Source organism: Peromyscus maniculatus, chromosome 4 (assembly GCF_049852395.1).
Source record: "Peromyscus maniculatus bairdii isolate BWxNUB_F1_BW_parent chromosome 4, HU_Pman_BW_mat_3.1, whole genome shotgun sequence".
NCBI lineage: Eukaryota > Metazoa > Chordata > Mammalia > Rodentia > Cricetidae > Peromyscus > Peromyscus maniculatus.
In genome coordinates, this window is record NC_134855.1 from 7,590,310 (window position 1) to 7,710,128 (window position 119,819).

A 119,819-nucleotide genomic window follows, 5' to 3' on the forward strand; every position below is an offset into this window, starting at 1 on the left:
CCTCTCTGATGCAGCAAGCAATGTATTTTAAACTCGCCTTGATTTATGACTTTGTCCTGTGAAATTATAAAACATCATGAAACTGCTTCCACATTGGAACATGGATTTTGAGGTAACCTAAATCTGTGTCCTGGGCCACAGATACTCAAAATGGCTCCAGAATTAACTATTCCCATTAAGATAAGAACAGTATTTTTTTGTTATTTATTTATTCGTTTGTTTGTTTTAAGACAGGGTTTCTCTGTGTAGCTTTGGCGCCTTTCCTGGAACTCACTCTGTAGCCCAGGTTGGCCTCGAACTCAGAGATCCTCCTGCCTCAGCCTCTTGAGTACTGGGATCAAAGGTGTGCACCATCACTGCCCAGCTAACAACAGTATTTAAGCCCCAGAGGCAGCCCAGCATCTCTGAACTCATGCAATCTTGTGAGGTAGGAATTACTCAATCGCTTTTTTTTTTTTAATGGATGGGGAAACTGAGACCCAAAAAGGTTCTAATGAACCAGAGCCATAGATCAGAGAGTGGACGGGCCTGCTGCCCGGGTCCTCCATCGCGCCCACTACTCACCTCTGCCCTGTCTGTACTCACAGCCCTTTAGCACTGCCAGGCCTGCGGAAGTGTCTTGGCACCCAGCCTGCAGGCCTGGCTCAGAGCTCCCCTCTCTTCCCTCCTCCTACTTATGAGAAGAAGGCTTCCGGGCCACCTGGCACAGGACGCACAGGGGACAAGGGCAGTGCCGTGGGCCAGACGCCAGGTCTCCAGCCACTCCTGAGGAGATGGGTCAGAGGGAGAGAGGGACAGGCCACCAGAGTCCTCGGCAGGACAGGCCCTGTCATTTGTGGGATCCAGCACAATAGCTCAGTGAGAGGTTCCTTGTTAAAAACTAACACCTAACACTACAAAGAACTTTACGTTTGTAGCCGGAGAGACTAAACGAAGCCCAGGGCTGTGGGAACTGCACAGGTCATACCCAGAGTGTCCTGAGCTCTGAAGCCAAGAGCTAAATCCAGGGTTCCATTCCTCAGTCGTCCAAAGGGGAACCGGGGCAGGGGTAAGTGAGCTCCTGGGCCTGACAGCCTCCCAGCTCAGCCACCTCACCAAAGCTAGCCTGGGCTACCTCATCTGTAATAAGCACCAGCTCCCTCCTCAGGGTGGTGTCACAGCGTCATTAACAGCAGGAAGGTGGCTGTATCAGCACTTCAGGGGCGAGAAAAGCAAAGTTCACGTCCTTCCACACACTGAGCTGCATTCTCTCTTGCTGTCCCAGAGTTAACCAGCAGTTTGACTGGGAGATTTTGGAATCGGACTCATGGGACAGGAAAGCAACGTTGGATAGGGTTTCTTTCTCACCCTGAGCCCTCGCAGGTCCTGCTCTGTGCCTGCCTGGGACAAAGGGAGCTTTCCTGGGCCAGCATCATCCTGTGGTCAGACCTGGCCTGAAAGAGCAGGCCTCTGTGGGCCTAGAGAAGGGCTGGAGGTCTGTCTGCCCTCAGTGAACATGTTCCAGGTCTGTGTCTTAACTCCCACCCCACATCTGTTACCACACTAGACACCATGTCCAGAAAATATGCATTTACTGGCACACTCCTGAGAGGGGCTGGGAGGCTGATGCTCAAAGACCCTTGTGCCCATCAAATCCCAGTCTCCAGGATGCACCAACCAGGGCCATCAGCCCAAGAACATGGCACCGTGTGGACAGGGATAGGAAGAGGAAAGACCAGGACTGGCACAAAGTCATGATGCTGGTGAGGGGAGCCATCGGCCCCAGGGCAAAGGCCACTCGAACGCCCTGGAGGCAGGATGGACCCCAAGATGAAGACATGGGTTTGCCAAGGAGCAGTGGTGGCATAGATGGTCACCTCCTGACTCCCCTTCAAGTCACAAGGCCCAAGATTTCTCCAAGTATACCCAGCCTAGGGTAACAGAGGCCCCAGGTTCCACCTGGCATCAGGCAGAAGGCGAGAGTCATAAAAAAAATGTTCATAATGGAGTGTGGTGGCCTCGACTGGCTGCGGCAGGCCTGGCGAGGCCTGGTGGCCACTGGCAACGGGAACTACTCGGCCCTCCAGGACGGGTGGGCGAACACGATAGGCCGTTTCTTGGCCCAGCGGGAGAACACGGCCTTCTCGGTGATGAAGCGATGGGCGCTCCGCGGTGCCCTCTCATGCAAAAGGTACATCTGACACTCGTCCAGCCGGCCCCTCTCAAAGTAGTGGTAAGGCACGGAGGGAGGGCTCTTCTCACTGTCGGGAGGGAATGGGGTCAGGGGGGACAGACATGGGGCCTCAGAGCCGCCTGCCTCCAGGACTGTGCCTCAGCTGCTGCGACATCCACATCTGAACAGCAGGCAGGAGACCAGCAGGTGTGGAGCCCAGGGGCCAAAACTCAGAAACTGCTTCTTGCAAGTTGGGTGACTAGATAGAGAAGCATGCCTGAGCCTCACCAGTCCACCTGGAAAACTGAGTGGGCCATTCAGCTCCAGGGAGAGCAGGTCACTCAAAGGATGAATTCTCGAAGAGTGGTGCCCACCTCCCATGCCCAGAGCCATTGGCTCTGCGCACACCCTGCCTGGAGGCACTTTGTGGGCCAGCCATGGCAGGGGCCACCCCCCTACCCCCTCTCTCGTATGCCCAAGGCATAGGTTCCGAAGGGGAGAGAGTGAAAACCTGTGGCCTTTCCCAAACTCCTTAGTTATAATAATACTGAAATATAATAAAGTCACATGGTCACAATACAATTCCACTTCACATCTGAACTCACAGTATTTAAGTAATAATGCAACTAATCCTATCTGTGGTGTTTTCTTAAAATAGATATACGCAGGGCTGGAGAGTTAAGGGCACTGGCTGCTCTTCCAGAGGTCCTGAGTTCAATTCCCAGCAACCACATGGTGGCTCACAGCCATCTACAGTGGGATCTGATGTCCTCTTCTGGCATCAAGTTGTACATGTAGACAGAGCAGACATATACATGAAGTAAATAAATCTTTGAAAAAATAGATATAGGCTCCAAGGGGGATGGGCAACATTTTTAAAGATTATTCCATCAGGTGGGTCCAACTCAAGGCCCATTTTGCCAAATCTTTTTTGGCAACTTAAAAATTTTATTTTTTATTTATTTATTTATTTATTTATTTATTTATTTATTTATTTATTTATTTATTTTGCATTTTTGTATTTGTGTGTGGTGGTGGGCGGACAAGAACCTGACACAGTGCACATGTGGAGGTCAACAGACACACTGAGAGTCGGTTCTCTCCTTCTGACATGTGTGTGGGTCCTGGGGACTGAACTCGGGCTGTCGAGCTTGGCAGCAGGTGCTGTTACCCCTGAGCCAGTCCACCAGCCCCTTTTTTAAACTTGATGGACTGGTTCTTTTGTTTGCTTGTTGAGACAAGGGTTTCTCTGTAGCCGTGGTGGTGCTGGGGTTAAGGATGTGTGCCACCACCACCATCGGTGATGGCATGGTTCTTAAGTGTGAGCTTTGTAGATGACGATGTCGCAATGTCACAAGCTTAGACTCGCCTGCTCTGACAGCTCAACAACCTTCCGAGAAAAGTACAAGTCTTGCTTTTTGTTTGAGTTTTTTGAGAGGCTCTCAAAAAGAGGGCTAGCCTTGAACTTGATGTGGAGCCAAGGCTGGCCCTGTTCCTAGTTCTACCCCCTCCACCTCCTAAGTAGGATGACTATGCCCAGCTAGAGGCTGCACTTTTCCCCAAAGGTCTGCACTTGGGGGTGTCTGTGCCTAGGTCACCCATCACGAAGCCCTCACAGCTCACAGACCCTCTGGCTCAAGGCTTCACGCCCCCCCCCCTCCCGCAGCCTGGGAGCCGGTCCTGACCTGCAGTAGCTGTCACTGACCATCCCGTAGACCACGATCTCCTCACACAGCTCCAGGGCCAGGATCATGGTGAACCAGCCAGTGCTGAGGAAGGAGCCTGACTGCCTCCTGGGGAGGACGGGACATGGTCAGTGGTCCCTCCCGACACCCCTGCTCCCCACCTGACAGCCTGACTGCCTCCTGGGGAGGACGGGACATGGTCAGCGGTCCCTCCCGACACCCCTGCTCCCCACCTGACAGCCAGAAAGGGGTCCTGGGGAGGACGGGACATGGTCAGTGGTCCCTCCCGACACCCCTGTGCTGTGGGATGGTCTGTATGTCAAATTGCTCTGATTGGTCAATGAAATAAAATAAAACATTGATTGGCCAGTGGCCAGGCAGGAAGTATAGGCAGGATTAACAGAGAGGAGAATTGAGAGAACAGGAAGGCAGAAAGAGACACTGCCAGCCTCTGCCAGGACAAGCAGCATGTGAAGATGCCGGTAAGCCACGAGCCACGTGGCAAGGTATAGAATTATGGAAATGGATTAATTTAAGCTATAAGAACAGTTACCAAGAAGCCTGCCATGGCCATATAGTTTGTAAGCAATGTAAGTCTCTGTGTTTACTTGGTTGGGTCTGAGCAGCTGTGGGACTGGCAGGTGACAAAGATTTGTCCTGACTGTGGGCCAGGCAGGAAAACTCTAGCTACACCCCTGCTCCCCACCTGACAGCCTGACTGCCTCTGGGGAGGACGGGACATGGTCAGTGGTCCCTCCCGACACCCCTGCTCCCCCACCTGACAGCCAGAAAGGGGTCTTGGGGAGGATGGGGAAGAGGCAGCGAGCCAGCCTGAGGTCAGCAGTGGGTCAGAGGTGAAGCTGCACACAAACCCAAGTCTGATCAGTCTTGCTACCCAAGCTGATGATGCGCCTGGGCCTGGGGAGACCCCAGGGCATGAGAGCACAGTGGGTGAACGTGATGGAGTCTGCTGGAGAGCCCCGCCTCTGCTGTAGGAAACCTGACTCACTCCTGAAACTCAGCCTCAGTGACCCAGCTGTGAAATGGGGAGACGTCCAGGTGGCTTTCATGAGGGAACACGCCAGCCTTGCCCATGCCCTCCCCATCCCACCTGGATCAAAGGTGCTGTGGCAGCCCCAAGCAGAGGGTCACCCCCTCTGAGGGTGCAGGCTGGCTCCCTCTCTCAGGCTGAGTACAACCAGCACCTGCTCCATCTCTGCTAACACTCGGACGGAGAAAACATAAACAAGGTGATGTCTAACGGCGAGAGCCTGGGAAGGGCATGGGGGTGGGGCGGAACATGGGCAGGCCACTCCTTCAGAGGACGTGGTAGTTCCTCTGGACCAGACAGAGACAATCATGGGAAATTTTAGAATATTCTAGGCAGAAGGAACTCCAGCTACCAGTGTAAACATCTGGGGGCGGGGGTTGGGGCGAGGCATGTAGGGGAGGTCCCACGGGGAATCCTGAGGGCCCTCTGGAATGAGGTATTAAAGAGGTGTCTGATGCAGAGTGCTTAGCTAAGGGCCCGAGTCCAGTTTCCTGTTTGCTCATTTTTGAGAGTCTCGCATAGCCCAGGATAACCTCAACCAAACTCCCTAAGTACCTGAAGATGCCCTTGAACTCCTGACCACCCCGCCTCTGCCTCATGAGTGCTGGGATTACGGAGGTTATTTTATTCTGTGCTGGGGATGGAACCCAGGACCTCGGGCCTGCTAGGCAAACACTGCCAACAGAGCCACATCCCCAGCCTGACGGCCGCTGTTCTGACTGCAACTCTTACTTCAGTCATCTGGACCAGACCTCAGAGGGCACCTCCAATCTGAAAGCATTTCCTGGCACCAAGAGGCTCTCAGAGAAGACAAGCCCCAGGTGCCAGGGGTCCCCGGCTCACCGGTTCTTGCCCGTCTCCTCCTGGAAGATCTGGTCACAGTAGGCCATCATGCGTTCAGTGAAGGTGTACACCCGCAGGCCCGGGTACATCCTGGTGAGCTGCAGCAAGGTGCGGTAGGTGCGGCCGCCCAGCATCCGGTCCATGTGCCTGCCCTGGCCCCACACCACGTAGAGCGTGTCCTGGGCCTGCTGGAAATAGTGTGAGTAGTTGCGCAGAAGCAAGGGCACACTTGTGTGCGAGATCACGCGCAGGGTGCTGCGCCGGCCCACGTCCTCCTCAAAGCCCACGGTGGGCGCCTGGTTCATGCGCAGCACGCACTCAGCACCATCGATCTGGGCACCCAGGCCTGAACCCAGCATCTGGCCAGAGCTGGACACCACTGCACAGCTGTGGCAAGGCTCTCGGACGAGGGGCTGCAGAGGGAAATAGAGAAGGGTCAGAAAACCTCGACGCCAGCTGCCACCCACTGGTCCCATCTGTCCCCATCACACCCACTGCCCTGCCCGACAGCTGGCTCAGTTCCAAGGACGGAGAGTTACTGGTTTTTTTCGTTTTTTAAATTTTGTGTATGTACATACGTGCGTGCACAGGGGTGGGTGTGCTTGCACACATCTGTGTATGTGTGTGTGTATATTTGGGGGGGTCAGAGGTTGACACTGAGTATCTTCCTTAATCACTATTTATTTTTGAGACAGAGTCTCTCACTGAACCAGGATCTTGCCAATTCTGCTACATTGGCTGACTAGGCAGCTCCAGAGAGCTTCCCGTGTCTGTCTCCCGGCACAGGATTACAGGTGCATGCTAGGCAGCTGCTCTTTATTTATTTATTTTATTTTTATTTTTATTTTGTGTGTGTGTGTGTGTGTGTGTGTGTGTGTCTGTGTGTGTGTGTGTGTGTGTGTGTGTGGGTGTGTGTGTGTGTGTGGTTTTTAGAGACAGGATTTCTCTGTGTAGTTTTGGTGCCTGTCCTGGATCTTGCTCTGTAGACCAGGCTGGCCTCAAACTCACAGAGATCTGCCTGGCTCTGCCTCCCAAGTCCTGGGATTAAAGGCGTGTGCCACCACCGCCCAGCCTGGCACCTGGCTCTTACATGGATGCTGGAGACTGATCTCTGGTCCTCAGGCTTGCCCACCGATCACTTTTACCAAGTTAACCACCTCACCAGACCCTAGGGTTTTTTGTTTTTTTTTGGGGGGGGGGGGTTTGGGGGGGAGCAAGTGCCATAGTATACATGTGACGATCCAGGGACAACTTGCGTGAGTCAGTTCTCTGCTTCCACCGTGTGGGTTCCAGGGTAGAACTCTATAATAAGTGCTTTCATCCACTAGGCCCCTGGCTGGTCCCAGTTTTCATTTGTGATATGAAGTCTCACTTTGTTGTTTAGATGTGCCTTGAACTTGTGGCGTTTCTCCGGTTCAACTTCACAAACGCAGGAACTATATATAGAGGGCAACCACCATGTCTGCCCCCAAAGAGCAAAGTTTGCCCACTTGCAAGCTAGGCTTGGGCAAATAACTTTCCCGAGCTTCCTTATCAGCCACAGACAGCACTATTGCTGCCCCCAGGCCTCAGAAGGCCCGCACTATCGGGACCTTGTTAAGGCTGCAGGAACAAATATTTGTAAGGCACTTAGCATGGCCTCTGGCACAAGCTTGATGTCAAGCAGGTGTTTGTTAAGCAAACACAGAACCACCTAAGCCCTTCCCGGCCCTGTCCAAGCCCAACCCACACGGCACCCAGTTTATGACAGGAGGGTTTTCAGTAGGAGGGGTCTTCCATGAGCAGCCCACGAGAGCTTTGGCAGTCTGGTGGGTGTGAGAACATCTCCTCTTGAGAATGCAATAGAAAAAGCACAAGGAATAAGGAGCTGGGGGACAGGGTGGTCTTGGGGACAGGCTGCCAATGTCAGCAGGCTAGAACGAACACGGTGGAATGGGAAAATGCCTCTCCGGGCTTCAGGCCTGCCCTAGTGTTTCTAAAAGCCAGAGATGGCTGCAAAAGGCCCTGAGAGAACTTTCCGGAGTGACAGGAAAGCTCCGTGTCACCGCAGTGAGGGCTATTCATGTTCTCCTACTTCTGTCAAGACTCACTGTCTGGGTGTGATGGCACAGGCCACTAGTCCCAGCACTGGGGAGGCATAGCCAGGTGATCTCTGTGAGTTCGAGGCCAGCCTGGGCTACAGAGTGAGTTCTAGGCCAGCCAGGGCTATATGGTGAGACCTTGTCTATAACAAAAAAGTTCCCTTGAACTGTACACTTATAATGGTGAATTCTTTTACAAATTGTAGTTTATTAAAGCCAATTTCATGTGTTTCCTCTCATGTGTGTTTGCATGTGTGAATTCACATCCATGTGGAGGCTAAGTTTGATATAGAGTGTCTTCTTTGGCCATTCTCCACCATGTATAATGAGATAGGGTCTCAGCTTTGGATAATCTGGCTAACTATTTTTTTTAAATACATTTTTATTTTATTTTTATGTGCATTTGTATTTTTGCCATGGGTGTCAGGGTCCCTTGAAACTGGAGTTACAGACAGGTGTGAGCTGCCATGTGCCATGTGGGTGCTGGGAATTGAACTCAGGACCTCTGGAAGAGCAGTCAGCACTCTTAACCTCTGAGCCATCTCTCCAGTCCCCTGGCTAACTATCTTACCCTGGGGTCCCACCTCTGCCTCCCCAAAGAAGGGATCACAGCAAGCTACTACGCCGACCTAGTTTTTTGTGGGTTTTGGGGCCCACACTGGTCCTTACAGTTGCATGGCACACACTTTATGACAGCCATTTCCCCCATCCTGCCCCACCTCTTTTGAGATGAGGCCTTGATATATAGAGACTGACATGGGACTCGAGTGCTGGGACAACAGATGTGAGCCGCCACACAGACCTCAGGCCCAGAAGGGCCACTGGCTCCAATATGTTAGGTGCAAACAGTCAATGTCAGGGCTCCCAGGGAAAGGCTGGGCCCTCACCTGGAGGAACTCAAGTTTATAGAGGCATGTGAAAGATACAGGGACATTAATTCCACTCAATAAAAGACATTGTGAAATACCACTCAGGTACGTTTCTTTTTTTATTTGATAAAATGTTGATTTAAGAACTCATATTTTCTGTACCGCAGTGTTTAAAAAAAAAAAAAAAAAAGGCATTCTAGACCAGGCAGGGTAGGGCAAGCCTGTAATCCCAGCACTTGAGTCTGTGGCCTGAGGATCAGCTCAAAGACATCTGCCACACAGCGGCTTCCAGGCCGCCAGGGCTGTATGAGACCCTCTCCTGAAAGAACAGAAAACATAAAAAGAACAAAAGGACTTCCCTGGGTGCCACCAGTCTGAGCCTGTCCTGGCAATGGGGAAACGTTGATTCTGATCCTCGTCACCGTCAGCTCCATCAAGAATCATTGTACTGGCCCTCGCGTGACCTTAAGCTGTTTTCACTATTACAAGTGTGCAAAAAGTACCCCTGTTGACTTTCCTTATCTGGATTTCCCACTTAAGAAAAACAAAAGGAGGCTGGGGAGAGTGCTCAGTGGCGAAATAAGTTCAATCTCCAGTCCTTGTGGAAGGAAGGAAGGAAGGAAGGGTGGGTGGGTAAGTGCATGAGCTGGGCACCATGGCATGAGTTAGTAATCCCAGCACTACGGGGTGGGGGGCAGAGACAGGTCCCTAAGGCTCACTAGCCAGTCTAGCTGACTTAATTCCAGGTAGTGAGAGACCCTGTCTCAAAAAATAAAATAAAATAAATAAAGGTGGACAACGTCTGAGAAACAAAACCCAAGGCTGACCTCTACACACACACACACACACACACACACACACACACACACACACACACACAAAGAAAATGTTCTGTGAGGGCCTAAGTGTCTAAAAGAACTCTGGTCCCATCATGGCAGACTGGACAGTGTCCACCCAACACATCTGGCATTTGTCCCACTTGGCCATCCTGGGGGAGGGGAGAGTTAACACCCCCAGGAGTCTTTTGCTTTGGTTTGGTTTGCTTTGGGGTCCTGGGGATTGAACCTAGCACCCGACCTTGCTCACAAACAACACTCTAGCCTGAGCTACAGCCCCGGCCCACCCCAGCTACTTTCACCCTTCATCAGCTATGCCCACGGCTGCCAGTCACCCTCTGAATCGCGAAGCAGCCCAACACAGGCGGGAATGGCCCTTTATAGATGACGAGGTGGCGGAGACTCCGAGGGATGAGGACCCACACGTCTCCAGCAAGCCAGCGCTCCTAAGCACGCCCCGAGGGCCGACTAAGAGCCGTCCAACTAAGAAAGAATTTCAGCGTCAAGAACTGACAGGATGGAGCTAGGGAGCTGCTGAACGTGGGTGACACACGGGGTCACTGCTGTGAGGGTCAAGGATGGGAATGTCCCTGTGCCACACCAGGCAGAGCAACTATGGGGACAGGAGCCACGGGTGCCTTGTCACTCATGGACTCCAGCGTCCCTGTCTCGTGAGTCCTGGGACCACACATAACCCTGACCTGTGTTGGCTCCTTACCCTCGGCTGCCACACAGTGACAGGTTCAGTGCGGGGGCCAAGCCATGTTTGCTGGGCACCCGGTGCGGAGACAGAAGTCTAAAGATATTCAGGTATACACGGACACACAGCGGCAGTCCCGAGTGGGCAGCAACCCTTTCACCCAGCATGTGGCTGGAAGTAGCCAGGCAGCGTCTGCTCAGTGCAAACCATATTTCCTCCTTGAGTGCTCAGAGGGGTGGGTCAAGTGACTGGCAGAAGTCACACAGTGGCTGGTGAGCAGAGACGTCATTGCTCAGAGTCGAGGCCGCCTTGCCAGCCGCCCAGTTCTGTTTCCCAGAGCTAGGGACACGCGGGCCTCCTTAGCATTTCCCGGCTGACTCACCTTTCCGTCTGGCACGCTGCTGTAGCCGCTGAAGTGCAGGGGCCCTGGCACAGTGGGTCTGGGTGCCACAGGGAGGCGGCGGCGGTCCAGGCAGGTTGCCGGGCAGAGGGGCAGGCAGGCCCAGCAGCACAGGAAGATGTAGACAGCGGAGAATGCCAAGGTGCACAGTATGAGGAGCAGAAGGCGACCCTGAAAGAGACAGTGGTCATGGGCCTGTGGGGTGCTTGTGGAGAGCACCCAGCCTCCCCGTGAAGAACCTCTTATGCTCATAACCAGAGCAGAATTCAATCTCTGTTGATGAGACCTTCTTCAGGGATGCCTCGCTCTTGGCCCTTGAAACTACAGGTAACTCTCTAATGCCCCTCTTCCAGGTCAGGACACCCACTTGGGATGAAGCCTACATACTGCTCAAGGCCACACACAAGGGTGCGGGGTACAGGCTGGAGTCGTAAATCCAAATTGCAGAACCCAGATTCTCACCTAGAACCCTGATACACTCGGCAGTCTGGGGTCTCGATGGCCGTCAGCCCGGGCTAGTGCTGCCCTCGTGGCCCCACCTCCATCACCCCGCCCCCGCCCGCCCCCAGCTGGCCCGGTGTGTCCCCTGGCTAGGGTCTGGGTGGGCAGTATAGGAGGTGGATGGGGACTTGGTGGAAGGCATCTTTTAAGAAATGCCATCGAGGGATGGAAAGGAGGCTGAGTGGTGATGAGAGCGTTCCGCACTTGCACCAGGTCCCCAGGGCTCACGCAGGATGCCTCACGACCACCCATCATCTAGACAGGTTAGATAGATCTCTCCAAGCATGGCAGCTCATCCCTTGCCTCAGGCAGGACTGCTACAAGTTTGAGACCAACCTGGGCTACACAGTAAGTTCCAGGCTAGTCCAGGCTACAGACTGAGACTCTGTCTCAATAACCAAAAACAAGTAAACAAGAATATGCTTTCAATGGTTGGAACGCTTGTTTCTGCTGGGTCATTCTAAATTCTAGAAATGATACACCAAAGGCCCCTGGAGATAACCCTCTGGCTCTCTCACCTTGGGGTGGCTACCTACACACACACTCACTGAAAATACCCAGCAAGCTTTGGAGGAGTCATGCCTCGGGTCACTGTCTGCTGGGCCATCCATCTGGACACCTGTGACTCTCGGAGCTATGATTTTCTAGGCCCAGGGCCATTCCAGAGGAGGCACTAGGAGCTGGCCAGTATGCCCAGAAGTCAGAGGTGCGGAACAGCCCCTGGCACATCCTGCCAGGGGCCCACCCTTCCTTGTCTGTCCACAAGCCACATCAGCTTCTAAAAATAAGTCTTCTCTGTGTGGCCAGCTGTCCAGGAGACAGGGTTCACAGCCCCGGAGGCTTCGGTCCCCTGTCCACAAGGGACCAGAGACCTTGACTCAGGCAGTGATTAAATCTCCCCACCCCAACATTCAAGGGGCTCACCAGCAAAGGCTAGAGCTACTGACCTGAACCTTCACATCATGCAGTCTCATCCCCCGACTGAGTGACATTGTACCCTTACTTCCATTTCAGGTGAGAAGAGCAAAAAGTGAAACCAAAAGGGGAAGCGGAAGTCACTGGCCTGGGGTCACAAAGACTCAGGAGCAGGGGTGGCACAGGGGCACCCGCCGGGGCTGTGGGTGGGGCTCTGTTCGGGTGTGTGCTCAGCATGTGCATGGCTCTGAGTTCCATCCCCAACACCAAACGGGATGGGGAGGATCACCATAACTCCTGGCATGGGAAGGCGGCTGCCAAGCTCTGCCCAGGTTGCCCCCCAGTGAGCGTTCTTTCTTCCACGTCACTTACCCGGGCCTTCATGCTGTCTGCGCCCTCAGCAGTCCGGAGGCTGCTGTCTCCAGAGCTTGGGATGGGAAAGGCTGGAAGCTGGTCCTATGATGTGAGGGAAACTGAGGCAAGGGAAGAGGGTACAGATCCAAGTCAAGGCAAACGGGCCCAGGAACCAATAGCCTTAAAGTCTCCAAGCATGCGACAACGTGCCCCATCCTAAAGGATGTGGGTTCAGAGACCCTGCCAAACCAATGCCCATTGTGCAGATGGGGAAGGACAGACAGAGAGGAGGCGCTCTCGGCTCAAGGTCACCCATTTGGTCAAAGGAAGGCAAAGAAAGCCAGGAGCAGGGATTTCTTCCCCATGCATCCCACCTCTCTACCGCGGTGCGATGGAGAGGCCTGGGGCGGCCAGGATGTGGAGTTATCACCCTGCCAGATTCCACCGTCCCCTCCCCAAGCTGGGCGCTAACCAGATCGGCAGGTTGGGGCGCGCCGGGGGCTCACGAAGCGCTGCTCGGAGCTCCATGTCCAGTGGGCCCGACTAGAGGGCCTGGAACCGGCCCCGGGTGGGAGGCGGTGCTGCGGCCGCAGCTTCTGCTGGATGGAAGATCGAGCAGCGCAGCCCGGGGGCAGGGGCGGGGCCTGGCGGAGGGGCGGAGGCTTTGCGCACAGGGGGCGGGGTCTACGCAGCGGAGGCGGGCGGAGCGTGGAGGTCTCCGAGACCTCCGGGCTGGTGTGGGCGGGGCCTGTCTACTTTAGCATCCCACCCTACTCGGTGTGCGCCAAGGGCATGGAAGAAAGAGGAAAACCTCTCCAGAAGGTCTGAGCCACCATGCAATGGCTTCCTGACCGGAGAGATGAAGTTCTCCATTGCTGAAATTGCCGGGAAGTGACAGGACGACAGGAAATGAAGCAAGGGCTCCGAGTTAAGCAGCCCTGGGTTTCAGGCTGGTAGGGCTGTCAGCTCAAATGAAATGCAAGATGTGAACTTGAATCTAAAATTCAGATTGGCAATGATGAAACATGTTTTCGTTTTTGAGACAGAGTCCCACATATTTGAGACAGACCTCGCCTCGGGCTTACCAAGATCGGCTGCCTCTGCTAGCTGGGGCAGAGGGTTGAGAGCTGGGATTAATGGCTCCGGCTGTTTTCCACACAGCCCAAGTTTTGCACTGATTATGTCAAAGCAGCCTTTGCCTGACTGTTCCCTCACCCCACCCCCGGAAAGTGGGGGAAATAACCCCCTCTCCCAGTGAGAGAAGGGCAGTGGTGACTCAGGGCACTACCAGAAAATTCTGTAGTCCCAGGGGCACTTCGGCTTGTGGAGTTCCTACTGCCCCCTCACTGGCCTCTGGGCCTCTGGGGACAAGAATGGGATCCCTCATGGAAGCCGCTGTCACATCCGCAGGACCTTGCACTTCCTGCGTCCTCTACCCGGGCTGCTCCAGCCACATGCCTAGTGGGACTCCCTGTCACTCAGCTCAAACCTCAGCTCCTCAGGAGGACCCTTTCCAATGGTACACTCCAAGTTGATTTTATTACACCAGACAGGACCTTCCTATGTGGCTGTCCCAGTCTGCTTTCTGTTGCAGTGACAAACGCCAGGACCAAAAGCAACATGACAAAGGGTTTATTTCGGCTTTCAGTTCCTCATCACAGTCTTCACTGAGGGAAGAAGTCAGGGCGGGGACTCAAGGCAGGAGCGTGGAGGGGAGGCAGGAACTGAGGCCATGGAGGATGCTGGTCACTGGCTTGTTCCTCAGACTCACACTCAACCACTTTTCTTATACCACCTGCCCGGGGAGGCACTGCCCACAGTAGCCTAGGCATTCCCACACCACTCATTAATAAAAGAAAGGAAGGAAGGAAGGAAGGAAGGAAGGAAGGAAGGAAGGAAGGAAGACCCGCAAAGATGTACCTATAGGTCAATGATAGAGGCATTTCCTCCACTCAGGTTCCCTCTTTCCAAATGACCCTACTTTGTGTCAAGTTGATGAAAACTCACCAGCACACTCCAGGCTAGTCTTGGACCCTGCTCAGCCCCACGAATGCTGGGATTACAGGCATTAGGCACCCCACCCCCCAGCTGTTCACCGAGAAGTCACCCTGTGAATCAGTTCCCTTGTTCTCATGCCCATGTGCCCATTAGACTCATTTCCATATGCTGATGTTATCACCTTCAGCACCCACATGGTCCCCACACATCCAAAACAAGGCAAGAGAGCCAGCAGTCCTGGGTCTCTGAGGTCTTAGGTCACTCCCCACACACCCTCAGGCCCTGTCAAGGTTCCCAGCCACCTCCAGGCTCTGAGTTCAAGGTCAATCCCCTGGGAGCCAGACCCCAGATGTGAGAGCAAATCCCAGCTCCTGTTCTGGCCCCTTCTACCTTCCTACATCCCCAGCTGGACACCTATGGGCGGCATCAGAAACTGAACACACTTTCTCAACTTCCTGCCAACCAAGAACAAATCCCTACACAGAGTAATCGTCCAAGAACACCCAGAACAGGCCATGTGTCTGTCTGAAAAGTGCCAATTCCTGGAATGTTCCACTGAGGCTAGCCTCTTCTGCCCTCCCTTCCTGTCCCTGTCCCCAGCAGCCACTTTTCAAAGTCTGGCCATATCTGATGGGCCAGCAGAAGAGTTATTGAGAGGCTTTTCCAGGAACCTAGCTGGCCAGTCTGGGGGGAGGGGGATCCCTCAACACTGCTCCCCACACCCCCCACAATGCTACTTCTTGCTAAGATGTTTACTTTCTCCCAAATTCCAGGTTCTTCACTGTGCTCTTGGCCTGGAACCTATCAGGGACATGTCTGACCCTTCTGGTCTCAGCTTAGAAGATAAGGCCCCTTCCCTCCTGACACCATCTGTGAGGTGATTTGGTAATGGTTCCTTTTCCTGGGACTTTGGCCCCAGCCTTCTTCCCAACTGTGTGTATCCCAGGAGAGAGCCTGCTTCGGGCAGCTGCCCAGGCAGTGCCGAATGTTCCTGAGGTCTGTGTGCCACCATTTCCACTTCACACATTAGAGCAGGGAGGCAGGGGTTGGCACCATGCCCGGGAAACACAGCCAGGCTCTACAACACCTTGGAAGAAAAGGCCGTTGAGCAAAATTGGATGAGACTGGGGTCAGAGGCGATGCTGGTTTCCCAGAGGAAGGAAAAGCGGTGGTCAGGGATTCTACAGGCCTGTCTAAAACCCTTGGGCTAGACACTCAAGCTTCCTCATTTGACAGGGGACTGAGAGGTCATTCAAGATCAACAGTGACCTTTGAGGCCACCTCCCAGCCAACTCCAGGAGGCCCGCCCCTGCTTCATCTTCTCCTACTTGTCTCCCAGAGGGGCACTGTGGAGCCTTAATCAGAGCTGGGCATTGGGAGGCCTAGTATCCGGGGCTAGTCTTGCTCCTAACCTGCACCTTAAAACCTCTGGACTTAGCCAGGCGGTGGTGGCGCATGCCTTTAATCCCAGCACGCGGGAGGCAGAGCCAGATGGATTTCTGTGAGTTTGAGGCCAGCCTGGTCTACAGAGCAAGATCCAGGAAAGGCACCAAAACTACACAGAGAAACCCTGTCTTGAAAAACAACAGCAACAAAACAAAAACAAACCCTCTTGACTTGTTCCCCCCTTGGGACAAGGGGGCAAAGCCTCCACTTTCCCCTCTCCAGAGGGCTGCAGGAGCTGGGTGGTCAAGACTCTAAGTTCCCAGGTCCAAGGCATGGTGCAGGCTGCTTCCAGCATTTATTGCTCAATGGTCTCTCTCACCCCCTTCACCCCGTGAGCCTCCATTTCTCGGTCTGTAAAAAGAGAATACCAACATTTTTTAATAGTAAATGAGCTAATGGGGGCAGGGGGAGTCCTTTCTCTAAGCAGAGTACAGCACCATCACCGAATAGGGCTGAGTGGTTACAGCATTAGTTAGGAGATGCTTCCCTCCTGTGGCTAAGGCAGAAACTGCAGGCTAGCTCCTTGGGTACCGCTGGAAAATTGTTGTGGGCTCGCTCATGCCCATTGTCCAGATGAGGAGATCGCAGACAGGTGGGCGTCGAGTCACTCGGTGTGCGTCTCCACCCACTGACAGAGGCGACGGGCGTAGAGAGCCGGGCTGACCGTGGAGAAGGACTGGCCTGGATAGCGCATCATTTTCCACAGATGCTCCAGCCGTTTGCGAAGCCCATAGACAGTGGTCAGATCCACCAAGCCCAGAAAATAGCGTTGGTCTGGCCCGTCCAAGACATGGAGGGCGTTGGGGACGTCGGGCAGCAGCCGGCGGTTCTGGTCCTCCGCCCCACACGAGTTTGGGGCACCATGTACGGACCTGGGTGTGGGAATAGGATAAAGCCTAGGAGGCTGAGGAATAGCATACTTGACCGTCAGGCACTGGCCACAGTGGCCCTTGAAATACAGCCAGCGTCATGGGAAATATCAAGCTCCAGGATAAACTGAAGTTCAAAGTTAGCAGTGAGGGGCTGGAGAGGTGGCTCAGCCATCTTGCTGTTCTTGTAGAGGACCAGAGTTCAGCTCCCAGCATACACCAAGAGCCCCTCAAAACTGTCTGTAACTCCTGCTCCAAGGGATTCAACGCCATCTTCTGGCCTCCGCAGGCCGTGCACTCATATTCACACATGTAATTTAAAAATAAAATCTTTAAAAAGGGCAGTATTGAAAAATAATGCAAACGATCTCATCAACTTTTAGGTTGATGAAATAAAATAAAATAATTTTTTTTTTTTTTTTTTTTTGGATTTTCAAGACAAGGTTTCTTTGTGTAACAGCCCTGGCTGTCCTAGAACTCACTCAAATTCTGGCCTTGAATTCAGAGATCCACCTGCCTCTGCCTCCCAAGTGCTGGGATTAAAGGTGTGCACCACCACATGCGGCATAATCAAATATACTGATTCAATATTATTATTTTTAAAGGTATGGGTTTTTACATTTATTTATTTTTATCTTATGTGCATTAGTATTTTGCCATGGGTGTTGGGTCCCCTGGAACTGGAGTTTCAGACAGTTGTGAGCTGCCATGTGGGTGCTGGGAATTGAACACACGTTCCCAGGAAGAGCAGTCAGAGCTTTTAACCACTGAGCCATCTCTCCAGCCCCCTCAATATTATTTTTAAAATTTTTGGTGTCGTCCCCCCCCCACCCCCCGGCCTTTTAAGACAGGGTTCCTCTGTGTAACAGACCTGGCTGTGCTAAAACTCACTCTATAGACCAGATTGGCCTCGAACTCACAGAGATCTGCCTGCCTCTGCCTCCCGAGTGCTGGGATTAAAGGCATGTGCTACCATGCCCAGCTACCAGGCCCGCCCCCCTTTAAAAAAAATCTTTATAAATGAGGCTACCAGGGAAAAAATTAATTCTATATTTCAAAGACTCAGCAGCCACTCGTGGTCTATGAATGAGACATAGGGCTGTAGACTGAATTACATTTCTGTTGGGGAAGACCAATTTCGAGCATTTTGGTCATGCAACCTGGCCCTCATCTTGTATCTCCTAAACCTCTATTTGTGGGTAGTCCAATCGTAGAAGCCTTAGGCTCATAGAGCTGAAGAACTGAGAATGGTCCGGCCCCAGTGTGTAGGCCTGTGATCTCTCTTAGGCGCACGTTCCCCAGTCGCCAAATCCCAGGAAAAGCAAGTTCAACTTTTCTACCTTGTCCTGGAGGGGACGCTATAGGGCAGTGGTTCTCAACCTTCCTAACGCTGCGACCCTTTAATACAATTCTCACATTGTGGTGGCCCCCAACCATAAGATTATTTTTGTTGCTACTTTGTAACTTTGCTACTGGTGTGAAACGTAACATAAATATCTGATATGCAGGCTATCTGGTATGCAGCTCAAGGGGGTCAAGACCCACAGGTTGAGAACCACTGCTATAGCGCTATGCTGAGGGTGGGCTCTTGGAGAAAAGACAACCAATGAGAGATGAGCCCATCACAGTACAGACCAGTCAAAATGGGTGGCAGAAGAGCCTGGGCGAGATTAACCTGGAAGCTGGGGAGGTGTGGGCATCGATGAAGAGCCTATTGGGAAATATTCAACATGATGACTATCTTATGCACACTGGGACTTGGCAGTGGGCAAGAGCTAGCTTGAATGACACTGCTCCATGGATGCTCCTTCAACATCTGATCCAGGCGTGCTTGGGCTGTGACTATGGGGAGACTGGATCCTGCTCCAATCTCCTTCACCTCCAAGCCTCTGCCATAGATGGAGCAGGAACAGAAACCGCATGAAAGCTGGGGCATCCTCATCTTTTACTTCCCCGGCCCTGCGTGAGACCAACGGGCTTGGGTTCAGGGTTGGTGGTTTTTGAGACAGGGTCTCAGACAGTGGCTGACCTCGAACTCAGAGATCCACCTGCCTCTGTCTCCGAGTGCTGGGATTAAAGGTCCGCTTTAAAGACCCCATTCAGCAGGATTGGCCTCTTAAATGACCTTTCTGTTCAAGCACAGGGGTGAGCCTGGGAGAACTGCTGTCGGATTAGGAGCCTTTTGACATCCCTCGCCTGCTCTGAGCTTGATTGTCACACCCGGAAGGTGAGAAACAGTCATGGTCAACATGGACAGAGTGACAGTCACTTCTACACAGTACACGATGATGCCAGTGGCAATGACTTCAGAGGTCTAGAGACAGAATGACTGGGTAAGAGGGCACAAAACTAAATGGGTCTTGTCCCTGCTCAGAAACCTCTGGTGGCCCCATAGGTCCTGCCAGAAAATAGTAGAGTGCTCAAACCATCATTAAAACCTTGTCTGGCTGGGCGGTGGTGGTGCACGCCTTTAATCCCAGCACTCAGGAGGCAGAGGCAGGTGGACCTCTGTGAGTTCGAGGCCAGCCTGATCTACAGAGTGAGTTCCAGAAAAGGCGCAAAGCTACACGGAGAAACCCTGTTTCGAAAAAACAAAATAAACCTTGTCCAGTTAGGGCCTTCAGTTCTGTCCTCTGCTGTGGTCAATCTGGGTCCCTTGCCTCCAGCAGCCACGCCACACACACACACACACACACACACACACACACGCACGCACGCACGCACGCACGCACGCACACGCACACACATGAGCACCCCTCTTTCCACGCCCGTCTTGTCACCACACCTGGAGGCAGGGCTCACCTGACTGTACGGAAAATGCTGCGGCAGCCCTTTTCATCTCCGTGGAGAAGCTGAGAGGCCACCAGCAGGCTGTAGTCCAGCACATTGAGGTCCCGCAGGAAGGCGGTGTCCAGCTCCATCTGGCGGAGGAACCAGCTCCGCTGGGGTCCTGTTAGAGCACCCGACCCCAGCTGAGTCCCCCTTATGTGTTGGCTGCACCTGCACTCGCCCCAAAAGTGGGAATGTCACTGCCACCCCTGTCCGTCCGATGACTTGCCGCGCACTCCCAGTTGTGGGAGTCTAGAGCAAGGATCGGAGTCCTGGGCTGCTAAGAATTTGGGCAAAGGGCAGTACTAAGGACCCCCTTCCAAACCTCACCCTGAGTGGAGGAAGAGGAGATAGTGACTACCATGTGACTCACCCAGGTTAATGGTCTTTCCCTGAAAGTTGAGGTCCTTCAGCACCAGGAGAAGGGGGCTGCCCTCAGGAACTGGCTCCACCCAGCGGCTCAGCTCGCAGGCCTTGATGTCATACCTGGGAGGAGGTAGGGGACACGCAGAAATCACTGGAAGCAAGAGCTTCCCAGGTGTGATTGTTCCTGTATGGGCTAAATCACTAGGGATGACACTTCCTGACATCTCCAAACCTCAGCACCCCCTTAGACCGTGCCCATGTTAGAGATGGAGAAACAAAGGCTCGGCACCCCCTTAGACGGTGCCCATGTTAGAGATGGAGAAACAGAGGCTCGGCACCCCCTTAGACGGTGCCCATGTTAGAGATGGAGAAACAGAGGCTCGGCACCCCCTTAGATGGTGCCCATGTTAGAGATGGAGAAACAAAGGCTCGGCACCCCCTTAGACGGTGCCCATGTTAGAGACGGAGAAACAGAGGCGTGGCACCCCCTTAGACGGTGCCCATGTTAGAGACAGAGAAACAAAGGCTCGGCACCCCCTTAGACCGTGTGCATGTTAGAGATGGAGAAACAAAGGCTTGGTACCCCCTTAGACGGTGCCCATGTTAGAGATGGAGAAACAGAGGTGCAAGCATCTCTTTAACCTGCCTGTGTCACAGGGTAAGCAAAGAACAGAACAAGGATTTGAACTCAGCAGGCCTTTGCAAGTCCAACCCAGGTGTAAGCCCTGCCTTGCCTGTTTCTCAGTATCTTGTCTGCCAGGAGAGGATCTCACCAGTAGTAGGATAGATCTATTCTCCAATTTCAACTACATTTATTTATTTATTTATTTATTTATTTATTTATTTATTTATTTATTTATTTATTTATAGGACAGGGTTTCTCTCTGTAACAGGCCTGACTATTTTGGAACTCACTTTGTAGACCAGGCTGGCCTTGAATTTACAGAGATCCTCCTGCCTCTGCCTCCTGAGTGCTGGGATTAAAGGTGTGTGCCACCAATGCCTGGCCATTTATTTATTTCTATGTGCACATGTGAGTGCATGGTGCCTGTACATGACTTGAAAGAGTTGGATATGGCTTTCTACCATGAGTACTGGGGATTGAATTCGGGTCCTCAGGCTTGCGTGCAGGTGGTTTTATTGACTGAACCATATTACCTGTCCTGTTCTCTGATCCTATTAGACTGTAAAATGAAGGTGGCTAGTACAGTGGCCTGTGATCCCAGCACTGGGGAGATAAGGCAAGAGAATGGAAGGCTGGAAACTCACCTGGACCACGGAGACTGTTTCAAACTACAAATTAAACAAAAAAGATCTGGAGGGAGATGTAGCTCAGTGGTGAGCCTAACATGTACAAAACACTGGGTTCTGTCCCAATACTGGCCCCTCAAAGAGAAAAGAATGCAAACAACTTAACGCATTTTTAAGAGAAGTGGGTGGTGGAGAGCTCTGTCTCCCGCCTACTGCATCTTGGGAGGGTCAGTTCTTCCTGGGCCTATTTGGGGATCTAGCGGGTAAGAATCGGAGCCTCAGATTTCACCTTCCCTGTGGCATCGGAACCGTGTATCCTCTCCAGATGGTCTCACCTCTCAGAGATGCGGCTGGGAGGGTAGAAGACGCTCTGCATGATGATGAAGTACGTCTGGGGACAGGGATGGCGAGTGAGGGAAGCCCGGATCTCACCCTCCAGCAGCCCCCACTGCTGAGCCGCCTCGCCTGTGCCACACCCACCTTTTTCCCGCGAGCCACGCGCAGACTGTGCACTCCTGAAAAAGGACAAGGCGCCAGGTGAAGGCTCTAACTCCGCAGTCGCGGATCCATGCGACCGGAGTTCCCTGCTCCAGGCCGCGCCTGTCACTCCAGTCACGTCCCAGACTCCCTTCTGAATCTGTGTCCCTTGTGAATCACACGGCCAGAGACGATCCATCCCAAATCGGCCACTTTGGGCTCCGCCCCGTGCACAGACCCCTCCCTCCCCAGGCACTTTGCGGGTTAGGACCCTCCTCCAGCCGCGTACCCAGCAACCGTGCCAGCAACGTGTGTGGGTGCCGCCGCAGGTGCTGCACGTAGCGGGGCAGGTGGGCGAGCAGCACCTGAACCTCGTGGCGCCTCTGGGTCTTCAGGAAGAAGCGCTGGTCGTGGCTGCCGGTGAGAAAGAGCAGTCACTGTCCAGGCTTGGCTGGAGCAGTTCTGACCCAGTCTCTTTCTTGCCCCTCCTTTTGCATGAGCATGGATGTGTCTGGCCACCCTCCCTCGCTTCATCCCACCTTCATCCGCCCCGCTCCTCTCTGCCCATGGCCATTCCGCCAGCCTGGAACCGAGCCCCCACCCCGTCCCGCCCCGCCCTGGCTGCAAGCTCACGACAGAAAGAAGCTGGCTTTGCTCTTGGAGGTGCTGATAAATTGAAGGTAGGGGCCACCGGGGCCCAGGGTAGCCTGATAGTCTTCTTCAGCCAGACCTAGGTATTGCCTCAGACGTGCAAAAGCTGGACCGGCCAGGGTTCCCAGCTCGAAGCCCTGTAGGGGAGAGAGTAGCCCCAAGGGAGTCCACCCACGTGGGTCCAGGTGTATGCAGCTGTCCCTGGTTCCGGAGAGGCAGGATCCGGCAAGGTCCCAAGAACAAGCCATCACTGCCACTCACAGCTAAGGAGGAAGGAGCCAAGGTAGACTCCGATTCCTTCCGGGCTCCTTACCTCTTCGTGAACCTGGGTCATGACTTCTGAGAAATCCTTCTGGGTGGGAGGTCCCTGCAGGGGTGGGTAGAGGGGTTCAGAGAAAGTCAGGGGCTGCCATCGCCTACCCAGAGATTTTGAGTACAACACTTGGCCTTGTCCATTACTTTGTCAAACAGGGACCCTATGAGTCTTGTTAGCTTCTGGTTAACCCAGGGCTGGAGGAAGGATGGCGGAGACCTGAGGCAGGGCCCCATGGGTGAGTCTTCAAGACCAGGCTGTGAGTTCAAGCCTGCTACATGCTTTCAAACACTCATTCTGGCTGTGTACAACCAGATTCCACCCCAGCAGAAGGAAATGCCCCTGAAGTCAAGTGATCTGCCAGGTGTACCCTGGAGAACCAGACTGGGCAAGGTGACCTCTGAGCAGAAACCTGAAGGGGGATGGATTGGAGAAACGGGGTCCTCAGTGCTGGCAGTCAGGGCCAGGGTAAGAGGGTTCAGGTGTTTAGAGCCCAGAAATGAAATAGATGAGACTGGACAGGTAGCCCGGCCACCAACGGTATCTTCAGGCTGTACTCAGTCTCAAGGAACCATAGGAGATTTTCTGCAGGTGATGAAGTCAGGCTGTGGTCTAGGGAATTTCCTCCAGATTACTGTGGTTGAACTGTGCACACGCGTGCACACACAGACAACATACAGGCTCACCCGCCTGCTGGGTTGCTGAGTTGGCAGTTAGGTGACCCTTTCTGCTGAGCCAGCGTGGCCCAGCCTGACAGGCTCCAGAGAGGATGGGCTGGGTTAGGCTGGGTGGGGGTAGGGGCCCTTGTTAACTCTGCAAGCTAGCAGGATCTGGGGGGGGGGGGCTCAGTAACCAGTGGGTAGGAACCCCTCCACCCATTATACAGATGGGAATACTGAAGCCTAGACAGAGAGAGAGAGAGAGGCCCACCTGAAGCACACATCCACCACTTGAAGCAGGGAGTCCCTTCATACCTCCTAGGCTTTCCAGCTTCCCACCCCAGAATTTCTGCTTCCTGACACAAATCCCTGGCTCCCTCTTTTTCGTAGGTCTCTCTGATCCCCAGTGTCACAGTATTAGCAAGACAGATAGCGAGCTGGACCTCCCCCTTGGGGTTTGAGTAGCATGGGATGGACTGGCCATTCACCTTGGGTGGGTTGTCCATGGAGACCTGGGTAGCAGCCCAGAGCCCTTCCTGCAACATCTGCGTCATTCTGTGCAGTTCATGCCCTGGATTGATCTCAAACAGGCCCACTCGATTCTGCTTGTCTCGGAGGCGCAACAAGAAGCCACGGTGACTCCCTGAGGCAATTGGCCTGTTTCCAGCCTCCAGGGAGGGGGCCCGGCTCTGATGGGAAGAGGTACAGGAAACAAAGAGTGTGTGGTGTCTCCAAAGGAAAATGCACGGGTTCAAGTCCTGCTTTCACTCATTCGAATTCTTCTCTTTATCTTTCTCTTCCTCAGCCATAAAACACAGGGTAATGTTATAACCACTCCGCAGGTGTTGAGGGGCCACATAGCACCTGGCACATGGTATCCAAATAGGATGTAGACAGAGCATGCTCCCCCCCCCCATGTTCTTTTTATTTATTCTATGTGCCTTTCACATCATGGGTCTTGATCCCATCCATTTCCCTGTCCTGCATCCGCCCCAGAGCATGCCTTCTATAGTCAAGCCCAGCTGAGTCGGACTGGCTCTCCGAGGCTGCCTGACCTTAGGTCAATCGGGCCTTTCCCCCTGGCAGCAAGTAAGGTCTGTTACACGTTATCTGCTACTGCTGTGCCTGAGCTGCCTTCAGATGAAGCCTTGCCAGCAGGCGCCAGGATGCTGGCAGATCCATCCTATTCCTCCTCTGTGCTGTGTTCTTCTGTGCCAGCAAGAAGGGTCAAATGGATGCTGAAATCACATCGGTTGACCCATTGCTAGTGGAGCCCATCATATGCTCAAAGCTGAGAGCTTGCGCTCTTAACAGCCTTACGAAAGAGCTTATCATCCCCATTTTCCTGAGGAGGAAACTGAGGAAGACCTGGGGAGGAGAGACACCCACCTGATCACCACCCCCTGTATACCTGCGCCCATGTGGGGCGTGTCCTGGTTTTTCCAGAGCAAAGTCCCACCCTGACTGAGATGGGGGCGTGTCCACACCCCTGGCCAAGAGGAAGGCAGGACCTGCTCACTCACCCTTCCCTCCTCTGTCCCGGTTCGGTCCGCACCTACCTCGCGAGGCCCAGGGCTCGGAGCGGCCATCGCCCCGAGCTGCAGCTTCTCTGGCTTTTGCTGTGTCCTCGAGGCCCCGGTGCAGGAGTCAAGGTCCACCTCTGCATTGCGAAGGGCCAATCGCAAGGCTCCTATCACGGTTATGCCCAATCCGTGAAGCGGCCTCTGGCCTTGGACGGCGGACCCCACCTCCCTGGCTGCAGCATCCGCGGGACCCTGGTCCTGGCTGGGCGGGGCCGCCGAGCGCTGACTGGGCTGCCGGAGAATGGGCTTTGCGATCACGGTGGTGCCCAGTCTGGGAATGGAGCTCTGGCTTTTGCCTGCGGGTTCCACCTCCGCTGATGAAACATCTTCCGAACTCTCGTCCTGGCTGGACGGGGCCGCTGGGCATTGGCCGGGATGCTGGACAAAGGGCTCTCCTTTCAATTTCCTTCTGGACCGACGACGTGGTTTTCTGGTGCTGGTTCTGGAGGCAGGTAGCCTAAGTCGTGATCCTCGGATCTTGGTAGACATGAAATTCCCATTGACTGTCTCTCTAGTGAAGAAACTAAACGCATAGAAAGAAATGACTATCGCCAGGTCGTACAGAAGTCAGCACATCCTTCCGCGTGATTTGAAGCACCCAGTGGGGGCCAGAGCGGAGCCAGATTCCGGAGATTTCGTGGTGAACTAGCTGGAGGGACACAGCTCTAGCCTGATCTTTTAAAAGCATAGACAGGATGATGTCACCCTTGTACTTTAAGCCTCGAGTGACTTGTCTTCGCAGTGGAACAGAATTCACCATCTGCCCTACTCTAGACTTGACTCCCAACACCTGCCTGCCCTGAGCCCGCTGCAAGCTTCCTCCTCTAGGCTTCCCCCTTCCTGTCTGGACTTTTACTTGCCTTGATCCTTCTTGCCACCTTGCAGGACTCTATGCACTTCCCCCTCACTCTGGACCACATGACCTTTATCCTCATCACTCTTGACATGAGCAGATTGTCTTGCTCATGTATTGGTTTATTACATCAAACCTCCTAAAATGGGAGTTGCCACCAGGGCAGGAGCCACATGGACCTCATTTCCTGCCTCAGTGCCCAACACAAACTGATGCTTGAGAAGCAAGGATTGGGATGACAGGAGTGGGGGTGCCTAGGCCTTGATGCGTCCCCACAAGTAAAAGACCACCGTGGCTGTAGTAATTATAGCCCCTGTCATGCGTCTTCGGGCAGTGGGAGGGACGACCCAGAGGGGAACTGGAGGTGAAGGTGAGAAGGATGCTTAGCTGTGCTGGCGTAAGAATGTTTATTTATCTTTAAAATTACCTATGTCTGTGTGCATACGTGTGGGGGGCAGTGGCATCTACAAGTGTCAGGAGCTGGAATGGTAGGCAGTTGGAAGTTAATGTGGGTGTTAGCACTGAACTCTGGAGAACTGCTAAGACATGGTTCCAGCCCGACAGGTACTTTTGAGAAGCCATCAGGAGCCAGAGTGGTAGGGGAAGTGCAGAGCTGAGACTCTCACTTTTTTAGGGAAAGGTGGCTCTGTATCCAAAAAGGGGCTGGAGAGAGCATGAGAAAAGGGGAGTGAGAACTGATACAACTTGGGGTTGTGTAGATGAGAGACGGAGGAAGGAGCCATGGTGAGGGACACAAGCTTGCCCAGCACACGTGAACCCTACATTCAAACCCCAGGTGTGGTGTCCCAACCTTGGAGTCCAGCCCCGGGGAAATGGAGACAAAAAAAGATCAGAAGTTCAAGTCCATCCTCACCTACATAGTTTAAAGCCAGCCTGGGCTACACAAGACCTTAAAAGGTGTGCCGGCTTCTGTTGACTCCCCAGCTGTGACTTGTACCCAGTCAGGACCATATCTGTCCAGCTCCTGTTCTACCTCATGTCTAGCAGAAGGCCAGCACAGAGCAGCACCTGAGGCACCCTCACTGCTCAACTAGGCAACCTCGGAAGCTGTCCAGCCAGTCTCCCCAAAGCAAGGACGGCAGAGACAAACACCATGATCAACATTTATTTGTAAGTTTTCCCAAACAGGCCAGCTGGGATCTGGGGAGGCTGCCTGGATGTGTCTGGGTTCTGTGGTCTGTCAGTCTTTCCCTGGGGCTTTCTGGGTCCAGAAGTCCTCATGGGGTCTGGACAGTGTCAGACTCGGAAGAGCTGCCATGTGAAGGGACAGGGTTTGTAGAGAGGCAGGGGGCCTGCGGACAACCTGGATTCTGCTCTGTCTACCAGCACATGACAGGGGGAAACAGAGCGGAACCCAGTGAGAGTGGCAGGGAGCTTTGACTGGTGGGCAGGACCGGCAATGTTCAGGCCCTGAGCCTGAAGGGGGCGAGGGCGAGGTCCCAATCCACCTTCCTCTCGACTTCTGGAAGGACAAGGGAGAGAGGAGGGCTCCAGTTTGTCAGAGGTGAGTTGTAAGCAGCTCCGCCTCCTGAAGAGGGTTTCGGCACAGCCAGGATGACTGTCTTGCAGGCTGTGACCCTTGGTCCCTTCCCTGGAGGAGATATGGAGAAGGCTCTGGTAGTCTCATCCCTGCTGGACCTTCACTGAGCCTTCTTGGTCACCCTCTGGCTCTTCAGCATCACGTAGGTGATGAACAATCCTGGAATACACAGAGTGAAAGGAATGGGAGGACTCAAGTGAGGGCTGGATGACCAGGGCAAGATGACCCCCATGCAAGGCCGGGCTCCCAAACAAACACCCTGTGGGCGAACCTTCCCAGTCATTCCTTAAGCCCCACAGCCCCTCACGGCCAGTCAACCATCACCAGTGAACACAAGGTGCTTTGCTGAAGGCTTCAGGTCTCATGGGGAATGATCTACCCAGCCATCTACTACTAAAAGATCTACTCACACATCTGCCCTCCTACCTAGCAGCACCCCATCCCATCCCCCATCCTCCGAATCACTCTTCCAGCACTAGCCCAGGGCCGCTCCAGTGCTAGAGTTTAGAACGCTGTCATGAGGAAGACAGTCCCCAACCCATAGAAGCAGTAAGAGATGCAAGGGTGACAAGAGGGGACGTGGCTGAGGTGTGAACAGTGAGGACGAAGATAAGGCTGGACAGGAAAGGGGAGGCTGCCCTCCCTGCCCCAGAGCCTGAATCTCGGCAGGACCAGAGGGGTGTCTGCCTGTGGCCTTTAAGGAGGAACAGGAAAACCCCAGGGAGAGCTGGGGACAAGCAGATGTACAGCAAGTGCCGAAGTGTGGAAGCACACTGGGGTGAGCGGCCAGCCTTCCAGACATCCTGCCACGGATCAGGAGACCTCTGGAGAGTGGGAGACTTACCCACAAACAGGAGTAGCAGGAGGCCTGTGGCCAGGGGGATGAGGACTGCATAGGCACGAGGCAGGAAGTACTTGTGGATGACATGCTGGCTGTCAATGAACGGCTGCCACCGAGGGAAGAGCTCCGGTCAGTACTGCTCATCTTACCCAGCCCAAATGGGAAGCCATCCCACCTCCTCTGTCCAAGGGGCTGAACCCATTGACAGCACTGGGTACTGAGGACCTGCCCTGATGTCATACCCAGCCTCGCAAAGAGTCTATGAGGAATCCCCAAGAGGTCCCCAGCCTTGGCTCTTCTAGGTATGGATACGTATTTTGACAAGTCTCACTATATTATCTCAGGTAGCCTTGAACTACTGCCTTAGCCTTCTGAGTGCTGGAAATCATTCTTTTTGTTTTCTGAGGCAGGGTCTCGTGACATAGCTCTGCCTGACCCAGAACTTGCTATGTAGGCCAGGCTGGCCTCACAGAGACTCACCTTCCTCTGCCTTTGGAACGCAGGAACTCTAGGTCTTTTTAAATCATTTTATTTTTTGATTTTATATATATGTGCACATGCATGCAGGTGTACCTCATCCAAGCCCTGGATCTCCAACTCCTAACACTCAAGCAGCACTGCTGTGTCTGGCACTTTGGCTGGATCTCCTAGAACTGGAGTTAGAGACGGTTGTAACTGGCCATGTGAGTGCTGGGACTTGAACCCCTAGTCCTCTGGAGGAGCAGCCATTGCTCTTAACCACTGAGCTATCTCTCCAGCCCCCTAATTTTTCTCTCTAAAGGATACTAAGTACTGCAAGATCCCCTTTTTCAAACACAATGCACTTTTAGGCAATAACTAACAAATTTTCCCACATTAAAAAAAAAAAAGAGAAAGCCTCAAGGTGTTAATAAAATCCACTGGCGATCGCCACACCCAGGAGGCGGGGCTAATCTCACAGTACAGCAGTTGAGAGGCTGCGCCTTACCCTTCTCCCTGGGTCTCAATCTCATCTATAAAATACAGACACCATCAGCAATCATAGTGGAGATTTCGTGAAATTAGGGCAGGCCAAGCATCCAGCAGTGCATGGCATGCAGAGCTGCTTAAGTCGTGTTAGGAGTCGGTTTGTTAGGAGATCCAGGGCAGGATGACGGTGAGCCTGGGGGGGGGGGGGGGAGATGGGAGGGGACATACCAAAAGAATCACCCAAGTAGTGTAGTAGGTGAAGATAATCAGGCTGATGGCGACGAGGCCAAATCCCACCGCTTGGTCTGTCCCGGTGGCCTGGAGAAAAAGGAAGGCTCAGCTGGCGAGATGACTCGACGTGCGAGCGCACGAATGGAGGGTCCGCGCAGACGGCTTACACTCCAGGCTTCTCATTCACTCCACAGCTGTGCACGGGGCCGACAGAAGTGGCTCTCCGGTTTAGGAAGCCCCGGGTCACCTGTCCACCAGCGGCCGGGAGAGCGATCCGGGTTCGGAAAGCCCGAGCCCCCCGACTCCAAAGGAGTCTCCAGACCTGACCCCTGACATCCCCAAATCACAGAGGTACCGCACCCCAGGGCTCACCATCTCCCCAGCGTTTCGCCGGAGCAACGGGACATATCCGGTTCCTGGCTCAGGACTTTCCGCCTTGTAAAGCTAGAGTGGCACTCTGGGAGTTGTAGTGCTTGAACTCGTCCAGGACGGACGTGCGGGTACGTCCCCCACCCCGCCCACTTTGCATGTCGGGAAATGTAGTTTCTGAAGGGAACTATGTAACTGGCACTTCCCGGTCTTTGTGGTTTTACAGCAGTCAGACCCTCCCCAACCAAAAATCTTCCTTTAAACATCACACAGTCCCAAGCCGGGGCAAAAATGCATGCCGAGATTGGAAGTCTTTTTTTTTCCTTCACGTGGGAAAAGTGAGGCTCAGAGAGCCATAATCTGAGTCAGTGAAGCAGACACCAGAATAAAGGCTGTTTCCTGGTCCTGAAATTGTTGGAAGAGATTGTAGAATGACGACACCACGACCTCCCACCCCCGCCTAGGAGAGGTGGGGTCAGACAAGCCCGCACAGATGAGGGTTTCCACTGGCAGAGTGATACTCCCTTATATTGGCTGGTTTCCTTCCTTCACTGCCCTCTTCTAGGCCCTGACTGCCACAGATTGCTGACCGGCCGTGTGTCTGCACCTGAAGCAGCAGCTCCCTCTTTGTGTCCCCACAGTGCCAGGTATTCTAACCAGTTTTTTCCGTGATTAGCACCCCAAATCCAGAGTGCCTGAGCTGAATGTCATGGATAAATACTCAAGACAGGGTTTCTCTGCTTAACAGCTCTGGCTATCTTGGAACTTGCTTTGTAGACCAGGCTGGCCTTGAACTTACAGACATCCACCTGCCTCTGCCTTCCACGTGCTGGGATTAAAGGTGTGCACCACCACCGCCCGGCTATGTTCTCTGACTCATGCTCACTCCCCACAAAAAAGCAAAGCTTGGCAATGGTGGCGCACACCTTTAATTCCAGCACTCAGGAAGCAGAGGCAGGCGGATCTCCGAATTCAAGGACAGCCAGGGCTACACAGAGAAACCCAGTTGGAGGTGGGGTGGTGAGTTTTTTGTTTGTTTTGTTTTAAGGGTGTGAGGATATGACTGGAGGCAGGATTGGAAAACCCTGGTCTAGGCTTTCCCCTGCAGCATGTCACCCTGCATATGTAACATATATGGCTAGCTTCTGTTGTTTCGGCCCCCAAGTGAACATGGTAATGAGATAATTAAAAAAACAAAGAGTCGGGCTGTGATGCACGCCTTTAATCCCAGTACTCGGGAGGCAGAGGCAGGTAGATCTCTGAGTTCGAGGCCAGCCTGGTCTGCAGAGTGAGATCCAGGAAAGGCACCAAAACTACACAAGAGAAACCCTGTCTCCAAAAACCAAAAAAACAAACAAACAACAAAACAGTAACAAAAACATCGAGTTTAATCCCCCCCACCGAACATTGACACTAAGCTGATTTCCCATGACATTATTTTCTACTATAAGCCGAGACAGGGATACAAACAGCTCATGGAATGAGAGCAGCGCTACACGGTTAGAAAGAAGGGAATTAACCAAAAGCAAACCCTCTTCCCCAGTCGCCTCCCCACAGAGGAAGACCCGCCTTCTCCATCCTGCCAGACCATGCAGTGTGGTCAGTTGTGGGAGTAACCAGAAAAGAATCCTAAAATATTGTAGACTTTTATATCTCCCTAGTAGAAACGTTAAACTGTCTTTCAAGGTTCCAAACTGGCATTGCATAGACCAATTCCTTTCCAAAAATATCTCTTAATAGATCCTATCTCTGTATATATAGAATTTGAAGTCTAGGTGCTCAGGGCACCCTGCGGCAATCACTGAGCTCACGAGGACCCTTAGGCTGGAGAAAGGCTTAGTCTCTGGCTCGCGTCAGTGTTCATTTGGTTGTGGCCATGTTTTCAGCCCACTGCCTAGAACGGGAGGATGTGGCATAGTGACCATCTGGTTCAGGCCCTAGCTTGGGTTGGTTTGGAGGAGTCCCTCCTGGCATGGCCAACTGCTTTGTGTTTGGAGCCCAGGAATTTTGAACCGGACCAAAATAATGCTCCGACTAGGCAGTCACAGACCAGCAAGAGTACTGCTCTCTCCATCTTCTAGGGGTCACCTTACTAAGAAACAGCTGCCAGGGTCCCTTAAAGTGCCAGATACCTGCTGGGCAGGAAAGGACCCTCTGAGCTGAGCAGAACCTCTTCCAGCCATGTTCTGCCCTGCCTCGGCAGCACCTTCTAACATTCATCTCCAAGAGTCATCAGGTGTTTAAAATAATGGCAACAAAATCTCAAGAAATGCTCTGGTCCCAGCACCAGCAAGTTCTAAAACCAGAGCCCCAACTTTTGTTAGCTAAGGAAGACAGAAACCGGGCAAGGACCTCCCGACCTGGGGAGTCCAGCTATCCCGCACCCACAGAACAAGTATCCCACCCCGTCCCCAGCCCTGCTGAGAAGGTGGAGTGGGGAACCGAGGCACCTACCCCCCCTCTTGCTGGAGGAGGAGGAAACAGGGCTGTGAACTCAGGAGGAAAAGGAAAACACCAGCCTGCTGGGTTGATACAAAATGGGTGAAACTTAAAAGAGGTGGGAGTTATCCAGGGCTGGACTGGCAGCCAGTACCATCCTTTAAGCACATTACGGGACAGACAGAAAGTGCTAGAGTTGGGGAGGTATCAAGAGGGCGGGTAGTAAGGGGAAGGCCTGAGCAGGGCACAGGACCAGACTACCCAGGAAAAGCATGCCCCTTGCCCAGAGGAGGGCTGAGGCTTGTCTGGCAATAAGCCAGCTCCAGTCCATCCAGTCACAGCCCGGCACCTGGCTGACTGCCTCTCCAGCCTGGAACCCAGCCAGGCCTGCTGACCGAGAGCAGAGGAAGAGGCCTTTGCTTACCCAGCACAGCTGGGCCCCACCCTTCCTTTCCTGCAGGAAGGCCAGCTGCTCAGGACCCAGCCCTGGGCGGATGGCACCTTGATGCTCAGACCTTTCTAGGCTCTGCTCTCGGTCTGAGCTGGGGATAGGGAGAGGGCAGGGACAGTGCCACGCTCCAGCCGGGCTACTGTACCCTGTCTGGCTGCACAGCAGACAGCACCCAGGAGTCCTGGGGAAGACCAAGGCCGGTGGCTGTGCTGGGGCCAAGCATGTGCAAAGTGCAGGCTGCAGGGCAGCAGGAGAGCATCTGACGAGGGAGGTGGGGTCTGAGGTCTTGGCTCCCGGGAGAAGGCTGCCAGCAGGTCTCCTCAGGACATAGAGGACAGCTGAAGCACGAAGCAGAGGGTCAAAGGTGGCAGGATTCTGGGGCTGCTCCAGCTCCTGAAGGGCAAGGGCGCAGGAGCAAGAGCCCTGTTAGACGGGCTGAAGCTGCTGCTCCTGAAGTAAATGGGCCGTGGGGGGGGGGGGCAGCCACAAGCACCCCAACATGAAGGAGTGGCTGTGTCCTTTGCTGGGCCCAGGTCCTCTCTCGTCTGGACAGCTCTGGATACTCCATCTTGCCCCGTTTTCTAGTGGTTCAGAGGACAATATTCACAGTGGCACCCAGGACCAGTGTTCCAGGGTGGATGGGAGGACAATGGAATGATGCTTTGGGGGCTGGCGTGGTGAGAGTACAAGGAGGCACAGACGCAATGCAGAGCAGATCCGAAGGGCGGGTTCCGGCTCCTCGAGGAACGCTGCTGGCCTGGGGACAAGAGGTGGCAGGGCCCTTCCTCAGCCTGCCACCTCATCCCTCAATGGCTTTCAATCACGACTGGCTCATAGACTCCAGAGGAGACTCTGCAGGGAAGAGACAGGTGAGCTTATCCCTCTGATGCTCCAGTTACAAGCACTCCCCTGGGCCAGGCCCTGTACCTCACATGCAATCACCGCCATCAGTCTCTTACAGACGGGCTGAACTGAGGCCCTAGCGATGTTTAGTCATTTGCTCAGGGTGACAGAGACAGTATCAGGAGTCAGTGGGGTCCACAGCTGTGCCCGATCCCCTCTGGACATCAGCTGTGTACACACCTGGATGTACCACCCTGGCAAGGAGGGGCTGTAAGATTTGCTAAGAAGGCAGAGAAGGGAGGTACCCTGGTTTCTTGCTCTTTTACCCAGTGCAGCCCAGGACTGCTGGGAGAGCATGGTTGTAATTTCTAGCCTCAGCCAACAGGGGTCAGCAGAGCAGCACAAGACACACCCTTCAAAAAGGTGTCTGGCCTCTGGATCCAGAAGTTCAAAGGACATGTTCTTAGCTCCCAAAACACAAGGAAGATCCCCAGGACAGCCTGTATCCTGGATACCACTTTCACTCACTGGCTCAAAGGCCTGGGGAACCGGAAGTCCTGGAGTTCCCACCCAAAGGCCTGTGGGAAGGCACTCTGAAGGTAGTTATCAAGGACTCTGAGGATGGGTGGGTCCAAGGTCACTGGTGACAAGATGGGTGTTCAAAGCCAGGCCAGGGGTCCCCGTGGCTGCCTTACCAAACTTCCCTGTCTCCAGTTCCTACCTGTTGGCCAGCTGAATGCCACTCAGTGTGGTGGAGCCATCACGGCTCACGAATAGCCGAAGGTTACTGTCTGTGGGGACACAAGGGAGGACAGAGGCTGAGTGGGCAGGGGTGGCCTCCGGAGGTTATCATCACCCCAGCTGGCTTGAAGTGGGCAGCTCACCCTCAGTATTGCTGCCGTCAGTGAAGTCCTGGCTCTGCATGATCTTCTCCACAATGTCATCGGCATCAATGCGAGTATCATCCACCCAGGTGGGGTGGCTCTCCACTGAGTCCTTCTTTCGCCTAAGGGGAGAGGGACAGGGCAGTGACAGGGCAGTGACAGGTACAGCAACAAGGACAACCCCAGCACCTACGGCACTAGCACATTCTATGTCTATGCACACCCCATCAGAGGCACGCGTTGACAGGCTAGGACTAAGGTTAAGGAACCTGCTCGAAGCCAGACAGCACATGTGCAGTGGTTCTAAGGCTCAAACAAGGTCTGCCGGGTCTACAGACAAATACACAAGACCATGAACAGCAGCACTGGATAAGCAAGGGTGCATGCCTAGTCCAGGGCTGTGCTTTTGTGACCAGCGGTCGGTTAAATCATAACCATTCTGTTATAATCATAACCTACTCTGCTGTCCCTGTGTGGTCAGACGCAGAGCATAGGGAGGGTTCTGCTTACCAGAGTCCCAAAAATTGGACTCACCGAAACGAGCGGTCTGACAGATGCAAGGGCCGTGGGGGTCGTGGGGGCTTCTCAGGAGGACGGGGTGGCTTCTCAGGGGGCCGGTGCTCCCTGTCGGTGCCCTCAGGACCCTCCACAGCCATGCTGAGGCCCCCAGAGGCGCTGCTGCTGGTGGACGTGTTTCTTCGGTGTGTCAAGTCGGACAGGCTGGAGGAGCGTGAGTGCTCGGTGCTATAGCCTGCAGAGGGGGTGACATTGGGACGATGACTCCAGGGGCCCAGGGCCGTGGGAGATCCCAAGCTGAAGGCCTGAGCACTCACCTGACAGCTTGGACTGCTGGCTGGTATAGCTGGGGTTTCGGGAGTGGCCAGAGTGGAACACCTCCTCAGGACTAGACAGGCTCTGGTCCGGCTCCTCTGGCAGTCCTGGGGGCAGGAGCAAGGTTACTAAGGTACCACCCCACCCATAAGCCTCCTCTCAACCAGCCTTCCACGGGACACCTCTGCCTCCATTCCACAGACTGAAGACCAAGGACTAGAGGAGCAGGATCTACCTCAAGCCACAGGCTACCCTTGGAACCCAGGTCACCCATTCCACAAGAAGCTGTTGGGACCTTCGTGTGCAGAGAATGTCTGTGATAGATCTTTGAGGACAAAGGCTTTGAGACAGTTACCCACAACCATGGTGAGCAGGTGTGGAGCAGGGACAGCGTCTATGGAGGGCCTGGTCAGTCTGTCGACCAGGCAAGCCTTTTCAGGAGATGACTTAATGCTGAGACCTTTAGGACACCAAGGAGGGGAGACAGAGAAGGCAGCAGGGACAGGGCCTTCCAGACAACAGGAACAGCACACTAAAGGCCTTGAAATGGAATGAACTCGGGTTCAGGGGCAAAGCTGGGAAAGGAGGAGTGTGGAGGAGGACGGAAACAGACAAGCCCCCAAGCCAGGCCAACAGCTATTCTAGGTCCTTTCAGACAATTTTCCTGGCCCGCCCTCCCCAGCTGTAAACCTAAGGAACCAGGGGGACACAGACATGGCTCAGCAGAAGCACACACCCCAGCCTTGCCAGCCTTCTCCACTCGGGAGACGAGCAAGGACACCCCGGCTACAGGCTGGATTCAGGTCCGCCATATTCCCAAAGCAGCATTTTGATCATTTGTTTGGACAGGGTCTCACTAGGCAAGTGCCTCTAACTCAGAGATCCACCTGCCTCTGACTTCTGGGATTAAAGGTGTGTACCACCATGCCCCGATTTTTTTTTTCTTTTTAAAGATAGGGTCCTATGTAATCCAGGTGGATCTGAATTTGCTATGTAGATTGAACTTCTGATCCTCTTGCCTCCCCTCCCACACTAGGATTACATGCATGGACCACACCAGCTTAGGCAGATTTCAAGTCACCAAGCTCTCTGTATACGGCAGGGGAACCAACTGCAAAGGTACATGGGCCCTCAAACACCACTCTGTTCCGGAGAGAATTACTGCCTTTTAGTGTACACAAGGGCAGCATCTGTGCTGAGGCGCCCTGGTCTAGACAGCTCTCCTCTGCACCTCAGCCTCCACTAGCTAGAGAGAGCAACGGTGTGGGAAGGCCCTACATGCCATGCCAAGGCAGGCGGGAACGGCGGCACCGAGGGGGACAGTCAAGCCCTGTGGTTAGGTCCATCACAGCCTCAGGTCTGGAGAGCCACACGCCTCCAGCTTTGAGGGCACCTCCGGGAGGGTGTGTAGGGTTGAGGCCAGCATGGCACTCAGTCACACGAGCAACGGCAGCACCAGCAGAAACATGCGTCCTCTGCCACCATCCCACCACCCTCTTTTTGAGACGAGGTCTCCCTGGGTAGCCCTGGCTAGCCGGGAACTCAGAGAGCCTCCCGCCTCTGTCTGAGCAATGGGATTAAGGGGGTGCCACTGTGCCTGCACCCTCCGCTTGATAAGCATCTTCCTGGGCCGGACATTTGGGGAGACGCTGTAGTCACAGGCAGTGGAGAGACAGGTGGATGAAGACGTACCTGAACCCAGGATGGTGGGTCGGGCCTTGGGGGGCCGGGACCCAGTCAGGGAATTAGTGCCACCGCCGCCGCCGCCGCCGCCGCCGCCGGTCCCACCACCTTTACACGTCAGCTGCAGGGAGGAGTCCTGGCCCGGGATGGAGATGGACTTGGCAGTGGACGGTGGCCTTGGGAGGAGAGAGGGGTGTGACCGGGGTGCCCCAGAACCCGGAGGAAGAAGAATCTATCTCATGGCCCCCATCCCCACCGATGACCAGGGTGTCACTCACGTCTTGAAACAGGGGTCTCCAGAGAGCAGGGACATGCCAATGGTGACCTATTGGTGGAGAGAAATCAGCACTGGGTGCCAATGCCCAGCCCAGGTCACCCTCCGGGCTCCACCGGCCCAGTGTGGCCTGTGGAGGACAGAGTGGGCAGCCCCGAGGGAGTGGCAGGCCCCACTTGCCACCTAGACCTGAGTGCAGCGAGTCAGCACCTCCAATCCGACCTAACAACTGAAATGTGAGCTCCAGGGAACACGTTCAATCACAGGTGCTTCGCCCAAGTGTGTGAGAACAGAGCCTGGCGTGGGGAACAGGGCTCACGGAGCTCCACAGGAGGAGGGGACACCCACAGGACCCACCATGGCAAGCAGGAGCTGGCTGAAAGTTTTTTGTTTTGCTTTTTGTTTTTTCCAAACAGAGTTTCTCTGTAGTCCTGGCTGTCCTGGAACTCACTATGTAGACCAGGTTGGCCTCGAACTCAGAGATCCACCTGCCTCTACCTCCTGAGTGCTGGGATTAAAGGCGTGCGCCTCCACCACCCAGCTTGTTTTGTTTTTTATAGACAGGGTTTCATTATGTAGACCAGGCTGGCCTCGAACTCAGAGATCCACCTGCCTCTACCTCCCAAGTGCTGGGATTAAAGGCGTGCGCCTCCACCACCCGGCTCTTGCTGTGTAGCTCAGGCTGGCCTCAAACTCATGATCCTCCTACCTCAGCCTCAAATTCTGGGATTACACAGTATGCTACCACATCTACCAGCCTAAACCTATTCAGATGTTTTTCCAGTCCTGTCGGCTACCTCGTGCCCAGCTCTGTGCCAGGCACAGCTGGCCACTCCTAGGTCAGCTCAGAGGTGGTGTTAGGACAAACCGGTTTTCTTGGCCAGACTGTAAAAGGGGGTGGAAAGGGATGAAGAGGTGTTTTGGTGCAGACACCTGGGTATTTCTACTCCGAAGAAGACAAATCACCAGCTGCCTGAGGGAAATGAGCTACCTGGGCTTCTGGAGAGTATATCCCCCAATGTTGCACATGGGTCCAGAACATCAGTTCTGCTCACTGATACCTCACCAGGAGCCAGGAAGTCTCAGATCATGATGGGCAACAACCAGGAGCTGGGCTGTGCAGTTAAATGACTGGCGGGACTGAGCTAGGGCAGGTGACTTCTGCTGTCATGACTCTCTCCTGTTCAAACGCAGAGCTAAGGACAGACCCCACGCTCACAGGCTGTGCTGGCTGTTAGGGCCACGAGATAGAAAAGGACAGGCACATGGCACAAGGTCCATCTTAAGAAAGGTGCTTATCAAGCCCTTATGGAAGGTGAGGGGTCATACCCAACCATGGATGGGAAAACTGAGGCCATGACCCAGGGTCCTATATCCTCCCAGCATCTCTAAGAATTTGTATTTTCTGATGAGGAGCTACATTTGTCTCTACCCCTTAGGGAGAGAGGCAGAAGAGGCAGCAGGGCCCAGGTACCTTGAGGATGGAGTTGTCCTGGCGGGTGTTCTTGGTGTCATATCCCTCCAATAGGCAGCAGCGCACGGTGGAGCCTGAGCCTGCAAACTCAGCCAGGTTCAAGTCAGTGAAGCCCAGCTGGGAGGGAAAAGAAAACGGGGGAGGCTGAGGGAGTGTCGGTGCTGGGCCACAGATGCACCAGAGGGGTTACCCTGGGGGGGCTCACCCCACAGCCCCAGTTGACTGTTGCATAACCAGGACTCAAGGACAGGATCCTGGTCAGCAGCACCAATGTGGCAAAGCAAGGAGCTCACATCCCTGAGTGGCACAAAGCACCCTTTGTGTGGAGTCCCAGGGTGCACTAGGGCCAGTGTGCCTGAGATGAAAGGACATTGTTGTCTGTGACACAGACACATTGTTCCCAAGGAAACAAGGCCATGCTGTCGGGAGCTGACGGAAGAACAGGCAGAGGAGAGGGAAGGCCTGTGGGAACCTGGTGGCAGGGTAGGCGATCAGACTAGAGTGGGCAGGCAGGTCCCCGTGAAGTCCTGGAGGAGGGAGGAGGGAAGAGTCTACCATGTGGACAGGAACCCTTCCACTGTCCTAGCGCACAGGCCTACTGGGTAAGACTTCACCAACCAGTCCCGACCCGTTCCTCTCAGGATGTGTGCAGGTGAGATGTGAGGGAGAAAAGGCATAAAAGCAGAACAGGGCCACAGGGATGAGTCAGATTGAATCCAGTTTGCCTGAGTAGAGGAGAGCCGGGCTGCAGTGAGTGTGCCAGGCTGGGGGTCACCGGGTAGCAAACTCACTGGGACATGTACTGTGCACCAGTAACACGCGGGTCTTGACCACAGTGTGTAGGGCACCCATTTCAGGATCAGAAAACTGGATTTGGAATCAAGCCCTTGTAATGACTCAGAGGGACCCCATTTTACAGTTCAGGCTTTCTGTATTGTTTTCCTCATTTGCATAATGGGATAAAGCCCACGGTGAGGTCCTGCTACGGAACAGCAGGAAAGGTCTGGCAACATCTGATGTGGACTGAAGGCTCCTTGGCTGTACACTGGCAGTCCTTACTCATGAGTAAACAGCTGGGCCAGGGCAGGCATACAGAGCCTGCTGTGGGGATGTCTGCTACCCAGATCTCAGGTATCCATCCCCACAGAGTAAGAGGTGAGGCAAATGAAGATACAGCCCCTACTGTGCTGGGCTGGCCAAGAAGAGAGATGGAGGACAGGACATGCTCATTCAAAGCTAGGCCATCTCTTCCCAATTTTTCCCATCGAAAAGGTTTTCCTTCTAGGGCTGAAGCCAGGGGGTGGGGGGTGGGGGGTGGGGATGGGGGGGGGAGGCAAGCACGAGTGAAAACCTAGGGTCAACACAGCTCTGCAACAGCAGTGAATGGCGGAACCTACGCCACACAGTGGACACTGCTGCCATTAGAAAGAATACAGAAAGCTAGGGTGACCTGAAAAGTACCCATGCTACCCTGGGTAAGTAAGAAGCCCAAGCTGCAGAATCTGTGCATCATTTGAACAACCACTGCTTTCAAGCACACATGTGCAGAGCACTCCCTTTCCATTTTTCTACGTCACGTGCACACTTTTATTCAGTTCTGTATGTGCGTTTCTTTTCTCCTTAGAAAAACGGAGCAGTGGTAGAATATCTGCCTAGCATGCATGAGGGCCCGGTTCAATCTCCAGTACCACACACATACACACTCCAAGTATAGAAACTGGGTGTGGTTGCACACCCCTTTACCCAACAATTGGGAAGCAGAGGCTGAGTGATCTCTGATAAGTTCTTAACCAATCCCTAACCCAACTAGTGAAGTCCCAGGAAAAGGAAGAAGGAAGGGAGTGGTGTGAAGCAAAGTCATCTTACCTTGGAATAAGCCTTCCCGCCTTTCAGCTCCTGCAGAGACAGAGAGACATATGGCATGACTAGGAAACTCTCCCCCAAACACCATGAAAACAGAACACAAAAAGGGGCCAGGGTAACAGCCCACATTTCTCCTTTCAGTGGACATGGTAGGCAAGGGGCCTAAAACCACAGGTGGTCAGTTCCACACCCACCCTCAGCTCTGAGCTCACAGCCCCTACCTAGGCTCAGTCACATGAACCCACCTCACCTTGCGCACAGACACCCGAAAGATGCAGGGGTCCAGCAGGCCTGTGGCCGGGTTGGCACTCATCTTACACACGAAGGTAAACTTCTTTCGCCACCGTACACAATTCTCCTGCACCTCCTCCCTGCAGAGACAGGGCAGATATGAACATGGGACAGGTGAATGAGGTTAATGTGGAGCACCAACCCCCACTCCAGTCCTATCAGGGACAAGGGAAGGGCCCCCTGCCAGTGTTTTCATAAGACTACGACAGTATGATGATAAACACACAAAAATCATGAAATGAAAAATGAAGACTCAGCCGGGCAGTGGTGGTGCTTGCCTTATGAGTTTGAGGCCAACCTGGTCTACAGAGTGAGTTCCAAGACAGCCAGGACTACACAGAGAAACCTTATCTCCAGCCCTCCCCTCACTCCCCCCCCACAAAAAAAAACAAGAAGAAAAACAAAGAATCAAAAAGGCTGGGGCAGCTCGCCTTCCGGGACCCACGGACATGCTGAGCCTCTCCTCCCAGAACCTTGGCCTTGGCTGTCCTACGCTCCCTATATCAGCCCGATAGGTTCCCGCTGGCCACCTGATGTGACCCTCACTTCAGTCTTCCCTGGGATGGACTCACTCAACCCACTGTACAGATACGAGGTCAAGGTTAGGTCAGCGCCCCAGATCTCCCTCCCGGCAGTCTGTGGGGCCCACAGCCAGACTCCTCTAAGGACAACACAGTAACCACCAACAGCTAATGCTATGTGCTGCTTCCCAGGCGCTAGGCACCATTCAAAGGACTGCGAAGCAGACTGGACAGGCGGTGACCGCAGCCTGCCCAGGGTGCTGGAGGAAGCCTGCCGGCCACTGTCTACACAGAAACAGAAGGTGCTGAGATACCAGGTGGAATTCTAACCTCCCTGCCCTGGAATGTGACTACAGTAACAACCCAGCACTTCTAAACGAGGTGGCTGGTGTCTGATGGGATCTCTGGGGGTAACTCATCTACACCTCAGCCAGCTGCTGTGGGAGCTCAGCAACATCTGGGGTGGCAGCAGAGCACAGCCTGGAGAGCTGAGCTGTGGCACCACTACAGGCCCTGCCCAAACCCTGGTGCTCAGGGAGGGGCAACCATGGGAAGGAGGTAGTGTGACAGTATCTCCACTCAGTGCATCCCACTGAACTGGATGGACAGTCATACAGCTGCGAAGTGACCTCCCCACACCCTGAGTGACCCAAGAAACATGGGTTGCTGGCCAGATTTAGGCTTTGAGGTGAGGGTCAGTGAGGGCTGCAGGCAGGCATCTCCTGCTTTTCATGGCAGCCTAGGTGGTTGTGGATCTATGCCACCCTTTTTATCGTTGGTGACACTGGGGCTCCAGCAAGATTGCAAGACCAGAGCTCACAAAGCAGGCTGAAACCCAGGCTGTCTAGCTTCAGAGTGAGAGCCCTAGGCTGCCACATTGGCTCAGGGGCACAAGAAGCAGGAAAACCTGGCAGCCGAAGCCCTGTGAGCTTGTGAGGCCAGCCGTTCCACGTGATTACCACGTGATCTAGTAATTCTACTCCCAGGTCCACACCCAACAGAAACACCAAAACCTGCACAGAAATGTGCCAAGCGGCACTATTCGGAATAGTTACAAAGCAAAAGCACCCCAACACCCACCAATGGCAAGTGGGTAAAATATCTGTGGTCTGCCCATGAGGCCAGTTGTCCTTTGGAAGGAGGCACTTACACAGTGCTACTCACCTTGAACACATTATTGCTAAGCTAAGTCAAAGCCAAGCACACAGGAGAGCCTAGTGCAGATTTGATTTGTAGGAAATGCCCAGAACAGGCAAACCCAGAGCGACAGAAAGTATGCTGGTGGCTCCAGCGGACAGGAGCTGGGGAAATGAAGAGAGACAGCTAAGACATGTGGGGTTTCCTGGTGAAGTGACGAAAATGGTCTGCAGAGGCCTGCAGCGAGAGCACAACTTATGAAGGTGGAAAAACCACTGGCTGTGGGAACGGCGCTTGCTGGTCATGTGCAAGGCCCTGGGTTCCTTACCTAGCACCAAAACAAACCAACCCTGAACCTACACCCCAGGTAGATGAATTATGTGATATGCAAATTCTCTGTCAGTACAACAGAAACAAAATGCACAGCCAATCTGATCAACAGAAACACAGAAAGCAGGGCTGGGCAGGCAGAGCTGCTAGTTCAGGGCGGTGTCTGGAGACGCACCTTCCAGCAATGGTAGCTCACAAAGCTCGGAGTGGAGAGAAGTAAGGTGAATGGCAGTCTGAAGGCCCTGTGTGAGAATATACTTGGTAAACAGAAACACCAAGGAGGTCGGCCAGCGGGGAGACAGTGAACAGCAGTGAGGGCGGGGGCAGGTGTCTGAATCTGCTCATGGCTGCCTTGGCCACATGGATGTGGCTAAGACGAAGTAGAGAGCACACACACACACACACACACACACACAGGCAGGGAGCAGGAAGGTAGAGAAGAGTCACTCTTGAGCATCTGAGGCCTGAGCTTTAAGAGGTCAGAACTGGGAAGCACTCTGTGTGGATCCCCAGCCCCCACCTCCACCCCACCTAAGAGGAGAAGCAGCTGCTGGAGACCAGCAGAAGCAGGAAGGATGGGACGCTTGAAACACCCAGAGGAGTTAGGATTAGAGCCTGGGAACAAAGGCTGACAGCAAACTGCCCGCCCCTCTGAGACTGTCATGGGAATACCAGCTAGGAAGCCTGAGGCTCAATTGTGGTTCCTGTCAGCCCTGCCAGGCCAGGCCAGAACAAATCACATGAAGCCCTCCCAGGCTCAGGTGACAGGCTTGTTCCCTCCTTCTGCAGGAAGGTGAGCAGGGCGGGGCTTATGGGATCAGCCCTGGACCACCCTCCTGTTTCCATGGGGATTCTGAACAATCAGTAGTACATGTCACCACCTCTGGGGAAAAGCGGCAGCACAGCCTGGCCAGGTGTAGTCAACACCACAGTAGTGGGCACTTCTTGAGTACCTGCCCTAACTCCATCCCACAATTCTTCACCACAGAGGTGGCTGTTTCCCTGTCCACTTTTCACAGGAAGATGAAGTTCAGAAATGCTGATGCCGGGCGGTGGTGGCGCACGCCTTTAATCCCAGCACTTGGGAGGCAGAGCCAGGTGGATCTCTGTGAGTTCAAGGCATCCAGGACAGGCACCAAAACTATCAAAACTATACAGAGAAACCGTGTGTGTGTGTGTGTGTGTGTGTGTGTGTGTGTGTGTGTGTGTGTGTGAGAGAGAGAGAGAGAGAGAGAGAGAGAGAGAGAGAGAGAGATGTACTCTCAAGAGAGAGAGAGAGAGAGAGATAGATATGTACTCTCAAGCCCAGACCCAGGCCCCTATGGAAGAACAAGGAGGTTCTAGACAGAGCAAGGATGAGATGGACAAGAACTGAGGCCCAGAGGTAGGACTGAGGATGTCAAAAGAGCAGCCATGAGTCCTGGGCAGGAGCTGGCCAGGCTGGGTTTAGGAACTATCAGACTGGAGTCACTTCAGATCTAACTAAAGCACCCACAATGTGCTAGACATTTCTAAATATCCTGATGGAGAAATGAGCAGCACACAAAGCAGACAGAAATTCCTGCTTTTGAGGGGCTGCTACTTGGGCAGTGGGTAAGAGACACAGAAAATGCAGGCAATGCATGTCCTAGTGTTAAAAGGGGAAAGGGAAGAGGTGGGCAGTGGACAGTCAAGGAAGACAGAGCCGTGAGGAAAGGTGGCCAAGGAAGGTCTTAACTAGAAAGGAACATCAAACCAAAGCACTGAAGAAGTGAGTGAGGATGAAGACAGGAGTTCTGACAACAAAGACCCTGAGGGAGGAATGTGGCCAATGTGTGTACTGAGGGACAAAGGAGGGCGGAGTGGCAGGCTCCAAAACAGGTAGGGAGAGGAGTCTTGGCCCCAAATTACAAAGGGACTGACCACGTAGGGTGCTAAGGAAGGGTGAGGAGTAGCCAAGGCCAAGTGAGGCAAAAACAGAAACAACTCCAAGGTGAGAGACTGCTCAGTGACACCAAGGGAGGGAAGTTGGGCCTGAGAGGCAGAGGCAGAGGCAGAGGCAGGCAATCCGAGCTCCGAGTTCAAGGCCAGCCTGGGCCACACAGAGAAACCCTGGGGGGGGGGAGGGCTCGGTGGCTCACACCTTTAATTCCAGCACTCCTGAGGCAGCAGCAGATGGATCTCTGAGTTGAGGCCAGCCAGGGGTACATAATGAGATCCTGTCTCAAAAAAAAAGGAAAGAAAGAAGGACAGGAAGGTGGCCTTGCAGGACAGCAGGAAAGCCAGACCCAGGAGGGCGTCTACACTACATCATCCCCTTTGGTTTCAATAGGACACGCGAAATGGTGTGCACAGAAAATGCAGAGATGCCCATGACATCCTATGGCACATGAGGGCCACCACTGGGCACCTGAGTGTCTGGAAACCACAGGTGAGGATGGGCAGGGAAGAGATAGTGAGTGTGTCTCTTCTCCCTCTGGGGATGGATCGCAGGACCTTATGAACACCAGGCAAGCAAGCTTTCTACCACTGACAGACACCCTTTTCTCCTTCATTTTTGGTGGTACTAGGGATTGAACCTAAGGCCTTGCACATGTAAGGGCCAAACATGCCACCGCTGAGTTAAATCCCCAGCTCCTTATCTATTCATTCAACTGTTAACATTGGTTGTCAATTTTCACAATGCCTGCCTGGGTAAAGGGAACTAACTCTTCTATGAGTCTGGAGTATACAGTATCATCAGAGGCAGAAAAAGCACTTTAGGGAACAGTAGAAGCCTTCTAACACTGGGAGACCCAGTATCAAGGATGCCGAGACTGAGCAACATCTTATACTGTCTGCAACCTCAATGAGCTGGGAGGTGCTAGGAAGACAGAGACTGGGCCTGCCAGGGCACCACAGGCCCACGCACAGCAGTGCCCAATATATAGATCCCCATTCATCAGGAGCAGAGCCGGCCAGCCATGGGAATCAGGAAAGTGTGAAAGACAAGTATACCTAAGATGTAAACAGTGGCTGGGCGGCGGCGGCGGCGGTGGCGGCGGCGCACGCCTTTAATCCCAGCACTTGGGAGGCAGAGACAGGCGGATCTCTGTGAGTTTGAAGCCAGCATGGTCTACAGAGTGAGTTCCAGGACAGCCAGGACTGTTACACAGAGAAACATGTCTCAAAAAAAAAAGGTGTAAGTAAAACGGTGTGTATCCTGCTCCCTGTCTGATAATGTGGCTCAGGATGCAGCCAGACAACAGCAGTGTAAAGTCATAAAACTTTAGCAAGCTCGGCCCAGATAACTAACTAAAATGGCAAAAACCAAGGCTGAGTGATCACCCCAGCCCAAAAAAGACCTAATTGGACTGCTAGCTCCCTGAACACCTGGCGTATCCACACTGATATGAAGAGACAATGGTTCAGTGAAGTCTATTAGATCTACAGGCGAGGAGTTGCTGGGGCTACCTTGTTTTTGTCTAAGAGTAGTTCTCCTATCAAAAGTTAACTTTAAGCAGGGTGGTGATGGTGCACACCTTTAATTCCAGCAGGTGGGTCTCTGTGAGTTCAAGGCCAGCAAGGTCTACAGAGCTAGTTCTAGGACAGCCAGGGCTACACAGAGAAACCCTGTCTTGAAAAGCCAAAAAAAATTTTTTTAAATAAAAAAATAAATAAAATTTAACTTCAAAGGAAAGGAAATTAAGTTAGGATGAGTGGTTATAATGAGCAAAGGGATTTGAGCCACAAGTCTCTGATTCAAGGCCAGGGCCCACCCTTACTCCCGATCACTGCCAAGTGGGGACATGCTGAGTGAATGTGGGTGACCTGCTGTCAGGGTTGGAAGGCTGAGAGTCAGCTCTTCCAGCTTGGGGTTTCAGGGCGTGCATCCCTGCTCCCTGCTGCTGCCGCCACTGCCAGGGACAGGTAATTAAAGAGACAGGTTTTGCTTTTAGCTTTAAGATATACAATTAGACGTGCAAATCCCGGTGAGACAGGGCGAGCCCTTTAGCCACTGCGGCCTCTGTGGCCACCATGTAGTTATTTTTGAACTGTCCTAAAATAGAGTAAGCGCCCCACAAAACAGTGGTCTCAGAAGCTTGGACTTCCCAGATCTCTCCTGGCTCTAGGATCTCCCAATCTGACTCCCTGACTGCCTGGGCCTACCCCAGGCAGTTCTACAGTGTTTCAGCAAGAACCGTGGACCTGACTCCAACTGTCAAGCAGACCTCTGTGAGGGATCCATGGAGAGTGGCTGCAGGCATCAGCCCAGGCTGTAGGCATGGTCCTGGGCAGTGGGAAACATGTTATACAAGAAACAACTGGCAGCTGACAATATCTCTGAAGGGCTACAAGAGCACTCTACAGAGCAGGGCAGATGTCTGGAGGCAGTGACATCCAAGTCAGGGTTTCAAAGCTGGGGTCCGCTGGGTAAAGACGAAAGAAAAGAAAGTCTCCAGCAACAGGAAAGCCTGAAAGGGAGGAGGTGGCATGCCCACTGCATGGGGCTGTTGGGGTGACTCCTTTGTCTCTGCTCAGTTCGAGTGGGATGTAAAGGAGTCCATCAACCCAGTGTCTGCAGGGCCACATCTTTCTAGCATCTGCCTTGCTGTGTCTTGGGACCAAGAAATGTGGCTGGCCACCATCAGGGTCCCACGCTAATGGCGACCACATCTCTGTCTGTTACCATGGCCTCTTTCCCTAAAAGTCTAGGACAGAGCTGGCAGAGTGGGATCTCTATCATGTGCTCCTTGGCCCCTCTACTTCAATAAAAAACACCCCCCATGCCTTGAGTTTATTCTGTGGGATTAATGGGTCAAGTACAGGACTGAAAGAACTCTCCCATAATCCTGAGGCCTGTTGAAATACCATCCCTGTTCTACAGGTGAAAAAACTCAGGTCCAGGAAGGTGGAACACAGTCACAGAACACCAGGTCTCCCTGCAGAAGCCTGCCATGAGGCTCCCCAATTCACTATGCCATTTTGGTCCCCCCTCCCGTCCCCAGAGGAGGAAGGTTTAAGCAGACACCATGGAGGAAAGGCCACTCTACTGCCTCTCTGGCTCACAACCACCAAGACTATTTATTAAAGGGGGGGGGGGGTAGCAAGTCAGACCGAAGTAAGCCACTTCCACGAATTTCTCTAACAGAAATGCAATGTCCCCATTAGGAGTCTGGCTTCATAGTTCCTAGGAATGAGCTCACTGCAACAAATACTGTACCTAGCAGCATCACTGCTTACTTACAAGGTGCAACAGCGTCCCAGAGCTTTGGTGGCCCTGGGTCTCCACACACAGGTGACAAGAGATCGACTGCCACGGGAGCTCCCTCCTAGGCCCAGGCTGCTAGGAACTCATGGGCGCAGGGACTCTCCCACAGCTGGAGCTACAGTGCAAGCAGGACTGGCAGTTGCCATAGGAGCAAAGAACAAGGAAAAGGGAACCCCAGGGAATACCATGGCAGCTTAGTCCCCATGACAGGGCTCCAGGGTGACCCTTGGGCCACCTACAACACTTCACTTTCCCAGGGGCCAGCTAAAAGGCTCACCAGGAAAAGGTGCTTGGTGCACATTCCTAGCAGCCTGAGTTTATCCCCCAACACACAAGATGCACGCACGCGTGCACATGGACACTCAGGGACACACACACACACACACAAATGTAAATGCCCATCAGTACATTTACTCACCACCACTGGCATGCTCAGTCTGGGGCACTGCACTGGCAGAGAGTCAAGTGCTCAAATCTGAGCAAAGTCGAGTGTGAAGGCCAGCAAGACAGGCACTTCCACACACAAGTGAGCACAGATGTGTCTTCCAGCCTGTAGGACCACGGCCTGTGCAAGGCAGGTATTTTCTCTGTGAGAAGCTGTCCTGGGCACTGTGCCACATTTAGCTGCACCCTACCAATTAGAGCTGAACAACTCCAGATGTGACAAGCTGTCTTGAGACTTGACCAAATCAGCTCCAGTTGAGACACACCACGAGGGGCCGTGGAAACCACTCTTCATTCAACTTCCAGGTAACTCTGATCAGGGAGGTAGGCGCTTGATAGGACCCCAGGGACCTCCCAGCTCTAGCTGTGCTCCTGGGTCCTAGGAGACTTAGTCCTCTGATTCCGCCCACAGGCACCAGAGCAAGTTCCGTCTCCTGCTATCCAGCCTGCCCGTCCCTGGCTTTGCCCAGCAACAGCCTGAACCCCCAGGCTTTGCACGGTTCCTCAAGGAATGAGTGGTCCTAGTGATGCAATCGATGTTCTGGCCTGATGAGAGGCAGCCCCAGCCTGAGTGAGAGTCTAATAAGGAAACATTTTAATCGACAACATCTGCCAGTGCTTTCCCGAAGAGAACGGCACAGCTGCCTGGGGAGGAGCCCACCCCAGGGACCAGCCAAGGCATCCGTCCAGGGCCAACGTGGCAGCCCAACAGGGTCTGGCTCCTGCCAGGAGTTCAGGGCCACGTGCAGGGGAAATAGTTCCCTACAGTTCGGCAGGCCAGTCTCTCCTCCTGTGGGAAAGTTCCTAGAAGCCAAGCCACTTTGTGCCCAGTGCTGGAGAGCTTAGAGAAGCCCCCTCGGGGCCCCACGCTGCCTCCTCTGCTCCCCTGCTGGCAAGGACCCTAAAAAACGGTTCAGGGTTGACAAGAAGGCCGGGAGTGCAGGCTGACACTGGCAAGGGACCCCATCAAGCACAATGTGGGCAAACTGCAGCCTTAGAAACTGCACAACAGAGAAGGGGTGAGGTTTCAACAACGTGCGTGCTGGGTTAGGAGCGTCAGTCAGGGATAGACACACCTGGGTTTGAATCTGCCATTCTTCAGCCAAGTAACCTGGGGACTGACCTACAGAAAGCCCAAGACAGGTAGGTGTTGGCATCCTTTGTTTACAGACACGGGCATGTAGTTGTCCCATTCTACCCTCCGCTCCACAGCCAGGGTATGAGACAGCTCATGTGACCACCCAGGCAAAGGCCTGTGAACGGACTCTGAAATGGTGCCAGTAGTCACTACCTTTTTCTTTTTATTGTTGGCGCAAGGGTTGAAACCCAGAGCTGTGTGCATGCTAGGCAAGAGCCCTACCACTGGGCTCCACCCTCAAGCCCTAGTGAAGGGATCCACAGTAAACTGCTGGCTTTGAACCAAATGCAGGTCCAGCCCCATGCACTAAGCAAAGGTACCCTCTTGGCTCCTGTTTGCTGGATGTCCTCTTGTAGGCCAAGTACAAGCCCTTTTCACATGCTGACGCCCTACTTCCACTTCACAGATCAGCACGCTCATTCTCAGGAGCCCAGGAACTTGAGGCAGGTCTTACAGGAATGGAGGGGTACCCATACTCCAAGCCCCAACCCTGCAGGATCCCTGGGAAATCTGCCAACATAGGAGAACTATTCTCGGGTCTCAGTGACAATATGACTATCTGTCATGCCAGAGCCCGAGGCCCTGTGGCCTCATCCTTTACCATGAGTGTTATACAGAAGGAAAGAGATGGTATTGCAACTGGGCTCATCCCAAGGGAGAGATGGTCACAGAATCCACAGCCCATCAGCCCCATGTCACAGGCTAGGACCCCAAGGCCCAAGAACTCACCTGCCCAGTGTCTACTGACTGGAGCTTTGAGATCTGAACCTATGGCTGTCTGACTCTGGGCGCCCAACACTACATTTTCACGTAAGGGCCATAAACTAGAGGCCCTAGGAATTCAAAGCAGGAAGACACAGTGGATGGTACACTGGGATGTGATATCAACTTCCTCTCCTAAGACCCATACTATTAGCACACACAGAGCTGCGGAGCGTCCTTCCCTGTTCCCAGCAGGCTCACTTGAGAGGCTTGGGGAGGCAAAGATGGGTCCAAGCAAGCCTCTGCCACCCAATGACCACCAGAGCCTTTAGAGTCTCAGTCACCCTCTCATCCTTTCTCATGGAGTTGCTACAGGCTGGCCTAAACACAGCCGGCACCTCTGCTCACTGGAGGACACGGCCTATCCCGTGAAAAGCACCTGCAGAGAAGGATCTCAGAGGCAGGTGGTCTGGAAGCATGTAAACCCACTGCCAGCCTCCTTCCTTGCCCTGGACCCTGGACCTGGCCATTTCCCCAGGCCTGAAACCCAGCTGTGATGTCCAGAGGTATGGCAGGCGGCCAGGAATGTGTGACCAGTTCCTGGCTGACTCAGGCCTGGGTGGTGTTTGATTCACCCGGAGAGGAAGGAGTGAGAGGAAGGAGGGATTCCTGTCCCTGAGGCCTGATTCCTGAAATGACTGGACACCAGTCATGGGGACACCTTCACCCAGGCCCATCCTGAGGGTACCTCCTGTGCACACAGGACTGGGTCTATCCATGTAGCAGAATCAAGCAAGGCCTCCGTCTCCCAGCCAAGCTCCCAGAGGCAAGGCCTCTCTCTGTACACTCACTCACTGTTGTCTCCTGTCCTCAGAGATGGTGCTGACGATATGACAACTGAACAAGAGATCTTTGTGCTCTATTTCCGTAGAGCCGAGTCTTCTCATTCTCCTTCTAGGTAGGAGCTTCCCAGTTGTGACTGCACCTTGTTCTCCAGTCTGTGGGGTCAGGGACCATCAGTACTGCACCTGATACTCAGGTGTTCCTGCTGCACAAAGGATCCCCATGGCTCTCTGAACTTCTCAGGTGACAAGATAATCAAGAGTCATTTAGCAGACTCACCTTTCTTCACAGCCTGCCACTGACTCAGACCTGTTTTTCCAGCTGTCCTTAGCAGCTACCCAAGATTCCAACCACAGGACAGAGGGCTCAGGGTCAGACAGGACCATGAGGCCCTGACTCACAGGGTTCCACCTCTTCAGTGAACACCTGAGACTCTCTCTGCAGACTCAAAGACCAATCCCAGGCCCACCATTACTACCGACACTAACTTCACTCATTCTTACTGAGCACTTACCAGGAGTCAGGAATGGGCCCCATCTAGACACAGGCCTCACACGGCAAGGATGACCTTACCCTTCCTGAACCAGAATGCCTTTGAACTCTACTCAAGCGCCATCGAGGATCTTGCCTTTTTGCTCAACGGTGTAATGTGATGGGTCCTTGTCTGTGATAATGGCTGCTACAGAGGATGCCTTCTATAACCCAAAGCCCTAAGCAGTCCACCAGACTGCTGCCCAGATAAAAAGTCTGTCTTGCCTATACCCATAATGGGCACGGCCAGCCTCCCAACCAGGTCCAATTGCTCCCTGTTATCCTTTTGGCAAACACAAACCCCATAAGAGCTGCTGAGCTCAGGGTATGTCTTTTGAGACATAGTAGGGCACATGAGTCAAGGTCATCCCAAAGATGATGCACACCATTTACCCCAGCACTCGAGAAACAGAGGCAGGCACATCTCTGTGAGATCCAAGCCAGGCTAGTCTATATAGTAAGTTCTAGGCCAGCCAGGGCTACAGAGTGGGACCTTGCCTCAAAGCCAAAAACAAAAGGTAAGGGTTTGGGGTTGATGTAAGCTTTAGTAGCAAAACCCCATCCCCTCTATGCTCTGCATTTCTCTGAGATGGACATGTCGAATGGTCTCTTCCTGCTTCGAGGCCTCAGGTGGAGAGCAAAAGTATCATGGCCAGGGCAGTGGCCCAGCTCCAATCACACTTGTCTCAACAGGTGAACATCAAGAAGAGAGAAGAGCAACAAATGGAGGGAGAAAGGAAGAAATATGAACCTTTCCTTCCATGCTTCCAGCCCCAGGTCCCCTCCAACTACTGCTCTGAACTGAAACTAGCCATGCCAGCCTTTACTGAGCAGGTGCCCTGAGCCAGAAGCTATGATGGGTAGTAACAGGTTCACCATGGCATCCAGGTACCACGAAGAGTCCATTTACCCATCACAGGCAAAGTCCAGATACCCAGTGGTCTGGCGGTAACCTCAGGAGCCCACCAAGCCTTCTGCTGAACTCCAGAGCCTGGAAGTCCTGCTCTGCTGGGGCTGTAAGTGGGAGAAGGAAAATCCCCAGCCCAAGAAGACTGCCTGCAGTTGCCAAAGTGAACCACTGCCCTGTAAACAAGAGCAATGCTCATCGGGTTGGAATGGTCCAGACTTGCTTGCCAGAAAGACCCAGGAAAAATCCCAAAGATCAACTTCAGACTTCCAGGCACCCTTGTGTTTGTCTTGAAAGCTTTGGTGCCCACCTAGAGCCCAGAGGTATGGGCATCTCAAGGCTTGTTTCTGCAACAGAGATGTGCAGCTCACAAGTCTTCAGAGAGAACATACTTGTGTAATTAACCCTAAGCAGAATTCTGCAGCCCTAAAAGCCCCTTCCAGATATGGCCCCAACTCCAACAAACACAACCTCATCTTCTCTGAACCAGACCGTTTTTGAACCCTGTGTAAATTATCATCATGGACCCTTGTCTTGGGCCTTTTGTCTGTGGTGTCTTGTGTCTCTTCACCTTGGCTGCTGTAGAGGATGGCTCCAGCTTTGAACTGGTCCATGACAATAGCTGGGAAGATACCCTTCTTGGCTTAACACAACTGGCAGCCCTAAGCTGTCTGTCCCACTGATACCTTTGGTAGTTCTAACATGCAAGACTACGGGCTAGAGAGGTGGCTCAGCAGTTAAGAGCATTGGGTGTTTTACCAGAGGACCAGGGGTCAATTCCCAGCACCCACATGGAGACTGACTACAATCTGTTAACTACAGTTTCAGGGGATCTAACACCCTCTTTTGGCTTCCATGGGCACTGCACACACATGGTGTACAGACTTACATGAAGGCAAAACATCCATATACATAAAAACAGTAATGAACTAAGAAATAAATCAAATACACCTGAGCCAGGTGTGGTGGCGCACGCCTTTAATCCCAGCACTCAAGAGGCAGAGGCAGGTGGATCTCTGTGAGTTCGAGGCCAGCCTGGTCTACAAAGCCAGTTCTAGGACAGCCAGAGCTGCTACACGGAGAAACTCTGACTCAAAAAAACAACAAACAAACAAACAAATCCAGGCAAGTCTGATTGAGTCAAACCCACCCCAGCTTCTTCAGCACACTGTCAAGTCCATCCAAGAGCCTCCCCTCTCCAATCCCCTTCCACACCACTGGCTTTTTCTTGCTCAGTTTCTCTTCTCCCACAACCAACCTCTAATCCTACCCGCCCCAAATCCACATCATTTCCTCAAGGGCTGCTGAGGAAGCACTGACTGAATTCATGAACCACAGGTGGGATCCTACACAGGCCCCCATGGGATTCCCATGGCCCCAGACACATAAGGTGACCAGGAAACTGTCATGGAACAACCCAGTGAAGCACAAGCCACAGGCACTGCCTGCACATGTCTGCAGAGTCCAGCCCTGCAGACAGGAAGTGGTGGGTGAAGAGGGTACTTCAATGTGAACAGGGACCCAGCCTCTGTCCTCCTGATAGCAGGTTGTGCACTACCTTCTCTTGGCAGGTTTAGTTGGTGGCAGCTGCCAGGGTCATGTGCTGATCAGGTAATCCTTGATCTTGGGCAGTCTCCTGCCCTCAAGAAGAGAAAACAGTCTGCAGAGATAAAGCCCTTGACCATAGTCACAGAGCAATTCAGCAGCTGCGAGATCCAATGGCAGTGCTGAGCCCACTCTCTTCCCCCAAACCTGCACGACCAATATCCTCTACAAGCAGTACACTCAACTCAGCCAGTGGGCCCTGGGCTGCATCTCAACTGCAGTCTTTAAGCCAGCTGTCCAGTATATGGGTAAGGGTTCCTCCTGGCACAGACTGATACTTCGGGCACCGGGTGGGGGGTAGGCTTGGGCTTAGCAGCTGGCAGTAGCCACCACATAGTCAACACCAACAACCACACTGGTTCAGAGCCAGGAGAGAGAAGTCCCAGCCTGGGACACTGCCAACTCACAGCAAGAGGCCCAAGGACTAAGACGCAATGGAGGCTTTTCTGGCCTTGAAGGGTCATAGTCTGGGGAAGGAGCTGGACACAATGAATAGGGACTGTAATACCTTGAAATGACAGCAGGTAATAAGGCCAGCAGGCCAGGGGGAGAGCTTCCAGAAGTGGCCATTGGGCTGAGCAGTAGTTTCATGTGGAAAAACAGGGTAAGAGGGTAGAGGAAGAGCAGAGTAGCCAGAAAAACAAGGGGCAGGATGTCAGCCACTGAAAAGGCCTTGTGTTCTCTCATCTGTCCCACCCTCCCAGGTTTACAGCCAGTATCCTGCACCTCTGTGAGGGGCTGTCTGCTTGTCTGCAAGGGTCCCTGAGCAGTGTTTCAGCAGAGCAGGGCTAAGTCAAAGAGAAGAGAAAGTATGTGGACCCCACTGCAAACCCCACTGGGCCCTGAGCTCAGACACTAGGGTATTCCCTACTGGCTCTCACCAGTGCTGAAGACCAAGGAGCAAGCCTGAGCAACAAGTATCCTCTCTTGGCAGCACCACAGGGGTTCGGACCCTCGGGGAGTACCAGCTACCAAGATGCATACCACTTGGCCCAGAGGGAGCAGGACAGAGCATAACACAGTGTTCCCACTATGGACCAGAAGCCAAGCTGGCGTTCCAGCAAGCACTATCACTGCATTCTCCAGCCACAGCAGCCCTGCTTCAAGGGATACTCATGGAAGAGGCTGGGCTTTAAGGCCACAGGCTGAAGCCATAGGCAGTGAACAGCAGCAGGCTGGGGTCCGGAGGTGGAGGAGGCAAAGGAGAGACCTGACCAGTCGAGAGCCAGTTCCTGTCAGCGTACTCCTTCCACACAGCCTGAAAGGAGGTGGCCACAGAGCTGAGGGCTGCTGACTGCAAGTCAGCATCTAGGCAGAATGGGTAAAAAGCAGTTCCAGGTCTACAGTCAAGAGCTCTTCTAAGCCACGGGTACCAAGAGGCTCAAAGCAAGACCACAAGTTTGCGACTACAACCCTCTGATGACACTGAGGCTAGGTACAAATCGGGCAGCATCAAGCCTACAAAAATGTAGTCTGACCTTTAGGGAGCCAGCAGCCCCCCTAGGGCACCTCTAGGACCCGGGAACAAGTCTAATGCGCCCATTATCCAATGCACTCGCCAGGAGAAGTAGATAAGGAGGAGCTATGTATGTACCCTCCCACCCACCTCAGCTCCAGGTCTGTCCCTCTCTCACACTCATCCTTGGCTCCCTTACTCCACACACCAAATCCCTAAATTCCTCAGACCTGGAGGCAGACTTACTAGCTGGCACCTGGATGCACAGGCAGGGCCCTTGAAAGCAAGTCAGGGTTTCCAGGTTCTGACAAAGCAGAGCTCAAAGTCACTCAGGGCCTCCTAGCCACTCCCAGGTAAGCAGGGCCTGCAGGCAGGCAGTGTTATTGCTGCCAAGAAGCCTCAGCCAAGCAGGAGCTCCAAGCAAAGAGCAGGCCTCGGGGAGCAGCGCTTGCTCCAAAGAGCCAGATCTCCTCGGGTCAGGGCTACTACCAAGCTGCCAAGCAGGCTAAGGCACTGCCAAGGTGGCACATGCCAACAGTGTAGCCAGTTGGCAGCAAAGGCCAGGTCCAAGAAGCAGCTACTAAGGCTTGAAACAGACTGGGAAGCTTCTTACCAAGGCTACTTGCAGTATGATCTGACTTCCGAGAGAGCTGGGTGACCTGGGCCCTGCTGCCCAGCCAGCCTCTAAGGGCCGCTCCTTCCCTTTTCTCTGCCAGAGGGGTTTCTTAGCATAGGTCCGCTCCTCCCACCAACCCCACCTCATGCTTGCACAGGAAAGACCATCCACAGGGCCTCAGGAGCCAAACGGACAAGAAGAGACACTCAGAGCATGTCAAGGATCTAAGATCATGCTGTGGGGGAAGCAGAGCCCCCGGAACCCAGGTGAGGAGGCGGTTACAAGGCCCTGTGTCGACTGCTACCTCACAGCACTGCTGTCAGGGTTTCCATGTAAAGGAAACTGTCAGTCTTGACTTTCACCTGAGCACTAGTTCCAGGGCACCTGTGAGCACCATGCGCCTTCCAAGTATGGTGCCATGCCTTTAGGACAGGGAACCTCCCTGCCCATTTTGCCTGCAACCCTCACCACTCTGCCAGGCTAAGTCAGCACTGCCTGTAGTCTCTTACCAGCACCCAGAGCCATCATCTTATGGTAAATGATGTCACACTGCTCCCCTGCTCCCTGTAGGACTCCCAAGACTAGAAACAGTTCCAGTCAAGCCACCTGCCACCTCTGTTTTCTCCAGCCCCTCAACTCTTCCAACACCCCAACCCCACCTCGCCCAGACATGCCTTCCAGCCAGGGGCTCCTGCACAGGTCTTCCCCGGCTTCAGCTCGAGCCCTCTCAGCTTCTAAGACTCCCTCCCTATGGAGATGGCGGCTTACCAGGAGACAGTGAACTAGGGGAGGGATGAGAAGACCTGAGAGACAACAAAGATGGACAGAGTCTGAACAAAAACATTCCCCAGGTGGTCTGCCAGGGTCCCTGGGATCCACGAGGACCCGCCCCAGATTAGCCTGGCCTACTGGCATGCTGCCACCATCTATTTGGGAGGAGCTGCGAGCAACAGGACTGCCTAGACCTGCTCACCTCCGGAAGCCAGTCCAAAGGGAGTCAGTCTCAGTCAGGGAGGAGAGAGAGACCCATGGCTACCTTTCCGATCTGTTCCGCCCACAGCGTCCCTATTCTAAGCAGGACAATAAATACCTTACCCAATTTAGGGGTTCTCCTATATCTTCAGACTGCTAGGGAACCTTCAGTGTGGGTATCTATCTCCACTATGCTTTCTCAGACCCCAATACCAAGCTATCCCAGAACATGCCTTGCATGGCTGCGAACCCAGTGGCATTCTACAGCTTTTGTCAATGAGGAAGGGGGAGAGACAGAGATGGAACCCTGGCCAAATGTGTGGCCTGGGTAAGGAATGATCAAGCCTGATCAAGGTCTGGGCCTGGGCACAAGGCCTCTGGACACGGAGCTAACTCTTCCAAGGACTTCCTTCATGCTCAAGGAGTCCCAAAGGCTCCTTTGAGTACTCCTACATGGTGGGCACACGGCTGTGCCCAGAGAAGGCAGGCAGTGCCTGTGTGGTAAGCAGCCAGGCTCTATTTACAAAAATCAAACTCCACTGAAGGCCCACTGAGGACTCAGAGCTGGCCAAGAAGAAAGGACAAGGATGGGGTGGGGGGTGGGGACTCTTCAAGTCACAGCCGGCTTCTCAGACCGCCTGGCACTCAAGCACAGAGCAGGAGGTAGCCTTGCAAGGGACCTTTCTTCTCCTCCTGGCCAGCCCACTTTCTTAATGGGCTGAAGCGCAAGGGACAGAGGTAAGAGCTAGACTACCAGAGTCTGTCCAACTGGGTCAACTGTTCCCCCTATGAAGCAGCCCTGGCAAGTCACTCTTCTGCCCCGAGTGTGGTTTCCCCATCCATTGGCTAAGAGGACAGTGTCTTTCTCTCCTCTCTTCTCCATCCTGTGAGGTAGTCAATGTTCCCTTGTACTCCTCCCCCCGACACAGCCACCACACGCATGTGGCAAGCCACAGGACCAATGTTATCAAGGGGCAGGGCCCCTGGGAGGTTTGGGATCCTTCTGACCTGAAGGCCACTTGGACACATTAGCGTCTGCCAGACTCACCACACTTGGATGGGACCTCTGTATGCTCCTGGATACCCTCCAAACCCAAAAGCCCTCCCAGGTACACTTGGCCCCAGGCAAGGACACATGGCAAATGCCCACTGTGCCCCAGTGACGGCCTAAGCCTGACCACAAATACAGTGATTATTTTAGTCCCCTCCTCACCTTATAGTCTTGGGGGCTCTGTATTTGCCTTGAGTTTCACAAAACCCAGTCAGTGCCTCTAAACTATGCAGCTCCAGATTCTGCCGTACCACCCGACCCACTGAAAGAAGCCTTTGTAGGGTCTGAAATGTCACATGGGTCTCCAGTTGCTTCTCACTCATGCCACCAAGGCAAGGCAAGGCTCTGAATTGGAACTGCTGCGATCAAGCTCTGTCTCTACTCCAGAGATCCAGTCACTTCATCTCTCCTGACCTCAGTGTCCTCACCTACAAGTAGGGCATACGGTCAGGTACTTGAGTAGCTCAGCAAGTCCCCGGCATCAGCAAGTCCACAACTGAAGAAAGCCACGATGGGAAAAGAATTGTTTCCCCAACTGCCATTTATAATCTGGTAACCTCCCAGCACATGATTCTATCTCTCTGGCCTCAGTGTCTCTCCAGATGGCTTGGAGGATTAATGGGGATACCCTGTGCAAAACACTCAGCACTATGCCTGGCAGCCTGGGTACTAACAGCCTGGCTGCTGTGTGAACTGCTGCTCCTAAGGCAGTGTTGGAAGATGAGGCTAAGGAACAACCTCAGCAGTCACCTGTTCCACCTGTTCCACCTGGGTCAGACAGAGCTGAGTACCGGTTGTTGCCATGGCATTCAACACACTGGAAAACACCAGCTAGGGAGGCGGGTGTTGCAGGGGTGGGGCCCGGGCTGCTGTCAATCTGACACCACCCATGCTGCCAACAGCACATCAAGCAATTCAGAGGTCCCTGGGGTTGGGAAGATGTGCTGCCACATCCAGGCCCAGGGTCTAAGCGGGTCCCACCACCTCAGTCCCTACCCCAACTTATAAACAATAGGGTCATAGTAGTGGAGGGGTGGCCCAGGCTGCAGGATCAATGTGGAAGGGATGTGGGCAGAGGGAATAGCAACCTAGGAGCCCCCACTGCCTGGGTAAAAGCTCACAGAAGCCAAAGCCACTTCAAAGTGACTCAAGTTCCAAAATCACTGCTCTCTGCAACCACAGCTGCAGTACCCTGGAGCCCAGCATCTAAGTGCTCGGCTTTGGGCCTCAATGCCAGCTCTTCCTCTTTAGCAATCCCCCCCACACCCCATCCCGCAGGCTTTATCCAGAATGGGTACCAGGAAAGGCTGCCTAGGTTCAGTGGGGCTCAGAGAATCTGTGGCCTTTTGCCAGGAGGAAGAAGGGGAAACAGAGGTGAAATCCAGAGCATGTGTGCTAAGTCCCGGAACTTTCCAGACTTTCCAGGATGTAGGGGCAAGTTGGGGCAAAGGAAAAGCTCACAGGTAGGTCACAGTGGCTGGCTAAGGGTCTAGGCAGACAGGTGAAGCTACACCCAGACATGGTACACTCTCCACCCCCCTCCCACCAAAAGGTGGGTATTACTTCCCCATTTTACAAAAGAGGAAACTGAGGCTCTGAGGCACAAGGTAGCATAAAGCCACTCTCTCTGAGCCTCTATTTTCACATCTGTGAAAATGCTCCCCAGACCCCCACCTCGACTCCTGCCCCATGGCACAGTCCAGGGGTTAAGAGGCCCCAGTCAAATGGCAAGCAGAGCACCAACAATCGCTAGCTCTTGAGATCAGAGAATCAGGGGGACTGGGTAATTCACCCAAAGCCTAAAGGGGCTGAGTCCGGGACCTTCTCTGAGCACTCACGACCCTCTGACACTGTGCCTAGCGGGCGGGGTAGCTCTCTACAGGCTCCACAGGCAGCAGACTGCAGCCACCCCCACCACAAAGGGCACCCCTTGTCCAAATTCCTCAGATAAGCAGCTCCTAGCAGAACAGGAGGCCCAGTGCATAGAACAGGCACCTCACTCTATGCACACAGATTCCAAAATCAGAACCGGGCCACACAGCTTCTCTGCTCCCAGCAGATTCACCCAACAGGTCTCCGAAGAGGCCAAGTTTGGTTGACAACTGACTCAGGCAAGGTCCCTGGCAACCACTTACTTCCTCTTTCTGAGGCTCATTATCCCAATCAGTAAAACACACCTCCGAGATCTCCGAACAGTGAGGCATCTCCAGCTAACTAACGAGGCCCACAAGACCTAAGGAGCAAAGGCCAGACTAGGTGAGGAGTAGAGTATCCCAGACCCAGGGCCATGCGCTGTGTTGTGGGCCTATCTACTGCAACTTTTCTCCGTGACTCTGATGGGGAAACCTGTGTGGTCCACTGTGCAGAAGAGGAGCAGGAACCCAGAAAGAGCCAGAACTTGACTCCCCTTCCCCATCAGCTGGACTCCAAGGACCTCGGCAGGCAGGCCAGAACTGTGTGGCCCCAGTGAGCTCTATCTGCAAAGGGTAGGCTGAGAACTCTGATCTCACTCAGCATAAGCTGGGAAGCTGGACCTGCCAGGACGGCCAGAGACACAAAACCCAACTGGAGGGCTTCTTTCACAGAGGAAGGCAGTCTCCTGGCAAGGACATTTGCAATGCAAAGCAGCCCAGCTTCAGCCAGAGGAGGGCAGTCACACAGAGGGGGCTGGGCAACCCAAAATCCAGCCACCATCTTCAGTCAGATCCAGGGAGTGACTGGGAACGGAGAGTGCCAGAAGACCTGTGGCTGGCCCAGGCTCCCAATCATATGACAACCACAGGGGCCAGCTTGGTGGCAAGATGGCCTGGGACACCCCTACTTACTCCCTCAAGGTGCAAATTTCATTCAGCTCTCTCCATGCAAGTTTGCAAAACGGTGACCTGGAGAATGTATGCAGGGCCCTAACAGGTTTCTGGCTGGTAACCTGCAGACAAGTGCCTGGCACACTGCCAGCTCACTAGGACCCAAGTAACTGCCTAGAGCAAATCTTCCCCCAGACACGTATAACGCCCGGAAGCCCCTTGTCCGCCGCCACCTGAGGCTTCCACACTTGCCAAGATCTCACTCACCAGCACCCCCGACAGACACACACACACACACACACACACACACACACACACCTTCCCCTGCAAACACGAAAGCCTCAATGCCTACCTAGACGACAAACTGACAAAATCCCCGCCATCCAGCAGCCGGACTTTGCAAAAGAGGACCCCGTTCACGAAGGGGACCGCAGTGAGCTCCTCCAGGGTGAAGGTGGTTTGGAATTTAAATTTCTTCTTCTTCATCAAAAAAGCCATGAGCGAGTTCCCTGAGTCTTAAGCCCGCAGGGCAAAAAGAAAAAGAAAAAGAGAAAAAAAAAAAAAAGGAAGGGGATCCCAGAAATCCTCGGGATTCCTTTCCCGACACCACACCCCCCTCCTCAAAAACACCAGAGCCGGATCCTGTCCAGATGGCGGCGGAGGCTGCGGGGCAGCAGAGGATCTGAGTCCGGAGCCCGGGATCGGAGGAATCAGTCCTGTGAGCCGGCTACTTTCACCTTCGGGGGGCCCGGGCTCCACCGGCATGTAAACAGCGAGGCGCGGCCCCGGCGGCGGGGGCAAGCGTGGCAGGCGGCTCGCGAGCAGGCAGCAGCATCCCGAACCGCGGGGCCCGGCGGACCGGTGAGACTGAGACGCCCGGGCGAGCCGCGGGAGGCCCGGGCTGCGGCCCCGCCTCCGCCCCGCTGGCGGCCGGGGGAGGCGCCCAGGCGGCGCACACGCCTCCGCACCTGGCGCCCCGCGGCCTGCGCAGGTGAGGCTCCGGGAAGCCGAAGCCACCTCAGCGACCGCCCCGGCTCCGCAGGGACCTCTCCAGGAGGTGCTGCCGGACGGGGAACGTGTGCCGGTCGGCCTCCGGCTCAGTCCTGGCACCCGCGCCACGCCTGCCCTGCCCGGCCCGAGGCGCCTTCCGATCCAGCCAGGTAGCTTCTGCCTCGTCCAGTTCCCCAGGAACACAGCGGCGCCGGCGCCCGCACCTCCGGACGCAGCCGGCGGAGCCCGACGCACTTCGGCGCCGCTCGAAGAATGCCGAAGCCCCGGCGCGGCCGCCCGAGGAGCAGCGGCCAAGCGCGGCAGGGGCGGGGCGCTCGAGGCTCACGGCCCATCTGTGATTGGACGGGCCGACTGTACAGACGCCAATTTCTATTGGCTGGCGGTGGCGTGGGGCAGGGCTCGCGGAGGCAGAGCCGGCTCGGGGCGCTCGGATTGGTGCACTAGCGGGGCTGGACACGCCTCCCTGGGAAGAGCGGGGGTGGGGGTGAAGCGGGCCGAGAGGGGTGGGAGGTCGCGGGGTGGGGGGCCGGCGCAAGCAGGGACGGGAGGAGAGCGCGCGCGAGCCCAAGGAAAGGAGAAACAATGGCTAGGAGAAACCATCTGGAAACCAAGGCTGGAACGGCCTGCCCGGGTCCCGCCAAGACCTGAGCGGGTCCCGCAATGCAGCAGGCTGAGGAGGAAGTGAGCCCCCCCATTCCTCAGGAAAACGACCCCCTGAGAGGTGGCCTGACACCCGAGCGGGTCGTTCTCGCTCTGGACGTGACTCCCGTTTGCCCTGGCGTGTGTGAAGATCCCGTGGAGCCCTGCAGCCTTGTGACCCAGCTTGCCTCGTTCCAAGCTGTTATCTAAGGCTTTTGTTCTTCGGTTTCTAGGATAGTTAGGGCTAGATTGACTGCCCTGGAAGCAGAGGACACTTTGGGGAGCCTCGTGCTCTCCAAGCTATCGGCGTTTTCTTTTCATCCAGTCCGCCAGTGTGTAGGGGCTCTGCCCTGATTCAGGCAGGCGCCCAGTGGGAAGTCTGGTGGGCTTCTCTTCTACCCCTCCAAGCAGACCGGGGGCTACAGTCAACTGAAGAGCTCAGGTAGACGTGGGGAGGTCGGAGGAGGCATCTGGCTTTTGAATTGAGAAGAAAACTCAAAGAAGAGTCTGACACAAAGCAGTCCCAACGTCAGGGTACGGACAGTGGCAGCCACCAGAGGCCTGCTGGCCAAGCAGCGTGGTACTCAGAAAGTTTTGAGCACCCCCGGACGCATTCTAATTTGAGAGAAAGGAAGATCAGGGTAGAATCTGGCACAGTCTTGTAGACCAGAGTAAAGAGGGAGCCACCACCTGGTCTTTTGAGCTAGATAGTGGTGACTTCCTTGTTCTGGCCTCAGGTGATGGGGAACGGGTGAGTGAGGCCATTTTTGATTCTGGCAGGAGCTAAGGCATGCAGGACCTCACTGTGGAGGATTAAAAAGAGTGGGGCTGATTGGCATTCAAGATGCAGATGCTCGGCTGGACTTGCTATGTTTGGACATGTAAAAGAAGACCCCCATTTCTGAGCTTGCATTTCAGTAGCATGGGTGGCAGTCTTGCCTCTCTTAATTGTCCTATAAAGTAGAAAACCCAGTCAGATTGGACTAAAATGAACCAATCCAGTCCTCCTGATGTAGCTGGGCGTCTCTTTTTACAGATGGGGAAATAGAGCCCAAGTAAGTTACATTTATTTCTGTGAACGGGCACCTGTGTCACAGTGCCTATGATGGTCAGAGAACAGCTTAGCTTCTCTCCTACCGTGGGGTCCCAGAGATCAGAGGGAACTTAGGTCATCGGGCCTGGCAGCAAGCTGCGGAGCTCCTGCCAGCTCTGGCTTTGGCTTTTTGGTTTGGTTTGGTTTTGACATGGTATCTTTATGTTTTTAGCCCAGGTTAGCTTCAAACTGGCTGTGTGGCTAGAGATGATACTCCTGCCTTCATCGATTAAGCCCTAGGATTACAGGCTTGCACTTCCACACCAGACTTGGCCTAGAGGGTTTAAATTCTTTGGCTGGACTCTTAACCATTCTCCCCAGGCCTGCTCCGTAAGGGAAGAGCCTGTGGCTGCCTGAGCCCCTAATGGGATTTCCAGATCAGCCAAGGATGTCTGGAGGCCTAACTGTCGCCTCAGTTTCAACTGTGTGTAGCCTTGGGCCACTCCAACAGGAAACAGTCAGCTTTGCTACCAGACGTGGCTCCATTTAGCTCTGTGCAGTCTAAAGGCTAGGACCCAGGAAGTGTCCCTCCTCACTTCCCAGATGGTGAAAAAAGTGTGGTGCAAGGACAGGGTGCAAGAGTTGATGTGAGACAAGCCTAGTTAGAATTCTGGGCTGGGCGTGGTGGTGCAGGCCTTTACTCCTAGCACTTGTGAGGCGGCAGAGGCAGGTGGATCTGTATGAGTTCGAGGCCAGCCTGGTCTACAGAGGAGTTCCAAGACAGCCAGGGCTACACAGAGAAACCCTGTGTAAAAAAACAAACAATCCTGGCTCTGCTGGTACATTGGCATGGGGCTTAGTTTGTGACACTGAGGCTTAGGATCTGCCGATGTCAGCGGGGTATGCCTTATAGTGAGGACAGTGTGCTTTGAAGCCAACAATTTGACATGGTATCTTTATGTTTTTAGCCCAGGTTGGCTTCAAACTGGCTGTGTGGCTAGAGATGGGGCTTCAAGCTGGCAGTTTGTAGTCCACAAGCTTGGGTGAAGACTTGCATACGCAGAAGAGAATGCTAAAGAGCTTCTTCCAAGAGAGGCTTGGCTGCCAGTCCTCAGTACTCCGGTAACGAAGACAAGAGTGGAAAGTAGGTTTGTTCAATGTGGTTCCGTTGGGGAAAGGAATGAGTAAATCCAGCGACCTCCCAAGTCACTAGGCTACTGACATGAGGCTGGGGTGAAATAACGAGCAAGCAGTGTAGGTGATGGAGAGCTCACTCCTGCCAGGATGGCTGCGCTCCACGTGTGGTGATACACGCCTGTAATCCCAGGACTCGGGAGACTGACCTAGAGGATCCCAGCAAGGCCAGTCCTATCTTCAAAAGAAAGAAGGGGTGGGGGAAGGGACCTCAAAGGAGATACCTTAACTTTTCTACCTATAAGCTGGCGTTTCTTTCCTTGCAACTTTTCTAGAATGTGCCATGAAAGACCCAGGAAGGACTAGAGGGATGAGGGATCTGAGCAAGTGGTCTATGGGAGTCTCCTGGCAGCAGTTCACATTCCTCCAACGCCTTGACCAGATGAATAAGTACCATTTCAGACAAGCAGTCTCGGGGGAAAGATGTAGGGAGATTGTCTGAGCGCATGGTCTGACTCAGATGCAGTGGCCAAAGCATGCCTCTTAGAGGGGTATCTCAGCTAAGCCTTCAGAAATCCGGGGAACCCAGGCAGGCACATGAGGCACTGGGGGCAGAGGCATACATTTGCATATTTAGGGGACTCTGTGTGACTGGAATGGAATGAGAAGACGCCAAGAAAGGCTGAAGTAGGAGGGGCACTAATTACAAAGGCCCTTGAGGGCTTAAAGTTTAAATTTTGCTGTAGATGCAGGGGGACCCTGACAGAGTGACACACTTTTGTCATCCCAGCACCCAGGCCAGAGCACTGCTGCAAACTGGAGGCCATCCTGGTCTACAGCAAGTCCCCCAGGCTGGCCAGGGCCATGGAGCAAGACACAGGGACAGAGGCAGGAGGCTGGAGCCAGTCCTGTGGGTAGAGACAGAGTGATGGGACGAGAAAGGGGACAGACCTACTTCACAGGAAGCACTGACAGTTGTGCGGCCAGCCGACCACCCGGCAAGGGCTGGAGAGGCGGCAAGGGCTGGAGAGGCGGCTTAGCAGTAGAGACCTTGCTGCACGTAGCCTGACGACCTGAGTTTGATGCGTCCCAGAACCTATCCTGGAGAAACAAGACTGACTCCAGGAAGGTGTCCTATTACACTTTCAAAGGAAAACTGGGAGTGGCAAAACACAGCTCTTCAGAACTGCCTGGAAGAGGAAGACAGAGAGAGAGAGAGAAAGCCATGCCTTGAGTTAGGCTGACATGGAGGTCAGCCACAGGGCCTACCCGCCTCAGGGCGGAAACGGGGAACTTTAGACAAGCAGTGAACCCCAAGTGTTAGGAAAAGCATGCTTAGAGAACAAATAATATGAAGAAAAGGGCCAGTTGGGCATGGTTGTGCCTCTGTAAGTGACTACCAAATACAATTTTTACATTTGTCTTTATTTTTTTATGTGTATATATATTTTACCTGCTTCTGTGCACCACATTCGTGCTGGTTCCTGAGGAGGCTAGAGGAGCATGTCAAATCTCCTGAAATGGGAACTACAGGTGGTTGTGAGCTGCCATGTGGGTGCTAAGAATTGAACCTGGGTCCTCTGGAAGAGCAGCCAGTGCTCATAACCACTGAGCCATCTCTCCAGCCCCCTGATAATTTTCTTTAAGTTACTCAAATTCCTGGTCAAAACTAGAGAGTCCAGGAAGGACATCCCACCCATTGAATATCCTCAGTGTTTTTAATTGGATTGAATGCCTTCTGCAAGGTTCTTTTTTTTTTTTTTTTTTTTTTTTTTTCCCCGAGACAGGGTTTCTCTGTGTAGCTTTGCGTCTTTGCTGGAACTCACTTGGTAGCCCAGGCTGGCCTCGAACTCACAGAGATCCGCCTGCCTCTGCCTCCCGAGTGCTGGGATTAAAGGCGTGTGTCACCACCGCCCAGTCCTGCAAGGTTCTTGATTAGATTAAGTGAAGGTCAGCAAGGGTCAGGCATGGGGAAAGAGTAGATAAGAATGAAGAAATTTAGTGTGACCACAGCTATCAGAACAGAAGGGTAACCGGAGGAAGCAGGGGCACCCTAGAGAATCTTCACCTTCTGTCTGGTGAGTTTTCGGTTAACTTGACACAGGCGAGAGTCATCTGTGTCAAGTTTCTCCATTGAGAAAATGCCTCCATCAGTCTGGCGGGAGGACAAGTCTGTAGGGCAGTTTCTTGATGAATGACTGAGGTGGGTGGTGCCTCCCCTGGGCAGGTGGTCCTGGGTTGCAGAAGGAAGCAGGTTGAGGAAGCCATGGGAAGCAAGCCAGTAAGCCGTGTTCCTCCATGGTCTCTGCCCCAGATTCCCATTCTGCTCAAGTTCTTGCCATGGCTTGCCTCAGTGGTGAAGTATAAGCCAGATAAACCCCTTCATCCCCCAATTTTTTGGTCTTTATCACAGCAATAGAAAGCTAACTAGGACACTGCCTCCGGCCATGGATCTACTGTGTGGCCACCTCCCACCCCAGCACACAGCAGCCTCCTGTTGCTATTGCCAACTCTGTCTCATTATAGCAGGGACTGCACAGTCCAACACTTCACCCACAGGGTCCTCTTACCCCGTTCAAAGCCTGCTGCATGAGGCAAGTCCCTAAACTGTGACCAGATGGATGCGGATGTGGAGATACAGATGGATGGGTACAGAGTGGACAGATCCAGGAGTGGGTGCATACATGGATGGGTGGGTGGACGGGTGGACAGGTGCGTGGGTGGTTGGGTGAGTGACTATACCACAACCATACAGAATGATAAGACTCGCTGGGCTAGAGAGGCTGTTCAGTGGGTAGAAGGTCTTGCTGTGGGAGACTGATGACCTGAGTTTGGTTCCCAGAGCCCATGGTGGAAGAAGAGACGAACTCCTGAAAGCTGTCCTCTGACCTCCAAGAGCACGCCATGGTATGCGTGCTCTGACACCACACACACACACACACACACACACACACACACACACACACACGTAATAATTTTTTTTAATTTCACAATTTAACGTGTATACTTCTAGTCATTGTGGAGGTTGAAGCGGGAAAATGCTCCAGCTAAGAGTTCCAGGCCAGCCTAGCTAACAAACAGGACCGCTACATCAAAAAAATGTTTGTGCAGAATTCCTTTTGTTTGAGACGGGGTCTCGCTCTGCAGCCCTGGCTGGCCTTGTACTTACAATGTAGCCCAGTGTCCTCAAACTCATAGCAATCCTTCTGCCTCAGCATCCAAAGTGCTGGGGTTACAAGCATGTATCACTACACCCAGCTCTCAAAACTCCTTTTCACAAATGGCCCGACTATAATACTCGCAGTGCATGGGAAGGAAGGCACGTACACAAAGCAGCCTGGTTACATAATGGGTCGCAGGCCTGCCAGCACTCCATAGTGAGGCTCTGTCTACAGACAAGCCCGCCCTGCATGCTGTGTGCTAGAGGGACACGCTGGGAGGAAGGCAGAGACCTCCAGGACAGGACTGGGTTTGGTCCCTGCCTCCATCCTCAGCACTCAGTTCAAGAAGTGTCCTGTGAAGGCAGGCGACATCAGTGGGCTCCTGAGAGACGGGTGTGTGCTGAGGCGGAAGGTGGCCACATTTCTGACAGAACAATGTGTAAAGGATAAGTTTGTTTTTGTGAAGAAAAATGAGAGCTGTTTATGTGAGCATAGAAAAGGATCTTGGAGGGATACACCCACAAGGGTTGTCACCAGAAGCTTCCATCTGAGGAGAAGCTTTGGAAAGACAGGCTTGCTTGACTCACTCTTCCTGGCTCTTCTGGGTGGGGGTGTGGCTCAGTGGGAAAGCACTTACCTAGCATTTGCACAGGGAGATTGAGCGCCAGCACCACACACACACACACACACACACACACACACACACACACACACACGAGCGCACACACGCGCGCGCGCATGTATGCACGCGTACACGCGAGTTCATTAAAAGAAAATACTCCTGGCCCTTGTTGATTTTCATAATAGAATGAGGTAGATTTGTTATTGTTTGAGACCTGATCCAGTACGGAGTCAGCGGCCCTCAAACTTGCTATGTAGCCAAAGATGACCTTGAACTTCTGAGCTTCCTGCCTACCTCCCAGGCATGTCCCACCATGTGCAGTTTATTCAGTGCTGGGGACGGAACCCCGGCTCCATATGCTAAGCCAGCACTCTGCCACTGAGCTACATCCCCAGACCTGAATTAGCTTTTGCCATTTAACAATATATAATTATAAGAATATGCCAGGCGGTGGTGGCGCACGCCTTTAACCCCAGCACTCAGGAGGCAGAGACAGATGGGTCTCTGTGAGTTTGAGGCCAGCCTGGTCTACAGATCAAGTTCCAGGACAGGCTCCAAAGCTGCAGAGAAATCCTGTCTCAAAAAAAAAAAAAAAAAAACAAACAAACAAACAAACAAACAAAAAAGACTATAAACAAAAGTCCTTCACATTTTTGTCTGTTTCTGGATAAAAAGCCAAGTTCTTAGCCTGGTGTTTAGAGTGTTTTATAAGCAATGCTCCAACCCTCTGCCTGCCTCCCTTACTGCCCATCTGATAACATCACTCAGTGTCCAGCACTAGCTCATGCATCCACACATCACATCATCCTTCCCTTTCTGGTACAATGCCTGCCCCTGACTCTGTGTCCTCCGGGTACCAAACACCCACGTGCACTGAAAATGAGAGCCTAGGGTCCCGTTTACTCTCCCCTGCCCGGGGCTTAGAACAACACCTGGCCATATTAACTGGAAGAAAGAAACGGAGGGTGAGAAGATCAAAAGAGAACCAGACCCAGAAGGAACTAAGGTAGGCATATAAACGTCACTTGTCCAAATACCCTGGAGGGCAGCTACCCAGCTGGCCCAGGCTCTCTGTCACTTGACCCCCAGCACAGAGACGTCCGTCTTCACACAGCAGCCTTCCGGGCCCAGCGTGCCAAGGGCAGGCAGTGCTGATTCACCGGTGACTGGCTCCGATTATTTGCAGAACCGGAATGGCAACAGAGCCACCAAAGCAGCTGACCAAGGACATATTGATTTGTCCTGGGCTCCTTGCTGCCATCTGAGCCAGCCACACAAGAAGATAAAGACTCCAAAGAACTCACCCACGGCAATCCATCCTGCTTAAGCCTCCCACGGCCAAGTCCACAGTTCTCGGGATAATCTGCCAACTCTGCCCTTTCCAACCCCGGCCTGACCATCACTCACAGGGGAGTCATGGTTCAGAGCACGAGACTGGAGTCAGCCGTCCTGCGTCAGGCCCAAGGCTTACTGAGTCAAAGGATGTTTGCAGATGTGCACATTTGTTTGTGATGCCCCCAAGCTGCCTCCTAAAAAAGGCTGAACACAATGCTGTTGACATGTCCCACCAATGTACAAGACCATGCACATCCCACATCTCTTCCATCTTTTTCAATCTGTTGGAATAAACAAGCAAGAAAAGCTGTATTATTCTGCTTGCCTATCTTTATTCTGCATATTTTCCTATTTTTTAAGCTATTTGTATTTCTTCTATGAGGTGTCTATTTCTAAACAGAGGTAATAGTTTCTTATGTATTTGTAGTGGTTTATTATATAATATGAATACCAGCTGCTGTTATATATGTACTAAAGTGTTGCTTTCATTGATAGATTTGGTTTAGTTTTGTTTGTTCTCAGGGACCTCTGACCAAGCCTGAGCTAATACACAGGAGTTCCTTGACTTCAACAGAGAGTATACTGGATTGAGAGTAAGAGACTAGGGGTTTTTTGCTCGGTTTTTTGTTTTTTTTTGTTTTTTTTTTTTTTTAGACAAGGTCTTACTATGTAGCCCTGCCTATCCTGCAACTAGACCAGGCTGGCCTTGAATTCAAAGATCCACCTGCCTTTGCCTATAAATACTGGGATCAAAGGCGTGCACCACCACACCCAGCCAAGGAGCCTCGGTCTTCACTTCCACCTTGTTAGTTGCATTTGTTTACTTGTGTGTGTATTTGTCTGAGTGGGAGCACACCACAGCGCGCATGTGAGGTCAGAGGATAACTTTCAGGAGTCGGTTCTCCTTCCGTCATGTGGGTGAGGGACTGAACTCAGGTTGTCAGCAAGTGCCTTTCCCTGCTGAGCCAGCTCTCCGGTCCTGGTTTTGTTGTTGTTGTTTGTTGTTTTTTAAATAATTTATTTATTTGTATTTTATGTACATGGGTGTTTTGCCTACATGTATGCCTGTGTGAGGATGTCGGATCCCCTGGGACTGGAGTTACAAACAGGTATGAAATGCCATGTAGGTGCTGGGAATTGAACCCAGGTCCTCTGGAAGAACAGCCAATGCTCTTAACTATTATTGAGCCATCTCTCTGGCCCCTGGTTTTTGTTCATAGTAGTGTCTCATTGTTTGTTCCTGACTGGTCTAGAACTTATTATGTAGACCATGCTGGTTTCAAACTCACAGAGATCCACCTGGCTCTGCCTCCCCAGTGCTGGGATTAAAGGTGTGCACCACCATGCCTTACTCCTGTTCTCTTTTTTTAAATTTTTTGTTTGTTTGCTTAATTTTTTTTAAACAATGTCTCACCCATAGGTCAAGCTGGCCCCAAACTTTCTACATGGAGGAGGCTAACCTTGAACTCCTGATCTTTCTGCGTCCATTTCCTGAGTGCTGGAAATTGTAGACATATGTTGCCATACCCAGGTCTAACATCCATGTGGACACTGGAATTACAGGTATATGCCACCAAGCCCAGTTTTACATGGTGCTGTGGATGAAACCCAGGGCTTCATGTATGACAGGCAAGCACTCTACCGACTGGCCTCATCCTCGGGGCTGCACCTGTTAATTATTGAAATTCAGGGGGTTTTGAGGCCTGTCTGCTTCCACAGAACTCTGTGAGGTGCCAGGAAGGCTCCCTGTCTGTGCTGTCAGGTGTGGCAACCGTGAGACACCTGTGGTTATGAGCACTTGACGTGGAGCTCGCAAAGCTGAGGAACTGAGTTTTCTCTGTGTGTTTTGGGACAGTTTCACTGCATAGCCCAGGCTGACCCAGAACTCACTTATGTAGCCCAGATTGACCTCCAGCTCTCAATCCTCCTGCTTCTACCTCCCAAGGGGAACTAGGTTTTCAGTTTCATCTCTCCCTTCAGCGGCAGGGCCTGCTTCACCTTCCACACCCGGGCTTCAGCTCTGGAAGGCCATCCCTTACAGCTACAAACAACCACAGGGCAGTGACCCTGCTCGCCCATGTTCCTGGCCAGGGCAGGCCGGCCCCTCTCCTGGGATGCCATTCTTTGTACAGCCTACAGATCTGCCCAGCAGTCTCAGTCCTTACTCCCTTCCCACCTCCCGAGGTCAGCCGAGCCTTTGGTTCCCTCACACCATCCATCCCCAGTGTACTTCACCGCGTGCTTTGGGGCTAGGCTGCAAAGAAATACAGGCAGACGTGGCTCACGTGGTGGATGATTGTGTGTCTGGTGACTGGTGGGGCAGCAGGGCCAAGAGCATGGGAACCAGAGAGGCTTGGGGGAGTGTGGATAGTCAAGGCAGGCTTCTCTGAGGAAGCGATAGAAGGCAGGCAGGGGAGGCAGCATGGTGGAGAGGAGAAACTGCCCACACTAGGAGGGAAAAAAGTATAAGAGCACAGAATCTTCCAGAGGGATGGGCCAAGCTAGCAAGGAATTCAGGCCCAATCCCACAAGACCACATTAACAACGCTACATTTTTATCTATGTGATGGGGAACCATGGAAGGTATCAGGCAGAGGATGGTAAGCCTACACACCGGATCCCACACACCGGATCCGTGTGGCCTTTGCCTTCCCATAGGACTCAGAAGTTTATCCCCTTCACCTTTCTCTGTCTGCTGCTGGGTCTCAAACCACTGCACAAGTACACAATTTCCTGGACCTGCCTCCTTTCTGACCAAGGTGTGACCTGGGTTCAGAAACCAGCCCTGCCACTCCTTGGTCCTACGGCTCAGGGAAATCATTAACCTGTTTCTCCTTCAGTGTCCTCACCTGTGAAGGGAGATAAGGATACCTTCTTTGCACGGTTACATAAGGCATCAGGGGAAGAACACTACACTGAGAAGCCAAGGAAGTGGAGGTGGGGTGGCGGGGGATAGGCTGGCTGAGGTCTCTCTTGGTCAGTCTAGCCAAGTGCTAGGCCTCGCCAAAGACACCTGCTCGTCTTGGACTGGGTCTTCTGGATCTTTCTAAACTCCCACCCACTGGCCAGATGCAGGCTGCAGGCGTGGAGCTTACATAACCTGACAGGACCTTTCACCCAGTGGTCAGGGCTGTGCTTACCATGGAGAAGCACTCCAGGGTCACTGCCCTGTCCTTAGAGTCTTGCACACCCAGGGCCCGTCAACCTTCGCTGAGCTCTGCATATTTGCTAAATCTTAGTCACAGTCCTCAAACTACAACTGTTTTTAAATGTTGGCAGCTTTGTGGTGGCATGTAGCACTGAAACACTGGGAAGATGGGAACAGCAGGAGATGGATGGGACAGGGGAGCCCCAGGCATGAATCAGGATCGTACTGGCAACCTCTGTGCCTTTCAGCTCTGGAACCTAGAGCCAGGTGTGGTATTCCTGAGCTTCAGTTTTTGACTTTATGGTCCTACTAGCCTTGTGGATCTGACAAAGTACTTACACAGTCTATAATGTAGAATATACCCTCGGCATTCTATAATACATATAAAGGACTTTGTGAATTACCTGGCAATAGGAAGCACTCTTCAGATGTTGGCTACTAACAGCCTAATACTGGTGTTGTGTTATTTGAGACAGGGGTTTATAAATGCCAGGCTGGCCTGAAACTTGATATACAACCAAAGATGACCTTGAGCGGACAACCCCTCTCCTGTTCCAGATGTGTGCCACTGCACCTGGTTGACAGGGTGCTGAGGATGCAGCCCCAGGCTTGGCACGCTAGGCAAGCCCTCTACCAACTGAGCTCAGGCAGCCCGCCCTCCGTGCTTTAGAATGTGCTCTCTAGTCCTCTGGCCCTCCCCAGGGACAGCAGGGAACTTACACTGTCGGGGTTTCCATCAATCCCAGCTTCCCGACAGCCTAGGATCTGGGTACCCTAGATTTTAATATTCTGCTTAACCTTAGGGTCCTGCTACCTCCCACACTTCAGCCCCCACTTGGGGAACCGTGGACAGCTGGACAGGGTTGGCTTGTGCTCTGATTCTACCCCTCAGACCCAGAGACCCCAAACTCTGTGCCCAGCCTTGTCCTCTCATTCATTCAGCTAGCAAAGGTCACCTCAGCTTCAGACTCTGAGTCTGCCACTGAGTAAGCTTGGGCAAGTTGCTTAACCTCTCTATGCTTCCATTTTGGAGCTCTAAAATATGAATCATCCTAGTGTTTGTTTTGAAGGTGTTTCTGAGAAGTGAATTAAAGCGTTAGAGAGACATCTCAGCGGTTGGGAACACTGAGTATTCTTCCAGTGGGAACCAGGTTTAATTCCCAGCACCCACATGGGAGATCACAGCTGGCTGCAACTCCAGTTCCAGGAGAATCAAACACCCTCTTCAGGCTTCCACAGACACAGCATACACATGGTGCACAGATATACCTGCAGGCAAAATGCCCGTATACATAATAAGAAATAAATTAAAATGTAAAAAATGGAGTCCTCACTGTGTGTGCTAGGTGCTGCTGTAGGCACTGGGAGAGAAAGGTGAACCACAGGCCCTAAGGTTTGTCATGGCAAGAGAGACCCAAAGAGAGACTACCTTAGTGATACAGTCCTAAGGCGGCATGGTGTTGGGCACCTGCTTTAATTTAAGGGTCTTGATATTCCCCACTGCATTTGTTGGAAACAGTGGCAATAACTTCTGTGTTTTGGCCTCAGCCTGAGAGCACTGTGTCCTGGAATAATTAAGATCTGCTGTAATGCCAGCTACATCCTTCCAAAGCTACCCTCATCTTCCCCATTTCACAGGAGGAATAAAGGCCCAGTGAGGCTTTACCTGCTGCCAGCCTAGGGCCTGTAGAGCAGGGGCCAGAAAGTGACCATTGGATAGATGAGGAAGTGGGCAACTGAGCCTGGGACATTAACGGTAATTGTTAAGCCGAGAGTCAGGAGCCCCACAGCCCCGAGAGGGCAAGAGTAAGCTTCCACGTTAAAATAGTCTGTGGCTGCTGCAGCGGACTAGGCAGAAACACCCAGTTTGTGATGGGCAGGCCCCCTTCTCTTCCCCTGCTCAGCGTCATTGCATTTAGGATGCTGCCCGGAGGTTAGCCTGGGATTCCTGCATGGAAGCCCCCCCACTTCTCACGGCCATCCCATGCGGTAGTTCTCCTGCCACAGATGAGGAGACTGAGGCTTGGAGGCAGCATGACCATCCTGCCTGGGGAGTCCTTAATGGAGCTGACTTCAGATCCAGAAAGTTCCAATCCCAGCCTGAACTTTTGACCAGAGCCATGTAGTATATTAACATGGCGAGAGAGCATTTGCCCAACATGCCCTGTGTGATCCCTAACAAAGCCAGAAAGACAGACTGTGTGGGTGGAGATGTGACTTCAGAGGGGGAAGCCACTTACCACTGAACCCCTTGGCCTAAGATCAGTCCCCAGGACCCACCTGGGAGAAAGAAAGAACTGACTCCCAAAAGCTGTCCTCTGACTCCACACATGCATAAATGAATACACACCCACAAATAAATAAAATAAATGTAAAAAATAAAAATCCTAAAACTGCCGGGGGGTGGGGGGGTGGGGGAGGGGGGGTGCACGCCTTTAATCCCAGCACTCAGGAGACAGAGCCAGGCAGATCTCTGTGAGTTCAAGGCCAGCCTGATCTACAGAGCGAGAGTCAGGACAAGCACCAAAACTACACAGAGAAACTGTCTCAGAAGAAAAAATAAATAAATACTGAAACCATGTATTACACACTAGCTCCCACCTCTGCTCCCCACCAGGCCTGATGACACTGTTTCATACCCCGTTTCTGTGGTTTATCTCCTCTGAGCAGCTCATCAGAAAGGACCCATGCCGTTGTTTGCTCTCTGTTCCTGGCTTCTTTCACTTAACATGTTTTCAAGCCCGTCCATGTCCTAGCACAGGTCCTGGTGTCCTGCCTTTCCAAGGCTGGATAACGTTCTGTTGTGTATAACACATCTCCCTTGCCCATTCATCTGGTAATGGACACTGGAGTTGCCTCCGCATGTGACCTAGTGTGAATGATGCTGCTGGGGATGTGGGGGAGGGGTGCAAGTATCTCCTCAGGAGTAGAATTGCTGGGTCATGTAGGTAATTCTATTTTTCATGTGTTGAGGGACGACCATAGTATTCCCCTCAGCCGCTGTGGTGTTTGTCACCATCAGTATTTGCTATTTTCTAGGGGTTTTGTCTTGAGACAAGTTTTGTTTTGGTTTGGTTTGGTTTTTGGTTTTTCAAGATAGGATTTCTTTGTGTAACAGCCCTGGCTGTCCTGGGACTTGCTTTGTAGACCAGGCTGGCCCCAAGCTCACAAGATTCGTCTGCCTCTGCCTCCCCAGTGCTAGGATTAAAGGGGTGCATCACCACACCCCACCTTGAGACCAGTTCTTATGTAGTCTAGGCTAGCCTCAAAATCACCATGACCTTGAATTCCTGATCTACCTTCCTCCACCTCCTACATGCTGGGATTACAGGAGCATCCACTATGGCACCATGTTGGTTTATGTGGAGCTGGGCCTAGAATGCAGGGCTTTGTGCACTGAGCCCACGGCCACTTAGCACTTAGCTCTATCTTCAGGCCTGTTTTGCTCTTGAGACCAGGCTTGGAGGTTTTGTCTTCCAGCCTCAGCCTCCTGAGTGGTTGGGATTACAGGTCTGCACCATCAGGTCATGTTCAAATTTTGAGTGCACCCTTTTTAAATATTTTTACTTAAGAATTTTTCATATATTTACTTTATTTATGGGTATGGATGTTTTCCCTGAATGTATCTATGTGAACTGCTTCCATGCCTGGTCCCTTGAAAGTGAGAAGAGGACGTCAGATCCCCTGGAACTAGAATTACAGGTTGTGAACCACCGTGTGAGCCCTGGGAATTGAACCCTGATCTTCTGCAAGAGTGACAGATGCTCTAAATTGCTGAGACATCCTTACTGTTTTAATGCTGGAGATCAAACTCAGGAACTCGTGTGTGCAAGCCGAGTGCTCTACCACTGAGCTACATCCTAAGCCCTGGGTGTACAATTTGTAGCAGGTTTTACTAATTCTAAGGGTCTGTGTTTTTACTATTGATACTGAACTTCCAAAAAGATTTATCTTGGTTGTGTGTGTGTGTGTGTGTGTGTGTGTGTGTGTGTGTGTGTGTGTGTACAGATGCTCTCTCAGCCTTAGAGGCTAGCTGGAGTTACAGCTGGCTGTGAGACTGTAACCTATGTGCTGGGAACTACACCTGGGTCATCTGCAAGAGCAGCAAGTGCTCTTTCTTAGTCAGGACGCATCTCTCCAGCCCCCATAGATACTGTTTTGTTAATGCATGATTTCAGAAATGTTCATGGGGTTCAATCTGTCTCTTCTTTTGCTGCCTTTGATGTTGTAGCCAGGAGAGCATTGCCAAATCCAATGTCACGAGGCTGTTGCCCTTTTCTTCTGAGAGTTTTATAGTTTTAAGGTCTTGCATTGAGGTTTTGATCCACTTTGATTTAATGTTTGTAACCAGTGTTAAACATAAATTATTTCACAGTACCACTCGTTGAAGGACTGTTTTTTCCTCCTGTGTGATCTTGCCAACCTTGCTAAAAATCACGTGACCACATGCGTGCGGCCTGGCTGCTAAGCTCTGAGTTCCTTGCATTGTTCTGTCTGTCTTTAAACCTGGTCACTTTCTTGGTTGCTGAGTTTTGTAGTCAGATTGTTTCTGTTTCTATTTTCATTTTCTTTTTATGTATATGAATGTTTTGCCTACACATATGTATACCATGTGTGTGTATGGTGTATTCTGCCCTCAGAGGGCAGAAATGGGCATCAGATTCCCTGGAACTGGAGTTACACATGGTTGGGAACCACCATGTGGATGCTAGGAATTGAACCTGGGTCCTCTGGGAGAAACAGTATTCTTAACCACTGAACCATCTCTCTAGTCCCACACACCCACCCTTAAAAACGAAACAAAAGCTGGTATGTATGTGTATATGTCTGTGTGAATGAATGTAGTGTGTGGGAGCCCATGGAGGCCAGAAGAGGACTTGAATCCTCTGAACCTGGAGTTACAGGTGGTTGTGAGCCACCCAAAATGGGTGCTGGGAACCAAACTCAGGTCCTCCTGACCAGGAAGTGCTCCTAACCACTGAACCACCAGATGTAGATGGAAGTTTTCCTGTGTCCTACCCGGTTCCACAGCTGCTCAGTCCCAAGTAAACATACAGAGGCTTATATTAATTACAAACTGTATAGTCTATGGCTCAGGCTTCTTGCCAACTAGCTCTTTCATCTGAAATTAACCCATTTCTATTAATCTATATGTTGACACAAGGCCGTGGCGTTACCAATCTGCTGGCATCTTGTTGCTCCTTGGGCGGTGGGCTAGCGTCTTTCTTATCCTGTCTTTCTCTTTCCTGTATCTCTGCTTGGATTTCCCACCTGCCTCTAAGCTGCCTTGCAGTAAGCCAAAGCAGCTTATTTATTAACCAGTGGGAACAACATATAGTCACAGCGTACAGAAAGACCATCTCACAGCACTTCCCCTTTTCTATTTAATCAAAAAGGAAGGTTTTAACTTGAACATAGTAAAATTATATATAATAAAACAGTTATCAAGCAAGAATTACAGGATCTCTCCAGCACTGAATAAAGTTTTTTGTTTGTTTGTATGTTTGTTTCCGAGACAGGGTTTCTCTTTGTAGATCTCGCTCTCTAGCGCAGGCTGGACTTGAACTCACAGAGATCTGCCTGGCTCTGCCTCCCGAGTGCTGAGATTAAAGGCGTGCGCCACCACCTCCCAGCTTTATAAAGTTTTGAAACCAGGAGATGCTGTTCTCTAGCTTTGTTCTTCAAGATTAACCATGGGGTTGGTTCTTGGGGTCCCTTGAGAATTTTAGGATGGATTTTTTTTCTATTTCAGACGTACACACGTATGCAAAAACATGCATAAGACACACATACTTGAAGAATAATGGGCACGGTATGTATAACTTTAATCCTAGTATTCAGGAGGCAGATGCAGGGAGATCTCATGAATTCAAGGCCAGCCTGGTCTACACAGAGAGTTCCAGGCCAGCAATAGGTACACAGTGAGATCTTGTCTAAAAAACAAACAAACAAAAAATGGAAGGAAGAAGCCACAAAAACAAAATAACAACAATGAAACATTGTTGATTTCTGTTATTTTAAAAAAAAAAACAAAGATGGGATTACACAAAACACACTTTTGTGCAGCTCGCCATCTTCGCCAACATGCTGGGCGTGTCGCTCTTCTTGCTGGTGGTGCTCTACCACTACGTGGCAGTCAACAATCCCAAGAAGCAGGAGTGAAAGTGGCGCTTTCTCCGCCCCAGGGTTCCAGGACATAGTCTGAGGCAAGATGGAGGGTGTGAGGGGCCTGCGCCCTTCACTTCATCTCTCCTACCCATCACAGCATACAAAGCAACTACACCTGGATTTTTCCAAACAACTTTTATTTCCTCAAAGTCTTCCTTAACCCTATGGAACAAGAAGCTGCCACTGAATAGGGCCCAGTATAGGGGCTGCTTTCTTTTCTACACCCTCCCCCCAATAAAAAAGAAAAAAAAAAAAACACACTTTTGTTTTTATCAGGGACTCCAAGAGGCTGCTCCTGGTTGGAAAGGCTGTTCAGGGCTCCATAGCCTTCCCACATGCGGGCATTCACACTGGGACTCGAAGGTTCCATGGGGATAGTAGGTGTTACAGGCTTTTGCTCTCTCGGGTCACGTGTGGTGAGCTTCTCATGCCCTTACACGTTGGTGTAATCATCTGGGGTAATTTCTGGAGGCAGAACCTCTCGGCCAAAGGGCTTGAACATCTGAGGTTCCCTCTAGGGGGCAGAACCAGCTCAGCCCAGAAGGCAGAGGACACAGGTGTTTCCCGCTCCCCGCCCCACTTACGGTTACGTTTGCTAGACAGGTTAGTGAGCAGCCTCTTGGCAGTCCTGTTTGGTGAGAGTCCAGTCCACTCTCTCCTGGCTATAGATCTGGCTACTGCCATTCAAGTCCAGAAACTGATGGTGCTTGTCAAGAATCTCTCCAAGTGGTTAAGCCGAAAGCATGTCAAAATCCCGGCATTGCCTCAACTGTTAGAGAAGCTGGGAATGTCCCACACAAGCCTTTGGAGGGAGCCAGCCTCTGACAGCATCTGCGTGCCGTCCCCTTCCTCCATCAGACTGGCATCTTCCCCTGACTCATGCATGACTCCTGCAGACAACACCTAGAGGTTATGTCCTTCCGGACACTTGGGATCCAATGTCTTTTTGAGTCCTTCCCCAGAGTGGTTGTCTTGCTACCTCCAAGAAGGCTGTAGACATTCACCTGTGATTGGTAATGAAGAAGGTGGAACAGGGTCACAGAGTCCAGGGTTGGGCTCTTATCTTGCCCTGTCACCAGTACCCTGGTGACCTTTGGCAAAATGCTATGTCATCCAGGACACACTGTATATGCCGTTCTGTTACCTGGTGTCTCCACGCTTTGCCGGTTCCTTTTGCCATTCTTAGACTCAGCATCAGTACCTTCCGGCATTGACAGTATGTACCACTGCACCCAGTGGATTCTGGTGCTGAGATTCAAGCCTAGGGCTCTAAGAATACTAACCAAGCCACATCCCCCCCAGCTCAAGACCCATATCTATATCCCAGTATCTGGAATTGCATCAGGCACAAGTAGCCCATCAGACAGTAACAGGATGGAACAGGGCTGAACCCTGCCTCCATCCACTAAACAACTCACTGAATGTCTGCACCTTAGTTTCCCTGTCAGTAAAGTGGGACTAGAAGCCTGTTGTGGTGGCTCATGTCTTTAATCCCAGCCCTAAAGTGGCAGAGGCAGGGGGATCTCTGTGAGTTCAAGGCCACCCTAGTCCACATAGTGAGCTCCAGGACAGCCAGGGCTGCACAATGAGATCCTGTCCCAAAATGAATAAGTAAAATGAGGCTAAGAATTGCTGTGGATATCACTCTATATAAATAAAACACTGATGGCCAGTGACCAGGCAGGAAGTATAGGCGGGACAAAGAGAGAGGAGAATTGGGGGAACAGGAAGAAGGAGGAGAGACACTGCAGCCACCGCCAGGACAAGCAGCATGTAAAGACTCCGGTAAGCCACCAGCCACGTGGCAAGGTATAGATTTATAGAAATGGGTTAATTTAAGCTATAAGAACAGTTAGCAAGAAGCCTGCCATGGCCATATAGTTTGTAAGCAATATAAGTCTCTGTGTTTACTTGGTTGAGTCTGAGCGGCTGTGGGACTGTCGGGTGACAGAGATTTGTCCTGACTGTGGGCCAGGCAGGAAAACTCTAGCTACAAAGAATACTACCTGATTTCTCAGAAATGATCTACCTCAAAACCCAGCCATACCACTCTTGGGCTATACCCAAGGAATGTTCAATCATACCACAAAGATACATGCTCAACTATGTTCATAGCAGCACTATTCATAATAGCAAGAACCTGGAAACAACCTAGATGCCCATCAACTGAAGAATGGATTAAGAAAATGTGGTACATATGCACAATGGAGTACTACTCAGAGAAAAACAATGACAGCATGAAATTTGCAGACATATGGATGGAACTAGAAAATATCATCCTGAGAGCGGTAACCCAGACTCAGAAGGACAAACATGGTATGTACTCACTCATAAGTGGATTCTAGATATAAAGCAAAGAATAATCAGACTGCAACCCACAGATCCAGGGAGACTACCTGGCAGGATGACTGTGGCTTATTATAAGTTTTGGTTTTGCCCAATCACTGGGCATGCTTTAGTGAAACATTTCACTATTAGGATAAGAATTTGAACCATATCAAGCTGATGAAAGGATATGCTGGCTGTACTTTCAGGAGGGGAGGCTAAAATCTTTTTAGATTATGGATTAGCTATAGAAAAATGTCTGCCATAAATCAAACATAGCTCTCTAAACAGAAGATAGGTTTCTTCTGTATCCCAGAATCTAATCAATATTTATATGCATAATTCAACTAATATTTGTCTTAAAGGGGCTTATTGGGAAATGTTATCATTTTTATTATTATCTACAGAGAAAATATTTTCCATTTTCAAATAACTCTGGACTTTGGAATTATAACCTGTTTTTATGTTAAAAAAACATTTAAGTGGAAAATGCTGAAGGATAACTGAACTCGATGTTATATTTACATATCTATATCTGTATAAAATAATGATTATTATAAATGTTTTTTAAAAAGAAGAAATGCAAATGTGAATTTAACAAGAAGTTGTGGATTTCCAACACTGTACACAAACTCCTTTGTTACAAATAAATATTTATGCTACAAAAAAAAAAAAGAATACTACCTGAGAGTTCCAAGTAAAGGCTCTGAAGGCTGAGTGCCTTCCAGACATGGGATGGGAGGGGTCTGGCCCGCTGAGCTCCCTGACCGGCCGCCCTCCCTGTGGTCTCCCCGGCTCAGGAACCTGGTGGTTAAAACCTGGTGACCCTATGGTGTGCTCACCACATCCACACTCTTTGGAGCAGCGTGGATGAGTGAGGATGGGAATCGCCCTGGCCCAGGCTCCATGGCACACACGGTGATCAGCGTCTGTACTGCTTGTTGGGGTAGGGTTATCCTCACCGACCCCCAGAGGGAAGGCCTACCGAGTTGTTTGAAAGCAACAGCAGTTCGTTTGTTTTCTCCTGAGCCTGGTGGAGCAAGCACTGGGTAGTGGATATTCTGGGCAGACATGAAGGACTTCATCATAGAAGATACTACAAGGCAGGGAAGACAGGGAAGACGTGAGCTGTCATTCTTTGGCTATGAATACTTTCAGGGTCTAGAGGAACCAGTAAATCCCTCAGGTGGAAAAAGAATACGTCTTGATTATTAGGATAGTAGAGGGGCTGGACAGTTGGCTCAGCAGTTAAGAGCTGTTCTTCCAGAGGACCTCGGTTCAAGTCCCAGCACCCACATGGCAGCTCACCTGTAACTCCAGTTCCAAGGGATCTGGCACCCTCATCTAGATAGATACCCATGCAGGCAAAACACCAGTGCACATAAAATAAAAATAAATCGGGGCTGGAGAGATGGCTCAGCAGTTAAGAGCAACAGCTGCTCTCCCAGAGGACCAGGGTTCAATTCCCAGCACCCACATGGAAGATCACTACGTCTGTAACCCCCAAACACCAAGGCACATGAAATAAAAATAAATAAAATTTAAAATAAAAATAAATCTTTTTTAAAAAGCACTTGCCTTTAAAAAAAAAAAAAAAAGACTAGTAGGAAAGCTACATGAGTGGATGTATGTAGGTACTTGGGTGGAGTTAGATGGTTGTGAGCCTCCACGTGGGTGCTGGAAACCAAACCCGGATCCTCGGTAAGAGCAGCCAGTGCTCTTAACTCCTGAGTCATCCCTCAGCCCCTTTAGACAGAGTCTTACTATGTAGCCCAGGCTGGCCTGGAACTCATGCCAATCTTTCTGCCTCAGCATAGCCAGTGCTTGGTTTACAAGCATGGGCCACCACACCTGACTTCTGAGGAAGTCTCTCTCAGCACATGCAACCAGTAGTAGACATACGCCCAGAAAAGCGGAGGAGAAAGCAGGTACCAAGACTGGTTTCCTGGGTCTTGTTTCCCCACGCCTAGGGGGCGTGGCGGGCCCCATTTTCCTCCAACCACCCCTTTCCCCGAGTAGCCGTCCCCTCCCCTTTCTGTGTGGGGACCGCTTGTTCCCGGTGGAGGGCAGAGGACGATCTGAGCTATCAAATCCTCAGGCAACCTTTATCTTTTGTTTGAGACTGGGTCTCTCATTGGTGGGAACTTTGCCACATAGGCCAGGCCACCTTCCCAGGAGCTTCCAGGGATCCACCCATCTCCACTTCCCCTCTCCCCAGCTGGGATTTGCAGGGCTGCGGCCACCATGCGCTTCCATTTTTACCCGAGTTCTGGGGATCTGAAGCCAGGCCTTCACTCTTACAAGGCATGCACTTTACTGACTGAGCATTCTCACTAGCCCCAGATGGTGAAGCTAAGCGTGAGGGGGCCGCCCCCCCCCCCCCATCCTCGCCCTCCCCCGCCCCCTCCCCCGGCTTCCGCTCCAGGCAAACCTGTGCATTTCCCACTGCCCTGGCCTGCGTCTGCAGAGGAAACCCCGGGCGCTGTGGCCGCCAGCACAGCCGGGGCCGGCACCAGTGACTTAGTGATGCTTCAGGCCTGACCCTGAGTCTTCCGGGAAGCATCTGTGGCCACTCCCGTCACTATCACGGAGCGCCTGGGACACGCGGGCCAGCACAGGAAGCCGTTGAGTCTGTGTCATGTCCCAGTCTCCGGTCAGAAGGCCGCAGCCACCAGAGAGGAGCCTCTGTGAGGTCAGCGGGGCCAGGATCTGCTCAGAGCGCTCGGTTCTTTTCCTCTTGCAAAAATGGAATTGCTTTACTTATTACACAAATAAATGCAGATGTCTGGGTTTTTTCTTAAAAAAAAAAAAAAATCACACAGAAGCAGGAAAGTTGAAAGAAAAAAGGCCTCCTTACCTTTGATCCCATTTCCCAGAAAACACACATACACGCACCTCACCCCCAGAAACTGAACTGCACATACTGAGACTCATGGTGTTGTCTGTTTTGTTTGAAGAGATCGGTCTCACGTTGTAACCCAGACTGGCCCCGAACTCATTATGTAGCACGAGCTGACTTCAAATTTACAATAATTCTCCTGCCGCAGCTTCCCAACTTGGCATCTAATTTATTATCATTACTACTGTTGCTATTTTTCAAGACAGAGTTTCTCTGTCCCCCGCCCGCTTCAAAAATGGGTCTCATCAACAGGGCTACACAGAGAAATCCTGTCCCAAAAAGGAAAACAAATGAACAAAAAGACAGAGTCTCACTATTTAGTCCTGACTGGTCTTGACTCTGAGTGTAGCCCAGGCTGGCCTCGAACTCACAGAGATCCGCCTGCCTCTGCTCCCCCAGTGCTGGGATTAAAGGTATGCACCACCATGATGGGCTCAAAGTAGTTCTGTTTTGTTTTTTAAAGATTTTATTTATTTATTTATTTTTCTTTTCCCGGCATGGTTTCTCTGTGTAGCTTTGTGCCTTTCCTGGAACTCACTCTGTAGCCCAGGCTGGCCTTCAACTCACAGAGATCTGCCTGCCTCTGCCTCCTGAGTTGAGATTAAGGGAGCACACCATCGCACTAGGAAGGCAGAGGCAGGAGGATCTCTGTGAATCTAAGCCAGCCGGGCTTATACAGACAGACCTTGTCTCAAAAATAAGTAAAGCCAGGCAGGGCAGTAGTGGTGGTGCACACCTTTAATCCCATCACTAGGCAGGCAGAGGCAGGTGAATCTCCGAGTTCAAGCCCAGCCTGGCCTACAGAGTGAGTTCACCAAGACAGTCAAGGCTACACAGAGAAAACTTGTCTTGAAAAACCAAAAATAAATAAATTGACATTTACTTGTGTGTGTGTGTGTGTGTGTGTGTGTGTGTGTGTGTGTGCGCGCGCGCTCAGGAGCACTTGTTCATGCTAAGGTGGATGTGTGGAGATCGCAGGGACAACTTTTGGGAATTCCCTTTCTTCAATGTGTGGGTCCTTGGGATCTAACTCAGGTCAGCCGGCTTCAGTGCAAACACCTTTATCTCTGAGCCATCTGGCCAGCCTCCAGTTACTTTCTAGCATAATTTTTGCCATTTTATGACCCCCACCAAGAGCGATGCAAATTCCAGGCACTACATCCTTCCTAGTACTTGATGTTATCCATCTTTTTCTACCTTTACTCCCCTAGGTCTGGAGTCTCACTGCCGCCTCAATTCACCTGTCCCTAGTGTCTTAGCCAAGTCTCACTGCTGCAAGGAAACAACTGACAACGGATGGAAGGAGGGAGGGGGGAGGGAGGGAGGGAGGGAGGGAGGGAGGAAGGGAGGAGGGAGGGAGGGGGGAGGGAGGGAGGGAGGAAGGGCTCATTTGGGCAGTTTGTGAGCCTCGAGATGGGGAGCACAGGGCAGCTGAGCTGGTCACACTCAGTCCTCAGTGAGAGGGCAGAGAGCCGAGAGTGCTTGCTAGTGCTCAGCTTGCTCTCAGCTTCTAATTCAGCTCAGAGCCCTAGCGATGCTTCGGACAGTTAGGGCTAGCCTTCTTCCTCAATGAACCTTCCTTCACAGACAAGCCAGATGTTTGTTTCCATGGTGATTCTACAGCTGGAGTCAAGTTGGAGCTGGAGAGATGGCTCAGAGGTTAAGAACACTTATTGTTCTTCCATGGGACCTGGGTTCAATTCCCAGCACTCTGTGATGATCACATCCATTCACAACTCCAGTTCCAGGGGATATGACAACCTCTTCTGACTTCTGTGAAAACCAGACATGTATGTGATGCAGATACCAAATATACACACGCAGGCAGAACAGTCAGACACATACAAGAAAATAAATCAATCTAAAAAATAAGTAAATCCCGTTAAGTTTACAGTCAACATTCACTATCACACCTTAGGACTTATGGATTGGAATGTCTTTTCCGTGGTTATTTGAGGCTATCCTGGTATACCTTACTGTATCCATCAATGACACTGTAAAGCAGACTGCTGGACTGTGCCCATAATCTCAGCCTGCAACAGGCTGAGCAGGGTTTGAGGGCAGTTTAGACTACAAAGTAAAACTTCCATTATCTTTTATTGTTGGGGACCAGGGATGCTAGACAAGCACTCTACCAAGCTATACCCCTAACCTGTGTTAACACTTTGTTGTATGTGTGCATGTACATGTGTTTATATGTACACTGTGTGTGTATGTATATGAGTTCATGAGTGTTTTTGTGTAAGGGTCAGCCTCAGGTGTCATTCCTCAGGAGTCATCCACTATGTTTCTTGGGATGGGGTCTCTGCTATCTGGGGTACGTCAATTAGGCAAGGCTGGCCGGTCAGAGAACTCCAAGATCTGCCTATCTCTGCCTCCCCAGCACACCAGGTCACACACCACGGCACCTGGCCCTTTATGTGTTCTGAGGATTGAATTCCGGTCTGACATTTGTGCAACATCCGCATCACCTGCAGAAACACGTCTCCAGTCCCTGTTACATATTTTAAAATTGTTTCCCAGCCGGGCAGTGGTGGCGCACGCCTTTAATCCCAGCACTCGGGAGGCAGAGCCAAGCGGATCTCTGTGAGTTTGAGGCCAGCCTGGGCTACAAAGCAAGTTCCAGGACAGCCAGGCTGTTACACAGAGAAACCCTGTCTTGGGGGGGGGGGGAGATTCTCTAATAGGCAGACGGATAGCGAGAGGGGCCGTGAAATCTAAAGATGGCTGCCTTCTTCCTCACCCCACTGAGACAAACCTGGCAGTTTAAAACAAAAGCCTTAGCTGGGCAGTGGTGGCTCCCACCTTTAATCCCAGCACTTGGGAGGCAGAGGCAGGCAGATCTCTGACTTCAAGGCCAGCCTGGTCTACAGAGAGAATTCCAGGACAGCCAGGGCTACACAGAGAAACCTTATCTCAAAAAACAAAAAATTGCCGGGCGGTGGTGGCGCACGCCTTTAATCCCAGCACTCGGGAGGCAGAGGCAGGCGGATCTTTGTGAGTTCGAGGCCAGCCTGGGCTACCAAGTGAGTTCCAGGAAAGGCGCAAAGCTACACAGAGAAACCCTGTCTCGAAAAACCAAAAAAAAAATAAAATAAAATAAAATAAAAAATAAATAAAAAAAAATAAAAAACAAGAACAAACAAAAAAACCAGCAACAACAAAACCCCCAGAAGCAAAGGCCTTGCTAGTTTAGAAGACTGACTAGGACATGTTTACACAAGAGCTGTGGCCAATCAGCCTTCCTGTCTGTCTTCAAACTGATCAACCCAAAATAGGGAGGAAAGCCCTTCAAAGACCTTAAAATTCCAGCCCTCAAGAAGCTGCACGCGGCTTCCTGAGCCTGCTCTGTGTGCCCGCTGTGTGTGAGTTTCCTCACCCCTAAAGAAAGCCTTTCCATGCCAGGTCTGTCTGCTTCTGTCTGTGTTCAAGATTTCTCTGACGCTACCTGATTTTTCCTGCCTTTTAATTCTTTAACCCAATTAAGACCCCTGGATGGGCTGGAGAGATGGCTCAGCCGTTAAAGGCCAGGCTCACAACCAAAAATGTAAGACCCCCAGATGGCCACCGTCAGCCCTGCAGCAGGCGCCTCTGCCCACTGAGCCCTGTCGCCGGCCTCTCAGTTAGGATGGCTAACGACCACCGGTACCGCAGCAGTGGGAACGTCGCTCTATCTGGTGTTTCTGTGTAGCGAAGCTGTCCGTGCATTTCTGCACACTGCACGCTTGCGGGTTTCCTTCCGTGGCATGGGCAGGTGGAAGGAACACACGGTAAGGCTCTGGAACGCTGCCCCGGTTCATCCCACGCCCTTCGGCAGCATGTAGGAAATGGTTCCTGCTTCTAATTCAGGCAGAACCCTCCCGAGTGATGACTTGCGGGGCTGGAGGAAGTCTTTCAAGTGTGACGCTCTGACCTCTGGCAGGAAGCCAGAAAAGGGTAAATTAGCCACAGGACTCACTTGAGGCAGCCTTGGAAAGTGCTTCGGTGGGGCTTGGGGGAGGAGAGTTGGGATGAAGGAGGGATGGGGTCAACCTGGAGGTGAGGCCCAATGCAGGCAGGCAGTTCTGGCTCTGTGACCTTTGGCTCAGGCATTTGATCCTCCTGACTGTGGTTTTTCCCAGATGTGGAGGAGAGCTGGCGGTACCAGCCGCAAAGTGTGGGAATGACCATTCTAAACTCAAGCACTTCACAAAAGGCTGCAACTTCCGTTCTTCTCCAAAAACTGGACTTTGACTCAAAAACGGAGCGGAGAACTGAGGAATGACCCGAGAGAGGAACCTCTGGCCCCCACCACACACACAGTACGCAAACAAATATCAACACCTACTCATTTATGTATGTATTTACTGGCAGGGTCTCAGGTATTCCAGGCTGGCCTCTAACTCAGTGTATAGCCAAGGATGACCTTGAACTCCTGATCCTCCTGCCTCCCCCTCTGAGTACTGAGTGGTGTACACTGCCGTGCCTCATTTGTGCAGTCCTGACATTCAAACCTAGGGCATCATGCATACTAAGCAAGCACTCTACCAGCTGGATGATAGGCCAATCCACACCTTTGTTGAGCGTAAGGATGTTATGTGATATAGGCTGGGGAGTGTGGCTCAGTGGTTAGGGTGTTTGTTTAGCATGGGCAGGGGCCTTGACTTCATCTCCCTGTTATCACAAAAAGCCTGTGTGACACATCTCATTTAATTTCCTCAGCGCTCTTCTTTTAAAGTTCACTGTCTCTGTGATTGTGGGCCAAACCCTGCATGTTGCGGCCCTGCTGACATCTCTCGGCTCGCTCTCTCTCACCCTCTGCATTCAGCTTCTCTCAACCCCAGAAATGAGTATGACTCGCCCTTCAGCATTGTGCCTACCAGGAATACAGCCACCCGGCGCTCCACCCACGTGGCCCCTCCATCTTCTGTCTGATCCAAGGCCGTCAACCTCTCCACCTTCTAGATAACCAGATGCCGCATTCCATTCCCGCCATAGGTATCACTGCGTTCACCGGATCCCCTAACTCATCCTGAGGACTGAGCGGCTAGGACAGTGACTATCTGCTGAAGGAACAGTGTGTTTATGGGGGGAAATCACTGCCGGAGTCTCTGAGGTTGGCAGTGCTCTTGTTCACAGTTTCTCTGTGTCTCTCTTTTGGGGTCGTGTAGCCCAGGCTGTCCCTAAATTTGCTGTGAAGCCGAGGAGAACCTTGACCATCTGATCGATTTACTTCCACCTCCTGAGTGGTCAGCTTACAAGTGTGCACAGCCGTTTTGTGTGGTGCTGGGGATTGAACCCCAGGGCGTTATGGATTTGAGGGGAGCATGTCATTAACTGAGGTACTCTTCCCCATCCCGTCATCCACAGTTTTTCAGAAGCAGAAATGGGCTCAGAGATGATGAGACACCAGATGACTTGAAAGGCCTCCTTCTTATAGGAGGCCAAGGCTCAGGTTTGGAGCAGACATTCACTGTGAGTCGGGGGTCAAGACCATCGGCCCTTGGGCTAATCTAAGAGACAGGTCTCCTGAGGAAGTGCCCACAGGAGACGTGCGGAACACAGCTGTCCAGAAGAGGAAGGAACCCATGCTGGGGTGGAGAGCATACAGACCCTGTGCCTATGGCCCCTCAGACGTTCCCACGTCTGGCCTCCACCTACCCTACCCAGCCAACTTGTAATTCACATGCTCACTGTGGCCAGTGTTGCTACATAAATGGCCTTTCCGGTTGGGCAACCTTGGGAGTAGGCAAAGGTTGAGGACCAGGCCTCCTTGGCCACTGTGGGCAGGAGTGGGAACCAGTTAGCACTATTTGGGAAGGTAACTTGTAGATGTGTGTCCAGACTCCCCAAATATGGCACTGTGCCCCGGGAATGTGCTAGCCATTTACCCTAAAGAGACCCTTACATTCACAGAGAGAATGAATGCTTACCAGGACAGCACACCAGGACCCGCCTACTGGCCATCAGCAGGAAACCCTAGAACAATGGTGCTCACTCGTGCAGTGATGATGTCATTCAGAGCCTGAGCTAACTGGGTAAAGCACTTCCTAGCATGTGTGTGGCCCTGGGTTACATCCCGGCCGACCAGAGCAGGAAAGAGCAGTATGAACCAACATAGGAGGAGTTTCGACAGTTCTGTTTATCTTTAAGGTTGTTTTTTTTTTGTTTTTTTTTTTTTTCTTTTGTTTTTTTTCGAGACAGGGTTTCTCCGTGTAGTTTTGGGCCTGTTCTGGATCTTGCTCTGTAGACCAGGCTGGCCTCAAACTCACAGAGGTCCGCCTGCCTCTGCCTCCCAAGTACTGGGATCAAATGCACTGCACCACCACCACCTGGCTATCTTTTTTTTTTTGACCACAGGTTAATTTTATTTAATCAAATAAATGTAATATGTCTTTGCATTGTTAACAAAAGCAGTAGGGAAAATATGTAACACACCTTAAAATAATACTCCACAACATCACTCCTTTTGTTTGGACAGGTGGTTTAGGCCAAACAAACAAAACTGAAGGCAGCTCCTGGGCCTTCTTCCTGCCCCCCACCCCCCACCCCCCCCCACCCCCGTTTCCTCTGCCCCCTTCCTTCCCTGATTCTCTTATAGCTGGGATCTATGACCTCGATCCTCCTGCCTCCACACACAGTGTTATGCTAACTGTCTTGAGCCACCACACCCAGGCTTCTGGCATGCTAGTCCAGCACCACCAACTCCTGGGTGTTTAGGTCTGACTTCCAGAAGTAGAAGGAACTTGGCAAAGTGTATGCAGAAATTCTAAGGACGGTGAGGCCCTGTAGGAGACGGTGATGGCTTTTCCTGGGTCCTCACCCGCTGAATGTTGTGCCCACTGTGTACCACCTTGTCCTTTAAAAAAGTAACCAACTAGAGATGACAAAAATACGTTAGGGTGTCACCAGGTACTGCCCGGCGGTCTTTAAGTCTTATGTGTGTGTATATTACATATATGTGGACATGTGGAGGCCAGAGGTCATCTTCCAGTACCACTCCTCATTATTTTTGAGACAGAGTCTCTCACTGAACCTGAAGCTCACGGATTCTGCTTGGCTGGCTGGTCAGTGAGCTTTAAGATCTACCGGTTGCCTCCTCTTCCTACCATGCCCAGCTTTCCACTAGGTGCTGGGGATCTGAACTCAGGTGCTCACACTTGTGCTGGGGATCTGAACTCGGGTGCTCACACTTGTGCTGGGGATCTGAACTCGGGTGCTCACACTTGTGCTGGGGATCTGAACTCAGGTGCTCACACTTGTGCTGGGGATCTGAACTCAGGTGCTCACACTTGTGCTGGGGATCTGAACTCAGGTGCTCACACTTGTGCTGGGGATCTGAACTCAGGTGCTCACACTTGTGCTGGGGATCTGAACTCAGGTGTTCACACTTGTGCAGCAGCACTTTCCTGCCCGGGTCACCTCCCCAGCCCCTGGTGTGCGTTTCAAAAATATACAAGCACATTTATATGTGTATATATATACATATACTTTAAAAATATGTATCTTTGTGTATGTGCATAATGTGTGCATGTGTGTGAAGGATGTACATGAGCCAGGCTACGCATATGGAGGTCAGAAGACAACCTCTGATTATGGGCCCTCCCCTTCCACCATAGGGCATGTCTTTAATCTCAGCCCTAGGGAGACAGAGGCAGGCAGATTTCTGTGAGTTTGAGCCAACCTGGTCTACATATTGATTTCTAGGACAATTAGGGATAGTAAATTCTTCTCTAATATATATATATATATACATATACATACATATACATATACATATACATACATATATACATATACATATACATATACATACATATATATACATATACATATATATGTGTGTGTATTTGTATATGCACATATATATCTATATTTATAGACAGATATACATATATATTATATAGAGAGCTATATGTACAAGCCTCTGTTATGTCATGTCTACTGCCAAGGTCCCATTCGTTAAGGCTGGTTATTTGATGAGGCTCCTAATTTATCCAAAGAGCACCTTTTTCAGGATGTGGATGCTGGAGGCAAGACCAGAGGGCCGCAGCAGCAGCAGCAGTGAGGCCCAATGTGCGTGGTAAGGTTGTAGTGTGTTAAGAAACAGTGCATGGTGGGCTGGAGAGATGGTTCAGTGGTTAAGAGCACCGCCTGCTCTTTAGGGACCTGTTTTATATTCCTAGCACCCACATGGCAACTCACAGCTGTCTAGAACATCAGTCCCAGGGGAATTGGACGCCCTCTTCTGGCCTGTGAGGGCATTGCATATATGTGGTGCACAGACGTGTAGGCAGCAAGCCAAATACTCATACATAAATATTTTTATTACAAAAACTAAATACAAAGTACATTAAATTTTTTTATTAAGCCAGGAAGTGGTGGCACACACCTTTAATCCCAGCACTTGGTTGGGAGGCAGAGGCAGGTGGATCTCTTGAGTTTGAGGCCAGCCTGGGCTACAGAGTGAGTTCTAGGACAGCCAGAGCTACACAGAGAAACCCTGTCTCATAAAACAAAACAAAAGAAAGAAGGAAACTCTAACTGTATATAAGGCTGGCAGCTCTCAGAGAATCCCCAGAGGCGTGTGGGATGAGGGCTAGCCTGTGTGTGCAGTGGTGAAGGGCAGGAAACCCTAACGCTCACGAGGAAAGCAAAGACAGTCACCTACCATTGTCCTCTGACCTCCCCGTGAGCCAGGGCAGATGTGTGCTGGCACTTACACACACACACACACACACACACACACACACACACACACACACAAACACACACTGTTAATTAAACAAACAAAAAGACAGCCCCATATCCAAGGAGCCTGGAGCCAACCCAAAGGCGTCTCAAATCCAAAGGCAAAGCGAATTGAGCAACAGTAGATAATACAGCTGTGGACTGCAGTTTGCAGGATAAACTGAGGAGCTGGGGAAGCTCAGAGGTGCAGAGCTTGCCCGGCAGAGGCCCCGCTTTCCGGCCCCCAGCACTGGGAAACAAAGTCTGAAAGAAGCATGCATGCATGCCGTGTCCACACTGCAGAAGTCAGTGACCGAGAAAACAAAAGGATGGGAAGAAAGGACCCTCTGTCTTCACAGGAGAGTTCAAATAATTTATGGTTCTTTCTCCAGGAAGCAGTTCAAGTCCCTGCCCCTTGAGTGAGCTTTTGACTTAGTGACTCACTTCTAAAGTATAAATGACTGGGCTGAAGTTCAGAGGCAGAGAGCATGAGGGAGGTCCTGAGTTTGCTAAAAAAAAAAATTCTGAGCTGGGCCTGGTGGTTCAAAGAACCCAGCACTGGGGAGACTGAAGCCAGAGGAAGGCCAGCCTGGGCTACATAGTCAGACCCTGCCCCTCCCCCCAAAAACCCACATAAAACAAAAAGAGACAGAGACACAGAGAGGAGAGAGTGAAGGAGAGAAGGAGGGAGGGGAGGGGTGAGTAGAAAGGAGGGAGAGAGGAGAGCGTGGACAAGAGAAGATACAGGAAGAAGAGTCAAAGGCCGGCACCACGCCTTAATCAGGTGATGATTAATTCCGTGTGTCAGGTGGTGAGTGTGTGTTTGGTCAAATGGAATGAACAGGCATCCATGGTAATCAGGAGAAATATATATAGAACACCGATAAACAGACAGACAGACAGATATGGGAGGGACAGTCTACAAAACACCTGACGGCAAGCCTCGAAGCTCAAGACAGAAAATCTGTCACTGGAAATGGTCAAGGAGACATGGCCACATGGTCATGAATTTGGATCCTGGGACAGGACCTGTGTGGGCCAGTGAGTGAAATCGGACTTCAGGCTGGGTTTGGCTAGCAGTCATGACCAAAACCAGTGTTTCTGGACAATCGGCCCACGGTTGATATGGTGACGACGTGAGGGATAGGATGAAAGGCATTTAACTCTGCAAACATTGGCCAAGGTTTCTGTGAACCTAACATTATCCCAAACAAATCAGTTTGTTCAGAGCTGTGGCCAAGGAAGTGGTCCTGTGGAAAAGCCAATGCTTGACATGTGTGAGGCTCTGGGTTCTATGGCCAGCACCCCCAAAAAATATCTTAGTAAGAAAGAAAGCCAGGTGCGGTGACAGACCCTAAATCCCAACACTGAAGAGGCAGAGACAGTGGGTCTCCGTGAGTTCTATGCCAGCCAGGGCTACATAGTGAGATCCTGACTGAAAAACAGAGAAGAAGGAAGAGAGAGAGGGAGGGAGCCAGACAAGAGGATTGCCTGGATGGAAACCAGCCTGGGCTGAGGTAGTGAGTTTGAGGCCAACCTAGACTACAGGGTAAGACCTAAGCAAAGCAAAATATGACAAAAATAAAAACAACGGATGGTGTGGCTTTGGGATTAGAGACGGACTGAGGGTGTAGGTCATAAACTGGGAATAAACCACTGCGCTGCCTCACACCTTCCATCCCAGCACTTGGGAAGTGGAGGCAGGAGCTCGGAGCTCAAGGTCGTCCTCCGCTCTGCAGTGAGTTTGAAGCCGGCCTGGGCCACATCCCAAAACAAGACAGACTGGCTGATGTCTTGCTTGCTGTTTCTGATGAAGCCACCTGCCGCAAGTTGTAAATGAATAAAGAAACGAATGAGTGACGAGCACTGGCTTGGGAGTCCACACTACACACTCTTCCCAGCCTTTCCTCTAGGCAGCCCTGTGATCTCAGGTGAACCTTACAGTCTCGCTCTTCCTGAGACCCGCAGGCTCTCAGCACAGCCCTAGTGTGTCCGCAGGAGACAGCGTCCTGAGTTAGAGGCAGGTGCCTGGGGTGGTTCATAAAGCCCAGGGGAGGTGTCGAGGCCCAGGGCCCTTCCTTAAGCAGCCACACCCCAGGCCATGGCCCTGACCCTGGGTGGGGATGCAGGAGGGGTCAGGAGGCTGTGTTCCTGGCTGCACCAGACAGGCTAGGCCTCCCTCTGAGGAGAGTTAATAGGCTTCTAGAATGTTCGGCCTCAGCACTTCCTTCTTCTGGGTGGCCGGGGAATGTGCTCTGGGGCATCAGCAGGGCCTGTGCCCTGAGATGGCTGCGGCCAGTGTCTGAGGGCCGCGGTGAAAGTGGACACGATGTGTCGATGAGGGCAGCTGAGGGCCAGGAGGTCCTGGTCATGGAGCCGGAACCATGCTAGAACGTGACTGGGTTCTGACAAAGTGGACATCGGGCTGAAGGGACCCAGGCATCACTCCCAGAGCTGAACCATGGCAAATCTCCAGCTCTTCCTTTACCCTCTCACTCACATCGGCCCGCTGGTCATCTGTGGCCTTGTCACATGCACACCAGACGGGAAGGCTTCGTGGAACGCGCTCTTCCCTGGCCTCTTCCTGCTACCCCCAGACTCCACAGGAAAGGGTGCTAAGCCCACGGATGCTGACAACCTTGGCGTCTTGGGTGTTGATGCCAACTTGGTATGCTCTTTGGACAAATCTTTTTTTTTTTCTTCTTTTTTGTGGGGGAGGAGTTTAAAATAGAGTTTCTCTATGTAACAGCCCTGGCTGTCCTGGAACTCACTCTGTAGACCAGGCTGGCCTCAGAATCATAGCGATCCACCTGCCTCTGCTGCCCAAGTGATGGGACTAAAGGCATGCACCACCATGCCTGACTCGGATAAACCTTTTTTAAGTTATCATATTCTAGGGCTGTCCAGATGGCTCAGTGGGTAAAGGCGCTTGGGGCCAAGTCTGACTCCATGAGCTCTATCCCCAGGACCCACATGGTGGAGGAAGAGAAACCGACTCTCACATCAGCTATGGCACATGTGCATCCCTTAGAATAAACGAATAAACAGTGTCTAAAAGTAAATGATTTGGGTTGTGGATTTAGCTCAGTGGTAGAGTGCTTGTCTAGCAAGCACAAGGCCCTGGGTTCAATCCTCAGCTCTAAATAAATAAATAAATAAATAAATAAATAAATAAATAAATAATCCCTCTCTCTCCCTCTCCCCCTCCCCCTCTTCGGGGGGCGGGGAGGTGGGAGAAAAAAAGTAAATGATCAACTCCCCACAAGTTTATCAAAAAGATACATGTATTATAGAAAGTGCAGTATGAGAATGAACAGCATGCTGCTACTAACTCAGGTTCTCCACCACATCCTAGGATTGTCTTGCTGATGACAGATTCTGTCATGAGTAGATGCATGTGTGGCGTATTGAACATTTTACAGGGTCTCTTTACATTCTGTAGTCAGCAAATTTACAAACCACATTCCTAAGAATTAGGATTACTCACTTTGGTACACTATACTTGAGGCAGAGTTTCTTTAAAAAGTTTTTAAATTTGATTTATATATTACATGTAGGCGTTTGCCTACAGGTATGCATTTGCATCAGTGTGTGCCTGGCACCCAGGAATCAGATCCCTGGAACTGGGCTTACAGGGTCAAACCCAGGTCCTTTGTAAGAGCGACACAGTGCTCCTACCTGTTGAGTTCTCTCTCCAACCCCAAACACACTCAGCATGTGTGTGGGTGTGATACATGGTGTGTGTGTATGGGGTGTGTGTGTGTGTGTGTGTGTGCGCGCGCACGCGCGTGCGTGCAGTGTTTATGGCATGTGTGGTGTGCGTGTGAGATGTATGTAGTGTGTTTATGTGTGTGTGGTGTGATATATATAGTGTGTGTAACCCAGATCAGCCTCAAACTTGTGACAAGCCTCGTCTCAGTCTCCTCAGTGCCAAGATTATAGTTGTGAACCACCGTGTCCACATCTTGGTATTAAAATAAAAGTATGCATTTTATCCGGTTTGGGGGCAAACACAAACCTCTGACAATGTCTAAAACATTCCTGCCGCCTAGAAGACAGCCGCATTTCCCAGATCTAGCCTTTCCTTTGCCGTGATTTCTGGTGCAGGGAGCCCGGCCGTACGCACTGTCTTTTCACTTGGCAGGTGTCTGGAAGCCTCTCTGCACCTCAGTGTTGCCTGTGTCAGGGGCCGGCTCCTGTTTATTGCTGCGCAGTGTTCTGTGACTGTGGCACAGTTTGCTTTTCCATTTCCTGTTGATGGCTATCTGGGTCATTTCCAGTTTGGGAGCATTGTAAAGCAGCTCTGAACACTCTTGTCTGAGTCTTTCTGTGGACATACACTCGGTTCTTAGGTAAGATGCCAGGAGAAGAGTTGCTGACTCGTGAGGTACCAGGGTTCTGTCTCCTCCACATCCTCACCCGTCTGGGAGGCTGTCAGCCTGCCTACTTCTAACACACTGGGTGGTTGTGTGGAACTCCTCATCAGAATTTCCGTTTGATGGCTCAGTGGATGCAAGCAAAGGACCCCGAGTTCAGATTCCGGCAGCCACATAAAAAGCCGGGTGTGGCTGTGCAGACTTGTAACCACGGTGCTGTGAGGGACAGAGAAAGGGGGATGGGTAGGGCTTGCTGGCTGCCAGCCTGGCTCCAGGTTCAGTGAGAGACCCTGCCTCGGGAGAATGAAGTACAGTGGTGGAGTAGGACACATGGTGGGTCTGTTCCTTCGGTCTCTGAGAGTGTAGGCATAGCCAACACACAAGTCAATATGTATACACTGTCTTACACACCACACTAACACACACTCCTTGCACAAGATTTTGATGTGCATTTCTATGATCATGGACTATTTTTCGTGCACATAGTAATAACTTCCTACAAGCATCTATCAGAGCCTGTTGCCCATTTTTATTGTTTTTTTTCTTATTGAATCTTTAAAAAGATTTATTTATTTATTATGCATACAGTGTTCTGCCTGTACCCCCAGAAGAAGGCACCAGATCTCATTACAGATGGTTGTGAGCCACCATGTGGGTGCTGGGAATTGAACTCAGGACCTCTGGGAGAGCAGCCAATGCTCTTAACCTCTGAGCCATCTCTCCAGCCTCTTCTTATTGATTTTAAATAAGTTGTTTACAATGAAATTATCAATACTTCATTTGACTCACCTTTTTCAAATATTTTCTCCTAGCCTGTGACTTTATTGCACATAACATCATTTTGTTTTGTCTTTTTGAAACAGGGTCTGATGTAGCCCAGCCTGGCCTCAAACTCTGTTTATAGCCAAGGGTGATGAACCTGAACTTCTGATCCTGCTTCATCTACCTCCCAAGTGCTGTGATTATAGGCCTGTGCCACCATGCCAGGCTGCCTTATTTTGGTTTTGTTTGTTTATTTTGTTTTTTGTTTGTTTGGTTTTTTGAGAGTTTTTTTTTTTTTTCTATATCCCGTGGCCAGGCTGGCCTCAAACTTTCATTTGCCTTCCTCCTCTTGAGTGCTAGGATTACCAGTGCATGTTGCCAGGTACAGCAAGCCTTTTATCTGCACATCTGGGGAATTTTGCCAGCTTTGGACAGAGGAATCTGTGGCATCCTTTTTAACTTTAATGTGCTGTTTCATAGCACAGCTGCATTAAAATATACTTAAGGAGTCTTACATTAGAGCTTACATCCACCTGCCTCTGCTTCCCACGTGCTGGCACTAAAGGTGTGTGCCCGTCACCTGGTCCTTCCTCAGAGTTATACTGTACACTTTTTTTTTTTTAAGATGAGGTCTTGCTACACTGCCTAAGTTGACTCTAACTCCAGGGCTGAAGTCATCCCCCTGCCTTGGCCTCCTGAGATTTTACTGCTGCACATCTCCTCAAAGCGTAGCAGCCGAGGGGCTGAGGAGATGGATGGCTTATTGTTTAAAGTGCTTGCCATGCAAGCCTGAGGACCAGAGTTCAAATCCCCAGAACCTATGTAAATGCTGGAGGAACAGCATGCCTATGATTCCAGCCTCAGCAGGAAGAGATGCATGGGCACGTGTGTCCTGACATTCCTGCCCTCCAGAAACGGAAACAACAAATACTTGCAGCTCGAAGCTGCTGATTTATTTTTTATTTTATAGCTGTATGGTGGTGTACACATGTTAATACGCACATTGCATTCATGTAGGCACATGTGTGTAGGGGTATGTATGCACATATGTGCCCATGCATGTGGAGGCTTGAGGCTGAGGCCGGCTTTCCATCTACATCACTCACTGAGATAGGGTCTCCCCATTGAACCCAGAGTGGCTAACAGGCAGCCTTGTTAGCCAGTTTACCCTGGAGACCCTCCCCCCTCACCCCCCCACCCACCCCCACCCCCCCGCCCCGCCTGCTTCTCTAGTAACTGACTCAGAAGCGACCGAGCCCTTCCCCACGGGCCTCTACCCAGCTCTGTTTGCTAAGTCACAGTGCTGGAAGTCTTGGGTCAGCTGAGACTGGGCGGCGGGCTCCCTGAGGTGAAGGTTGACACAGCTGAGGGAGCATCCCTAGGCCAGCCATGTGACTGTCCCTAATGCCGTCTGTGCACACCTACAGAACGCAGGTGTTCCGTTGCATCAACTCCCCCGGCAGAGTGGAGACACCATCTCACTGCTCCAGCAGAACCCACAGGGTCGCTGTGCCCATTTGGCAGGTGGCGGGTAGAGGGCTTGGTATTGGAGGCCACGGGAGCTGCTCCGGGATTCTGAGCATCTTGGTGGGCAGCTTGGTTGCCTGGTTTGTAGTGTTTGAAACAGGATCTCACGCTGTAGCTCTGACTGGCCTGGAACGCAGAGGGACCCACCTCCCTCTGCCTCCCGAGTGCTGGGATTAAAGTTTGTACCACCATGCCTGTTGGGTGGTACAAACATAGACCAAGTATGAGTTATCTAAACCAGTTTTCTCAGGGGGAGAGGAGCCCCACAAAGCTGAGGCTGGAGAATGTCTGCCAACTGCAGGGATGCCTCACAACCGATCTGCCTTAGGTACACGAAGTGGGATGCCCCGCCCCTGCCCCTCATCTCCCGGTGAGGTAATGGAGGCTTGGAGAGGGACAGACTTGCCTCAGGCTGCACAGCTGATTGGTGACAGAACCAAGAGTCACAGCCATGTCCCCTGACTCCCACCCTCCTTCCAGGCTCCACCACCAGGGCTAAATGTCAGACAAGGAACACGTGTCAGCTGCCTGGGTCCCACGAGGATTCTGAGGTAAGCTTCGTTCTTCCTTTGGCTCCGTGGTGGAAGAAACCAAGGCAGCCAGGCAGGGGGTGTGCAGTGCCCACCTATGTCACAGGCCATTGAGTGCTTGGGCCATGGGCAGTCTGGAACTTGCTGGGGTGTTGTGACCAGGACAGAGGAGGGAGGAAGGAAAGAGGGGTGGGACTTCACCTAAGAGATCAGTTCCTGGTGCCTGGTTATCACAAATTCATATCTCGGAGGCAGCAGTGGAAACAGGATGTGGGTTTCCTTTGAGAAGTTGGTGCCTCGAATTGATAAATGCTGTCCCACATGTGAGCATCACGGGAGAGGCGGCGGGGCTAACTGGTTCGTATAGTTGGGCTCGTAGGTGAGTGACTGGAGACGTGTGCCTTGACTTCTCCCGGCCTCTGAAGAGAGCCTACCTTAAAGGCTGTGGGGGCCGATGAGGTGGGGCTTCGCTGACAGGGACAGCAGCCTTTGCCACACTGGAGGACCACACAGCTCTTCTCCATACGGCAGCTCAGCCAGCTTTATCCTGTTCATTCGGTATCATGTAAGGTCTGTCCCGGCCCTGAACCCCGCAGTGCAAACTACACGCACTATCAGAACGAAGAGCGAGCCTGCCAGCTACACAGCTTCTAGACAGGCCCTCATCTCCCCAACACGTCCCTCCATACTGGGGGCCCAACTCCTGGCCCAGAAGCATCTTGTGACACAGGTTGGTTGGGTCCCTGCCGGGTGTCAGCTGCTTTGCCTGGGTGGAGAGGCAACGGCCCTACCCTGTCCCCACCCCAGAGTCACCACCCAGGGAATTACCTGGCCCTGTGGGTGTCACCTGCACATGGGGCCACAACCCAAGCTCTTGGGGTGACATCCACAGAAGGTTACTGGACAGCATACTAGAGGCTCTGAGCCTCATGCCCAAGGGGTAGGATGCGGGCTTCTTTTAAATCAGTCAAAACAGAAGAACTGCTCTGGAGCCAGACAGACAGCCGGGGTTTGACTGCTAACACTCGCTGGGTGGGTGACATGCAGGAAGTTACTTAACATCTCTGAGCCCATTTCCTCAAACCCGAAGCTCAGCTAATAACAAGGACCTGCTTAGAAAACTAAATGGTACATTTAATCCCAGCACTCGGGAGGCAGAGGCAGAGGCAGGCGGATCTCTGTGAGTTGGAGGCCAGCCTGGGCTACAGAGTGAGTTCCAGGACAGAGAGGGCTACAAAGAGAAACCCTGTCTGAGAAAAAAAGAAGGAGGAGGAGGAGGGGGAGAGGGAGACAGGCTAGGGGAGAGGGAGGAGGAAGAGGAGGAGGAGGAGGAGGAGGAGGAGGAGGAGGAGGAGGAGGAGGAGGAGGAAAAGAAAGAAAACTAAATGATAGCCGAGGAAGAGCTTCATTCACAGCAGCTGCTCCAGCGAGCGCACTTTTTTGTTTTTTGAGACAGGGTTTCCCTGTGTAGCCCTGGCTGTCCTGGGACTCCCTCTGTAGACCAGGCTGGCCTCGAACTCACAGATCCACCTGCCTGTGCCTCCTGAGTGCTGGGATTAAAGGCGTGCACCGCTGCCCCCCCCCCCCTTTCTTTTAGGCAGAGTCTCAAGTAACCCAGGCTGGCTTGGAACTGGGTATGTAATAACTGTGGTTGTCATTCCTGAGTTGAATTCCTGAGTCTTGGATTCCAGACATGGTCCACCATGCCTGGCTTTCAAATTTCTATCTTATCAGAAGAACGCCACACTTCAGTGAACCTCAGACCTCACCAACTATGGGGTACACCTCTTCTTATATGCCAACAAGAGAGAGCACTGGCAGGCAGGGCAGGGTGGGGAGGTGGCTCCGTCTGCAAGGTGCTTGTCACACAAACACACGCACCTGGGTTTGACCCCAGAATCCACATAAAAGCCAGGTGTGGTGGGGCTTGTGATCCCAGCCCCGGGGAAGCAGCGAGGAGGGTCCGTGAGGCTCTCTGGACCTATTAATTAGGTCAGAGAGCCAAAGACCTAATTAATATGCCAAGCCAGGTCTCAATGAGAGACCCTGAGGAACTGCACCCAAGGCTGTCCTCCTATGTTTGCACGCGCACACACACACACACACACACACACACACACACACACACACACACGCACACACACACTCACGCACGCACGGATGATGGTGACTGTCACACCAGCTGTTGAAGGACACCTGCCCACTGCCGCAGAAGACGCTAATGTGAGGAAGTGGGCCTCTCGGAATCTGGAATCCGTGAGCTGTGGTCTGTGCGGGAAGAGAACAGTGGGCTTGTTACCCGCTGGGTAGTTTCCTGTCACCTCTCAGCTCCCACCTGCCCCCGGAAGCATCCTCTCTCTGCACAGAGCTGATTTTTTTCCTCCGGCACTTGCTTATTTCTCACTTCTAAGAAATGAGCCACACCACTATCTCCTGCTGCATCTGTCTGCCACACTCTGCCTCCAGCCCTCCCTCTTTACCCACCTCGCTCCCTGCCATGGCTGCGACGGCCTAACACGCTAAAGGAACACTCATGCTCCCCATTCCCAGCCCGTCTCCCCTTCCTCATCCACGGTGGAAGTAAAATTGCGTAAATCGCTGTGTTTTTTTTTTTCCAGATATATATGTTCATTTGCTCTCTTAAGATAGGTCTCACCATGTAGCCCCAGCTAGTTGTCCTAGAACTTGTTCTGTAGACCAGGCTGGCGTCGAACTCACAGAGACCCGCCTGCCTCTGCCTCCGGAGTGTTGGGATTAAAGGCCACCACCACGACCAGACCTAAGTGTGGATTTTATAACTGTAGTTAAGTGCAAAACCGTCTTGTCTGGTAGTCAAGGTAGTCTGTCCAAGACCTTTCCCACACAAGAGAGACAGCGTTCCAGTCAACCCACACACTTTTGTTGGTTTTGTTTTCTGAGACAGGGTTTCTCTGTGTAGCCCTGGCTGCCTGTAGACCAGGCTGGCCTTGACCTCAGATATCTTCCTTAAGTAGCTTTTGCCAGGGTACTTTATCACAGCGACAGGATAATACCTGGCACAGGAAGGAGGATCTTCACTTGTTTATTAGTTTATCTATATGATATATAGATTTAGAGGGGGCCTTGTTCTGGCTGGCTCGGAAGGGCTATGTAGACCACACCGACATGAACGTGTATTCTCCTGTCTCCGTTGTCCCCTGAGTGCGCTGGCTGTTTGCTTTGCTGAGCTGCAGCAGTAGTTGAATCTTTTTTTTTTTTTTTTTTTTTTTTTTGGTTTTTCGAGACAGGGTTTCTCTGTGTAGCTTTGCGCCTTTCCTGGAACTCACTCGGTATCCCAGGCTGGCCTCGAACTCACAGAGATCCACCTGCCTCTGCCTCCCAAGTGCTGGGATTAAAGGCGTGCGCCACCACTGCCCAGCTTGAATCTTTTGCAGAAATAGATTTTTGCAGATATTTTTCTGCTGCTGTGTGATTTAAGGAACTATTTTGTTCCTTAATAATGGCTCTTAATCTGTTTTTTTTCTTTATTTCATTGGTTTTCTTTTCTGTTTCTTCTCTAATAAATCAATGACTTTAATTTTTTTTTTTTTTTTGAGACAGAGTTTCTCTGTGAAACAGTCCTGGCTGTCCTGGAACTCGCTCTGTAGATCACTCTCAGAGATCCACCTGCCTCTGCCTCCTGAGTGCTGGGATTAAAGTCGTGCGCCGCTGCCGCCCAGCTTTTAATTTTCTTTGTGTTTATTTTGTGTGTGCATGTGTACACACACACCACAGCATGCGAGTGTGGACTAGAGGACGGCTTTCAGGAGTGGGTTTGCTGTCTCCTTCCTCCATGTGGGACCCACTCAGGTGTCAGACTTAGAGCCCATTTCTTCAGGGGAGGAGTCTGTGCCTGTGCTGTGGACCTTTTGTCGTTCAGGTGGAAGAACGCACTTGCTCCGACTACTCACAGATGTTTCACTTCGGAAGGTCATTTAATCTTTTGGGGCCTCAGTTTCCCTGTCCTGAGGGTAAGGAGAACACAAAGGATGAATAGCAAGGTCAAATAGGAAGATGGCTGTCACAGGGCTCTGCCGCTTCTTGGGCAGAGCAGGTCGAGGACTTTTGGAATCCCCCCACACTCTGAGCACTGCAGGGGAAACTGAGGCCCCGAGGTAGGGACCCTGACTTCTTTCCTGACCTCGGGGCTAGGAGGTCCTCTCCCCGGGGTAAGAGAAGAAGGGGCTCCGGCCAGAGCCGGACACTCCGCGGCCCTCCCTCCAGCCTCTCCAGCGCTCCCACTGCAGCCGGAACCGCCGGAGCCCGAGGCTTAGTGCAGCTCTTTACCGCCACCTACAGGACGGAGGTCGACACCTCCGAGCTTCTGCCAGCCCCAGTTAACCATATACACACACAGTGCCTCCTGTACACCCAGGCTGGAGAGAGTCCTGTGTCCTACATGGGTCACTTGAAAGATGTATCATTAATTTTATTGCCTAAAAAAGAAAAATACTGCCTGTTAAAATATAACAGCACCCTTATCAGTTGGACATTTTATTTTGAGCTAGGCATGGCGGTACACACCTATAATCCAGCACTTGGGAGACACAGGCAGAATGATCAGGAGTTCAAGGCCAGCTTTCGCCATGCAGCAACTCTGAAGCCAGATGGGGCTACATGAGACACTGTTGGGGTGGGGTGGGGTGCTGGGAGACAGCCCTTGATGCTCTTGCGGAGGTCCTGAGTTCAGTTCCCAGATGGCTCAGCGGTAAAAGCACTTAACATGCAAGCCTGGAAATTTGAGTTTGATCCCAGGAGGTCACATGAAGGCGGAAGAAGAGAAGTCCACAAAGTTGTCACCTGACCCCACACACATGCCCTGTCCCATCATGCACACATACACAGTTATAGTACAGATAAAAGATTCAAGACTTGTTTGTTTTTGTTGTTGTTGTTTGTTTGTTTTTACAAGACAGGGTCTCACTATGCGGTTATCACTGCCCTGAAAACCACTCTGTAGACCAGGCTGGCCTCCAACTCACAGAGATCTGCCTGCTTCTGCATCCCAAATGCATGGATTAAAGGTGTGCCCCATCCTCAAGTTCATCCTCAGCTACAAAGTAAGCTCAAGGCCAGCCTGGGCTACAGGAGACTGCGGTGCGTTTTGTTTGATGTTTGCCTGCATGCTGTGCCCCAAGTTCATGCAGTATTTAAGATGGCCACAAGAGGGCTCCAGATCCCTTTGGAACTGGCGTTACCAACAGTCGTAAACCATCATGTGAATGTGAGGTTCACAATTGTGGGTACATAAAAAGGAAATTACGATTAAAAAATGATGTGTTCCTATTAAGTTCATCTGTGTGTGCAGCGTTGGACCTCCTGAGATGGCTTTCGGAGAAGAGCATTAGGTCTTCAACCCAGGGCCCTAACGTGCTGTGTGTTCTCTACCCGAGCTGTGCTCCCAGGCCCTGACCTCCATGCACAGTATGGATGACACGGCCTTTCTTTGGAGTCCTCCACTGTTGTCCTGTCTTCAGTGTTCCCCCTGTACGTGTATGAGAAGTGTGTCACAGTCGTTACCTGATTGCTATGACCTTAAGAGGTGTTAGATTGTGTGCACAGGGTCACCGATTGGAACAGATGAAGCATGGTGTCAGTCATTCCACGGTTAACAACAGTACCGGGAACTTGTTCCACGCTAGGCCCATGCACGGGACAGGAGACACCCCAAACCAGACTGACTGCTCCAGACATCACACCAACTCAGCTGCAAAATGGCCTCGGTTGCTCTGTTGTAACAGTGAAAGGTCCTGGCTCTGCTGCCACCTGATGAACCCAAAAACGTCAGGAGTACTGACATCCTGTGGCAGGTGAAGACAGACAGCCATCATTCAAATTCCACCTTGTCAGGGGTCACAGATAAAGCTTACATGGACGGAACAGAGCCTCTGACTTGGCCGTAGTCTGGTGAGCACAGGAATGCTCATTCAGCCTCGCCAGAATCAACTCTCCTCACGTTGTTTTAATGTCATCCTAGGGCACCAAGGTTCCAGGAGTCCCTGGCCCCTAAACCCAGAGAAAAGCCACCCATGGTGGGGCAAACCTGCACTCCCAACACTTGGGGGGTGGAGGTAGAAGGATCGATTCAAGTCCATCCTCAGCTACAAAGTAAGCTCAAGGCCAGCCTGGGCTACAGAAGACTGTGGTGCGTTTTGTTTGTTTTCTGTTTAACTTTTGTTAGTTTGTTGTTTTTCTGAGACAGGGTTTCTCTGTGTAGCCCTGGCTGTCCTGGAACTCACTCTGTAGACCAGGCTGGCCTCGAACTCACAGAGATCTGCCTGCCTCTGCCTCCCAAGTGCTGGGATTACAGGTGTGCGCCACCACCACCCAACCTTGTTCCTGTTTTTTTCTTTTTTTTTAAGGAACTAAATAAAGACTCCTGAGTAGGAGGTCTGTCAGGAGCTGGTCTCTGAGTCTTTTCCTACCCAGCTAGGCTGCCTACAGGTTAACTAGCATGGGAGTCGCAGCACAAACATGGAAAAGAGAGACTTGCTGGGAGCCAGCTGGCTCTCTGGTCGGCTTCTCGGTGAGTGGCATCGTTGGTGGGGGTGACTGGTCTGGGGTCGCTGAGGGACACTGTCTTCAGACGTTTTCTGTTGCTGTAACTGAATGACTGGCTGGGTAGTTTACAGAATAGAGGTTTATAGAGTTCGTGTTTCTGCAGGATAAGAAGCCCGTGGTGCTGGCACATGGGCGACCTCCTTGCCGTCTCACGACCCAGGAGAAGGTGTTACATGGGAGCAGGGCAAGCGGCGGGCTTTTTTTTTGGACAAGGTCTCTCTGCATGGTCCCATGTAGAGCAGGATGGCCCTGAACTCAGATCTGCTTGCTTCTGCCTCCCACGCTGCCACTCCTCGCTCGCCCACCTTTATCTTGTGGGTGGGAGTGGTTTGCCTGCTTATATGTAAGCACACTGCATGTGTGCCCGGTGCCAGCAGAGGTCAGAAAAGAACACTGGGTTTTTCTGGAATGGAGTTATGGATGGTTGCAAGTCACCATCTGGTGCTGGAAACTGAACCAGAGTCCTCTGCAAGAGCAGCCAGAGCTCTTAACCACTGAGCCATCTCTCCAGACATATATACTTTTTTAAAAGATTTACTATTATTATTATTATTATTATTATTATTATTATTATTATTATATAAAATTCATGTACTTTATGAATATGAGTGTTTTGTTTGTATGTACATTTTCACACCAGAAGAGGGCATTAGATCTCATGTGACAACAGTTATAAGTTGATGTGAGCCACCAGGTGGATTGCTGGGAATTGAACTCAGGACGCCTGGAAGAGCAGACAGTGCTTTTAAGCCGCTGAGCCATCTCTCCAGCCCCAAGATTTATTATTTTTTAATTTCCTGTGTATGGGTGTTTTGCCTGCCTGTATGTCTGTGTACCACCTGTAGGCAGTACCCTCAGAGGCCAGAAGAGGACAGAGAGTGATCAGGAACTGGAGTTACAGGTGGTTGTGAACCACCACGTAAGTGCTGGGAACTGAACTCCAGTCCTCTGCAAAGACAGTAAGTGTTCTTCAGCACTGAGCCATCTCTCTAGCCTGAATATACATCCCCTGTCCGACAGATGAGCCTACATATGTGTACACGAACATGTATATGTATACATGAGCATGTACATGTATACACAGACATGCATATGTGTGCAGGTGCATGTATATGTGTAGTTGGATTTTTCTTTGGGCTGCCAGCTCACAAAATTGATATGGAGACTTATTAATTATGAAAGCTAGGCCGATAGCTCAGGCTTGTTTCTAACTAGCTCTTATAACTTAAACTAACCCATTTCCATTCATTTACTTTCTCTCTCGTGGCTTATTACCACATCTCTGTACGGCCCATCCTGCTTGCTCTGCATCTCCTGGCATCTCTGTCTTCTTCTTCCCAGCGTCCTCTGTGTCTGGAAATCCTGCCTAGCTATTGGCCATTCAGCTTTTTTTTTTTTTTTTTAGTTTTTCCAGACAGGATTTCTCTGTGTAACAGTCCTGGCTGTCCTGGAACTCACAGAGATCCACCTGCTTCTGCCTCCCAATTGTTGGGATTAAAGGTGTGTGCTACCACCATCCAGCTTCAGCTTTTTTTTTTTTTTCTTGGTTTTTTGAGACAGGGTTTCTCTGTGTAGCTTTTGCGCCTTCCTTTCCTGGATCTCGCTCTGTAGACCAGGCTAGCCTCGAACTCACAAAGATCTGCCTGCCTCTGCCTCCCGAGTGCTGGGATTAAAGGCGTGCGCCACCACCATCACCGCCGCCGCCACCTGGCTCCAGCCTAGTTTTTGAGAGAGGGTTTGCCTTGGAACCTGGAGCTTGTCAGTTCAGCTAGACTGGCAGGCCGGTAGCACAGGAACCCTATGCAGTGACAGGATTACAGGCACATGAACCACCTTGCCCAGCATTTACATGGTACTGGGCCAGGACTCAGGTCCTCACGCTTGCACCATGAGCACATTAGCAGGGGCCTTATCTCCAGCCCCCCATACTCTCCCTACAAAGCCAGCGGTGCGGCAGGGAGAGCTCAGCGCTTACCTCACCCGACCCTAGTCACCTCACAGAAGTCCCACCTCAACCCTATCAACGCGTGGTTCCGGGGGTAAGTGCTGTGGTCACCGGGGTCCCCAGACAAGACTGCAATGCTCGTTCGTGGGTGGGTAAAGGACTCGGAGATGATTCCAGGGAACAGTGTCTGCTTTATTGCATATGAACAACCACTTACATAGCGGACACCTGTCAACCGTGATTGGTCAGCACATTACCTCGGATTGGACAGTGAGCGCTCAGACCACCAGGATCTCCATGGTGGAGAAGCATGTAAAAGGAAAAGTGGAGAGTCAGACTCGTCAGCAGTCTTGACTTCTAGGAACACTCAGGAACATGGTGTGCCATGCTTCTTATTTAAAAGTGCAGTGTGCCAGGCCATGCCTGCGTTTTCTCCTACAGGTAAGTCCAATGCAGGACTTTGGGGAGACACATTCTGAGCACAGCAAGTACTCTGAAAACGTAACCCTGGAGCTTCGAGGAGCCGGCTGGCGGGGAGGAGAGAGAGAGAGAGGATGAGAGGAGAGGCCAGAAAATCAGTAAGGGGCCTGGGGCTGGAGGAGGAAATTTAGGGGCTTACTCACAGTGACAAGCAGCCAGTGTGGTTGGCATGTGATGGATGAGGGGACAAGAGCTAGAAGTGGGAAGAGGTCGACCCAACAGAGCTGTTCTCCAAACACAGTGAGGGAGGCCATTGCCAAGCTTCAAATGGAGAAAAACATTAAGATAAAAATTAGCTCACTTTCCTGCGATCCTAGCCTTCAAAGACGGAGGAAGGAGGATCAGGAGTTCCAAGCCAGCCTGGGCTGCATGGTGAGGTCTTGTTGCAATAAATAAAAAATACATCAAGTCACAGAAAGTGGTGGGGCTGGGAATGAGACTCAGGCCTGGTTTGCTCCCACATCTGAGCTCTCGGTCCCTCTGATGTTGGTGGTGTTCGGGGTTTTGGTTTCAATACAGAGTTTTTCTGTGTAGCCCTGGCTGTCCCGGAACGTACTCTATAGACCAGGCTGGTCTCCGAGCCATAGAGATCCGCCTGCCTCTGCCTCCTGAGTGCTGGAATTAAAGGTGTGGGGCACCATTGCCCAGCTCTCAGTCCTCTCTGAGTGGGAAGCAGAGCAGACAGGTGGACTTTCAGCTCTGAACACCTCAGGAAATGGAGCCCAAGGATGGGGGTTGGAGGGTGGGGTAGGGGGTGCCCTATGTGGCACAGCAGGTCAGGCTCTAATCTAGATGTGAGATTTCTAGGCTCCTAGGCCCCCAGGCTCCCCACCCACACTCAGCTCCAGCAGGCCAGGCCAGGTTCAGTCTGAGCCCAGAGAAACTTCCAGTACTTGGAGTGCAAAGGGCCGTGTGTGTTCCAGGAAGCTGTGTCAGCTGGGGCCAGGCTCTCAGTCTGTGCTGGTGGTGGCTGGTTTCAGCCACCTGGAGCTCTCCTAAGCCACGCGGGCTCCAAGTGGACCTGGACTCCTGAGGCAGCAGGTGACACATGTTCTAGCCTATTCTCTGCCCACCCTGCTGGGCACAGGTTGAAATCTGGCCTCGGTAACTCTTCGGTCCTGTTGAGCCCTCCACCAGTGCTCGTGCTTGGAGACCAAAGGGCTCTGGGCCACAGGGTCCAGGCATGGTTCTGGGATCCATGGGCAGCCAGCCAAGCAGGCCTGCAGCCTCCTCCCCTTGGCACAACTCCAGGACCAAAGATCTTGGAACAGACAGTTCACTACTCTGGTTTGCCTCCCTCCACCCCCAGGGAAAAAAATCTCTAGAATGAAGCTGTTCAGTCAAAAGAACCTGCCTTCGTCCATACAACTCATTCATTCATTCAGTTATAGATGAGCTTTTCCCATGTAGACTAGGCTGGCTTTGAACTCACAGAGCTCTTCCTGCATCTGCCCCTGGGCTTCTGAGAGTGAATGAAGGTGTGAACCACCACGGCCAGCTTGCTTACTTGAGAGGTCTCCCTGTGTATATCCGGCTGGTGGTAGATCTCAGAGCTCACTTTGTAGACCAGGCTAGCCTTGAACTTTCTATGATCTGCCTATCCCTGTCTTAGGAGTGCGGGGACTACAAGTATGCACTACCACAGCTGGTTAATTTTGTAAAAACAAAACAAAACTTTGTGTTTGTGTGCATGTTCGGAAGTGTGAGCACCAGTGTACCATGATTTGCATGTGGAGGTCGGAGCACAGTCTCTGCTGTCTTTCCTTACCTTCCACGGCTCCAGTGACAGGTGAGGCGGCTCCAGGGCTTCCTGGGATTCTCTGATCTCTGCCTCCCTTCGAACCTTTGGAATGCTGGGATTACGTGTGCCGTGAACAACCCTGTCTGGCTTTACCCATGTTCCATGGATCGGAACCCAGGCTCTCACACTTGTACATGATCAGAGGTGGCTTGGGGATAAGGATGGGGGACAACGGGGCTTGGGAAGGGCCACACAAGGGCACTGAGAACCTGGGGTTAGGGAAGTTTGCATGGCAGCTCATTCCCTTCATCAGAGCCAGGCTTCCCAGATGTGGATTCAGATTCAGCGAATTGCTACAGTAAGGATTTTATTGTGTGTCAGTTATACTTCAGCAAAACTGTAAAAAAAAAAAAAATACAGATAACCAGGCCTCATCAGACCTGTGTGATGACCCCAGATTTTACATAAGGTCCTAGGCAATCCAAAAATTCCAAGGCATCACTTCTCAGCCTGTTAGCTGTGACTGAGTGTTTTAAAAAAGATAACTAAGGGATGGAGAGATGGGTCAGAGGTTAAGGCTATTTGCTGCTCTTCCAGAGGACTTAAGTTTGGTTCCCAGCACCCACCTGTATCAGGCAATTCACTACAACCTGTAACTCCAGCTCCAGGGGATCTTAAGACCTCCCCTGGCTTCCACGGCACACAGGTGACAGACACACACACACATAAATAAAACTGTTTAAATTAAATGACAACAACAATAATTGTCAGGAGCCATTATCATGAGATATTGCAGGCTGCAGGATCATGCAATGAGAATTTGGCCGTCATTTACAAGGTCATCCATATGGCCCTGCCTCTTAGTCCTGAAACCTTGAAAATGTTATGTTGCCATGATACTTCTCAATTACACTAGGAATATGCTTTTGACCAATGAGAGGTAACTCTTGTAACTTTTTCTATTGGTTCAAGCCTCCTGTGAAAGAAAATATTATTAGGCTAGAGGAGAAGCAAAAGGACTAGAAGAAACAACGGCAGAGAGAAGAATAAAAAGATATGCAACAAAATATGGTATGAGCAGATTCATTCTTTCGCCTTCAGGCATTAGTTTTTCCTCCTCTCTTACTGTAGCATCTCATTTGAACCCTAAAAGAAGGCTTTTAAGGCTGGTTCTTTTTTTTTTTTTTTTGGTTTTTCGAGACAGGGTTTCTCCGTGTAGCTTTGTGCCTGTCCTGGAACTCACTCTGTAGCCCAGGCTGGCCTCGAACTCACAGAGATCCGCCTGCCTCTGCCTCCCGAGTGCTGGGATTAAAGGCGTGCTCCACTACCGCCTGGCCTTAAGGCTGGTTCTTAAAAGTCTCTGTTAAATAATAAATTAAGATTCCTAGACATTCCCATGCATCCCCAAATCAGGGAAGCATCACTGTAGTAAAACCCAGCAGTCCCTGTATCTATGTCATTAAGACCTCTTCAGGAATGGTGCATGGTGGCCTACTCCAGCAGTCAGAGGCAGGTGGATCATTGTGAGTTCCAGGCCAACCTGGTCTACAGAGTGAGTTCCAGGAGAGCCAGGGCTACACAGAGAAACCCTGTCTCAAAACCTAAAAAACCTACTGGCCTCTGAGGGTTCTGTACCATGTATGTGAACACACACACACACACACACACACACACACACACACACACACACACACACACACACGATTTGAAAAATAAATCTTTTTAAAAATGATTTTGTGCCGGGCGGTGGTAGTATACGCCTTTAATCCCAGCACTCAGGAGGCAGAGGCAGGCAGATCTCTGTGAGTTCGAGGTCAGCCTGGTCTACAGAGTGAGTTCTAGGACAGGCACCAAAACTACACAGAGAAACCCTGTCTCGAAAAACAAAAACAAAACAAAAAATGACTTTGTTATAGAAGAGGCTTAAGCAGGGACTGGCCTGTCGCCTACAGGGAGAGGCAGCATTTTACAGTGAGGAAACGGGTCTTGAGGTAAACTACAGCTTAGGGGAGGAGCTTGTGGTGGTTAGTGTGGATTGTAAATACCACTAGCTCTGGAATTACCTAGAAGTGCGTTTGTTAGAATATCTCCAGAATATAACCGAGAAGGTGGAGTAGGTGTCGTCCTCCTAAGGGCTAGGGCCTGGACTGAATAAAAAGAAAAAGGAGAAAACCAGCCCAGCATTCCTTGCCCTCTGCTTCCTGCTTGTTCTGTTGGGACTGGAAGTGGCCGGCCAGAAGCTGAGCGCTCCCTCTCACACCCGCCTGCCTTGCCCTCCAGGATGGCCTGCACTCAAAGTGTGAGCCAAAACAAGCCCGCCCCGTAAGCCTGTCAGGTGTGTTGTGGTCACAATGATAAGATAAGTCACTCTAGTTCCAAGTAACAGGGCTGATCCAGTTAGTTACCACAAAACAAAAAAGGGTTTTCAAAAAAACATGAAAATCCCCCAAAGGAGTGTCGAGGGCCCGAGGTCAGGCCCGAGGTGTTCAGGAAGCCAAGGCTGCCTGTTGGAGTGGCCCAGCCTGGCTTCCCCTTTACTCCGCTGTTCACATCTTCTGCCTGTTGGCCTGTGACGTACCAGAAGGTTCAGACAGCTGCAGAGACTGGGTCGGCCTCTGGATCCAGTTCCATATTTCCACCTGAGTTTGGACCTGAATCGATCACGGGTGGCCACAGGGGGCCGCATCAGGAAGTGCACTCAGTGGAGAGGAGGGTGGAGGAAAGGGAAGGCGCTTGCCTGGGTGTGGCTTGTTAATCATCAACACCCACCCATACCTGCTTCTGAGGCAGGAACCAGAAAAGAGCGTTCGCAGCCCGCATGGTCCTAAAATCAGCTCCTAGGATCTGAACTGCAAATCATCTAGCGCCAGTGAACGCCCAGCGGGATTTTGTTTGGAATCCTGAATAACCGGCCCTTAGGAGTGTGTTGGGGTGGGGGGCATTAGAACTTTTCCAGCTGCTGCTAACTGAGGAATGTATCAACTATTCAGGAAACTCAGACTTTCAGACCCTCAAATTACAGGCTGGCCTCAAATCCCTGGCTCCAGTAATCCTCCACCTCAGCCTCCCACACACCTGGAACTCCAGTGGCTTCACAGGCACCTGTGTGCTTGCCCGCCCCCTCCCTTCCTCCCTTCCTCCCTTTCATTCTCTCTTTCTTATTGTGGGGAGGGGGGCACCACGCCATAGGGTGGTGTAGAAATCAAAGGACAAATTTGTGAAGTAAGTTCTGTTCTACCTTTATGTGGGTTCTAAGGATCCAGCTCCGGCTACCGGACTTTCAGGCCCATCAAAGGTGATTAAGGAATCAGCCAAGTCATCTTGTCGGCCACAGACCTACTTAACTGTTTTTCAATTTTTTTCCCCCCGAGACAGGATTTCTTCCTGTAGCCTTGGCTGTCCTGGAACTAACTCTGTAGACCAGGCTGGCCTCAAATTCACAGAGAACCACGTGCCCCTGCCTCTGCCTCCTGAGTGCTGGGATTAAAGGCGTGTGCCGCCACACCTGGCTTAAACGTTACCTTATGTGTTTGGGTGTTTCCGTCAGCATGTATGTCTGTTCACCACATGTATGTAGGGCCCACAGAGGCCAGAAGAGGACATAAGCTCCCTGGACCTGGAGTTATAGTTGGTTGTGAGGTCTTATGTGGGTGCTGGATTGAACCCGGGTCCTCTGGGAGAGCATCCAGTGCTCTAAGCACTGAACCATCTCTCCAGCTATCCCACCACCCTTTATTTAAGAAAACATGGTCTTGTGTATCCCAGACTGGCCACAAATTCTCCCATAGAGCTGAAGATGGCCTTGAACTTCTGATCCTTTCTGCCTCCACCTCCTGAGTGCTGGGATAGAGGTATGCGCCTCCACACATAGTTTATGAGGTACTGGGCTTAATGCATGCTGGGCAGACATTGTACCCTGAGCTGTGGCCCTCAGCCTAAATCAGGCTCATGTTGCCCTTTGTCCAATATGTCAATCCTGGAACAAGATTTTTGGAAAAGATGAATGGCGTTATGCACCAGTTGTCTGAATGTGAGGAAGGGGAGTGTCCTGAACACAAATCTACCTCCCTATGGGTAGGTGCAGAGAGGGTTGGGGCTTTTGCTGGTTTTTCTCGTGGACAGGGTTGAGCAGTCTCTGTGTAGACTAAGGCATGGGGAGAGGTCTTTGGAGGTGATGAAAAGTATCTGTGGTCTCCACATACGTGGTCAAAGTTCATGGCTCCTGAGCCACACAGTCCCACAATGGTAGCATCTGTGTGATCTGAGAGTCAAGTTCTGAGTCTTCTGAAGTTCAAAGGTCACCTATTAGACAACTGTGAGGCCTAACAGCTAATTTGAGGTGGACAAACAAGCTTCTAAGTCTGGAAAGAACCACTTCCACAACTGTTACCATGGCGACCGACCAGGCCTAGGGTGCTAATGGGAGTGCTGCTTAGCTAAGGCGGCCTCAGTGATGGAAGCCAGAGTGGAAGGGGAAGGTGTGTGTGTGTGTGTGTGTGTGTGTGTGTGTGTGTGTGTGTCTGTCTGTCTGTCTGTGTGTCTGTGTGTATATGTGTGTGTGTGTCTGTGTGTGTGTCTGTGTGTGTGTCTGTCTGTGTGTGTGTGTCTGTGTGTGTGTCTGTGTGTGTCTGTCTGTCTGTCTCTGTGTGTGTGTCTGTCTGTCTGTCTGTGTGTCTGTCTGTCTGTCTGTGTCTGTGTGTGTGTGTCTGTCTGTGTGTGTGTGTGTGTCTGTCTGTCTGTCTGTCTGTCTGTGGTGGGGGTCGGCCCTGGCCTCAGGTGTGTCACTCATGGGTCGGTCCCGAGTCACACCCTCCCCACTGAAGGACGACTCGGCAACCTCTTCCAACTGCAGGGACTAAGAATGTGGAAGAATTGGCCCTCTGAGGCAAAACCAGAATTCCGTGTCCAGGAGAGTCCTGCGGACACACATGGTGAGTAAATAAATACATGTCACTCAAGGAAAAAAAAAAACAAGACCAGGCATCATGGTGCACATCTTTAATCTCAGCACTGGAGAGGCACATGGTTCTCTGTGAGTTCCGGGCCAGCCAGGGCTACACAGTGAGACCTTATCTAACCAACCAACAAAACAAAAGAAATAACCACACACACACACACACACACACACACACACACACACACACACACACACACACACACAGCCGGATGATATTAATGATACATTTCAACCCAGGACCGTGCTACCTTACTGGGGTGCATGACCTCGGCCTAGGTGGGGTCTCCTGTGACATCCAGTCTCCCTTTGTACTTGATTGCTGACAAGTGGGTGGGATGTGAGTATCACCGCTACCTGTCACCCTGACTCAACGAGGACAAAGCAGAATCCAGGCTAGGTCCCCCAGATGAGTCAGGCTGGCCGAGGCAAAAGAGGGGGTGTCCTTGCCAGAGGCAGCCCAGTCAGGACAGCCACTCCATTGAGAGTGGGGAGTAAGATCTCAAGAGGAAGGGGGGTCTGGCACTTGGGCCTCCTGAAGGTCAGTCAGCCTTTACCTCCAAATACAAGGGCATTAGACACTGGCCACAAAAGTATTGAGTTTGGAACTTGAAGACTGTCCCCGGTGGGCTGAATCCAGCCTAGTGGTGCTTGTTTGGTTTGTAGGAGTTTTGGAACTGTTTAGCAATCAATAAGATTAAATGGAAGAGTTCACACTTAAGCCTGGGATTCAGGCTTCTATTGAGAAGGAGAGGCAGGCAAGGGCCCATTTCTGACCCTGAGAAGCAGGGTCCAGCCTCCACCTGCAGGGGCACACAAGGCAGTCCTTATCAGTGCCCCTGGTCCTGCCATCTGAGTAGTCTGGGACTGCAGATGAAGCTCTGGGTCTAGCACACCCTGGAAAACTATGCTATGACGTCCCAGATGGGCCTCTTTGCTCTTTTCTCATCTCTTCCCATCTGTTATCCTCACAGCCAGGCTCTGGCCATTGGGTCTCAGTGAAGCTTGTCTTGGCCCTTGGGCAGGAGTCAGCCTGAAAGCATCTGTGACCCAGCAGGTGCATTGCCCAAGGTCCCCACACTTAGGTGTGTCTGGGACTCCCAGGGTGAGGCTCTTGATGCTCTGTCACAGGTCCAGGGTCCAGGCTGCAGGAACGGAAGGGTGATTCATGCCGGGCTGTCTATTCTCACGGGAGGTTGACTCATCGAGGGAGGCTGTAGCAGGCACACCTGGGCAGGACTCCTGGCTCTGCCACTTACAACTACATGCCACTGATGAGTGAGTCTTGGGCTTTGGTGTCTGCCTCTCCAGCAGTGAGGCCTCCAAAGCATCTTATGATGATGTGGCCAGCCTTTGATTTAGTCAACACTACAGTGAAAGGCGTATCAAAATGGTCCAGGGCTGTGCATGCACTTGGACAGTGTCTATGACTACGACTCATGTTGTCATAGGAGGAGATTTCTGTGCTTCCCTCCCCCCAACATTTGAAAAGGTCTGGAAAAATTTCTGACAGTCACAAAGCGGGAGGGTGTTCCAGTCATGTGCTGGGTAGATACCAGGGATGCTATGAAACATTCTAAAATATCCTGAACATACAGGTCATGCGCACCCGAGTCAACTGAATATGTTGACCACCAAGCTTGATGACCCAAGTTTGGTCACATACTGGAAGGAGAGAACCGACTCCCGTAAGTTGTCCGTTCTCTGCCTCCAGAGCATGCCATGGCACGTATGCAACCATGTTCACATACACACAAAATAAATAAATGTAAAAAAAAAAAACATACAGGAAAACCCTCACCACAGAGTTATCTAGCCGCCAAAGGTAACCATGCTGAGTTCTTACAGCAGAACACAGACATTTAAAGTGATCGCATGCGTGTACATGTGAATACAACATGTAAACATGTGACAGAGGAAACATGAGGTGTGACTCAGAAAGGCTCCTGGCAGGAAGCACATCCAAGCTGGACATGAAGGACAGCTGGGAGTTAGGAAAGTGAGGGGAAAGAAGGGGTCCTGAGCCAGAGAAACTGCCAAGGCTGAGGTCTGCAGGCTAGACGTAGCCTCTGGTCTAGATGTAGTTTAGGCACCAAACTTCCATACTATCTGAATCTAGAAGCGCAAGGTGGGAAGGCAGCCGAGCTGAGAGGTCTTCCAAAGTCTCAGGAGAGCCTAGATTTCATCCAGAGAGTCCAGGATGAGAGGGACTGAAGGGAAGGGCCGGCGGGAGTGTTTTCCGAAGATGCTCCTTAGAAGGGCCTGGAAGCAGGGAGGCCATCGAGGAGGCTGCTGAGACCCAGTGGAGAGAGAACCCGTGTGTGGTGTCAAGGAGGCCATGAGGTCTTAGCAACAGTATATTTTGAAATGTCTTAGTTAAATATATTTCGTGTGGAGGTGAGGGACAAGCAAGGTGGGGTTCAGTACGACTTTGGGGGGTTCTGTCCTTCTACCATGTGGGTCCCAGGCATCAGACTCAGGTCATCAGGCGTGGCAGCATGTGCCTTAAGCTGCTGAGCCATCTTGCCCAACCCTTGCCAACTATTGGATTTGCGAGGTGACAGCTGCGGAGGATGAGGGCCGTCACCCTGGTGATCGTCTCCGACAGCTGGGCCTGCTGGTACCCCTCCCAGAGTCAGGCTACAGGGAAGAAGGTGACCTGGAGCCACAGACCTCTGGAAAGGGGAACCGAACAGGAAACAGGGAACTCCACAAAGGTTGGCGGAGATACTTGGGGCCATGGGAAGGGCAGCAGGGGACAGTGGCCTATGCTGCTTAGGGCTTGGAAAGTCCTCTTAAAAGAGTGAAAGCCAGCTGGACATAGTGGCACACGCCTTTAATCCCAGCACTTGGGAAGCAGAGGCAGGAGGGTCTCTGTGGGTTCAAGGGCAGCCTGGTCTACAGAGTGAGTACCAGGACAGCCAGGGCTACACAGAGGGCACTGTCTTGAAAAACAAAACAAAAAAACCCCAACCAACCAACCAAACAAAAAAGCTAAGTCAAGCAGAGCCAGAGAATTAAATGGAGCAGAAGAAGCCTTGTGTCAGTAAAGAGACAGCAAAATCCTGTCAGCCTCTGAGTCTCCATCCTGGGACAGCCTCTGAGTCTCCATCCTGGGACAGGCCAGTTTGAGAGCCATATGCCCCTTGACAAACATCCATGCCAGGTAGATTTCATCTGGTTTGATCCAGTCTGCTCTTCAGTGGATGAACCCTGGCCACCCTCTGAAAGCCCAAAGCGATGTCTAGAAGTCCCCAGGGTCAAGGAATCTTTACAGGGAGATTTCCAAGCAAGAAGAGCTAGTCATCTTCAAAGTGTATCTTCTAGCACTAGTAGGGCATTCAAACTGCAAAATCCCGAGCAAGGGCTAGGTATTGTGGTGCACACCTTTAATCTCAGCATTCAGGAGGCAGAGGCAGGGGATCTCTGTGAGTTTGGGGCCAGTGTGATCTACATAGTGAGTTCCAGTCAGCCAGAGCTGAGACCCTGTCTTAAAAAAGAAAGAAATCTAGGTGTGGTGACCCAAGTCTTAACTCCAGCACTTGGGAGGTACATTTCTAGGAGTTTGAGGCCAGCCAAGGCTGTAGAGTAAGGCCCTGGCTAAAAATAAATAAATATGTAATAAAACATCTTTATGGGGCTGGAGAGATGGCTCAGGGGATAAGAGCACTTATTGTTCTTGCAAAGGACCAGGTTGGTTGGCTTCCTGCACCCACATGGTAGCTTCCAGGTGATGCTCTCTTCTCCAAGAGTACTAAGTACATGCATTGTGGAATACATACATGCAGC

General features: G+C 51.9%; 4 protein-coding genes across 7 annotated transcripts; all 4 read right to left on the bottom strand.

Moving 5' to 3' along the window:
- Window positions 1-1,554: 1,554 nt before the first annotated feature.
- On the bottom strand, window positions 1,555-13,020 carry St6galnac4 (ST6 N-acetylgalactosaminide alpha-2,6-sialyltransferase 4). 3 transcript variants are annotated; one of them, XM_006983484.4, is made up of 6 exons: window positions 12,860-13,020; window positions 12,406-12,506; window positions 10,600-10,788; window positions 5,732-6,144; window positions 3,838-3,945; window positions 1,555-2,240 (listed from the first exon to the last, which is right to left on the bottom strand). In XM_006983484.4, exons 2-6 carry the CDS (start codon window positions 12,415-12,417, stop codon window positions 2,051-2,053), a joined length of 912 nt encoding a protein of 303 aa, XP_006983546.1. In that variant the 5' UTR covers window positions 12,418-12,506; window positions 12,860-13,020; the 3' UTR covers window positions 1,555-2,050. The 3 variants fall into 3 exon arrangements, with proteins under 3 accessions (XP_006983546.1, XP_042130815.1, XP_076425009.1); XM_042274881.2 differs by lacking the exons at window positions 12,406-12,506; window positions 12,860-13,020 and adding an exon at window positions 12,066-12,241; XM_076568894.1 differs by lacking the exons at window positions 3,838-3,945; window positions 12,406-12,506; window positions 12,860-13,020 and adding an exon at window positions 12,066-12,247 and having other exon boundaries at window positions 1,903-2,240.
- Window positions 13,021-16,185: 3,165 nt separating this feature from the next.
- On the bottom strand, window positions 16,186-25,789 carry Pip5kl1 (phosphatidylinositol-4-phosphate 5-kinase like 1). The gene is made up of 11 exons (XM_042274878.2): window positions 25,690-25,789; window positions 24,806-25,352; window positions 23,735-23,935; window positions 22,588-22,641; window positions 22,257-22,411; window positions 21,913-22,037; window positions 21,627-21,661; window positions 21,482-21,537; window positions 19,903-20,015; window positions 19,503-19,650; window positions 16,186-16,703 (listed from the first exon to the last, which is right to left on the bottom strand). The coding sequence occupies exons 2-11, from the start codon at window positions 25,316-25,318 to the stop codon at window positions 16,436-16,438; spliced, it is 1,668 nt and encodes a 555-aa protein (XP_042130812.1). The 5' UTR covers window positions 25,319-25,352; window positions 25,690-25,789; the 3' UTR covers window positions 16,186-16,435.
- A 1,005-nt stretch (window positions 25,790-26,794) lies between these two features.
- Dpm2 (dolichyl-phosphate mannosyltransferase subunit 2, regulatory) lies at window positions 26,795-29,747 on the bottom strand. The gene is made up of 4 exons (XM_006983482.4): window positions 29,636-29,747; window positions 29,261-29,350; window positions 28,088-28,190; window positions 26,795-27,402 (listed from the first exon to the last, which is right to left on the bottom strand). Exons 1-4 carry the CDS (start codon window positions 29,636-29,638, stop codon window positions 27,344-27,346), a joined length of 255 nt encoding a protein of 84 aa, XP_006983544.1. The 5' UTR covers window positions 29,639-29,747; the 3' UTR covers window positions 26,795-27,343.
- Window positions 29,748-31,001: 1,254 nt separating this feature from the next.
- On the bottom strand, window positions 31,002-69,878 carry Eeig1 (estrogen-induced osteoclastogenesis regulator 1). Of its 2 annotated transcripts, none has more exons than XM_076568892.1 (11): window positions 69,857-69,878; window positions 40,625-40,745; window positions 40,378-40,407; window positions 38,512-38,628; window positions 37,042-37,088; window positions 36,773-36,939; window positions 35,083-35,187; window positions 34,784-35,000; window positions 34,250-34,371; window positions 34,087-34,156; window positions 31,002-33,374 (listed from the first exon to the last, which is right to left on the bottom strand). In XM_076568892.1, exons 1-11 carry the CDS (start codon window positions 69,868-69,870, stop codon window positions 33,329-33,331), a joined length of 1,056 nt encoding a protein of 351 aa, XP_076425007.1. In that variant the 5' UTR covers window positions 69,871-69,878; the 3' UTR covers window positions 31,002-33,328. The 2 variants fall into 2 exon arrangements, with proteins under 2 accessions (XP_076425007.1, XP_006983543.1); XM_006983481.4 differs by lacking the exon at window positions 69,857-69,878 and adding an exon at window positions 61,305-61,589.
- Between the last annotated feature and the right edge of the window lie 49,941 nt (window positions 69,879-119,819).

Coding starts and splice junctions, on each gene's coding strand:
- Eeig1 (XM_006983481.4), bottom strand. CDS start 61,450: ATGGCTTTTTTGATGAAGAAGAAGAAATTTAAATTCCAAACCACCTTC. Junction 35,188..36,772: donor ACCCACCATCCTGGGTTCAG/GTACGTCTTCAT, acceptor TCCTGCCCCCAG/GACTGCCAGAGGAGCCGGAC. Junction 35,001..35,082: donor CCAGCAGTCCAAGCTGTCAG/GTGAGTGCTCAG, acceptor CCCCCTCTGCAG/GCTATAGCACCGAGCACTCA.
- Pip5kl1 (XM_042274878.2), bottom strand. CDS start 25,318: ATGTCTACCAAGATCCGAGGATCACGACTTAGGCTACCTGCCTCCAGA. Junction 21,538..21,626: donor GCGTGGCTCGCGGGAAAAAG/GTGGGTGTGGCA, acceptor CCCTGTCCCCAG/ACGTACTTCATCATCATGCA. Junction 16,704..19,502: donor AGCATTTTCCGTACAGTCAG/GTGAGCCCTGCC, acceptor TCCCACACCCAG/GTCCGTACATGGTGCCCCAA.
- Dpm2 (XM_006983482.4), bottom strand. Junction 28,191..29,260: donor CTACTTGGGTGATTCTTTTG/GTATGTCCCCTC, acceptor CCTCGGTGGCAG/CCGTTCATTGACAGCCAGCA. Junction 27,403..28,087: donor CCTGCTACTCCTGTTTGTGG/GTAAGTCTCCCA, acceptor TGTGTATTCCAG/GATTGTTCATCACCTACGTG.
- St6galnac4 (XM_042274881.2), bottom strand. CDS start 12,110: ATGTCACTCAGTCGGGGGATGAGACTGCATGATGTGAAGGTTCAG. Junction 6,145..10,599: donor GCAGCGTGCCAGACGGAAAG/GTGAGTCAGCCG, acceptor TTCCCTCTGCAG/CCCCTCGTCCGAGAGCCTTG. Junction 2,241..3,837: donor GTCAGTGACAGCTACTGCAG/GTCAGGACCGGC, acceptor CCCTCCCGACAG/TGAGAAGAGCCCTCCCTCCG.